The sequence below is a fragment of the Canis lupus genome, chromosome 4 (genome assembly GCF_003254725.2).
Source record: "Canis lupus dingo isolate Sandy chromosome 4, ASM325472v2, whole genome shotgun sequence".
NCBI lineage: Eukaryota > Metazoa > Chordata > Mammalia > Carnivora > Canidae > Canis > Canis lupus.
The window spans coordinates 71,021,831-71,134,164 of NC_064246.1; the positions used below are offsets into that span (position 1 = coordinate 71,021,831).

The 112,334-nt window shown below is 41.8% G+C and overlaps 1 long non-coding RNA gene across 1 annotated transcript; it reads right to left on the reverse strand.

Annotated features, from left to right (window-relative positions):
• Window positions 1–204: 204 nt before the first annotated feature.
• On the reverse strand, window positions 205–106,979 carry LOC112652815 (uncharacterized). Its single transcript, XR_003131741.3, has 4 exons — window positions 106,619–106,979; window positions 99,974–100,115; window positions 60,646–60,821; window positions 205–315 (listed from the first exon to the last, which is right to left on the reverse strand). It is a non-coding gene; the product is annotated as an uncharacterized LOC112652815 (long non-coding RNA).
• Window positions 106,980–112,334: the final 5,355 nt, after the last annotated feature.

Here is a 112,334-nt window from a genome sequence, read left to right on the forward strand (position 1 = left end):
CTAAAGATAAATGTAGTAAATGCATTCACAGGAAAATCATACTAACTTTAGGTGAATTGATACATTAGATTGGGATGATCTGTTCTTTAAAGCAATTTTTAAAATTATTTGAAAATATTGTTTTTATTCTAAAGCACTTTTTAAATCTCTCAGGGATTCAAGAAAATGTTTTTCCTTTTGATATTCTTCGTTATCAAATATTCTGTCAAAAGGGAGTATCACCTTCGGGTTGTTGGTTTACTGAAGAGATTCTTATCTGTGCTGAGACCATGACCATGCACCACGACTGGATGAAGATGCGGCTGTCAATTGCAACTGGAAAAGAAGCAAAATCTAGAATCAGAAAGAGTATCCTCACAGAACTTCTGAAGCCAGTGATTTTACAAAACACCAAAAACCTAACTGCCCAGTAAGTGAAATAACTTTCAAAGTCCTCTGGTAGTCTTCAGAGTGGTCTAGAGCAGTGGTTTTTAAACTGGTGTCTGTGAACCCCAGGTGGGGTCTCTGAGACCTTTTCATGGAGTCTTTTCATGGTTAACACTATTAAGGTGATAATTAGGTGTCATTTTTGCCTTTTTGATTTGCATGAGTCATGAGTATAGGGTGGAGATTTCCAGAGGCTGCATGTCATGTCATATCACAACAATGCAGGAGCAGGTGGGAGAACCCAGCTCTCTTCTACTAAACCTGATGCTAAAGAAATGTGCAGAAATAAGAAACAATGTCATTGTCACTAACTTTTTATTTTGAGAAACATAGTTATTTTTCACTAAAATATACTATTTACATGTACATGTAAGGGGTTTACTTAACTACTTTTTAAATATTTTGAAAATTTCTCAGTTTTAATTTTTATGACCGTAAATATCAGCAGTTATACCCATGTAAACAAAAGCTCTTTGCTGTCTTCAATAACAGTTAAGAGTGTAAGAGGTCCTGGCACAAAAAAAAAAAAAAAAAAAAAAGCTTTGGACCATTATTACTCTAGGACCTTGTTCTCAAAATGTGGTCCATGGACCAGCAGCATTGGCCTTGTTCTCAAAGTATGGTTCACAGACCGGAATCTTGATGCCACATCAGACCTATTGAATCAGAATGTGCATTTTCGCAAACTCTCCAGGTGATTTTGTGCACAATTAGGTTGAAAAGCACTAGAATATAGCTTTTACTTATTCAGTCAATCCTAATCCGGATACCATACAATGATGTAAAATGTAGACTCTTTGAATTCCATCTTAACTACTCCTTAGCTGAATAAAGTTAGGCAAAATCCACAGCCACATTGTGCCTCAGTTTCCTCATCTGTAAAGTGGGGGAAAATAACAATACCTAGCTCACAGAGTCATTATGGAGATAGATGAACTAACATATGTAAAGGTGTAGAATGATGCATGGGCTATAATAAGCATTCTGTAAATACTGAGTGCTTAGTGGAGTTTCCTAAAATTCTAGTTGCTATTTCTCCTTCAGGGAGTGTACAGATCAGTGAGAAGACAGATTCCCAGCAACTGCCATACAGTGAAGCCACCAGTGGACTCCTTATGTGTTCAAAAAGGCAGTGGGAGCCCCGGGCCTGCCCTAGGAAGCAAAGGATTTTACTTGAAACTCCAAGGATGATAGGCATTTTCAAATGAACAAGTATGGAGTAGAAAGTAGCAAGGGAAGAGGCAGAGAAGCCAGGGAGAATGTGATATGATTGAGGTACCATTTTCCTTCCCATAAGTCTTCGAGTTCCACATATGAGGAAACTGAGGTTCAAAGAGCTTCAGTAAGTGGCCCAACATCACTGGGCTAGTAAGAGAAACGGTCAGGTTCCAGACAGAGGCAGATGGGCTCCCAAACCCATGTAATTTTCTACTATGTGAAACAGCCTCTGTCCATGATGACAACACTCAGAGATTTCTGAAATTTGTTCTATGGCTAATAAGTGACCTATGTGTCCAAATGTTCTAGGTCCTCTATTTGGTGGGTGCTGGGCTCTATATGCCTCCCTAAATCAAATCTATTCATTGTGCTGTTCAAATCTGGATGGAGTCCAATCAGGAAGGGTTTATTTGCCAGACAGAGGAATCCAGAGATCACCCTGTAAACTATGAGGGAGCCCTGGAGATTTTGCAGGGAAGCAGTGATACTCTAATTTCAAGATTATAAAATTTGGTCCATTGGATGTTGTGGCAAATTACATTCATGCAAAATGATATCATGATGAAGATCTTCTAGGAAGGCAAGAAAAAAATACCTCAAAGAACAGGAAACATGAGCTAGACCCTGCTAAAAGTGCACCAGCATCCACAAGCCGAGGGCTTGGGCACTTTTCTCAAAGGAGAGCTGAACTGAGGAAGACTCTTGGTTAAAGTCTACTTGGGGATCTGGGGTTTAAATTGATCCTTATACTTCTGACCATGGTGCCTATGGTGGTACTCGGCGGGGGGGGGTGGGGGGTGGAGAGCATTAAGATGGGCTATATCTGCACACGTTCCTTTCCTCTTTCTCCATGGAACTGTGACTGAACCAGTTGGAAAGCCTCAGGAAAAGCCTTTGGCTGCCCCTCCACAGCCTGATCCCACACCTTTCACCCTTCAGAGCAAACTGAAAGGGACCTTCCCTCATGTAACTTCCATTAGTGGCCGCCCAAAGGGATAGGGCCTCCCCCACTGGCTCTGAAGGGGCAGTTGTCCAACCACATAAAAAGGAAGCAAATCAACACATTTGGGTAAGTAAAGTAAGGAGGAAATACCCATATTAAAGGCAAAACTATAGGGACATTAAAAAGATTAGCGGTGGTCAGGGGCCGTGGTGGGTGGAAGGGATACAAGGGGCACAATGTATTTATGGGGAAGATAGAACTATTTTCTATACTGACTGTGGTTACCCAATTGTGTGTGTCAACTTTTCTTAGAGCTGTTTACTATATGTAAATTATACCTCAATTTGCCTGACTTTTTAAAGCTTGCATTATTATTTCTTTTCTATTTGTAAATTTGCTCTCTGTATTTCCTTCACATTCTCTCATAGTTAATATTTCTTGCATGCTTAGTATTTGTCAGGTACAAAGCTAAATGTTTAATGTTATATTAAACCATTTCAAATTGCAATTTTCATTGGTCAAGAGATGGTCTCAAATCAGCTATTTCATGTGCTTTAAACTTAATATTTACCACAACCCTTAATAAATACCACAATAAAAAAAAAACACAATATTTACCAATGAAGATACTATTATTATCTTCATTTCGGGGTACAGAATGAGGCTCAGGGTTGTTAAGTAATTTCCCCCAAACACAGTGAAGAGTAAAGCCAGTTCCAAAAAATATATGTGCTTATGGAACAAAGTGGCAAAACAGTTTCCAAAGGAAAAAAAAAAAAAAAAAAAAGACTCATTCACAATACCATCACCCAAAGTGATAACATCTTGGTGTATTTTCATCAAGTATTTTCCTAAGCATTCAACAAAAATTATTCTGATGCTTTTTTTTTTAATAATTGAAGAAGAGAGATACAGACATTAGATAACTACAGTGGAGTTATAAATGAAGATTTTTGTCTTATTTCAGCTTGCCGGGCATTTTGATAATTGAAAATCAGTTTAATGCTATTTTCCGCACTAACAGTTTTAATTTTTACAATTCATCTTCTCCTCTCCTCACTTTCTACCCCTTAATGGTGGAGTCAACGTCACATATTTAAGATGGCTATTGATAATTATCGTGAGTTTCCAATGCAACGGTAGCACTTAGAAAGAGCCTGAAAATACAGGTGTCCATGTAACTAATTACCACATGAATTTATCTCAAGGGCCTCCTTATCATCTCCCTCCTGTGAGTCATTGATAACTTGCCCGCTCCAGATGAATTCACTGTGTCAGAAATAGAGAAAGAGCATTGTAGAGTTAATTCCAGCTGCCAGAGAAGCTCAATAAGCCCCCAAGAAGCTTTTGAGAAATCAAAAAACTCTTAAAAAGGTCTTTAAAAGTAGTTTTTCATGTTTGGCCCAACAGAGTGATAATGCTTCTTTAAAGATAGCGGGCGTATGAGCCAATCAATACACTATTAAGATACTGACAGCACTGAGATAGGATTACATGGTGAAGAAATTGTGAAACCTTTAACTTTTCATTTTCAGCCAGAAGAATTGAGGGAAGTGGCTTTTTTAAATTTATTTTTATCTGAATAGCCTTAGGTAATACAATTTTTTCATTTCAGATCAGGAAGTTCACCCTCGGTCCACATATAACCAAGGGACCAAGTTAACTCCAAATCTTTTTTGTAATGTGACTTTATCCCCAAGTCTGGTACAGCTTCCTGGTTTGGTGGGAAATTACAACTACTTAACTCATCAAGACTTTTTCCAATTATTGCCCTTATTCCATTATTGAAACAATAGAAGCTTAGCCAGATTAATTTACAAAGTAATCTGGTTGCACTCACACATTAATTTGAGGTCTGAAACACTTCCTGAGTAGAAGTCCGTGGTCTATGAGAGATTTTTAAGGCTGGAAGGATCTGTCGAAGTCATTGTATTCCACTCCTAATTTTATAGATAATAAAACAGAGACCTGGAGAAGTTGACTTAAGACCACACAGATGGATGGAGAATAGTGGAGTTCAAAATCATCCTAAAACCCCAACCCATAGAAGAGACTAATGACTTTCTGCACTAGGTATACCTTCGTCATTACTTTGGGGAGCTTTAAAAACCCCTGAAGCCTAAACTGCACCTCAAATTAATTAAATTAGACTCTCTGAAATAGGACCCAGGCATCAGAGTTTTTTTTAAACTTTTGAGGAAAGCCTGATGTTCGTTCTCCCAAGTGCAGGGAACCATTGGGTAGAGCCTCTTCCTATTTTGAGTTGTTCTTTTTTTTTTTTTTTAAGATTTTATTTATTTATTTATTCATGAGACACACACAGAAAGAGAGAGAGGCAGAGACACAGGCAGAGGGAGAAGCAGGCTCCATGCAGGGAGCCTGATGTGGGACTCGATTCCAGGACTCCAGGATCACGCCCCGGGCAGAAGGCAGGCGCCAAACTGCTGAGCCACCCAGGGATCCAGAGTTGTTCCTTTTTTATTTTTATTTATCTATTTTTTTTAATATTTATTTATGATAGTCACACACAGAGAGAGAGAGAGGCAGAGACATAGGCAGAGGGAGAAGCAGGCTCCATGCACCGGGAGCCCGACGTGGGATTCGATCCCGGGTCTCCAGGATCGCGCCCTGGGCCAAAGGCAGGCGCCAAAGTGCTGCGCAACCCAGGGATCCCTTGTTCCTTTTTTAAAGTCAGAGTATCCTCATTATTAGAAGCATTGGACATGCATGCTTTTGAACATACTCCAGGTCAAATTTTGTCCTTTCAATTTTAATGACATGTGGAAGTCATTAGTACTATTTTACAAATATTTTTAGCTCTCTATATTCCAAGTACTTGGTAGGATTACACTTCCTGGCCCCTTGTGATTGAGTGGGGCATGTGACCCATGTTGGTGAATGAGTTGAGAACAAACATTACTTTGGGCTGAAGCACTTAATTGCTGGTCCAAACCCTTCAACATTCTGATTCTGTCTGTCACAATAATTAACCATGTTCCACAGAGTGGCAATTCTGTAATCCTGAGTCCCTGAGTGAAGTCAACACTCACAATGGATATGTTGCAAGGGTGAAAAATAGATCTGGGTGTTTTTTTTTTTAAGCCACTGAGATTTTGAGGTTGTGTGTTGCCACAGGATAACCTAACCCATCTTGAAAGATTCACTAAATAATCTTAAAGTTAGTATTATAGGAAAAAGAATTTTTTTAAAACATTTTTTATTATTTATTTATTTATGATAGTCACACACAGAGAGAGAGAGAGAGGCAGAGACAGACACAGGCAGAGGTAGAAGCAGGCTCCATGCACCGGGAGCCCGACATGGGATTCGATCCCGGTTCTCCAGGATCGCGCCCCGGGTCAAAGGCAGGCGCCAAACCGCTGCGCCACCCAGGGATCCCAAGAAATTATTTTTTAAATTAATTTTTCTCCCCCAAAATCAGTATTTAAGATTTCATTGTTTTCCCCTTTTCTACTGAGAATGGATCTTAAATATTTAATCTCAAACTCAAATTTTTGAAAGTCTTGCCTTGTTCCCAACACCAATAGTGTTATTTCCATGTATCATCAAAAGTCAACTAAAAGAATCACACAGAAGATTTCCAGATGTTCAGAAATGAAAAGCTATCTTTAAGAGACTTTACATCTTTTCGACACACATATGAGGGTTTCTCCTAACAGTACTACTGTTGTAATATTTACCAGTGGACTCACACTTGAACTTATGTTTGTCGTTTTACACTATTAAGTTGTTGCTTTAAAGTTGTTTAGAATTTTAAAAGTCTCCAATGGGGCCACTTGTTTGCTATTAGAATCCAAACAATTATATGACTTATGACCCAAGAAACTGGCAGACAATCACTCTGGGGCCTGGAGAGAAGACCTTTAACTTACTTCTTGAGCTCAAATCTTGATATTCTTATTCCTGAATATAATATCTGCCTCCTTTTTTCTTCTCTAGATATTTTGGTAATAACAGAGATCCACTGGAGCCCATGTATAAGAAGGGACTGTCTTGGAAGAAAGGCTCCAACTCAACCTGTAGGTGGAAGAGGCAAAATGCACCAGCACCATCTATGGGCTTAATCCAGCCAAGATGGTATCTTAGGATGGGGAGAAATACATTATGGGTTACTGAAGGTCAGAGCCGTGGGGATAATGGCTAAGAAAAGGCTGCAGAGACACCACACCAGTTCTAATCACCCCTCGCCAATTAATAGTAAGCGAACTTCCCATGCAGCCAAACACAACTGAGAGAACAATCCAGCATTGTAAGGGTGAAGTGGGGGTGAATCTGTTGACCTAATAATGAGCTTCTTCCTCTTCTAACACGTATGCATCTATGACTAGCACTGGAGCCTTGTTACACTGTGCTATAGTGATGGGCCTCTAACTCAGGGTGGTCCTTCAAAGGCTTCTTTGACCCCGCAGGTCTCATTTTATGTAGTTGATGAAACAGATCTATTTCCAACATTTCCCTTCATTTCTTTGATTCCTCTGGGAAATTCTTTCCCACCCCTAGTAACCAATCCTGCAGGCTCCACCACTTCAAGAGTAAAAAAATGTGAAGAAAAGAGGTGTATTATGAAGCAGTCAAGAACTTTCTAAGAATGCTATTTTTCTCTGAAGAGGGAATACATTTCTATTGACTGAAAGTTAAAATCTGCAGTTTGCTCCAAAAATATGATCCATCAGTGGTGACTGGGAAGTTACTGGAGTATAGAGGAGAGACTATCACGTTTGGAAAATGAAGGGCTTCAGATTCAACCAATTCTGCAACTGTGAGAAAATGACATATACTTCCAGACTTCAGGTTTCTTATCCTGTAAAATGGGGTAAAAATAAACCTACTGTAACTTAGCTACTGCATTGGGGTCCATTTGGATAATATAGTTTTCAAAACTTAGGCTTAATATTGTTATTGATATAAGGGTATCTGAAGGTTTAATCATAATCACTAATGAAAATGGGTTTTGAGAAGCAATAAAAGGAAATATTATGATGATGGCTGTTTATTTTTAAAATTCCAAAATTGATAAAGTTCTGGAAAAGTATGTTAGTTTTAATAAATACTCTGATTCTATTACTGCCACCCTAATAGGATGTGCACATTTCAGGGGTGTCATCTAGTATTTAATAAGTAGTCCATACTTCAGAGGCTGTAAGCACTTCAGCTATCTTTTCCCTGATCCACACCAGAGATTTTGCTAAGTAGAAAAATATATATTAGTAATGGGTTTGCATTGCCAAAAATACTTAATATACGTGGATTGGTTAGTGCAGAGGTCAGAAAACCTGTTTTAAAGAGGTTTGATGTTATCTCTGTTTTTGCAGGTAAATGGCCTCTGTCACAATACACTCAACTCTGCCATTGTAACACAAAAATGAGCCACAGACAATATGTGAACGAACTGGCATGACTGTGTTCCAATAAAACTTTATTTAGAGGCACAGACCACATTTGGCCTATATGCCATAGTTTGTCAACTGCTAAGCTAGAATAGCATAGAAACACTGCCTGTCCTTGAATGGAAATCACTTAAGGATAAAAATTTCTTCACTCCTTAGACTGTTTCACAAGGTTGAGTTCTAAAATAGTCCCAAGCCCACCGCTGGCTTGGGGATTCAGTTACCTGATGGCAACTACAAGGTTAACAGCCCTGTTTCTACTATGTTATGGCATTTGCCCCAAATGTGCCATTTAAATGGGGAGTAATTGGAGTATTTAAAAGGGCAAAGACCTGAAGTCACTGCATGCTCTCACGCCTACTTGTCAATAACTGTGTGGCAGCCTAATCTGTCTGAGTCTTGCTTTTCTTACTTGCAGCATGATGACAGGCTTGGAGATCTGTAGTCCTCACCTACCTCTGATGATGGATATACATCTAACATGAATAAAAGAACCCCAAAACTCTATGCTGCCAAATTGGCTTAGAACAGTTCACAACAGAAGAAGAAAACAGACAGAAAGGAGACAGTATCACCAATTAAGGGAAGAAGAACTGATTCTAGAGAAAGGCAAAGGGCAAGCAAATAGCCCTGCTTCGTGAAGTCCTAACAGCACAGTCTTCCGTGTCATTCAGAACCCAGTCTTTCAGTCAAAGATGACATTATCTCTGCATGTCTTTGTGGCTGGAGAGACCACCCCCAGATTTAACAGCCCTTTCAACTCAGTGGAAGACAGTTCTTTGACTTGGGGCAGCAATTACTTTTACAAAGGTTATTATTGTTGGCAACTTTGCTGGTATGTGCTTAGAAAGATCTCCTCCTTTCCAGCTGTTGGTCACCGAGCAGAATTTCCAACAACCCTTTTATAGGGCTTGTAAGGATTAAGTGGAACAAAGTATGGAGGCCTGGCTTTTAGTAAACACTCTATAAATGTGAGGTGTTTATTATCACCTCCCAAATATCAAATATAATGAGGCTTATGTCCCACAGAGACCTTGGACTTTTTTTTTTTAAGTCCCTGGTCTTCCCCTTCTGACTCTGTTCACAGAACCCTATAATCTTAGGACAGAAAAGGGCATTCAAGACCATCTAACAAAATTCCTTCATTTAATTTTGAAAACCTGATCCCTGATTGGTGACAAAGTTTGAGGAATTTCCTTATCTATACATCCCCATATGGAGAAATAAGCCACATTAATACTTAAAGCAGGCTTTAAAGTTATGTAGCCAACAAAAGGGAACAAGAACACATTCATCTATTTCAACCAAAACATGGGTCAAAAAATAGGTAAAAACTACAGGAAAATAAAATATGGAGTAACTTTGTTAATAGTTCAACTTACTGTAATATAAATATTTCAAATAAAAATACTCTTTCCTTCTTCCTCTAGGACTGAGGAGCCATCCATTTCATGAAATAATTTCTGAAAGCATCATGCAAAGTTCATTCAGTCAACAAATTCTCATAAAATACCTACATTATTAGGTTTTCCTTATAATGTTAGGACTAATTATAAATGCACAACTCTCAAAACTGTATCTCCAGTCATAATCAGCCTCTCTCTTTGCATTTCCATTTCCCCAGTTGTAAAGCAATGACCTGGACTTCATTCATTCAATGAATATTCTTTGGGCTCCTATTCAGGGTTAGTCATAGTTCTGAGCCTAGCACATGCAGCAGTGAACAAGGCAGACATGCCACTGCTCTTATGGAGGTGATGTTCTGATGAACTTTCCATAGTGAGTAGTCCTTTGTCTAAACATGTCAAAACCTAAATTCGTTTTGATTCCATAAACAGTCATTAAGTTTGTACCATTTCCCAGCATTTTCACATGCATCCTCTCTTTCTCCCCAACAACAACCCTATAAAGTGATCATTGCTAACCTAATTTGTCCAAAGTCCCACAGTTCTAGTAAGTGCTGGAACCAGAACTCAAACATAGATCTTCTAATTTCACCCCATGTGGGGTCAATCTCAGTCTCTCTCTCTCTCTCCCCACATTTGTACAGTGATCTTTTCCAGGTAGTTGTCCTTCCCCAACCTGTGCATTTGCTAGGACCTTCAACCAGGCTGGCCTGAATTCTAAATGTCGCTGGCCTACCCTCTCATTCCTCTCATTCTTCCCCCCTCCTCTAAGGCCCACCATCTCTGCATCTTGTAAATTTGCAATCTCTAGGTCTAGGCTATTGTATCAGTTTGGCCCAGAGAGGCCAAACAGGCTGCTGGCTCGGTGCATCACGGGAACTCTCTGGAGGAAGTTTTCCCTAGTGGAGGAGTCCAACACTGGTCAATGGAAAGACATTATTATGTAACTGTAGTCCTTCCATTATTATGTAACTGTAGTCTTCCTATCAGGTTAAAAAATGCCTCTATCTTCTGCTTCTCAGTATTTGGTTAATAGGCACTCTCACATGCACAAAATGGCATTAAGAGGACAATCTATTCACGGGAACATCGAAATAGCAAAAGACTGAAAACCACTGAAAGGTCTATGAACAGGGACTGGTTAAACAGAACACAGTACATTGGTAAAATGAAATAATACACAGAAAATGGAGGAAGTTCCCTATGTATTGATATACAAAAATCTTCTAGACAATGTTAAGTTTAAAAAAAAAAAGATTCTAGGGCAACCAGAGTGGCTCAGTGGTGTAGTGCCGCCTTCGGCCAGGGTCTGATCCTGCAGACCCCATTTGAGTCCCATGTTGGGCTCCCTGCATGGAGCCTGCTTCTCCCTCTGCCTGTGTCTCTGCCTCTCCCTCTCTCTCTCTCATGAATAAATAAATAAAATCTTAAAAAAAAAAGATTCTAAAGAGTATTTATAGTATAATATTACATTTGTGTGGAAAATGAATATATACATGTTTATTTAAATACGCATAGAATACTTTTGAAATGACATACGGATGACTCTTGAGCAACACAGGTTTGAACATTTATACGTGGATTTGTTTTTTTTTTAATAAATCCGGTACAGTACATGTATTTTCTCTTCTTTATGATTTTCTTAATAACATTTTTTTCTAGCTTACTTTATTGTAAAAATACAGTATATAACAATACAGCATACAAAATATGGGTTAAGCTACTGCTATCAGTAAGCCTTCTGGTCACAGTAGGCTATTAGTAGTTAGGTTTTTGGAGTCAAAGTTACACTTGGATTTTCAACTCCATGGTGGGCGGAGGTCAGCCCTAACTGCCTTGTTGTTCAAGGGACAGCTTATATAGGAAATGGGTAACAGTGGTGGCTTTTAGAGAGGGAAACTAGGTTTCTAGAAAGCAAGGGAGAAAGAAAGACTTTTTTCACTAGATGATCTTTTATGTTGCTTGGACATTATAAGCATTATATTATCTATTCAACAATAAATTAAATTATTTTTAAAATTTAAAAATGAGATGCCCCAAAGAGATTTGGGCAGCTCAAGAACAAAGCCAATTTTAAGAGTGTTAGATGCTTCCTGAGGCTCAAGTGTTGAACCTAGGAATGCTTGTTAATGGTGTTTTGTTTGTCCATATGCCTCCACAAAAGGCGAGAAGTCAAACAGTATCGGTGCATTAGCTACTGATAAATAGACTGAGGTTTAAGAAGAATTGCATATGCTACAAATGTGATTTGAATTTCTATAACCATCAACCTCATTAGATTTATAAACCCATTGCTCTCCAGTAATGTACAAGTGAATACTTAGAACATCATTAGAAGCCCATTAAAATAGAACCACGGAAAAATATTTTCTGGTTAAACAAACCAGGAAAAGCAAAGGAAAAAAAAAAAAAAAAAAGCAATTTACAGCTGAACTTATAACCAGAAGCATATGCTTGGCCACTGGCAGTCAATCTCCTAAGTCATTTAATTACTGAATCTGATGACCACATCAAAATTTCTTTTTGTTTTAAAACCAACTTTAAAAAATAAATACATATTTTTTAGATGCCATGGCTTCTGCATTGAAAGAAGCATCAATCTGAAAAGAAAACGAGAGAATGCTGTTGAGTGTTCTACAGCCCCCTGCTCCAAGCCCCCTGGGGCAAGAGCCGGTTAGCTGTCTTTTCATGAGACTGCGGTGTATGTAGGCAGATGCGACCCCACACCAGCGTTAGGGACAAGCGCCAGTTCCATTGTGCCCCTTCCCAGCCTGGACTTGGCTATGGATGTAGGGGAACTCAGTCTAAGAATGCTGGGGAGCGAAGTGCTTTCTTTCTGGTGGGGTGCAGAGAGCCCTCACTGAGGACCTCAGAGGTGAAAGCCCAGGAGCTGGCTGCCTGCCAGTTAGATGCAGAAAACTTCCAGAATGTTAACATCAACTTGAACATCAACGTGAACTTCCTCCCTACTTATACTACGAGAGCGTACCAGGTGTAGGCTGATCGCTGAAACAAGCCGTTCACATCTGTTATCTTGCACCCCTATGGCAGTTTGATGTGAACTGTGGGAGAAGCCTGCTCTGAGAGTCATCTGGGACCACAGGGTCCTTCTATCTTGTGACCCCACCACCACCCAGGCCAGAGACTCAAATGTTTTCATGTGATGGAACCCACTTGGCAGCCTGATGAAGCTTAAGGACCATCCCCACCTCACTGCCAGGGAGGCTGGGACAGGCAGCCCCACTGGGTGTCCAGGAGGAAAGGGCAAGGGTCTGAGGAGGGATTACACAATCTCTACCACAGGAGACATGGTGATTCAAGAGGGTGCAAGAAAGTCCTGAAATTGCGCATGCTGTAAGTTTCAGAAAGGAAACTGTCTCCTACAAACAAGACTCTTTTCTAGATACTTCCATTTTAAGGGAAATGGTTTCTTTTTTTTTAAGATTTTATTTATTGATTGATGAGAGACACAGAGAAAGAGAGGCAGAGACACAGGCAGAGGGAGAAGCAGACTCCATGCAGGGAGCCCCATGTAGGACTTGATCCCGGGTCCCTAGGATCATGCCCTGAGCTGAAGGCAGACACTCAACTGCTGAGCCACCCAGGCGTCCCAAGGGAAATGGTTTCAAACAAACTTTTTTTTAGAAAAGAATTTATCCCAAATTTGGTAATTTAGATACCAAGAAACCATTTTAGAATCTGAGTCCTAGGACAACAGTTCAGCCTCTGAAGACTGGTTCAGTTAGGGTTGTCCAATGCTTCCTGCCCCCCTTGGGCTGCCAGGTCTCCTTTTGGTGCTCCTGACCTGCCTGGGACTTTGGCAACACCTAATGGTTTTTATTTCTTTCTTTATGTATTTGAGAGACAGAGAAAGAGAGAGGGAGGGAGAGAGGGCACACAAGTGGGAGGAGGGATAGAGAGAGGGAGACAAGCAGACTCTAAGCTGAGTACGGACCCCCGCTCAGGCTCTATCCCAGGATCCTGAAATCACCACATTCTGCCGAAATCAAGAGTGAGAGGCTCAACCAACTGAGCCACCTAAGCACCCTCTAATGGTTTAAGTGAAAGAAAATGTGAGGATCACAGAACAGAGTGGACCACAGTTGTTTCAAAGACTGAATCTGAAGCTTTTATTTTATTCTCACAATGGGGAAAAAGATGTGCTTTTAGTCAAACTCTTTTGCATTCTGAATGTTCAGTGATTCCCTCTATCGTGGACAGAGTGTGATTCTGACCTCAGGAATATTTATGCATACAGCTAGGGCCAACACCTAAGAATGGCCATCTGCTCTGGGCATTAGGATTTCAGTCCCCAATTAGCCCGCATTAAAACGTCGGGGCTTCATCCTGCAGCAAACACACTTGCTCAGTTGCCAGTAGACAGACCCTGTGTCCTGCCTCTTCTCGGCCCCCAGTGATTCTCCCCATTTTCCTGGGCACTGGAAGACAGACTTCAGCAAATCTATCCACAAGTTTGTTTTCACAATTTCCAAAGCTGGTGCATCTTCCACAACCCTGACAAATTATAAACCAAAAGAATTAACAGGGAAACTGTGATGAAGGCCTGCAAGGGATGTGGGCTGGCTTCACTGGGAATCAGCAGCCTTCAGCCTCAAATCAGTATTTGGAGCCATTCAAGAGCCTGCTGCCAGCGAGGGGCTCACTCAGCTGAGGCTGACTTCTCCCCTCCTGTGTGATGACACACATGGAAAGGGACAGAGTGGCCTCTGGGAAAACCACCTCATTCTGTTCCCAGACTGCAGAGAGACGCCAAAGATTTGGACACGTGCGTGATAGCTGTGGACCCTATCTATTCTCAGAAAGCGTTTAATTCTCCAACCATGCTCTTCTGAAATGATATCAGCATCAACCCTTACTAATGAGCCCCCTGACATGGGGTTTCTGCTGGAGAGTAGAAGGAATCACAGCCTCCATAGCACCAGCATTGATTGATAGCATTATTTATTCCATTGCAGCAGTGTCCAGAATAATACAAAGAATGAGAGAGTTTTATTCTTTGAATCCTTCTGGGAATTCAAATACCAGCTTATTCAGAATTCTTTGGCAAACCAAAGAAACCCCCGTAAAGGCTAAATGGATTTCACTTAATTATATACTTATTTATTTTATAACTCTATTATCTGTATACCTATAGGTTTTACTTAATAACTATATGGTTGCCTGTTACTAAGTTCAGAGCCTACAAATCATTCCAATAACATTTTTTCAGAAACTTTAGTGGAAATATTTTCTTAATTCTGCATCAAGTAGGCGATGTTTGCAGACAGGGAGCCTCATTTTCCCTGAAGTCATTAGAAAGCACGGCAGACTTATATTTTAAATATGTATGAAGCATATATGTTGAGCACACACAGAATATGCTGTACCAAACCCAACTCAGACTGTCCTGGATTTGGAACTTAGGTCAAGGTCAAATACCTGTGCCTCGTGTCTGGGGCCGGCCAAGGGTGGTAGGTGCACAGTGCCTGGCTGTGTGTCATCTGGACTGGCCGTCTCACTAACTAGCATGAAGCAATACTGTGTAAATAGCCAATTCCCAATTACTCAGGAGCTCTTGTTCAGCCATTGAATTATCCCAAACCTCTGCTCTGTTTTCCTTCTCCCCTCATCAGGATTAGCCCCAGAAGGTGATGATGTAATCTGCGATTTTACCTCTTTACAAAAGTTTCGGTGGGGCATATAGAAGAATCTATTGGGGGTGGGGGAGACAGAGCGAGCTGTTAGCTATTTATTGTGATTATTTTTGCTGAAATCGATGCGTTGCTATAGCCAGTAATCAAATGTTTCCCATATGTGCAAAACAATTCCCAGTCCTCAAAGTACTTTCTTTCTCTCTGCACCTCCTTTTCTCTCTCTCTCTTTGTTGGCCCACTTCCTTCCAAGACACAGAGGTGCTACAAATCAACAAATTCAACATCTCCTTTTCATTTCATTGAGCATTTAGGTATGCTCACATACACTTTCTAATTTGTCCTTATATAAAATAAAGATTTCTTTATTTTTCTAACGAGGCAGTGGAGGATCAGAGATGCTAAGGAACCTGTCCAAGGCCACATAGCTAATAAATAGCTGAGATTAGATTCAAATGCAGGTTTTGTGATTCAGACACTGTTGACTTCTGTCCACCAGGGCTGCTCCACCTCAAATAGCATATTCTTCAATGTGAGCTGCTGGCTAATGGTAAGGGGCCAGGCCTAGGTTACAGAGCACTCACCATCCATTGAGAGTCTGGAAATAATTCAGAGATGTAGAAATGAGACAAAAAAGCAAATGCAGAAGGGAGCAAGTATGTTGTTCCCTTCGGCTTGGGTGGAGTAGGGAAAGTCGAGGCAGAAATCTACATGGTGAACAGATATTCTCTGGACTTGACAAAAATCCTACGCTAAAGACCACTGTCCCTTGACATTTGCAAGTTTTGAGGAATACTCTATTCCTGACCTTCCAAAACCTGCAAACTTACAGGTGCTTATTTATGAGATTATGGGCTTAAAAAAATATCTACAAGATGAAATGAAAGTAATTAGATGGGATCATATCAATTACCCAGCCTTGTGTTGGGCACATAGCAGACGCTTGGAATGAGAGCGGCTGCTACTGCTGTTGCGGGTGTTAGAATGAGTCTGCTTTTCTCCTGATTATGAAACAGCTGAGCTATATTTCTTTACTTTGCCTCTGATACAATACATATAACACTTGGTCTGAAATTGTAGATCTCATTATTAAAGATAAGTGCAGTGATGGATGGTGATAACCGAGTCAGCCTTCATACCAAGTCCACTTTGATCTAGAATACGCTATAATCCCAATGCTTGGACACTCCCACAGGGTTGCTACTAAATATATAACTGGATTATTAGAGAAGTATGACTACACAGCCAGAGAGAGTCAATGAGCTATGCCAAAGAGTTTATTTTCTTTCCTCCCTCCTTCCTCCTTCCCCTGCTTGTCTGCCCCCAACCAGGAAGGCTTACAGTATGTCACACTTAAATACCTGGAAAGATAAAACAGAGAGCATCTGTGAGCAGTAATCAGATTTGTTTACAGTGGTTTAGTTGGTGTTTTGTTTCTCAATCCTGTCATTGTTTGATGATTGCTGTCCCCATTGGGATTTAAGGGTTGAAAGCCACTCCCCACAAATCTTCCCCATGCCTGAATTTCCTCGCTGGGGATTTCTTTTGGGAACTGTCTTCTCTTTTCCCAGAACTCTCTTTAAAAAGGCCAACAGTCCTGGGAAAAGTGACACTTGAGCCCATGCAGCTTGGGATAGAAAAGTTTATTGGATGTTTTCTTTTTTGACCTGAGTTATCCAAGTACTTCGAGAAGGTTGAGCAAAGGAATGAGGAGGTGAAGAGAGAGTGAAGAATGTTGGGGAGGGAGAACTTCTAAAGATAAGCATTATTTACCTCACCATTTGCTCAGGACCAATCTTAGCTCCGAGTTCATTAACTCTGCAATGCAAACACCTTCCGGTAACACCAGCCTGAACCTCTGATCCTCCTGCAGACCAGCTGACCTCTCCAAACAGGCTTTCCATGAGGATTATCACAAGTGGCTCCAGCCAAACTCTTCCATCTTCCCACACTAAGTCCACCAGCCTGCCACCTCTACGCCTGCTCAGGCTGTGGCCGCTCCCATCAGTCCCAAGTTGTCCTGTTCCTATGAAACACCCAGCCTCCATTTGTGCCCTGGATCTGTCCTCCTTCGCTGTCTCAAGAGCTTTGCTTCTGTGGTTCTTTTACCTCCTCCACCTTCTTTTTCCTCTATTCATTTATTCTCCATTTATGTAAATACACTGTCCTCTTTCAGCTCTCCTCTGTGGCTTCCTTTGCAGCTCCATCTTTTCTACCAGTTCTCCAGACAGACTGTCTACTGCCTCTACTCACTTCACTTTCCTAACTGCCCTTCTCCCAGACCTCATCCAGCCCCAAGACTTCAAGCACCATCCCAATGCTGCCAATGTTCATATCCACATTTCCAGCCTCCACGCATCTCTTCAACCCCACACTTAGCCTCCCTTGGACCTGATGTACCTGAGTGGGGGACTAATGGGTTCTGAAAAAAGAACTATTGATTTCGGCATCTCCCCAGCCCCAAGTTACTCCTCCCTCCATCTTAACCATCTCGGTAAGACGCTCTATTTTCCAACCAGGAAATCAAGGAAAAAAGCTAAGAGAACACTTTTTTTTTTCTCCCCATGGCAAATCCCATGGGAGATCCTGTCACCTCTCCCTCCATAACATATCCCAAATCTATCCGGTTATCTTTATCTCCCACACTGCCACCTTTGTCCACACCATTACCATGTTTTTCCTAAAATAACCTCCTACAGGCTTCCAGGTTCCACATCTGTCTATACAACCCATGCTTCATGATGTCAGAATTATCTTTATAAGGGATGCCTGGGTGGCTCAGTGGTTGAGCATCTCTCTACCTTTGGTTCAGGGAGTGATCCCAGATTCCCGGGATCGAGTCCCGCATCGGGTTCCTTGCATGGAACCTGCTTCTCCTCCTTCTGCCTGTGTCTCTGCCTTTCTTTCTGTGTCTCTCATGAACAAATAAATAAATAAAATCTTTAAGAAAAAAAAGAATTATCTTTATCAGATATAAGTAGCACCATCTCTTCTCTTAAAAGCCCCAAATAGTTTCCCATTGTACTTAGAATAAAATCAACTCTGTATTTTGACAACCAGGGCTGCCATAAAAATACCCTAAATGGATATAAAGGAAAAACACCTAACTCAGCAACCGAAGTATAGACAATAAGAGATTGTCCCAATGCTGACAGAGCAAAAATTGCCTGTCCCTTAACTCAGCCATTACAGCTGGGTGACACAGCTTACTTAATCACAGACTGCCTCATGTTCTATCTGGGCTTCCTCACATTGTGGAGGCTGGGTTCCTAGCGTAAGCATACTGGAAGGTGTGAATGCCAGGTGGTAGTGCTTTGTTTTTATGACCTAGCCTTGGCAGTCACAAAGTACCATTTCTACCATACTCTGTGGGTCTGAGCTATCACAAATTCCTGCCCAGATTCAAGGGGAGGAACCAAAGAACCCACATCTCAGATATAAAAGTGGCAGCCACATTATAAGAAGAATATGCGGGATATGATAGACAGATGAGTGTGGCCATTTCTGGGAAGGACAATCCGCTGTTCATGTGGTTATGGTGGTTATATTACCTTACATGGACAAGATTTCTTTTTTTGTTTTTTAAGATTTTATTTATTTATTCATGAGAGACACACACAGAAAGGCAGAGGGAGAAGCAGGCTCCCCACAGGGAGCCTGATGTGGGACTTGATCCTGGGACCATGGAATCACATCCTGAGCTAAAAGCAGATGCTCAACCACTGAGCCACCCAGCTGTCCCCAAGATTTCTTTAGTAAAGTTGTTCCTGGCTCATATCCTGGGAGTAAGAAAATGGTAAATTCTTTAGCATGACACACAGACTAGGTACTCTGCCTCCCAAACAAGTGTGAGAACTATTGGTGTTGCCCAATTGTTTGATGTTCTAATTGACGGACCAGAGGACTAAAGAGAGGACTGTGATCACCTATTGGGGGATTGCCTAAAGCACAGCTATTACCAGTCTCTTTCCCTCTCTGTCTGTCTTCAGGGGCCATTCCAGAGCAAATAAAATTAGAGTGTGATGCTAAAGGGAGATAGGGCAAGTACTGGGGTGACACTGACGTGTGGGATGGACTTAGAGGAAGTTTGGGGTTACTTAGGTTTCCCCTTGACATGAATCCAGAAGAGTTTTGTGTGGCTCTGGAAATGGAGCAAGTACAGGATGGGCAGAAAGGGACAGGGACTGGAAGGGGAAAGCAAGGCACTGTTTCTCAAAGTGTCACTGATAGACGAGCTGCATGAGAATCGGGATCACCTGGGGTGTTTGCCATGACTCAGGCTCCTGGGCCCCTCACCATCTGAATCAGAATCTCTGGGAGTGCGGGCCAAGAAGCTACCATATCACAGGCTTTCAGTGTGTTCTTATGCACACTAATATTTGAGAAGGACTGATATATATGATTAAACTAACTCTGGTTTATAAAATTGAGCCTGGCTCAGAACTATGAAACCAGCAAAGGGGGCATGAATATCTGTGTGTCACCAGGACGAAGCTCATCAAATACAATGGAAAGATACTCTAGCAATGAAAAAGAAATGAAGATTTAAGTTTTCCCCAAGATAAAAACATAATTTAGGGGAAGGGACTAATTAAATCTCAAAGATTTCAGTATGTAGCCTCAAAATGTGATTCAGCAGTATTTTACAGCCTAGTTGTCATTGTCTTTTTAAATAAATGCATCTTACCCAAAGGGTACAGTTTGACTTCAAAAACTCCCTCCATCTACTACTTCACAGAACTCAACAGGAGAAGGAACACATCTCTTTCTGTGACATTCAGCTGATCTGCACATGCAGGAGTCAGGAAGCACACATTTCCACAGAAGCCTGAACATGAAAGGCCAGAAGGCTATTTGTATTGGGGGCACTTATGATACAATCCCATTCTGCTTTGCCCCACCACCCAGCCATGGTTTCCATTAATATCTTCTCTGAAATCCTTCATCATCAATGGCTTATTGTTAAAAACTCTCTTCCTTAGCTTCAGGCCACTTTTACCAGAAGGCTCAGTGTCCCCCTGCCCCCAACCAAGCATTCCTTTTTTTCCTGACTACTAAAGAATTAACTTCCTGATGATACGCAACCATTTTAAGGATGTGGAGACTCTCTGTCCACACCAATGGGATTTGCTCCTTAGGTCTCACTGGGCTGGTAAGAGACCCTCGCTCATCTAATGAACACCCCAAAATGTTACAGAGACTCCCAGAGAGCTTTGCTCTAGGCAGCTAACAATCTCCATGGCAACAGCCATCCAACTGCTTAACTTTTCCAGATAAGTTTTCTCTCCCTGGGGAGTGCTGATGCTGGAGCCTATATTATTAGATCACACTTTGCTTTCTTATCCCACGTATATCATTTTAAAAGACATGTTTTTTAACTTTGTTTCTGAAAGCAAAATTGTTGTTCTTACTTGTGGATGTCTCTGCCTCCTCTTGACCCTGTCCCCTCTCCTCTGCACACCCCCCCCCCCAATATTGGTGGGCTGTGCATTGGCGGGCTATTAAACAGCTTTAACACAGTTGCACTTTGTCTGCTCCATATCTATGTTTTTGGCTTTCTGAGAGGAGGTATTGTGCTAGGCAGGACTATTTGATTGGAGAATTGTTTAGACTGTGGCAAGTAGAATAGCTAAATAGGATTTTTTATGGAGTTAAATTTCAAGGCAAAAAGAAGGCATCATTAATGCACAGAAAAGAAAAAATGAAAAAGTTGGCATAGATAGAACACTTAGGTCATAGTAAAACAAGAGTCAACACAGAGCTTCATCTCAGCTTCACTGAATTGGAATTTTAGCTTGGAAATGGAATCCAACTGCTCAACATTTCAGTCTGCAAAGAGGTAGAATCAGAAAAAATTTTTTAAAAAATATGCTCATGAGCATAAACCAAAACTTTCCTATCAGTACTTCTTAAAATCCAAAGTCTTCATTTCTTTATAATTCTTCCTCATGCTTGCCTTCATGTGGGTTCAGCCAGCAGAATGGCCTTTCTTTCTCCAAAGTTCTTTATCCAACTTACAGAGAGTAGAAGACATAAGCTTTATGTCAAAATGGCACCCAAATTCTAATGCTACGGTGAAGTAGATCTTAGTGGAAGAGAGATGTTGGATGAACTCAAACCGTCACTGGAGACAGAACAAGGCCATAAAATCTAATGAAATAAATGTGTGGCTGGGAACTGGAGACCAGGTTCTGAGCTTGACTCCTCCACTTTCTGGATGGTCTTCAGTGAACCTTTTAACTTATCTAGGTATGTGTTCTCATCTCTGAATAAGTTGAATGAATGCAAACTGCTTTAAAGCTCCAAATTTAGAAGTTACTACCACTCCAGAACTAATATTTCTTTTTACATTTCTGGTTCATCTTGCAGAGGAAACTAAGCATGGTTTTCTTAACCGCATGAGTGCTACAGGAAATCACTTGCCAGTATTATTAGAATGAATCAAAAAAATGGTTTGGTTCATCTCATTTTCATTTGCTGTCGAAAAGTCTGTGCTCCTCATGCTCAAAATGCTTCACATGGAAATAGCGGAGCTGCCCGCATAGCAACTTCATTTTATATGACGTCTTTCCTATACACTGAATATCCAAGCACTTTACAGAGCTTCTCTAAGTCACACAATTACGGAATAACAGAGACGGGGGGAAAGGAGATTGAGGAACATGTTAAGGAAGAAAAGACATGAAATGTGAATTTTTTCCTACATTTTTCATTTACATACTGATCTAAAGAAATTCTACCCTGACTAGAGAATAAGGTAAGCCTAAAAATCCCAACTGCCCAAGGGCTTTTTAGACATGACAGGACTTGTTCTCTTTGCTACTGCATGTATTCTGAATTCAAACAGCTAAGACAAAAATATTATTAATTTGAAAGCCCACATTTTCAAGTGGCTATGCTGCAGGTTCCAAAGTCTATAAGCTTAGAAACCTGGGTAGCATTTGGGTCTCTGAATCTCAAACCAGAACACATCAAAGTAACACTGGTGCATCAGGAAAAAAAAAAATTCGTAATAAAAACCTGGCCTCAAACCAGAGGTTTATTGAATATCAAAATGGTGCTTTTGTTAATAATTACTAACGGGTTGGATATACCAAGCACAGATGTTAACATGACAAACTTTTGGAAACAAGAAGCTCTCATGTCCTGATGGTCCAGATGCCAGAAATACGTCCTACCTTTAGACATGCATCTAGAAAGAGGTGACTACATCCCATGCCATGCCTGATGCTCATGCATTCTCCACATCATCAATAATTAGTGTAAATTAATTGCTTTAAATGATAACTACTGTATGATCATATGTATGTAAATTATTGTCATTATCAGCTCAGATAATTAATAATAAATTAATGGTGTGTACTGATGCTGCCACCTCCTTTCTTCAACACACTTGAGTTAATTTTGTCAAAAAGAAATAGCTATTTGACTTCTTTGATTATAAAAGCAATATATACTCAAAGAAAAAAAAGAAAGTAAGAAAAAGCAAGCAAGCAAAGCACATCGGAAGAAATAATATTTAGTCTACAAATCTTTCTCATCCTTCTAGATTTCTGAAATGTGTTAACCATATGTACTATTCATTTGGATTCCCTGAAACATAGAGTCCTGACTTGAGACTTTTCGGTGGAGGGGTCCCCTCCTCTCTGGCTCTGCCCAACAGGGAAGGGAGTTCCTATATTTTCAAAGCCCCTTATCCCTTTCTGGCCTAGAGCCTCTTTTGTCTCCTTTATACAACATGAGTTCAAGGTTGCATTCCATCTCTTCCTAGCCACTCAGCTTCTTGAGAGACCCCACTCCTTCCTGCCTTGACCCCAGAAGAGTTAGCCTTAAAAGGTTGACCTATGTGCCTTGTAAAAGTTGGTCAATCTCCTCAGCATATAGGTCAATCAAAGGTTAGAGAAAAAGAAAAGTCCACCACTTTGTCCAACTCCTAGGAGCACACTGCGTAAAGAGCATCCACACAGCCCTGGACAGAAGGGGATGGTACCTCGGGAGCTGGGTGAAGAGCTGGCTTGGTGGCCAGCATGCTTGGAGGAGGACCGTGAGCTGGCACAGGGTAGGCACTCGGCACATGCTCTCTGCTGCACTTAGTGCACGCTCATACCGTGGAGTCTCATCCACTGCTCAGACGCTGCCAGGCCTCCTAATGTGGCTGCCACTTGGCTTTGTCTATGCTGGTTACAAAGAAGTCCACCCACACTTTAGAATGACCTGTGGCTCATCTTAAAACAGACACCAGTTGTCTCTTCTAAGACAATGAAAAAAATCCTCCCACTTGTAAAATTATTCCACCCAAGGCCCACATGTGGTGAAAGTTGGCCAGTCTGAGCCAGCGAACTCTTCCACACATCAGATGTCCTACACCTTCAATCTAATGTGCAATCTGAAACTATTCTAAGAATGGGATGGGAAAAAAGCAAAAGGTTTATGCAGACAATACACCATGTTTACAATTCACATAATCCCTGTCACCCTCTCCATACATTTTTTTTCTGTGCCAATTTGAATCTTTTAAAAATTGCATTGATAAAACTGATGAAATGCTCAGCCTCTCCTTTGTACTTTCTCGTATTTAAAACTGGGCAGCCTGGTGGCTCAGGGGTTTAGTGCAGCCTTCAGCCCAGGCCCTGAACCTGGAGACCCGGGATCGAGTCCCAAGTCGGGCTCCCTGCATGGAGCCTGTCTCTCTCTGCCTCTCTCTCTCTCTCTGTCTCTCATGAATAAATAAATAAAATCTTAAAAAAAATAAAACTGGGTCTGACTTAGATTCAAAATTGAGTCCGAGTGATCAACATTTGTACCTGCTCCATCCTTCTCAATTCCCTTCCAGTTCTCCCACAAGCCCAGGAACCTTGAACCCTGGCTGCTTTGGTTTCTCCATTTCCCGGAAATGTTCATGTATAAACTGTTCCTACACTGCTTTCCAAAATGTATCTCTTTCAGGCCTCCTTCATTTACCTTCCAGGTAATAAAACTTGATGCATTGGTTTTTATTTATGACTGCTAATAACTTAATGTATTACCGTTCCTGTAACCATGCACCTGCATGCATTTGCATGTACACACATTTTAATAAGAACCTTTATTTAGTACTTTACCCATAGGAATGAGCAGTGATGACATTTTAAAGTGGCCACAGATGCAGATATTTGGGGTTAAGATCATCCAGAACTGTAAATAAAATAACAATAGGGCAAACTAGACTGTACCATCTTCAATCAGAAAGAACCCTCTCCCATTCTCTCTCCTGTCCCCTGTCCTAGATACAGCTAGCGGTCACCTATCACTTCTCCACATCACAGGGGACTATCTTCCCTGTGGCAAAAATAATGAAGATCCTACCCTGAAAAGGAAGAGGCCCTTCAATTCTTAAAACTCCAGAATTTGGCCTGGAGACAATCTTAGTGGCTGTCTTTTTGGTCTGCAGGTTAAGCTGCTGCTTCAGTAATAAACAGCCCTGAATCTCAGTGGCTTGGGAAACAAAAACAAGTATATTCAATGCTTATGCTCCATGAGGATCAACCAGGGTTTCTGCTCTGCATTATCCACATTCTGAGACTCGGTTGACAGAGCATCCACTTTCTGGAACACTTCTGGTTGCCATGGTAAAAGGAAAGACCTGGGGGCAGGGAGCCGGGAAGAATGAGAGGGGGTGTGCACAAGCTCTTACCATACAGTCGGAAGTTCCTATAACCATGCCTCCAACACTTCATTCACCAACACAAGTCCAATGGGCACACTTACTTCCAAGTGGGTGTGGAAGCACAATTCTACTGTCTGCCTGGAAGGACAGTCAGAATATTTATGAAAATCCCAACGGGTTAACTTGGAGTATCAAACACTATCATTTTATAGTAAAATGCCAAGAACAGAGCCTGGCATTTAGCAAGAGCTATTGTTACTGTTCTTGCTACTTATGGGAAAACAGATCCCACAACATGAAATGATGACCTAAGATCACTCAGCTAAGTGAGAACAGAACAAAGACGAGGATATCTATTTATTGAGTTCAATTTTTTTTTCTTAGTTCATCTGAATGCCTAGAAAAGACATGATCAAACACAATGATCGAACCATCAAATTCATTTAATTAGATGGCCACAATGGGCTTTGCTTTGTTTTCATAGGGGGTTACTTTCTAGAACAGGGGTCAGCAAACTTCTCCTGTAAAGGGACAGTTAGTAAACATTTTAGGCTTTGCAGGCCATATGGTCCCTGTCATGCTACTCAACACTGCCACCATAGCACGGAGCAGCCACAGACAATACATAAACCAGAGAGCATGTCTGTGTTCCACTAGAATTTTGTAACAACAGACAGCGGGCTGGATTTAGCCAGCAGGCTGTACTTTGCCCAACTCTCTTCCAGAGCATCCTTCACTGGAGAAAGACCAGTCCATGGAAAGTCAGAACAAACCCAAAGAAAGCTTGCGCAAGTTACCTCGCTCCTCTGCCTGGGGATCCTCTTCAGTACAAAACCTACCATACACAGTCGTTGTGGGCAAACAGGTCACTATGTATAAAGCACTTAGGAGAGCCCCTGGTACATGGCAAGTCCTCAAGACACTTCTGCGGAGCATCACTGCCCGTTACTCTGCGTTGGCCACTCTCCCCAGGGCTGGAGGTTGGGTGGCAAACAAAACAAAGTCCCTGTTCTCCTGAAACCCGTATTCTGGTCCAGCAAGTCAGACAAAGAAACAAGCAGATGTGTAAGACGTCAAGAGGTTATAGGGGCTGAAAAAGAGATAAAACAGGATGGAGGGGGAGGTGGGGACAAGGGCAAGATCTTGAGCAGAAAACTCCACCTAGGGAGGATGCAAGCCATGTGGATACCTGGAGATACAGGGGGCAAGCATGTGTCAACAGAGCTCAGAGCAAGTACAAAATGCCAGAGGCAGGAACCTGTATTTGTGTTCCCAGAGGAGAAAGGGTGCCTATCGGGGTTAAGGCTGAGTCAGGGGACTGTGAGGAGGACAAGGCACAGATCCTAGTGAAGACTTGGATGTCATAAGACGGTGCATGAGACGGGGAATATCATCATCATTATTGATTTTGTGCACCTTTTCATCACTCTGCCTTCCTCCCATCTCTGCTCTCCCTGCGGGTCTTTCCACCCACCTTTCCCCCATCTACTTATGCCTCTTTATCTCTGCTCCTCTAGGAGCCCTTTTGTGATCTTCTTTTGGGTAGTACTTAGCTCAGTTGGTGGCATGTGAAACCAAGTCGCTCACTGCCCTTGGGAATAAGCCAAAGGGAATGTTGACCCAGGCCAGGATTTAACCTAATTCCTCAGATGCTCGGCACCAGACAGAAAAGACTTACGAAGAACAAGATGAGAATTAAAGAAAAGACCATCAAGAATATTTTGTCATTTTATAAACAAGATCCCAAAGCATTTAAAGAAATATGCAAATTGTACTGGGTTGATGGGAGTGTGGTGGGGAAAAGATGGTTGCCTAATCAATCCCTTCCCTCCTCTTTGCCATGTGAGTTTGTGAATAGGCATGTGTTTATCCCAGGGTTTAGGATAGAACCAACTCTTGGTTACTAGAGCTAATGGGGATAACACAAATATTCCAAGTAGCCAAAAATTGTTAAGTGCTTTCCATAGAAGCACTGGTAAGATAAACTGTTGTGTTCTGGTTAAACAAATATTATATATCATATATCATATATAATGAATATATTTTATAGCACATACTATATATTACAATGATGTATTATATATTATATACACATATATTATGTATAAGATATACATTTATTATAATGACATACTGTATCTATCATGATCTATATATTATGGTGGATCTTTGGGTATAGATTCCATGTAGAGAGGCATGGGAGATGGCCAGGAGAGAGGGAAGGAGGGAACAAGGAAAGACAGGGAGGGAGGGAGGAAGGGAAGGAGAGACAACACAATATGACCATCAATAAATCAGTAATCAGGGTTGCTGTGCAGATTTAATCCAAGCATGGGAGCCCCTGGCCAAAAGTGCTAGTGGGTGCTGACATTCTGCTGTGCTCAGACATTTGTGGCTACATCTGCCTGCAGGGAAGCACTTTTAAAAATTAATTTACAGGAAGACCACTTGGCTTGTGGCTCTTGTGTGCTTCTCAAACTCAAAGGTGGTATGAATCACCTGGGGGATCTGACCCAGTAGGTGAGGAGCGGACCCCAAAAACTCCACACTTCTAATATGCTCCCAGGTTTTACCCATCATGTTCTCGCTGAACCATGCTTGAGTCATAGAGTGCAATTTTTAACATGACAATAGACTTAAAAGTTTAAGTTACATTAAATATCTATTTTAGGGATCCCTGAGTGGCTCAGCGGTTTAGCACCTGCCTTTGTCCCAGGGTGTGATCCTGGAGTCCCGGGATCGAGTCCCACGTCAGGCTCCTGGCATGGAGCCTGCTTCTCCCTCCTCCTGTGTCTCTGCCTCTCTTTCTCTGTCTATGATAAATAAATAAATAAACCTTAAAAAATGGTTTAAATATCTATTTTATTGCATTAAATGGTAACATTCATAATAATATATCTTGGTCAGAAGGGACAGGTGTGTCGTGTCTGGGCTGAGGACCTCTAAAGTTTCTAAAGGGAGGTTCTCAAGGTAAATTTACTTGGAAAAATGTTAACAAACCTACAGGAAAAAATTCCAAATGTAGTCTGAGTGTTGGCCTAGGGTATCCAGATGTCTGCAGCCCAAGAGGACGCTGATCAGCTGTTCTAGCTTGAACCCTCTGGTATGAGCATGGTGTGAGGCCTGTCCTGAAAGTGCCAGAATATTCGGCAAAGTTGTGCTGGGAAGTGATCAGACCAAAAGGGTCGACTTGTTAGAGCTGTTGGCCTTGGGCGCCATCTCGTGGTAAAAGCAAGAGAAAAATGGTCTTTAGACACAACCAAATACAGTGTGATTCTCATACTTTGCACATGCTGCTGTTAGATATTCTAATGAATAACACGAATCTTAAAATATTACAGTTCTAAAATGTATGAGTTGGAGTTTATATATTCCTTTTATGAGTTTCTTTCTACTTGTAAAGTTGAAATTTTTGCTAAATTCAACACATTGAGCTTCTGCAAATGTACTGGTGTCTGTCTACTCTTATTTACTGTGTGACCTTGGCAACATTCCTTAATATTGCAAGACCTCGAGCTCTAAGTGTGTAAAAAGGAATAATACACCTATTTCATGACATTACAGTGACGACTAAACCCATGGAAGGTGCTGGGCCCCAGTGCCCGGTAAGCAAGCACTCAACTGTGGGAGAACAAAAAGTGGGAGGAATTATGATTATTGACTATAGTAGAAAAAATAACAATGCTTAAAAAAAAAAAAAAAAAGCAAAACCCCACGACATTTTATTTCCAATTTACAAACTAGGAAAATGAGGTTTAGAGGTTGAGTGATCTATCCAAAATAACAAATTCAATGTCTGATCTAGATCTCAAATGTGGGTCTTTTAACTCTAGATTATGGACTCTTTCAATGACACAGTTGCTTTTGCCGTATGTATTAATTTGGTGAAGAGCAAAAGATATTAGCCAGCTTTCCCTAAGTTATGCTGAAGTAGCAAATATCTGCAAAGTCTTAGCAGCACACCTAACACAAGGGCCTGTTTTTTCTCCTGTTACACAACTTTCACAGGTTGCCTGAGCTGTGGCTAATCGTATCAGCTGCGGGTGGAGGAAGGGAGCAGACCTGAGGGTCCCCTGCTGAAAATGGAGGAAAGTGAGGTATTTTTGTTTTGATGACTTCTATATTTTCTATGAAGTCATGGGGTGAGGTCACCTAATGACCATGTGGCAAGGAAAAAATACTGGCAATGCAAGGAGAGATAAGCTTGGACTGTGTATTTACTAGGAAAATGTAGGATGTTGTTCAGTGGTGAGAGTCATTTGGGCTATTGATCATAAGTTTGAAGTGGGCTTAGCCAACGCTGCTGGAATCACACTCCCTTCAGAAACACTGAGCCTGCTTGGGTTCTGGTATGCACTAGGCAGAAAGGTGGGTTGAGGGGTGCCCGGGTGGCTGAGTCAGTTAAACGTCTGCCTTTGGCTCAGGTCACAATCCCAGGGTCCTGAGATCAAGCCCTGCATCAGGTTCCCTGCTCAGCAAGAGCCTGCTTCTTCCTCTGCCTGCCACCAACCCTCCCCCTCCCTCCAGGCCCCACCACCCTGTTTGTGGTCTCTCTCTGTCAAACAAGCAAAATCTTAAAAAAATAAAAAAAATAAAATTTAAAAAGAAAGTTGGGTTGAGGTCTTGCTGGGTGAATACAGTGTTGGGAGAGAGGGAGGGGCCAGGTAGGTAAGGATGTTTTAATATTTTTTCAAAAATGTAAACTTCTGGGGATCCCTGGGTGGCTCGGTGGTTTAGTGCCTGCCTTCGGCCCAGGGCGTGATCCTGGAGTCCAGGGATCGAGTCCCACATCAGGCTCCCTGAATGGAGTCTGCTTCTCCCTCTGCCTGTATCTCTGCCTCTCTCTCTCTCTCTCTCTCTCATGAATAAATAAATAAAATCTTAAAAAAAAAAAAAGTAAACTTCTAAGTCTGGAGGGAACTCAAGACCATGTAGCTCCTTCTGGCCCTTCTCTCCCCTTATGTTGTTTCTATGGGTGAAAAATGGAGGCTCTAAGTGGACAACTGACAGCATGAAGGTCATGGAAGGAGGCAGACAGTATCCTGGAAAGAAATCCTTTGTGAGAAGTTCAGAATGTTCACGTGGCATCCCATTGCCATGGCCACTCCTCTGCCTGCTTTCCCTCATGCCCCACTGCCTCTGCATCAAAAGGGCCCCTTATGCCACCAGAGTTACCAAAATGAAGTTTTCATCCAAATCCTGGCTATTCGTGGCTTTAGGGTGACAGCTCCTTCCCAGGAGATGGGAATGTGGTAGGTTGAATTCAGGGTCCCCAGTTTTTCATCCTTCTCCATATTTATACTGTTTATCATGTGACTTTGCAGTTCCTCCTACTAGAAGCAGAGTGTTACTTCCCCATCCTCTGGCTTTGAGTGTGGCCATGTGACACGCTTTGCCCAGTGGGACGTTAGAAGACATGATGCAAACAGAGGCTTGAATTGTGCTTGACCAGTTGGATTTCTGTCCTGCTTATGACAAGAACATGCTCAAGAATCCCACTGATCCAAGGATGAGGAGAGACTCAGAACAGAACTGCAACCAAGTGCAGCCTTGAGCCGAACCGAGCCCAGCCCAGTCCATCCCAGGCTGGATCAGTCCCATCTAGCTGACCTGCAGCCATGTGAGCAGAAATAAATAATCCTACTAATTTTGGGGGTTATTTGTTATACAGCATTTTTGTGGCAATAGGTCACTGTAGAGAAGTGTCCTTTTGAAAGCTGATGAATCCCTAAATTCCACCTCTGAAACTAATTTTAAAAAATTGATTATGCTTGCTTCCTTGTCATCCACCTTTCTCCTAAACATAGGGCACCATAGAACTTGTTGATAATAGAGGAACTCAGCTAATAGCTCCACACGCAAGCTTTGGAATGGTGCCATTTCAGATTAAAAACACACAAGCCTTGTGGGAAGAGAAAAATGTTTACATGCATATTCCAACACTCTGGAGAAAAGTTAGGAGAAGGGAGGAAGTCACTTTTACTCGGATTTGGGGTTTTTCATTTACCATCGCATAGCAGCTGTAAAAGAGAGATGACAAAGAGGAGTGGCAAAGTGAAGTATGGAGAGAGGGAAGGAGCGAGGAGAAGGAGGTGGGTAGGTAAGAGCAGGAGGGGAGACAGGGAGGCCAGGAAAAAAGTCCAGACAGATAGGGAAAGGGACAGATTTCTCACCAAGGAGCTAGGGATGGGGAAAATAACTGGGAAGGCAGCTCTCCCCACTACAGAGTGCTAACTGACATGTTTGTTTTATTATTTTTATTATTTTTTAAAGATTTTATTTTTATTTATTCATGAGAGACAGAGAGAGAGAGAGGCAGAGACATAAGCAGAGGGAGAAGCAGGCTCCTTGCAGGGACCCAGGACCTGGGACCCAGGGATCACGCCCTGAGCCAAAGAGAGACGCTCAACCACTGAGCCACCCAGGTGTCCCACATGTTTGTTTTAATAAACAAAAGGTGTGATATAGCATAACCACTAAATTTCTGAACTGTGTTTCATAACGTATGCAGCATATTTCATGTACTTCTGGTATCTCATGCTGTAGTACATTCCAGACAGTTACAGTGTCCACCCCAACCCACCTTGCCCACCTTTGGGACAATATGTTGGAACTAGGCAGGCTATGACATAGGCAACGTGGGCTCCCACTGCTCCCACTGCCAACAGTGTTGATACCGGGAAGTGATGACTGAGGAATAGAGAAAAAAGAGAGGGCATCCTCGGTGGTGCAGTGGTTTAGTGCCGCCTGTGGTCCGGGGTGTGATCCTGGAGACCTGGGGTCGGGTCCCACGTCGGGCTTCCTGTATGGGGCCTGCTTCTCCCTCTGCCTGTGTCTCTGCCTCTCCTCTCTCTCTCTGAATAAATAAATCTTAAGAAAGAAAGAAAGAAAGAAAGAAAGAAAGAAAGAAAGAAGAAAGAAAGAAAGAAAGAAAGAAAGAAAGAAGAGAAAGAAAGAAAGAAAGGAAGGAAGGAAGGAAGGAAGGAAGGAAGGAAGGAAGGAAGGAAGGAAGAGAAGAGAAAGAAGAGAAGAGAAGAAAGAAAGAAGAAAGAAAGAAAGAAAGAAAGAAAGAAGAAAGAAAGAAAGAAAGAAAGAAAGAAAGAAAGAAAGAAAGAAAGAAAGAAAGAAAGAAAGAAAAGAGAAAAAGAGAAAGAAGAGCCAGCCAGACTGGTCACTGCGGGATGGTCACTCATCCTGCTCCCGCAGCCACAGGAGTTGGCTAGTTGTCAGCCCAGCCCAGCCCCCACTCAGAGCCCATGGTTGGCTAGACTCCCTTCTGCAGCCTGAGGGTGGGAGTGGAGCATGTCTGCGGGGCTGGAAAGTGGGTAGATGACATGGCCACCATTTTCTCTACCACATCTAAATTGTGTTCATGGGATCTGGCTTTGCATAGTTATGCCTCTGTTCTTTTTCCTCATTCCCATACTTTGATCCAGAAGTTTTCCAACTCTCAAGGCAAGTGCACCCGCAGATATCCTGCAGGAAGCATGGATGTTTGGGTTCTCCTCAGACATAGCCCACTGGGGCCACCAGATAATGCTCTCCAAAGTTATTTGGCCAAAAGACATCACTTTCATTCACTTAATTTCCAGTGTGCTCCCCAGAGTGGAGGGGTAAAGAGGAGATACATAAGTCAAGGCTGGGAGCTGTCCACAGACCCAAGCACACCCATGGGGAGTCACCAAGCAATAACTCCAATGCAAAGAAAGGCTGAGAACCATATTTCAAATGCATCCTCTGCCTTCAAATGCATCCTCCAAGCTTTCCCAAGGTACATAATATTGTACACCTCATTCTGAAGGCTTTGGGGAGAACGAGGGCCCACACCATTCCTTAATGGCCCAGACCTGTGAATCTTTCCTTTTGTCTAGACAAATTTCCTCAATTTTTTTTTTCCTCTGCCTCTGAGCTCTTGCTTGTTGAGATACTTCTGTTGCCCTCTGTCTTCACTTCCTCCACTATCAGGGTGCAGAACGTTGAATTTTGGTTTTGCCACTTTCTAGAAATTTTAACTTTGGGAAAGATGCTTCTTCCATTCCCTTACCTATAAAATGTGGCAACTGATAGCACATCATTCGTAGGGTGGTTGCAATGATCAAATAGTAAATTAAGCACATAGAACAATACCTAAAATAGTACATGTTCAATGAACAGTAGCCATTAGTTGCTGATTTTACCAACAAAACAAATTTAATAATAGTAATAATAATAACAACAGTAATAATGACCATTGTTTGAGGACTTATTATTTATCAGGCAGTATTCTATGTATATCTGCCTATATAACGTCGGTGGTTAAGGTTCTGGAGTCAAAGCTGTATGATCAGATGAGGGGGTTGGATAAGATCAGAGAAGCAGAATCAATGTATTAAATTCCTCAGGAAGACAAATTTACAAACCAGCTAGAAAGGAAAGAATGACTTATTGTTGGTAGAATTTAGGTATTAACAACAAAGTAAGACAAGGGGTGTGGTGCAGAGAATGACATTTATGCCTGGACATTTCCAGTATCCTTCAAACAACACCTCATATAGCTGGCCAGAGAAGAATTCTTCTGCAGCCAAGTACAAGATGAACTTACTGGGGCTATATTTTCAGGTGTTTGGGGGCCAACACAGGGATAGTGATGGAAGGAACCTCCCCACTCTGTACCAAGGCACACATGCTGCTCTTCATCTCCTGGCCTAGAAAGGAGATCTGCTTCTATGACATCAGCCCCTGAGATGAGAAGTGGCACCAATGAAAAACCAAATAATAAACAGGTGGAGCAAAGTAATAACTTGAGCTTTGCCTGGATTGGATTCAATTTCTGCCTGCAGCATTTCAGTTTTAACTCACTAATCCTTGGTCAGAGTCTTGGGAGAACAAGACAGTACAGTTCTGAAAAGCAATCAGAAAGTGGTTGCCAAGTTATTGGGAGGTTCTACGGTGCGTTTCTAAACCAGTGCTAATCTAATAAATGCACGCGCAATGAACTGTGAAATGGAGCACATGATTGTCCACATTCTCTAAGCCAAAGAAATAAAACGGTCATTTTCCCCTTTATTTCATATGAAAGAGGAATCACAAATCATCTATTATTCTGTACCTTTGTATAAAACAGGGAAGTCTGTATGGCTAATGGCATTTGTTAGCAGCAAGAAAGCACTCAGAGAATTATGATCCTCGGCTTGCCAGACCACAGCTTCAAACAAAGGGCGAGGAGGAGTGCTGGACGTTTAAGTCAAAGGACCTGGACCAGGAGGCCAAATTCTGCTACTCAGCACTTCGTGAAGTGAGGGTATTAATTCCTAGTTTACATCATCATGTGAGGTTTACATGAGATAACGTTTGTGGAAAGTACTGTTTTAAGTGTATCAATGAATGAGTATAAGGCAGGAAATAGAGCAAATATTTTCATTTCAGTTTGGGGAATTACTGGATAGAATTTTTTTTCCTTGCAATTTAACTGCAGTTAAAAAAAAAAACCCACACATGTAATGATTACATTCTGAGTACAACTATTGCAGCACAGCACAAGTAGTAGAATCACTGAAGAAAGACGATGCTGTAAGATCTTAGGGTTACCATTTGGGACATCAGTTCAAGTCAACCAGTGGTGGCTCAGAACATCAGCTGAGTCAGTGGAACTGAGCTAGTTGCTGCAGAAAATACAACGATTACGATTCAGTGGCTGTTTTCGATGTGATTACAATCTAATGCAAATCGGATGGGATAAAATAAGTCAATTTTATACAAGAGGAAAAATTGCAAGTGCCAAAAAACGTTCAAAAAGCAATAACTAATCACAAGTAGTTCAGAGATTACCTGTGGGTGCAAGATCAAAGAGAAGACTTCACGGAGGAGAGTGCGTTAGGGATGTATTTTGAAGAATGGATAGCATATCACTCTGGGCCTAATGTGGAGAACAGATACCAAGCTAAACATTTCTAACATAGAGGGTTTAATTCAGGTTTAATTCAGGAATCAGTTACAAAAACACTGAATGAGCCAGGAAAGCAAAAACAGGAAGGCCAGATGAACCAGAGATTTGTAACTTAAGGAAGAAGTTTCCATCCCTATGGCTGCATAAACCAAGAGGGGGCCATCTTACCCATAGCCAGAAAGAAGCTCATTTTCCTGCACTGCTGGGGGTACAGGGGCCTTTACTTGGAACAGTCCTGGAACCACAAGGACCCCACAGCTGGTACTGGGACATTCCTGAGGGGAATCACCACCCCTGCGTCTTTCAAGTAGCAGTAATTTATGCAAATATCTTCCTCACCAACCCAGGAATGCTGTATTACTTTTTAAAAAAAATTTGGGGGCAGTGCCTGAGTGACTCAGTGTGTTAAGTGTCTGGCTTTGGCTCATGTCGTGATCCCGGGGTCCTGGGATGGAGCCCCACATCTGGTCCCCTACTCAGGCAGAGACCTGCTTCTCCCTCTCTCTGCCTCTCCATGCCTGTGCTCTCTCTTGCATGCAAGCTCTATCTCAAAGAAAGAAAATCTTAAAAAAAAAATTTTTGGCAGGGCTTTTGGAGCCTTTGGGGTCCTTCCAAACATGAAATATCTTACTCCAAGGTAAAGATTCTTTTGTTGAAATATTGATTTTAACTATATACCCAAGCACTGGTGAAGTAACTAGGATGTGCTTGGGATCCCACTAAGCTGTATTTGACGTGGATCAATGGCCTCCATAAGCTCCCTCTTCAGTCTCTGAGAATTTGTTGGCTTATAATCAGTCTCAAAATAGTGTCTTCCCCAGCACCCGGTAAGTTCAGTAAGTGGTCTTTAGGTATCTTTGGAAAGCCAGGAGGAAAAGCCATAGTGTGTCCTGGAGGTGTTTCTATAGAGTCTTTCATAAAGGCACCCAATTCCTTTATGTGCTGCCTATGGCTCAACTTGGTATCCCTTTCTGCCATGGGGGCCTAGCTTAAGTCAGACATGCAGTCACAAGATCTGGAAGTTACTTATTTTTATTTATTTATTTATTTATTTATTTATTTAATATTTTATTTATTTATTAATGAGAGACACACAGAGAGAAGCAGAGACCTAGGCAGAGGGAGAAGCAAGCTCCTCAAGAGGAGACTGATTCAGGACTCGATCCCTGGACTGGAATCACACCCTGAACCAAAGGCAGATGCTCAACCGCTGAGCCACCCAGGCATCCCTGGAAATTGCTTATTTAATATCATGTTGGTTGCACCTTATTGATAACTTTCAAATTAAGCATCAGAGCTTGAGAGAGTAGTTTTCCATTTAGTTTATCAAAATACTTCAGGTTTCAGCTGAGTCAGGGATGTCGCTTTACCATCAGGTTTCCAACACAATGGACTTTTCCATGTGGCCACGCTGCCAACAGGAGCTTCATCCATTATAAAGTGCTGTTAGATACCATCCTTCTTCATCAATAGTAAGGAGACCTTGAAGACTGACCTATGCTCTCCATGCACTATGATTCTTTGAGATCTGATGGATCCAATCTGAAAGAAGTGAGATCTTCCCAGATCCAAGTCTCTTTGTATGTGAGGGGTACTCCCTTATATTAAATAGGTCGACTGTGAATCAGCTGGGCATGCTATCACTTCACTGTTTACAGATCTAGATAGAGTCTCAGTTCTGTCATTAAATTAATCGTTTAATGCAAAAATGTGAAATCAAGAAGAAAAAAATACGGACTTTCCCCATGACTCAGTTAAATTGAGCTCTTTGAGGTCTCTGTTTGTCACAGCTGATACTTCCCAATAAGTTGGACACTTGGCTTTGCTGAAGCGCAGGCAGTGGTCAGGCATGGGCACAGTACATGCCTCTCTGGTGTCAAGTCTCTGTCCGCATAGAAGTGGCACTCCCATTCTCAGGCCTGATTCCCTGATGGGAGTCAGGGTTTGAGAGAGCTGTGAGTGTTTTGGTGATCAGAGGTCAATTTCCGGCCATGTGTTTATAATACCCACTTTGGGCAAATCCATAGTCTCTCAGTCTGAAAGTCACTTTTACTTATACAAATCAAGTAGCACTTTGATGAATTATCCATATATTCATGGAACTTCAGAATCAATTATCTTCTGCCAAAGATTCTTGTTAGTCTGATCATTGCAATTACCAAGTCAGCTCTATTGTCTATTATGTATGGTAAACACATCATCATACCTTGGTCTGTGTCCAATAAGTGCTTCTATGGAGAGCCCAAGTGGCTCTCCAACCCCACTGAAATCAGGGGACACATTCCAATTGTAATGCCTCCCACTAGCATACCCAGTCCACATTCAATAGCCATAAAAGCATCACTCAAAGATGGTAGATCTCCTTTTGTTTTGTTTTGTTTTTGTAGATCTCCTTCTCAATGTTATTTCCAAAGGCCTTGGTGAAGAGTATGCTAAATTGACCCTCTCCAGAAACACAGAATGGATACTGATCGAACATGCTAAATGTACTCCAGCATTCCCATTTTGACTTCTTCTTCTACGTAAAGAAATGTGTCTCACCTTGATGTCATTTACTAGCTTCAATCTATTGACCAAGCTAACAACAAGGATCACGTCCAGATGATTGAGCTAGTCACTGGTAAGTGCACTTTTACTGATAAACCCAGTCCGGCTAAAATGATCCCCTTCCCTCTTTGGTCAGGCAACCCAAGAATACATTCTTATGTTATTCTCCAGATTTTTTTGGTGACAAATGTAGGAAAGTGCAACATTTTGGGGTGGAGGTCTACACGCTTTTATCTAGATTTGCCTTTATAAGTGCACCCCCGAGGGTGTTGCTACTCTTAGGGTGGAGGAGACTTCACCATCTCTTGCTGGCTTTCTTAACCCCCATAACCCTGCCTATACCTCTGTAAATAGTCTCTTCATTAAGAAATCTGCAGCTAACCAGTTGAGTGTTTCATCTGATACCATTTGAGTGTTTTGAGGGATCTGTCATTCCCTCAAAATTCAGAATCCTGAAGAGAGTTTTCGGCTGCTGGTGCCTGAGTCACTGCCTACATCTCAGGATCCACACAATGAGGAGAAGTACAGTGTGCCCCTGCTTCTGTGTGAAGGGGGCCTCTCACTAAGACCCATGGTCATGGGATTTCTCCAAAACAGAAACAGTGATCAGTAATTTTTAAAAATACAAGTGTCTCCTAGAAAATAGTTCTGCTTTGATAGAAAGAAGGAAGTTGGGTGGTAGGGTATAGGAAATCAGGCTACAAAAGGAGGTAAAGATTTTTTTAATTTAGGAGGGCTTGAATGTAGACAAAAGAATAGATATCACATGAGATGGGAAATGGGAAGCCATTGACAGTCCTGAGTAGGGAAATGACATGATGTGATCTGTGCTTCAGCAAGATTCATTGAACAGAAAAGTGAAAATAAATCACCGGAAGGAAAGAATTTATGCTCTCTGTTGGACTGCAAGCTTCGTGAGGGCAGGGCCTTGTGAATTGTTCAATGTTTCTTTTCCTAGAGATTAGCCCAAGGCCTGGCAAACAGTGAGTACCCAAGCAAAATTTATGACTGAGGGCCAAGAAGCAAGGACTAATTAGGAAGCTGAGTCAGCCCTGGTGAGAAACACCAGCACTGAACAGAAGGAATCAATCACATATTGCTTCCATTTTACAGAGGTTTAAATGAATTCCGTAAGAAGTTTGCATTTGTACATGTAACAAACAGCAGAGTTGGGATTTAAACCCAAGTCTGACTCTGAAACTCATACTTGCCCCCTATATCGTGCCATGGGGTGGGAAAGGTACATAGCAGTAAGAAGAGGACAGATGTAAGAGATGTCAGCAAGTGACTAACTAGGTCCACTGGGTGGGACAGAAGCACGAGGCAAAGTTGAGGGGTTTCAGGTTCTGCCCTGGAATCACATGGAGAATGGTGATGCCATTAAAATAAATGGAGAAGTCAAGGAGAGGCACTCCCAAGGACAGGATGCTGGGGTCAGCTTTGGACATGTTACATGGGGGTCTAGAGGGACAACTGAATGGAGTTCTCTGTCGGGTAGTTGGATATAAGTCAGGACCCCAGAACAGAAGGAGGAGTAAGGAAATGCATTTGCTAGTTGCCCATACGGAGATGATGATTTGAAGGCATGGTCATGGAGAAGTAGTTACCCAAGGACAGGAGATGAATGTATGTGGTCCAGGCATGACCTGTGGGTGGTGTGAGTACATACAGACCCCAAGGTATGTCCTAAAAGTAGGTCTCCCTTACTAACTCTTCCTATGAGCAATTTTCTTGTGATTTCCACATTAATTGAAGTGGAGTGTGTTGGCAGGGGGTGAAAAACACGCAGAGGATCTCTGACCAACGAAGGACTGTTCTTGGTGTGACTTCCGTATGTGAATACCTTGCTCTATCTTCTCAAGATTTTTAAATAGCCAAGTGACGAGCTGCAAATGCTGATGATTCTCCATCTGGAGGGCTGAAAACCCGACCTCCAGAAGTCATGACTCCTCAGGTCAGCCACCTGTTAGCGGGGCTTCATCCGGGCGATCTCCAGGCATAGCCTCCAAGATCAGATTTCCGTGTGCACAGGTGGGGATCCCCTTTCCTCTTCATCCTTCCTTCTCCACTACCCTGAAGACTTACTGGGCAAGGCCACCTTGTCTGGTGGGTCTTGGCTAGGGCTTTCTAAGAAGCCAGATTCCTCCGCAAAAAAATAGTATTGAAATGCTACTTCTCAAGCCAAGCTGCCCAGTTTCAGCCTCGTCAGACATGGCCATCTCTGTCTTTCCACATCAAACCAAAAAACGACCTCAGTTTTCTATTTGAACACAGATAATCTAAAACGGCTGAACTTGAAAAATAAATCTTTCTGCACGCAACGTTCTATAGTGGAAGACTACCCTGATTAATTTAGGAAAGCATTCTACCCTAACTTAGTTACAAACGACTGAAAATGTGCTTTTGCATCTGTTTAGGATGACATTTCATGGGCATCTACCCTACATAGCATTTCCATGACAAGAAACACATAGACTTGCTATTTGATAGTTGCATAGTTGTGGTTTTCTTCTGCTTGTTCTCACAGAGGTAGAGAGCTGCTTGCGTGCCTTTGTCCCCCCCCCTCCCCCGGGAAAAAATGTAAAACACATCAAACCAGAGGGAAAGAAACAGTCAATCTGCCATCGCTGCATGCAGGCTGCACGTATATTTGCCAGTTCATTCTCTGAAGTGTCCTGTGAAGCGCTTTGTGGGCTGGTTGGGCTCGCTGCACTCTAAGTGGCAATGCACGCCAACGACCACCAGAGGCCAGTCGTGCCCTCATAATGCCTCAGGAACGTTCTCTCGCCTCCATCCACAAAATGAGCATCAGGAGTGAATGGCCTCTTGCAATCTAGAACTTCAACCACGGAATAAATAATTGCTGTGCTGGAAAAACGATTTGCGTGTGCTCTGCAGTCAGGCTGGCTGGGTTAAATTCCAGCTCCGCCACTTACTAGCTGTGTGACCTTGGATGAATTACTTAACCTCTCTGGACCGGTTTCCTTCTTGTTTATAAAATAAGGATATTAATAATCCCTAGCTCGTAGGCCTGTTGTGAACACTTAATGAGTTCACGTTTCTCCAGTTCTAAGAACAGAACCTGGCACATCAAAGGCTGTTATATTTGTTGCTGTTATTAATAATATTATTTTAAATCTTTTAATTTTCTTTTTCAGGGTCCCAACTGAACTGCCCAAGGAGAAGGGACATGATTCAGGAGAAAGTAGGAAAAACTCTGGTGAGTCTCAGACCACAGCAGGACTCTCTGGATGACGGAGAAGGGGGTGTCAGAGATGTCAGCCCTCCAGCAAGAGAGCAAGAAAATGATCCTAGGGAAGTTGGAAGGGGCAAAGCCTGATTTAAGTTTCTCCCCAAAGTCAGAACAACAGACCCAAGCTTGGGCCATGGGCAGGCCAGCAGGTGTCTGGAACAAGAAGGGCTTGAGGCAAGTGAAGAGCTGTTCTTCCCAGCAGCATTCAAGCATGGTGCAATTAGCTGAAGCCTGGGGAGGTGCCTGCTGCCCAGGCACCTCTCCGCACAGTCCAGGTGAAGGACAAAGGCAGGACACCAGCATGAAAAGTGAGGCCGTGGAGTTCTTTTACAACCAGCGGGGCAGAGGCCAAGGAGACAGGTGGATGTCTTAGCTGTCTGTAGCAAAGGCTCTAATAATGTGACAGTGAGGCGGAGGGGGATTCACAGCAGAAAGTGCAGTGCACTCTTCTGGAGATGTTTCAGAGGCCTCTGGGAATGATCTGGAGGTAATTTCTGCGGAAGCTTCTTGAGGGCAAGGACCACATCTTAGCCATCCTTATAGACTAGCAACTATGCCTGCCATAGGGCTGGAAATAATTACTCCGGCTCTTTCCCCTTCTGACACACGATAGGATTGCCCTCCCCTGCCCTCTTAAAGTCCATATAACCATGTGACTTTCTCTGGCTAATGAACTGTAAGCAGAAGCTGTAAGAGCCAATGCTGACTTGGCCTCACTGCCAATGCAGTTGAGGGCTGCTCCATCAGCCTGCATCCCACTGTGGCTTCAGTGAGCAGGGTATCCCTATGTTCACCTGCCCTAGATGTGCAGCATGAGTAGGAAATCAGCCTTTGTTGCCTTAGGCCATTAAACACTGGGTTATTGTGGTGTGACCGGCACACCTCTGCCATGCAGACATGCTTTTCCCACATCCCACCACCCCATTCGATCCTCTCCAAAGTGCCGTGACGTAGAACTATTACCCCAGTTTTCCAGAAAATGAAGCGGGGTCCCAGAAGGGCAAGTATTCAGGGCCTCAGAGCAAAGTGACAGAGCTGGGAATCACCCAACGCAAGCCCCAGGACACTACCACCTGCCCTCGTATGACTCTTGCTGGTGAATAAGTGGATGGGAGGAATGAGAATGGTATTACTGGACACCAGCACGGCCCAATCATCACCATCACGTGGCTTTCACGAGGACAAGTCTTCCTTGGTGCCATGAACATGTATGTACAGCACAGCCAGTTCCACGAAGAGCAAAGGTCAGTAAGAAATGACGGGTACAGAGTCTTAGACAGGACATCAGAAAGTACTGCCTCAGGAAGGCTGTCTGTTGGTCATCACACAACATACATTAGAGTGGCGTTCAAGTCAGTTTCTCTACCACACCCTCTTCCCCACCGGGTCCCTCACCATGATCACCCCAATGCTGGCTCTCTCACTCTTTGCACCAAACCCCCCTCCACTCACACGGACCTGTTCTGGTGCCTCAATCGCTCAGGGCCCTGTTTTCCCTCCTGGGAAACTAAGTTGGGAGAAGGCTGTGGGGTGAGCTGTGCCTCCCACCCATCGCTTGCTCTCCCCATGCGGGTGGAGTGGCAACGTTTCAGAGCCACGGCCACTGGTCTGGGAGGTGTCTGGGCACTGGCCGACTTTTCATTACACCTCAAATCACATCCTGTAATTGGCAGTCGATTCCACCCAGCCTACGGCCATCCGTCCACCCCTCACTCCTAACTCTGAAGGGATCAAAGGAGCCCTGTGTATTTTCCTAATCTCCCTAATCCTCCGCACTATCCCTGTGAGGGTGCAGGTATCATCACCACCGTGTTTCAGATGAAACGAAGGCCCAGAAAGTTTTAGTGAGGGGCCCAAGGTCACCCCGGAGAGCTGGTGGCGGAGATGGGAATAGAACTCAGGCCGGCAGATCTCCCGGGCCACGAGTCTCCGTTAGACCCTGCCGTCTCGCTGAATTCCCCCCGCGGTTTTAATTGAATATCATGTTCTTCACTTCCTGCCCTGCACAGAGCAACAGCTGCCACGCACCCTCCTGAGCCGGCTGGCGGTACTTCAGTGGTGGGTGAAGTTATCCTGGGATATAAAGTGGGTGAAGCATTTCAGGATAAAAGGGCCCATCCAAACGGAAGATATTCACGAAGGTATAAAAGGGATGTCTCGACTTTACTGCTTTCCCTGACTTTCAAATGACATCGTGTCGTGTCGGGCACCGGGCTAAGAGGGCAATCTGCGTGGGAGGGTGAGTACGGGAGTCAGAAGGCGGGGATCCCGTGGAGGGGAAAAAGATGTGGAATTGGATGAAAATGTCTTCACACAAGGAACAAAAAAGTAGAGCAATATCACTGGTGAGAAGCCAACGTATGGCACTATTGGACCGTCCGGGGTTCATCTTCTCTTGGGAAAGATGCTATAGGGTTTCAGGAGGATTAAGAGGAGGAGGGCTGTAGTTCGCTGCACCCTGTTCCATCCACTGAACGGTCTCTACACCAGGGGCTCTGGAACGTGGGGTGTATCAGAACAGCCTGGGCAGCTGGGAGAGGCGTCGGTTTCTGGCCCCATCCTGGGAGGTGTGGCTTGGGAGAATGTGTGGTTGACCTGAGGGAAGGCCCCTGGCTATGCCCCTGACCCCACCCCCATGCACTTCAGAAAGGTCTTGTCCCATGAGGACAAAGGTGCAAGCCTGCAGGGAGAGGCTTGACGTCCGCTGCACCAGCCAAAGCTCTGGGCAGCCGCAGGTCTCCTGCTCCACCGTGGACGCCTTGGCCGGGGCCTGTCTGCAGGCCCGGGGAGGCTCCTGATCACACTTCAGTGCCCGGAGGACCCACGAGGAGAGAGGACTCTCGCCCTTGGAAATCTGAGCAGTTTGGTCCAGGCCAGGAGGAAATTGAAAAACTTCCCAACCAAAACGTTTACTTCCCGAAGAGATAAAAAGCAGCTCAGGGTCATAAATCCGTGCCAACACCCAGGACCCAGAGGTCAGGCTGGAGGCCCAGAAGGGGATCAACGTGCCCTGAGAATGAGGAATGCAAGGGGCCAGATCCCTGGCCATCAGGGCACACAGCTTTTCCACAAATGCTCAGGTCACAGGAGCCCAATGGGTGCCAGCAGACACCTCCTGGGAGGTGGGGAGGGAAGGGCGGGCTTCCTGCCGTTCCCATAGGGCAAGGCAACAGGGTCCTGGGGACGTGGTCCACCCAGAACCCCCATTCCGCCACTGCTTCTGTTTTGCAAAGTGGCATTTTTCCTGGAACCCAGCTTAGGCAAGTTCACCAAAAAGGAAGCAAATCATCAGGGAAGGCGGTGTAAACAACTGGCAGCCTCTGTGTTCTAAACAGAGAATCTGAGCTGAACCAGGAGGCTGGCAGACCAGGCGCCCGGCCCCCAACCTCAGAGAGGGGCTGTGTGCCCGACTGTGCCCCATATTGGGCAAACGGGCCCCTGAGAAGGCAGCCCTAATTACCCTCAGGAACCTACGAAGTGTTCGGGAAATCATGAATTATGACTGCCACGGCAAGGACTGAATTATGACTCAGGATGCCTTTGACTGTTAACTTCATCTGCAGGGGCTTTTTATTTTAACATGCCAACATCCCCACTCTGGGTAGGATTACCCATGCTCCCTCTCCCCTGAAAGGCTCCCCAAGGTTATGAAAATCTGCAGAAAAGTGTCCTTAGAATCAAGGAAATGCCTTATGCTTTTCTCACTGAACCCTTAAGATTTGAGTATTGCAGAGGCTAGTAGGGAAGGAGGTCACTTCCAAGGGCAAAAGGTGAGCCTGCAGATCCTAAAGCCTCTTTATTTCTATATTTCAATCATCTTCTGCTGCTAGAGAATGAAGTAGATAATCATGCTCTGAAGTGAGGGTGAGAAGCCAATGTGAACTTAAAATACAGCTTGCTCCCCTCAATGATGGGCCTGTAATGCTAGAGAAGGCCTTTCACCTTCCTGGGCTTCAAGTTCTTCTCTCCATAATAGAGCTCTGGGCAGCCGCAGGTCTGCCCAGTAAGCAAATCATGGCCCTTAACTGCCTCCCCAGGGCCTCGAGCTCCACATCCAAAAGGCACAGAAAGAGGAGCAATATATTAACGTGTGATTGTTTGCAATAAAATCAGGAACTCAAAAAAAAAAAAAAACCAGGAACTCGGTTTGAGAGCCTATGGAAGCTAGATGGGCAAGCCTCACAAAAAAAAAAATAAGCAAACATTAAGACACATCACTGTTCAACAAAGAGTGGATTCTCTTCTAGAGCGATCACCAGAAAAGGCCATCTCACATCTCTGAAATGGTGTCACAAATAAAACAGAAGTCCAAATAAGGAGAGGCGTAGGCTGTAGGAAGAGGCCAACGATCTGGACACGGCCAGCCCCAATTCTGTCCCAGCACTAACTAGTTCATGATCTTGGGCAAGACATCCGTCACTCTGGCCCTTGCTTTCATTCTGTTTTGTTTCTTAATTGTAAAAACCACATAATACAAAGTTGCCCTCTTAACAATTTTCAAGTGTAGAGTACAGTATTGTTAAGCCATATGCCATGCACAGTGTTGTACTACGGATTCTAGAACTTCTCTATCTTATGTTAATGAAACTATATCCACTGAACAACAGCTATTTTCCCCTTCCCCTGACCACAGGCAACCATTATTTTACTTTCTCTTCCAATCAATATGATTGCTTTAGATACCTCATATAACTGGAGTCATGCAATCTTTTTGTGATTGCCTTAAGTTAACATAAGGTCCTCAAGTTTTATCCATGTCATTGCATGTGCCAGGATTTCCTTTTTTTTAAGATTTATTTATTTTATTTATTTATGATAGAGAGAGAGAGGGGCAGAGACACAGGAGGAGGGAGAAGCAGGCTCCATGCAGAGAGCCTGATGTTGGGACTTGATCCCGGGACTCCAGGATCGCACCCTGGGCCAAAGGCAGGTGCCAAACCACTGAGCCACACAGGGATCCCCAGATTTCCTTCTTTTAAACATTTTTTTTAACGGGTTTTATTTATTTATTCAGAGAGAGAGATAGAGAGAGAGGCAGAGACACAGGCAGAGGGAGAAGCAGGCTCCGTGCGGGGAGCCCGACACGGGACTCGATCCTGGGTCTCCAGGATTACACCCTGGGCTGCAGGCAGCACTAAACTGCTGCGCCACCGGGGCTGCCCCAGGATTTCCTTCTTTAAGGCCGAATAACATCCTACTGCATGTATATGCCATATTTTCTATGGGATTGTACTTTGATCCATCAATGGGTAGTAGGATGCTTCCCAATCTTGGCCATTGTGAATGATGTTGCAATTAACATGAGTGTACAAATATCTCTTTGAGATCCAGTTTTCAATTTCTTTTCGATATATACTAAGACGTGAGATTGCTAGATCATAGGTAGTTCTATTTTTAATTTTTTGAAAAACCCCTATGCCGCTTTTCATAACAATCTGCATCATTTTGTAATCCTACCAACAATTTGCAAAAATTCCAATTTTTCCACATCCTTGCCAATATTTGTTATTTTCTGTTTTGTTCTTTTATATATATATAGTGGCCATCGTAACAGGTGTGAAATTGTATCTTAGTGTGGTTTTTATCTGCATTTACCTGATGATTAGTGATATTGAGCATCTTTTCATATGCTTTTTGACCATTTGCATATTTTCTGATAAAATCTATTCAAGTCCTTCACTCATTTTTAAGTAGATTATTTGGTTTTTTGTTATTGGGTTGTAGGAGTTTTTGTTAATATATTCTGAATATTAATCCCTCATCCTCATTTGCAAACAATATAGAGTTTGCAAATATTTTCTCCCATTCTGTAGATTACCTTTTTTACTCCATTGATTATTTCCTTTACTGGGCAGAAATTTTTAAGTTTAATGTAGTACTGCTTACCTTTCTTTGCTTTTGTTACCTGTGCTTTTGGTGTCATGTCCAAGAAATCATTGCCTATTCCAATGTAATGAAGATATTCTCTATGTTGTTTTCTAGGAGTTTTATAGTTTCAGGTTTACATTTAGGTTGTTAATCCATCTGAATTAGCTTTTGTATATGGTATAATAAAAAGAATCCATCCTCATTCTTTTGCATGTGGATACCCAGCTGTCCCAACACCATGTGTTGAAGAAAATATTCCTTCCCTATTGTGTAGCCTTAGTATACTTGTCAAAGATCATTTATGTGAGGATTTACTTATATTTCTATTCAGTTCCATTGGTCTATGTTTCTTCATGCCAGTACCAGACTGGTTTGTTTACTATAGCTTTGTAATATTTCTGGTTTTGAAATCAGAAAGTATGAGGCCTCCTTTGTTCTTTTGTCTCCACTTTGTTTCAGTTATTTGGGAGTCCTTTAAGATGCAGTATAAATTTTGCATTTTTTTCTCTTTATGGAAAAAATGCCCTTGGGATATTGATAGGGATTGTACTGAATAGGTTTATGGCTTTGGGAAGTATGGATATGTTAATGATATTAAGTATTCCAGCCCATAAACATGGGATCTCTTTCCACTTACTTGTGTCTAATTTCTTTCATCGGTATTTTGCAGTATTTACTGTACAAGTCTTTCACCTCCTCGGTTAACTTTTTTTCCAAAATATTTTCTTTTTGATGCTACTGTAAATAGGTTTTTTTCTTAATTACCTCTTTGAATCATTCACTGTTGATACACAGACATGCAACTGACTTTTTAGTGCTGGTTTCATATCCTACAACTCTATCAAATTCATTTACTTGTTCAAACAGTTTCTTTCTTTGTGGCATCTTCAGGGTTTTCTACATATAAGATCATGTAATCTGCAAACAGAAATACTTTTACTTCTTCCTAATTTGAATGTCTTCTATTTCTTTTTCTTGCCTAATTGCTCTGGCTAGAACTTCTAGTACTATGTTAAATAAAAGTAGTGGACAGCCTTATCTTACTCCTGATCTTAGATGAAAAGCTTTCAGGCTTTTACTGTTAAGTATGATGCTAGTGGTGGCCTTTTTATAAATGACCTTATTATACTGAAGTAGTTTCCTTCTATTCCTAGTCTGTTCAATGTTTTTATCACGGAAGAATTTTAAATTATATCAAATGCTTTTTCTGCATCAATTGAGATGATCATGTCATTTCTGACCTCCCTTCTTTAGTATGGTTTATTACATTGATTTTTTTTTTCAAGTTGAACCATCTTTATAGCAAGGGGTACATCCAGTTGGCCATGCTATATAGTATTTTTAATGTACTACGGAATTCAGTTTGCTAATATTTTGTTAAGGATTTTTGCATCAATATTCATTAGGGATATTGGTCTATAGTATTCTTCTCTTGTAGTGTCTTTGTCTGGCTTTAGTATCAGGGTAATGATGGTCTTGTAAAAAGAGCGTGGAAGTGTTCCTTCCTCTTTAGTTTTTTGGAAGAGTTTTAGAAGGACTGATACTAATTTTTCTTTAAATGTTTGGTAGAATTCTCCTGTAGTCCTGGGCTTTTCTTTGTTGAGAGGTTTTTGATTACTGAGTTAATTTCCTTACTAGCTTTAGGTCAGTTCAGATTTTCTACTTCATAATTCAGTCTTGGTAGGTCATATGTTTCTAAGAATGTATCCTTTCTTCTAGGTTATCCAATTTGTTGACATATAATTGTCTATAGGAGTCTCTTATGATCCTTTGTATTTCTGTGGTATCAGGTGTAGTGTCTCCTCTTTCATCTCTGATGAAATTTCTAATTTCTAATTTCTAATTTCTATTTCTAAAGCCTATCTTTCAAATTCTTTGGCACCTCAAAGGAACATTTAAAAATGTATTATAAAATATTTGAGATACAAAATGATATAAAAAAAGAATACCACAAATACCTATCTGACTTAAAAAATAAAGGTTATAAGTGTCATAGACAAACTTCTGTGTATCCTTCCCCAAGTGTGTTCTCTATCCCAGAAAAATACACTATCCTAAATTGTATGCTTTTCATTCTCACACATTTCTTTACACTTTTATTGTACACATTTATATGGATCCATGAAAAATATGTGGCATTTTTGCCTGCTTTTAACTTTCTTTTTTTTTTTTTTTTTTTAAAGAGTTACTTATTGATTTATTTATTCATGAGAGAGAGAGAGAGAGAGAGAGAGAGGCAGAGACACAGGCAGAGGGAGAAGCAGGCTCCATGCACCGGGAGCCCGACATGGGACTCGATCCTGGGTCTCCAGGATCGCACCCTCGGCCAAAGGCAGGTGCTAAACCGCTGAGCCACCCAGGGATCCCCTGCTTTTAACTTTCTATTAGTAGTGTCATATCGTATTTATGAGTCTACAAGTGATTTTTGTTCTTTTAACATCTTATTTGTGACCTTCATCCACGTTGATGCATGTAACACTTGGTCATTTTCAGCCCTGTCTAGCAATGATTATATGAAGGTGCCACCATTTATGTACTGTTGACGGATATTAGGTTGTTTCCATTTTTTTAACAAAGCACTTGTGATACTTCTTATAATAGTGGACTACTTGGGGTATAGGGAATGCACATCTTCACCTTGACTAAATAATGCTATTTTTTTCCCCTAAAGTTATTGAACTAATATATATTCCTACCAGCAGGGCACAATGCTTCCCACCGTGCAAAATTCATACCATCACTTGGTAAGTCAGGCATCTTATGTCCAATTTGATGGACATAAAATGGTAGTCTGTTGTAGTTTCACATGTGTTTTACTGATAACCATCATATTAGTTCATTTTGTCATAGGTTTAACAGTCATTCATTCATGTTCCTCCTCTGTGAATTGCTTCTTCATATTTTTTGCCTACCTTTGAGTTTTAACATGGATGGACTGTATTTACTCTCCATTCCAGGCAAGTCAGGAATTGTATGACCAGATCTCACTATTGTGCAATGCATTCGTGGGGAATTAATAACATAGCTCCCACTTGTACTACATGAATTTGTAGACAAGCATCATCTTTCCTTAGGTTCAGTGTATCCATATTTTCTTGACACCAGCCAGTGCAGGTGGAGAATGAGTCTCTTGTTAGAGAACTGAAACTCAGGGTCCTCATGGCACTTGTTGCTGAGCTGATGCTGATTCTATCCAGATGGCCACCTGCATCACCTGATCTGGAGAGGCCTAAGCATGCCCTGGATAGAGGCTGTACACACTAATTCTCCACAGCAAGAGTCATGGAGCTATGGCTCATGCTCTAATACTCAGAATTCCCTGGGTTTTATGAAGAAATGTGTATTCCTGGTATTTTTCACAGTTGCAAAATGCTAACATTTATTTAACAACATGTCACAGTGAATGAAGCCAAAAGAAATGCCCAAGGTTGAATTTGGGATTTCTCTCACTGCAATTTTGGAGCACAGTGTTCACCAAAGAAGGGTCAGCAATGAAGAGGCAAAAAGCTTATTGTGTGAATTTTTGTTTAACTCTTCTTATGGAAAACCAATTTTGTCCACCAGGGATTTAAAAAAGTCAGGATACACGAGGCACTAGGCACACAGGAAAAACTGACCTCAGTTTGCAAATCTGTCTAGCCTCTTATTTGTATGAATCATTGCTGCTGTCACTTTAAACTGCTGTCCCAGCTATAGTTAGGTTGGTTGGTTTGCAAAGTGTAATGTTAATGTGGACTGGAATGTCCACAGTGGATACATTCCCATTGGAGAAGACTAAATGCCCATTGACAGAACCCAAAGTAAAAAAAAAAAAAAAAAAAAAAATAGAAGTTGTGGTTTTGACATTGAGACAAAATTCATAGGGCATTCAAGAGGAGAGGTTATTTTTCACAGCCCCCCTGCCTCCTCCAAAAATAAGTATACACACACACACACACACACACACACACACACACTTCAGAAAAGTAAGGCTGTCCCATGCAGCTCCCATTCTGCTGAGTTCAGTTTATTTCTACTTCTCAGTAGCAAGAAACGCCAAAAGTCAGGGGAAATGAAGAACAGTAACAACAAAAAGCAAGGAACATTCTATCAGACCTAAAATTCATAAAAGAATGAATAAACATGTTTACCAGAAAATCATAAAGCAAACCAAAATGCCATCAATCTGTCAGTCAATTACTACATAATTATTGAGTGCATGATACTCTGCATCTTCTGGATTGGAAGCCTCCTGTAGCTTCCCCAGGGCTGACGAGAATAGGTATTTAGGAACAGCTCAAACTTGGATGGCTGCTTCGGTTTTTGATCAGCATCTTACACACAGCCAACAAAAGAAATACAGGAACATAGAGCTAAATAGAGAAAAAATAGAAGACCATACAAGACCTAGGCAAAGAGAATCTCTGAAAAACATGAACCTTGACTAATTAATCCATCTGAAAATATTTATCTAGGACTTGGGATATACAGTCAATGTCTATGCCCTACCAATAGTATAATAGTATCTCCCCCCTCTGAGCTTCAGTTTTCTCAGCTGTAAATTGGAGATAATGATAGTACCTACCTTGAAGGATTGTGGCAAGTGTCAAATGGAATTACACATTTAAAGGATGTGGAACAGTTCCTGGTATGGTGCTCGGGTGTCAATATTAAGGAAGGAGACAAATCATAAGCACGTAGAAACTGAACAATAAAGACATCAATACAAGAGATGTCACACGCTGTGCATTATTAATTGCCAAACAAGTGCTTCTCACCCCTGAATGTCAAACTTGAGGGCACAGAGCTATGAGAGAGCCAAAAGGAGTTTGGTTTCTCTCACTAGCCAAGCACCTGCCTTTTGCACGTGTCTGAGAAGCTGTGAACTGGGTCCCTCTAGAGACACCATAAATTGGGATGGGCTTTTGGGAAAAAACCCAGAGCCACCCCTTCACATGGGGGTGGTGCAGCAGAGTGCTGGAGAGCACAGCTATGGTGCCACACCACCCAAGTTCAAAGCCCAGAACTGGCATTTATTACTCATAGGCTACTGGGAAAGTTACTTAACTCTTGAGTCTCGGTTTCCTTGTACATAAATGAAGAATGATAATATCATCTATTTCGTAGGCTGGCATGAAGATGAACTGACAGAGTTCACCTTCTGCTTGTAATAAAATGCTTGAGATAACATTTCTTATCCAAACTGAATGCTAAACCAGCTGCTTCTTCAAGATTCCCAAAGAAAGAAATTCCATAACCTCCTCCTGTGAGGGAATCCTCCCTTTCTAATGTTTATATAATTGGAGAGGGCTATTAGAGATTTTTATAAACCAGCTCATTCTACAGATGAGGAAATTGAAGCCTGAGAAGTTTAAGCAACTTGCCTAAAGTCATCCAGATAGTTAGTGGCAGCGCTGGGGCTGGCTCCCAGTTCTCCTGACACCTGGATCCATATTCTTCCTGCAAAGGCTGCATTTATTGCTTCTGTCTATAGGCCCTTTCCTCCCGTGATTCCAAACACAAGGCAGAGCATTCCAAGCCCTCCATAGTCTGGCTGTCATCTGCCTCATGGGGCACCCAACACATAGCATCCCTCTTCCCCACATGGGCTCTGGGAAAGCTGTGAAATAGCTACATGGGTACAAACATGGCCAGAACACCACCTTTACTACTGATAAAGGCTAAACTGGAGAATATAGCCTAGTATGAGAACCAGTGGGCCCACCAACTGACCCCCCACCTCCCATTAGACAGACTCTCACATGCAACCCCATCCATGTGGACTGGAGCACAAGGGAGCGGATTTCCATGTGGTAGACATTTTTTATCCCAAGAGGATGAAGGAGTACAGGGATAAGCAGAACATGCCCAAGTATTCTTCTGCAATGCACCAATCAGGGAAGTCATTGCACCTCCCTAAAGCTAGACAGCAGTCGGGAGTGTGGGTAGTCCCCTTTTGTAGAAACCAAGAGTGAGGAAAAGACTTCCTTTTCTAGTTCCACCTCTTTCCAACTGCCCTTACTTTCCTCCCTACTCTGGTTCTAAAAATGACTTGTAAGCTCTTGACCCCTCTTCCGACTTTACAGAAGGTAATATGTGAGCTGAGTCTTGAAAGATGGAAGGGCACTGGACGCTAGGGAACCTAGAGAATAGGCAATCTGTCTAAAAGGAGAAATGTGTTTGACAGATTGCCTAAAAAAAAAAAAAAAAACTGAGAGTGGGGACATCCTGAGCTTATGAGATCTGACACTGCATAGGCATTTAGGGACCTGACTGATGGTCAATGTCAGAATGGGGTAGAATGGGACCTAAGACTTGTTTTTATTGTTGCCCACCACCCCATAGCCAGGTTGTATAGGAAGAAGACATGAAGATCCACCTGCCCCTAAATGTTGGAGGCAATATTTAGCATTACATTCCATACATGGCTCATGGCCAAAGTGGCTTCAGGCCCTTTTGTAACCATCCTTAATAATTCTTCCCATTCTTAAAAATCCCCTTCATTTTTTTTCACCTTCTTGCTTCCCTCCTCATTGCCTTTTCTGTCAAATGACACCCAATAAAAAGGAATGAGTGCCAAGAATGTTAACTGAACTTAACTCTATGCTCTTTATATGCATCATTTCATTTAATCTACATTTATAATAATGTAGGCACCATAAACCTATGTAGTAATAGTTGAGTCTCAGAAGGGTTAAGAAACGACCCCAAAATCACACAGCTAGTAAGTGACAAAGCTGTGACTTCACAAGCTTGGAATCAAGAACTCATGCTCTTTTCAGCAGGTAACTTCATACACTATTTTGAAAAGAGCTAATAACTGTTGGCACTTTATGCTTTTACACCAGATGGCTTCACCTCAGGTATTTTGAAAAACTGAAAAACAATCATAAAGACCCATGATCACTTTTTCCTTGCAAAGCCATCCTTCTGCTGAGAACAGGGAAAACTCTTCTTCCCTGTGGCAGAGAAGTTAGCTTCTCTCCATCAAACTTTACCTATGGTTAGACCATGATGAAGTGACAAGAGAGAAGACAGACATGGGCCTATACAGTGTCAAGAAGCTGTGAGGTACATATGGATATGCTTCATTTGATTATTTTGGACCATTATCACCTCCAAAGCCAATGCATAGATGGCCTTCCTGTTTCCACAGGCTCCCTCTTACTGGCCTTTGATGACTTCTTTGCTGCAGTGTCCTTTCTTCTTCCCTAGAATTTGGCCTAATTTCCCCTGGATCAAGAGGCATTGTTTATCATAAGCCTGAAGACCCTGTGACTATCCCTAATACTTACACAGGTTAGGCCTCAAAGACATTTCTCTGGTGCCTGCCTTTTATCCTGCTATAGACACGTCTGTAAAAGAACATGTGTTATTAGAAACTGCTTGCTCAGTGTTCTCTGTCTCGGACTTTCAAAGCACTCACTGTAATACTCTGCATTCCACTCTGGGTATCACAGAGTGAGTTCAGAGGACAGTGATCCTGATAAGGGAAATTCAGGAGGTCAAGCCTATGAGGCTAGCTCAAGGACTAAAGGGAGAAAGTCAAGACAGAGAGTTAAGTTCCCAATTTGAGGCCCTTATTTTCTGAAGACATATGTATGAAAATTAAAATGTAAAAGGAGAACATCAAAAGGAAAGGCTATATTCTAAATTAAGAGACATTTCTGTGCAAGAGACATTTAAAACAGAATGGTAAAGTAACCCACAGCTAGAAGGAAAATTCTGGAGTTTAGCTTCTGTGGAATAATAGGAAATTAAAATAGATAAATTATATTAAATGGTTTTGAGTACACCACATTGGTCACAATGAAAGAGAGAATTTGTAAATTGGAAGGCAGTTCTGAAGAATTCACTCAGAACATAGCTCGGAAAGACAAAGAGATAAACATGAAAGAGCTACAAGAGACTGGGAGGTAGACTGATAGGTTCCAACATAGTGTCTATCATTTCAGTGCAAGAGAAAGGGTGGTTGGGGGAGAAGCAATAGTGGAACTTTATGGCTAAGAATTTTTAAGAACTGAAGAAGGTCATGAATCCTCTGAAAGCACATACTGTATACAGGACAGCATTTAAAAAAAATAAACAAAACTAAAGCAGATACTTCATGATGAAGGTGAAGAATGCCAAAGATAAGAAGAAAATCTTAAGCTGAAGGGGATAGGGACCTGTCTTCAGATATCTGAAAAGCTGTGTCTCTGAAGAAGAGTTAGTTGCAATATCTCTGAGCCCCTCAGAGGGTGACCCAGAACCTCTGGGGCGGATTTTAAATGACTTTAAGGAGGAACTTCCTAATAACAAGGACTTCCCAGAATGCCTGGTTTGGCTTAAATAAGGAAGTGAGTTCTGTCACTAGAAATTTTCCTTCCTACATAAAGTCTCCCATTCTCAAGGGCACTGGAAGAAAGGTAGGCAGACATGGGAGGTACTGGATGGCTGGGGCCCAGGTGGTAGGATCAGGGCTATTTAAGTGGCTTAAACACTGGAAAATGGAGCCTGAAGATGCAGGCAATTGGAGAGAAAAGAGCAGTGTCCAAAGGAGAAATGTGATTTCACCTCTGTAATGGTTCATTTGGGTCTATCCTCTTGCTTGTCATTTTCTTTTTTTTTTTTTAATTTTTATTTATTTATGATAGTCACACAGAGAGAGAGAGAGGCAGAGACATAGGCAGAGGGAGAAGCAGGCTCCATGCACCGAGAGCCCGATGTAGGATTCGATCCCGGGTCTCCAGGTTCGCACCCTGGGCCAAAGGCAGGCGCTAAACCACTGCGCCACCCAGGGATCCCTTGCTTGTCATTTTCTATATGAATTACATACCTTTCCTTAATTTCTACTCCACAACCTCCCCTAGAGTCAGGCAATTTGCTTTCATTAACCTGTTTCTTCTCCCACTTGGATCTTAGAGCAGAGCTACTTGCCATCTTGAGATTCTCTATCCTTATCACTTTTTCCAGAGGAGATTAGACAGCCAACAGAAAACTTATCAGCAATTTCCATTTATGAAGGTGTCACTGAAAGATGCTATTTCTGAGTCCTTTCCCTGAATTCCCTGAGGCAGAAGACAGAGTGACTGCTCTAAAATCACAACTCAGACAGTAGACTGGTTTTACAAGGTTCTGTTATATATACTAACCTCAATTGATTAAAAAAAAAAAAAAAAAAAAAGGTAAAGCAGTCATTATCATTACCAGGAAATCAAGAATCAAAACGGATATATAAGGCATCAAAAACCAACACTCACCAACAAATCAAGTGCCCGGGTCTCCAGATCAAGAGATGGTTAATCACCCTGAATGGCTAAAGCCATCTGGTATAAGAGCAAATCAAGAAGAGATGGTTCTAATGTTCCAAGTTGCTTCTAGGAGGGAGATTTTGTCTACTGGGCAATGTATCTCACTTGTCTGGCCCCACATTACTCTGAGTGGGCTCTGTATGTCCCTAACCTTCCCCAGCTGACACTTAAAAGAGATATTCCCATAGAACCATGGTTATGGTAGTTGAGAGAATTAGTAATAGGACCCAGCACTAATCCCTGGTAGAAAGAAGGCAGTCAGTAGATGTGTATCGCACTGAATTAGAATTATAGCTCAGACTTGTTATGGGCTGAATCAACCACCTGCGGGTTGGCCAGGAAAACCAACCCACATTTTTCTATCCCCAATGCTCACTCTGCTCTAGCTACTCTGGCCTTCTTGCTCCTTGAACATACCAAGTTCACTCGTGAGTCTGAACTTTCCTCCTCCACCTCTCTCACTCCTTCAGATCTCTCAAATAAAGCCTTCCTGAATTATAATCCCAGGCCCATCCTGGCACTCCTCCTTCCCCCTCCTTATATTATTCCTTTCCATGGCATTTAGGACCACCCAACATATCACATACTTTACTTGTTTAACTGCAGCAGATCTGTCTCCCTTGCCCAGAGTACACATTCCTTGAAGCCGAGAGGTTTTATATGCTTTGTTCCCTGCAGCATCCCCAGCAGGTTGAATAGTATTGCTGTATAGGATGCTCAAGATGTACTTGCTGAATGAATGAATGAATGAATGAACCAGTTCATTTACAATACTGTTTCTATGGACTTCCAGATTCAAACAACAGATTTTCAAGCTGACTTTTGAAATGTAAGTCAGTCCATAAATATGAACCTTCTGGAAATGTTTTGCATACTAATAACTGAAATACAGAAATAATTTTTAATAAGCCTACTACTCTCCCCTCAGGTCAGGCTGTGTACCATCTTGGGACAGATACAAGGAAAAAGACTTATTGAGGCCCCCTGAGTCAGCTTGACACTGTGTGGGGACAGAGTGGGATAGAGCTTTGCTGAGTGAGCTGTGGCAGGAGGCCTAGAGCTATAAAAGAGAGAAAGATATCTAGAAGAAGAACACCAACCCATGAGCCTGGAAACGGAGACCCTATTTGGAGTCTTGGGCTGTGCTGGGCAGTGTGGGCCAGAGAGTCTCTCAAGGAAGATCCTAAGAAATCAACAAAATGGGGAGGGGGACAAATGGAGAGGGGCCCAAGGGGCACACAGGAGAATAGGGAGTGTATATTATGACAAGAGTACCAAGGAGGAAGACAGTGGGGTCTCTGGGGTTTTCAGAAAAGGCTCATTGGAGGAGGTGGTCCAGCTACTGACCTTGAAAGGAGGGTGGGTCCACAGCCTCAAGAGAGAAGGGGACAAGGAGGGCTGGCTCCCACCTGGGCCAGAAGAACTGGTGCTGCAGACACAGGGCCAGGGTGCTACAAACACCAAGTTCTGTGCTAGCAAATCTAAAAATACCTACCCTCTATTTTTTTCTTTCCCTCCTGGTCCCTTTTCTTCTTCCCACCCTCCTTTCTATTTTCTTCCTTCTCTGATTATCCTTTCTGGCAAGGCTTCAACTCATTTGCTCATCCCACCAGGGAATCTCTTACCCAAGGGGTAGGTCAAAATCTTGCTGGACTCCCTGCTGTTCAGGTACAGGTTGGCAGCAGCTCCAAAGGCTCCCCATCCCCCTCGACTCAGTTCTTTCAAATGCCAATTAACAGGTGTCAGCAATGCTGGCCTGGACTAAGAGACCCATGTCTGCATAACAACCCAACTATTTTGGCTCTCCAGCCTGCGAGCATAAATATGGTGGTGTTTGAGCCCTTGGGGCCTGTGGAGTTTACAAGTATGCTGTCAAGATCTCTTCACTGGGCTAGCGCTTGAAGTGCTGCCAAAAAGCCAGGGGACTCCTGTGCTTTTATGTGTTCCCAAGCGCAGGCCGCCCTGGCTCCAGGAGGAGCCCTCTGGGGACCGCGTGTCGGTGTGAATCTCAAACAGCAAGCTGACATTCCGGTTGGGAGTGTGACAGTGCATGCTTGGGTGATGATGCCAGGGCGGCAGGTGACACGGGTCCACTGCAGAGGGGGAGAGGAGCCGGAGTGGCTTCCAGTTACATGTCCTCAGAGCTCTGAAGGATGGCACCAGGGTCGGGGGAACAGTTACAAAACGAGGTTACAAAATCCGGATGTCCTGATCAAATTGAGACCACTGAGATGGGGGCATTGGGAGCACAGGCTACACTGGTGTTCCCCAAGAGCATCTGACTTGGGCTAATCTAGGATTAAAACATTGCCAGCCAGAGAAACAGACCACTGTCAACCAGTGAAAATGCATATGTACCATCTCTCAGAGAGACAAAGAGGAGGCATCCATATGATGTGCCCTAGATGCCTCCCTGAGGAATCCTCTTTCAGGACCATCTTCTCCACACACACACCCCACATACCCGCCCTCCACCAGGCCTCATGCCTGCCACTGAGGTTCTAACTCATGGTAAACATCTGAAAACAGAGTGGCTGCCAGGGAGGAGAAAAGAGAGGCGAGGGTGGAATGGGATGGGGTGGGGCATGGCGACAGGAAGAGCTCAAAAGATTCTCAGGTTGGGCGCCTACCAAGGTTGGCTTGTCCCCAGGGCAGTTTGGCCCTGGCCCTGCGGGCAGGAGGAAGCAGGTGTAAACACACTTCTGCCACTGGGGGCAGCACGCCCCCCTGCCTTTATCACCACACCTCAGGCTTTGCTCTGGGTTCAGATCTGAGTTTGTGGGACCTTTTATAAACTTGGTTCCCTCCAACAGAACTGTGTCACAGGGCTTGAACAAACCCTGCCATATCTGCTTTGTGGAGGGGAAAAGCTACAGAAAGAGGCCTGATGGGGGAGCTACTGAGATCTCCCCCTCAGGATCAGCCTGATTATGCTTTTGTGATCACTGTTCTAGAAACTCCAGGGAGGAAGGCTTTCTTGATTTCCCTGGCTCTTTCGCCACTCATCGCAGAAGCCTCATACATTATAGATTTTACATTCATGGGGACCAATGCCCAGAGAGAGAGGCAGATCAAGATCACCCAAGACCACCTACTTCCTCTTGGTGCCTAATTATCCTCCTGCTACAGGATTTTTTGTTTCACCTTGTACATATCCCGTTAACATATTGAGATGATAAAGCACAGTATGCATCCTTGGGAATATTTCCTCTTCCCCGAGGTAGACTATGAACTCTTTGTAAGTGGGGATGGCCTTTATTCCTTCACTCTCTGGTCCTAAATTAACTTACAGCTTCTGTGCAATGCTTACTCCAGGTGCTCCTGGCTCCTGACAGCTTGAGGAGAAAACAGAGTCTGCACAGCCTGAAAATGTGTGGATGAGCCTAACAAGAATCCTAAAGACTATGTAGAGTCCTGCCCCTCAACTGTTAGGATTTGGAGTAGTCATCTGCCTCTAAGCAAAAGCCAGATGCCCGCAGAGGTGAAAGAGGAAGCTTTCAAAAGGATGAGGTGAGTTCTCCTGAAAAGAAATCTTACTAGATGAAGACAGAAAACAAATAATTTCTCCCAACGTGAGAAAATTATTTATTTCTCTACTATATGGTGGCCAGAAGTCACTGAGCCATAAAATCTAAAGGCCATGTATGTTTGAGAAGGTTGTCAATGGGTTCATTTTTATTTTACAGTGAGTGTATGGCCCCAAGATGCCCAAAGAGGAGTGTCAGAGCCTCAAATCTTTGCCCTTTTTGGGGAAGGCCACTCTGGGCAGACATTTCGCTGATCATAATCACTTTTATATGTAACTGGACCTTAATTCATTTGGTAGTTTGAGCTACGGAAGGGCGGCACAGATTAGAGAGCTATGTCTGTAACTGACGAAATCTGCGCCTGGCATGCATTTGTGGGGAAATTAAAAATAAAATGAGGCTCATCTGAAAAATGCCTGGACTGGAATTAGCCGTCTCCTGACCGGTCACGCATGGAACTTGTCGGAGATGACCAGGACAGAAAAGTGAGACCAGGGCACAGATCGGGCCGTGCTGCCCGCCAGGCTCCTGGGAGCCTGTCATAATTTATAATGGATTATCTTAGGAAATAGATGAGGATGGCTTGTGTTCAGGAGCCAGGAAGGACTACTTTGGTTTAAAAGAAAAAAAAAAAGCGCGAAACATGTCTCAGAAATGCATGACCCATTGTTATTTATTCCACAAGATATTTGATGCCTTGACTTGGTTTGAATTAACTCATCAAATCCTGTGCTATGAACATGACATCTTTGAAGGGAGTTAATAGAGCCAGGCCAGGTAAATGGCACTTATTTCTAGCACTGGTGTTGGAGCTCCTGTTTGTACTCTTTGCCATAAGGTAGCTTTCCTAAATGCACTGGAGTTTCAGTTTATATTTTGAGTTTCAAAAACTGGGGCTTACACACACACACACACACAAGGTATATTCCCTCTGTGACTTCTCTTTCCCTCTGCAGGGCCCCTGAGGCCCATTTCATGTGATTTCATCAAATGTAATTCCTCTGGACCAACTACATTTGGTTGCATAGAGAAGAGAAGAGGCAGGAGCATTTGCTGACTTTTCTCTGGGCAATATGACAGGGAATTACATAAGTTCTGTTTACCCATCACAAAGACCCTCGAACGTATCAGTCTGCTGATTTTATTGATATGGCCACTGAGACATGGAGAGGTTACTAGATGGCCAAAGTCTACCACCCAGTAAGTGGCCCAGCTGAACTCTGAACCCAGAGCTCAGGGTACCAGCGTGGGTCTGTACACCCAGTCAAGGTGAGGTCAGAATCCTGCTGTAACTGGGCAGGATCTGCAACATCAGCAGAATTTCGATGGCAGCAGTCAGCTCCACCTCAATCCTTAGCTCACCTAACCTGGCCCTCAAATCCAGGCTTCTTTTTCTGGAACAATTATGAAAAAATGCACTTCAAACATGGAAAGGTAATAGCAATTAAACAACTCACTTTCCACTGTCAGCTCGGTTTCTCTGTCTCAGTAGAAAGCCTAATGGGATGTTTTATGAGGATGACAGAGACAGACACAGAAAGTGAGGCTTGCTCACCGGGGCTCCCTGGAAAGCTTGGGTCATTCGCGGCGGCTGGAATTGTTCTTCAATAACAGCCAGCTCTTCAGTGCACTGGAATAAAGCTGCAAACCCGGGAGCGCATCTGCATTTCAGCCACTCTATCTGGGAACATAGCAGCTAGTTTTCCATTCAGAGGAGTGGCATTTCAGCCTCTGTAGAAAGAAAGACCAAGAGATTGTTTTGTCCAATATGTATCCAAATGTGTAGTACCTCAGAGATGAGGTATGAATCTTTACACTTACATGTTGGGGGAGGCTTCAGGGTGGAAAGGCAGGATTGATAAGAAGCCAGGACACAGGGGCACCTGGGTGGCTCAGTGGTTGAACATCTACCTTTGCCTCGGGTCATGACCCCGGGGTCCTGGGACGGAGTCCCACATCGGGCTCCCTGCATGGAGCCTGCTTCTCCCTCTGCCTGTGTCTCTGTCTCTCTCTGTGCCTCTCAAGAATGAATAAATAAAATCTTAAAAAAAAAAAAAAAAAAAAAAAAGGAAGCCTGGATGTAAAGTATAGTCACAACTCTCCTTTGTGACCCAGTATGTCACACAGCAATGGAGGGGGGGAAGGGATGGATAAAGAGAGAGAGACAAAAAAGAGAGAGAGAGAGACAGAGAGCAAAAGAGAGAGAACTCACTGGGGATAAGTTTCAAGCATTCCTCCATGACACCTTGTGTTTTCTACGGAGTAAAGGTAACAGGAGGTCATTCGCTGCTGAGAGATTTCAGAAATGTGTCCCTGCCTAACTTTATTCCTATCTAACAGATGCATGAATTCTGCAACTGGGTGGAAGGAAAAAGGAATGACGCTGAACAGGCACCTACTCTGTGCCACACACTGTGCAAGTCTCATCCTCCAATCTTCTTAATCCTCAATGATGTCTCCTCTGAGATGTCAGTCTCTTTTTAGAGATGAAGAAATTGAAACTAAGACAGGTTAGGTTCCTTGCCAACCATTACATAACCAGTAAGCAGCCTAAGATTCAAGTCCATGTGTGTCGGGCTCCCAAATTGAAATTTGTCCCCTGTTAAAATGTGACTGTCTCTGGAAAAGGTGGCATGTGGGACGTTATCAGTCATTTACACCATAGACTAATGAACTGACTCTACCCTTGCTTGAGAAAAAGTTTTACTTAAAAAGCCTAAACGTCCTAGATTCCACAAAGGGAAAGAAAGTACAGAAGAGAGGATGGTGATGACAAAGACGTAGATCAGTCACTTCCCAATTGTGCCCAGCCCTAAATTCCCTGGCAGCTTAACAAGCAGGTGGAAGGCAGGAGGGAAGATGTGACACATAAGGTCTTTCTTAGACTCTCATTTCCAGAAAGACAGATAGTGCAGAATGGAAATGCTGCTAAGGTTCCAAGAGCAAGCAGTGATGTTGAGAAGGGAGAGAGGGACTTACTGGTAATTGTGTGTAGCACAAGTCAAGGCCCAAAGGCAGCTGGCCCTACCCAGGCCACAGCCTGGCATGGTCTGCAGGGCCTCCAGGCTGACTGGGTCTGGGAATGATACCTCCTGGTCCCCTTAGAAACAGGGGACCAGCCTGCTCAGCACCACACTCGTGGCCCTGGGAGGTGGCACCATGGCTTAGAGTGGAGCATTGGAACTGGCTTTTTTACCTTCAACCTGTGTGGCCTCTAGCATGTTACCTGCCCTCCTGTCTCCTCATTTGTAAAATGAGAATCATAAGGCCTACCTCACGGGGTCATTGTGAGAATGATGGGCAGGTGGCACTTAGTAAATGGCAACTAATGCTACACATAATCTGCAGTCAGGTTACATGGGGGAATTGTGATCCAAAGGCTGTGGGGCCAAGTTGACTTAACCATCGATGTCACTTCAAGTCACCACCCAGTGTGAACCGAAGCGCAATGGGAAGAGCTGTCAGCTTCAAACACCAAACTACCTTCTTTATCTAAAGCCACAATGTCTGAAACTCCACATTCAGGATATATTCCTTTGGCACCTGCCCCAAACATCCTTTGACTGTTCCTTTGATGGGCAACACATTAAGTCTACCGATTAATTAGAGCGTCCAATGGCAGCTACCCACTGGAATTGTCTGGGTATAAAATAAGTGCTCATGCCAGGCCTCCCTCTCTGACCCCCTCCCCCCACCACCCAATTACACCTCTGGGAGTGGCCCAGGCATTTAAAAAAAGAATACTTGTCAAGTGTTTCTAAGTTGCCAAATGTGTAGCCAAGGTTGAGGACCCCTGCTTTAAACTATTTCACTATGAAGAATATAAGCTCTAGCAGTCCAAGGAATACAGCAGTGTCCTCAGAGCTTACCACTGCACTTGGCACAAAAACAGTTAGCCTACAAGGTCATTGCTGTTGTTATTGAATGAAAATAAAGATGTTGATAGCTCTAAATGGACTGCAATGAGAGCCAGAGGCAAGGCAAGGGACAAAGCGCTGAAAGGCACACAAAGAAGAAATAGTCTCTGGGTTATTATAGAAGAGCAAGTCACACTTCTAAGGGAATTGTTCTGCTTGTTACTTGTAGCAGCAAAAGACAGACATCCTATAAGGAGGGGAAGATACTTACAGTAGGACTGGGAGAAAAAAAGAAATGCTTCTCCAAGTTTCTAAAGTAACATAATGCAAAAAGATATATTTTTCAATTAAGTATTTCTACAAGTCCTGTTGGCAGTTGGAAATTATAGAAAACCACATGTTCTGGAATCAGAGGGCTCTGGCTTCAAATCTCATGCCTCCCACTTATTAACTGCATGACCTCCTAGATGGAGGTCGGGGGTTTTTTTCCTGTATTTTTTAAAAGCCTCTCTGATCCTCAGTTTCTAGATCTATAAAAGCATGAGTAATATTATAGCTCTCCCAGGGAGGATAAAGGATGCTGGGTGAACCGTGCTGGCACGCAGTAGGTGACTGATCCATGTAAATTCCCTCTCTCTGCTCTCTCCTTTCCTCCATTCCATCCTAGCAAACCAGGTGATGTATGACTCTGGAGAGAACACCTTTTCAAAAGGAGAAATCAGATTAATGCTTGCTACTTTCTTCTTTTTTTTTTTAAGTAGGCTCCATGCCCAATGTGGGGCTTGAACTCACAACCCCAAGATCAAGAGGCTCCAAGACATGGCTCTAGGGTATAAGTCTATCTGGAGGACACAAGGAAGTCTACACCTCCCAGCAAATGAGGAGTGAATGTACAAATGAATTATTTATATATATGTGTTTTGCCTCCAAGGTTTGAAGCTCTTTAAAAGTAAGGTTTGTGCTTTCTTCTATTTTTTGTATTGCCCCATCATACTTAGCATAAGCCTAGCACACAGTAAGTTTTTGATAACTATTTCTTGATGCCAGCCCACTTAACTTTTTTCTATTTTTCATATTTATTTCCATCTTCCAATTCAACATCACCATGACTCTCAGAGACAAAACAATCCTGTCTTTCAGTTGCAAACTTCAGAAAGAAAATGCTTGAGATGGTGGCCAGGGTGGATTCTAAGATCAAACACTAAAATCTGAATACTGACATTTGTAAACCCGTTGTGGCAGGCTGAATAATGGTCCCCTCAAAGACATTCACATCCTAATTCCTAGAATCTGTGAATAAATACATCACCGTACATTTGCAGATGTAATTCAGTTAAGGATGTTGAGATGGGGAGATTATTAGATTTTGGGGGGTAGATCCAATGTAATCATAAAGGTCCCTTAATTATGGAAGAGGGAGAGAGAATAGCTAGTGTCAGAGTGATGTGGTGTGAGAGTAACTCAACCAGTCATTGCTGACTTTAAAGATGGAAGGAGCCATGAACCAAGAAATACAGACATCCTCTAGAAGCTAGGAAAGGCAAAGAAAAAGATTCTTCCCTGGCATCTCTAGAAGGAATACAGCCTGCTAACGTCCTTATTTAAACCCACTGAAACCCATTTCAGACTTCTGACCTCCAGAAACATAAGGTAATCAATTTGTGTTGTTTTAAACCACTTAAGTTTTTGGTAACCTGTTACAGAAGCAATAGGAAACCATTATACCAACCGTATGTTAATTTTCTTTCTGGAAACTTTTCTGATTGTACTGAACTATCAAGTCCAGTTGAGAAGAATGTTTAATAAGCCAAGGATCTTTTGAACACACCACTTACTTTTCTGAACCACATTAATTTCCTCTTTGTCTATGTATTAATACCTAATGATCTATAGATAAAAAATCACCAGTAGGTGACATATCTAACACAGAGTATACCAACATAAAAGTGTTCAAGTTAGAAGTTGCAACTTATTTTTTTCTATTAGTTTTATTCTTTAAATTTGCAATTCAGTGTTTTGTGCAATGCGATAGTCAAACAATTAACTCATTGTACAATATGGGTCACTACCAATAACAGAATGGATGCTGGCCAGTATTCTCTACCAGGGCACACCAGATAAAAGTCAGCCCTGATATTGAATGGCCTAAAAATTACAGATATCTCCTTTTGCATATGTATATGGATAAGGTCTAAAGAATTCATTTTGCTATTTTATAACACCTCCCACTTCCCAATCCTCAATTAGAATCCATCATATATAGCATGGTCGTGCATAAATCCTGGTGACAACTTCTACTCATAGTTAAAATAGCTGGGGGAAGTGAATTCCAGAACTCTGGACCTGCCACCAAGAACCTTTGAAGTACAAAATAAAGATCTAAGTATTTTTGGCAGAATTGCACACGTAATCTGGATAAGATAATTTAACCCAAAGGAATAAGGTAAGACTTTTCCGAAGACTCATTAGTGAGAAGCAAAGATAAACAGGTTCATCCATCAATCATAGCTTAATAGTCCCATATCTTCACTTATAAACCACCCTCACAAAAGTCTCATCACACTCCTCGAACACCTCTCTCCCCATTGTAGTGGCAAGAGAAGCTGAATACCTGAAACAGGCATTGCTGGTTTCTTGGCCTCTTGGCCACCATCCCTCCTTTCCTTCCCTCTTTTTTTTTTTTTAATTTTATTTATTTATTCATGAGAGACAAAGAGAGAGAGAGGCAGAGACACAGGCAGAGGGAGAAGCAGGCTCCACGCAGGGAGCCCGAAGCGGGACTCCATCTCAGGACTCCAGGATCATACCCTGGGCTGAAGGCAGACACCCAACTGCCAAGCCACTCAGGCATCTCCCTTCCTTTCTTTTAGTTCAGGTCTTCCCCCTTTCCTTGACTCAGAGAGCAAATCTTGATTAATCTTAACTAATTACAGTAATTTCATCTCCTTTGCCAGTGATTGGTTTAGAAAGAAGCATGGATCCAATCTTGACCAATGTTACATAAGAACTTGCTTAGAGGATTCTGAGATTTCCTTTCAGATAAAAACAAATAACATGGGAAAGGCAGCCTATCTTCTGCTGATGTCCTATAGATGTCGTATAGAACTTATAAAAGTCTAGATTATTTATTCTGTAGATGTTGACTACTGTAAAGTTGTCAATCTCATAAATTTAGGCTTTACTGATTTCTTATTTTCAATAAGACAATGACTTAATTGAATTTTACCTTTGCTTTAAAAGAATCTTACAAAACCGGCAGCCTGGGTGGCTCAGCAGTTTAGTGCCGCCTTCAGCCCAGGGCATGATCCTGGAGACCCAGGATCGAGTCCCACATCAGGCTCCCTGCATGGAGCCTGCTTCTCCCTCTGCCTGTGTCTCTGCCTCTCTCATGAATAAATAAATAAAATTTTTTTTAAAAAAAGAATCTTACAAAACCAATTCGCAGTGTAAATAACATTTTAGAAAGCATAAAGAGGTCCTAAATAAAATGATGAGTAAATGGATGGATCTATGACATTATAATTTGTTCATTCATTTATCTAATCAAGAATTAATAAGGACCCTTCAGCAGTGATTATAAAACCCCATCTTTGAGGAATAAGAGATTCAATAAGACCAAGTTGTATCAAAATAATCTTTTTTTTAAACAAAATATACTTTCTCCTACAATGGTAGATGATGACACTAATAATAGCACATACTAATTTTACCAAAGCATTAAAAAAATCTTCTAGGTGACACTTCTTTAAATATAAATTTTTGTACAAAATATTCTAGAATTCAGTCATTAATTAAAAGTAATGACTATTAAGGCTGACATCTTAATAAGTCAAAATTCGTGAGATACAAACTTACTTTCCAATGACTACACAACGTCCTATTCTGTGTGACAAACTTTGAAAGTTCCTCTTTTAAGTATACAGTGCTATTGATTATTCCTTGCTTTGAAATAATTGGACAATGGAACACTGAGTGATTCATATTTCTTAAGGGATTAGAAGGGGACAAAGGAGATAAACATTCAGCTGATCAGTTTCAGACAAATCATTAGATTTGCCCATATGTCACAGTGGTTCCCCTTCTTTTCCCAGAAATGCTCATGGTATTAATTTTGAATAGCTGAACTTTGGGAAGCCTGTACATCATAAGTGTAAGTGGATGCACAATAGAGTAATCATCACATGAGGACAGCCTATTACAGATTGGCACTCCTTCTAAAAAAATCAAACAGAAGGAAAGAGAGTCATGGTGGTGGATTCATCTCTTGGAAATCCTTTCCGATTGGCAACTAGTTGGTGTTAAAAGTCTGGGCTCCACCAACTGTCACTGGTTGGTCAGCAGCAATTTCTCTCACTGCTTTTCCCATGACGCAAGCAAACAGACACTACTTTTGTTCTAGTTCACCCCCACGCCTGAAAGGCACAAATGCCTTCTTGATGGATTGGCTCCTGGAATTGTGCAGCCCCCACAGCTGATTTCCTTTCTGGCAAGCTGCCTCCTGGTAAACATCGATGGGATGAGCAAGAGGATGTGTGGGTACAGAGCAGTGATACAGGGCTTTGACTATGATTATGCTTTTGGTCATCATCATTTCCAAATTGCATATTATGAACATAGATTGTATTGGGGATGTTGAGGATGGAGGGAAAGGCTTGTGCATTTCTATTCAGGGAATAGTTATCAGAGTTTACCATCTCCAAACTTCTATTGCTTTAGACTTGGAGGAAGAAAGGATGCACAGCAGAGTCTTCCTATGCTAGAAAATAGTAAGAGATTCACTTCTGGTTCAGCTTCATCATTACCCTCTCCCGCTTGGCTATCTTTTACAGACCTTATACCCACATTGGAAGATAGGCATGTTTCTTTATTTTAGGGTGATTCTCCCAGACGCAGATTCTGAAGATTTGTTTTATAAGGGGGTAGAGGAGTTGGATGGTGGACAGGGTGAGGGAAAAGCCAAGTACCACAGTGATTTTAGGGAAAGTTTCACAAAGGGTATTTTGAGTCTGATCTTCCAGGAGAACTCTGGAGTGTGGATTAAACCCCCAAGACTCCCCAGTTGAGGCCATAGGTCTGGACTTTCACTCTCTTCTGCCAGTCAGTCATTGGCTAAGGGTCCCACAGGGAGATATAATCCCTCAGGTGCTCTGGCTTCCAGGATGCAGACAAATGAAGGGGCAGTCTTCTGAGAGAGTCACAAGTGTGAACCTATACACAAAACACTCAGAAGCCTGAGAAGAGAACACCAAAATGGTAAAATGGATCAGAGGGATCTGAGTAGAGCAGTGCAGGTCCCCTACTCTCCTGGTCAGAGATGCTATATTCTTTAGCTAAAGTTTGTTCCAAAGATGTCAATGCCTGTCTCAGGAAACTATCAGAATCTGGTTTTTGTGACAGTCATAACAGAACCCAAATTCAATATAATCAGTACACATACAAATCATAAGTTACAGTCTGTACTTTAAACTGATCTGGTCAAAGGAATCCTGAAAAACCATTAGACTTACTGGTATTTGGTTTTGCTCCTTTCTCTGCGGCCCTGGTCCACCAACACCAATTCCCTCCATTTGCTTTAGCTTCACTAATCTTTTACATTCATAAACACACTCTCCTTCAAAAAGGCTTCCCTGGTAGCACCACTGCTTGAACTCCTACCATTTAATGAACATTCAGAATCTGCCCCAGGTTATTAATTTTGTATATGCACCCACCCACCCCACCCCCACATATATACACACACACAAAAAAAAATTTATTAATTTCACAAACAAACTGCAAGATCCCTGGCAAAGCTCAGTAACCACTTCTGCTCAAGGAGAGCCTTAACCTTTGTCCCACTTGCCTCAGGCAATTTTTATGAAGACAAAGATACTTGGGGTAAATAAAAAAAAAAGTGTAAAAGAACTAAATAGTATAAGGTGACATGTTTATCAACTAGTCCATAGAAATATCATTCACCCATTTGAACTTGCTTCTTCTCTCTCCAAAGGAAAAATATGGATTGGTGAACATTTTTGGAATTTGTTTTATAATTTGTTTTTTTTTTTTTCCCAATACAAAGATTTGTTTATATGCATTTTGGGAAAAAAAAATCCAGTTGTTCATTAAACTGCTGTACAGTTTTATATATTTTCTCATTCCTTCGTTCCAACTCAAAATATGGAAATGTATTTCTGTGGAACGAGGAGGGGCATGTGCTCAGTTTATTTAATAAGGAGTGGTGAAAATTTATGCCAAATATTTCCCTTCTAGGTCAAAAAAGTATGTTCTCTTGTAAATAACTGAATGTAAAAGATCCATCAGATGGCCAGCAAGTAGCTGAAAGTGCTTCCTAAGTCAGCCCTTACTCTGGGAATCAGAAAAAGGAAGAAGACTTGAAGCTCAGATAGATCTGAGAGCTCTGACAACTTGGAAAATCACAAGTAAAGCTGCTGTCGAAGAAGGTAAACAAGGTCCTTTGCAATTTATTCACACCTAATTCTTCAGCTCTTCATTCACTCACTCTCTCAACATCCATCAGGCAACTAGTGTATGCAAAATTTGGGGCTGGGTGCTGAGCAGAACATTATTAGGCTTTTTACTGAAAGTCTGAATCATTTGTGGACCTGGGCTATTACTGAAATCACAGAGCAGTAAAGCGCATTATATCAAGAGAACACAAAACTGAACAAAGCCACCTTTTAAAGTCCCCCTTTTAATATCAGGTTGACCCGCTCTTCCTATTTTGCCCATCTGCTAACCTTTAGAAATATTTTTCTTATTGCTGATAAGGCCAGCTGGTGATCACCCTGTCTCCCCTCTGTAGTACATAAAGAGTATCTTTGTTTTCCTCAGCATGAACTGAGAGGCAAGTCCAGGGAACAGTGAAACACCCAGGATGGAAATGAGGTGTCTTTGTGACAGTAAACTCTTTCTTTGGCCCCCATTATTGAGATCAACATGACTTAGTCACCGGTGGATGAAACCAATGATTGTTTTACTCTGCCTACCCAGAGTCACTCACTGAGTCAGTGGGTAAACTGGGATCAGAACCCAGCCTTGTCTTACCGAGGCTGAGCGGTTCTACTATATTTATCTAGGGTCTCATGATTCTTAGTGCTTTTGCGCTGCCCTCTAATTTGCACTGTGCCTGCTATAATATCTAAACGGGAAGTTGCCAGCTAAAATGGTCATTATCCGAGAAATCTATTTAAACATGTTTATAAGGTCAAATGAAGTGGGTGGTGGATAAGCTAGACAGAAAACAACACAAGCTTTGGCTCAGCATAGCCCGTGAAGCTAAAGCAAAAAGAGAGTAATGTTTAATGTCAAGCCAGCACATGGTAGGAAAAGGCAATCTAAGCAAAATTATATCTAAATGTAGGAATGAGCAATCAAAATATTCCACCAACCAACTGATTTCTATTTAAGAAGCAGAACAATGGTTTGACTTATCTTTATTTAATGGATCAAGACCTTGAGGCAGCATGTCAATAGGGTCTCAAATCTAAACTTTGGAAAGGATCTTTATAGATATAGTGCATTCCAACAAGAGTGAAGAGTTGAGATAATTAAGAAAAATGTCCAGAATCAACCAAAATTAATCTTTGATGGACTTAACAATAGGTACTAGTGAGTACTATAGGACCACAGCGAAATTAGGAAATTGGGGGAAAATCTAATCTCTCTGGGAGCCCAACCTAGACTTCCTACACATTCAAGACTTTGAAAAACACCTTTCAGTTCCAAAAAACCTACATGTCAGTTTAGAGCCAACCACCACATTACATGAGCCTCCAGGCTCTGCTTAACTGTCTTTGAACATCAAAGAGAAAGAAGGAAAAGGGTATGTCCTCTCCCTGTTTTCTAAGAAATAGGGATACGAGTTGGAAGGCTTTGAGTAGCAAAAGAGAAAGGTAGCATCTAAAATGTTCCCTACATGTTCTGCATGAACGTGAATGCTAGTCAGAGACTCAGCAATTAAATAGATTCTATGCAACTGAAAGATCCCATATGGTTGCTACTGGAAAACGTGACAAGACATGGGCATCAAGTAATTAGGTCATAGAGGAGAGTTAATATTTCTTTTTCACTATGAATGAAATTAATTTAATAAACTCCTATCCATACAAAATTCACTTATAAATATTATTTCTTCCTGGAGTTTGATGTGGCATGGTTTGGGCTAGAACTGCATAACATTTGTTCTAGATTCCTTCTACTCTATCATAAAATTTAAGCTCTTTTTTGTCCCTTTCTTTCTGGTCCTAACTCTCTTCTCATTTCTAATGATTCTAGAAATGACTTAATCAGGTCATTGCTATAAGAAAGAAAAGGAGAGAGAGAGAAAGGTAGGGGAATATTGGAAAAGAAGCTGGGGAAAGGAGGGTCAAGCAGAAAGAAAGGAGAGATTGGAGAATGATCAGGGAGTGGGACATGGGCAGATGAAAGTAGCTTTGATATAGTGAAGCAATGGATCTCCTTAGAAGCAGCTGATCAATTTTGCAGCCATTAGCATGTGTTGCTACTGAGCACCTGAAATGCACCTGGTCTGAATTCCAATGTGCTGTAAGTACAAAACACACACCAGATTTTGAAGAATTTTGTACAAAGAAAAAAGAAAGATTGCAAAGTATTAATATTTTCATATTGATTGCCTTTTAAAATTATAATATTTCAGATGTACTGTTGACCCTTCAACAACACAGATTTGAAATATAATGCACATTTGTTTTGGTAAATACAGTATACGAATGTAAACATATTTTCCCTTCCTCGTGATCTTTTTTCTCTTCCTTATGATATTCTTTTTTTTTTCCTTATGGTATTTTTTTTTAATTTTTATTTATTTATGATAGTCACACAGAGAGAGAGAGAGAGGCAGAGGTGCACACAGGCAGAGGGAGAAGCAGGCTCCATGCACCGGGAGCCCGACGTGGGATTCGATCCCGGGTCTCCAGGATCGCGCCCTGGGCCAAAGGCAGGCGCCAAACTGCTGCGCCACCCAGGGATCCCGCCTTATGATATTCTTAATACCATTTTATTTTCTCCAGCTTCCCTAATTGTAAGAACACAGTATATAATACATAGAACATACAAAACGTGTGTGAATCAACTGTTTATGTTACTGGTAAGGCTTCCAGTCTGAAGTAGGCTATTAGCAGTTAAGTTTTGTGGGAAGTCAAAATTATTTATTTACTTATGTATTTATTTATGTATTTATTTATGTATTTATTTATTTATTTATTTATTTTTTGGAAGTCAAAATTTATATGTGGATTTCTGACTGTATGGGGGAGTAGGTAAGTGCTCCTAACACCCATGTTGTTCAAAGGTTAACTGTATAGCATTAAATATGTTATTAAAATTAATTTCATCTGTCTTTTAATTTTTTAATGTGACCACTAGAAAAAGTAAAATTACATATGTGGCTCAAGTTATGTTTCTTCTTATTTTTTTAAAGATTTTATTTATTAATTCATGAGAGGCAGAGACATAGAGGGAGAAGCAAGCTCCCTCCCTGCAAGGAGCCTGATGTGGGACTCAATCCTGTGACTCCAGGATCACACCCTGAGCTGAAAGGCAGACGCTCAACTGCTGAGCCACCCAAGCGGCCAACAAGTTATGTTTCTATTACACTTCAGGAGAAGTGGTTGAATGGCTTCTATTCCCTCCACCATCTCTACCACAACAATCCCCAAACTCTCAGTCTGAAATTCAAGTCCTGACACAATTATAAACCCTTTAACAGCAATGTCAATGCCTGGAGTTTCTTTGGGGAGGCAGGTGATGTATCTGTCTAGCAGCTTCTCGTCCTTGGGAGGCAGGTCCATGGCCAACACACAGGAGCCATCAGATAGGGCTGTCCTCAGACCTGCCCTGTGCAATTGCTGAGTGCAGCTCCAGGCTCTCAGGGGCCTGTGGGACTCCAGACTCCCCACTTCAGCCCCAGGGGCCCCTGGCTTTGTCTTCCTCACAGTCTCCTTGTCACAGTATTTTCTCCCCCAGCCACCTTTCCAAGGATTTATCATTTTCTCAAACATAGGTACTTTCAGCATAATTTTGGGTAAACCAAAAAAAGGATAAAAATCTTTTATGACTCATAGACCACAATACATCAAAGGACTAGAGCATGTTTAGGGTGCTACAGAAACTTTTTTGGCGATTTGGGAGCAAAGATTAGAATGACAAAAGGCTCCAGGTGGAAAGAAAAAGGAGAGTGCAAGGGGAAGGAAGTAGAACTGGAAGAAGGCAGGCAATTGTCAATGGCTTAGATTCATCTGGTGTGTCTTTGTAAAGTCACTACAGGCCACAGACAGTGGGGGACTGTCTATGGTGGAGCTTCTAGCACACATGCACAGTCTACCTATTTTCAGGATTGCTTGGAGCTATAGCAGAGCCCAGGTCCATTTCAAATGTGAATATGAATACAAATGCTGGAGTGGAAACTCTATACCACTACAGGAGATGTGGCACAAATCAGATGCTCCACACAGGATGGGCCAGTGGCACCATGTTGTTCTGGATGAACTATTCATCAGCCAGGAAGCTTATCCTTTGCACGGAGCACTTTCCACTCATGGCACTTCCCGTACTGAAGCAGTAGAGGCTTTATGTGAAAAAAAAACCCACGTCCTTGTCCCAAAGCACGGCCAACTCAACCAAGAGCTCAAAGGATCCAACAGTTTATGCTGTAGCTTAATATAAGCATTTACACGGCATAACAAGTAATTCTGTATCTGATCTACCCCTCGGCAAATCTGATGGGGAAAAAAAAATCACATGTTTTCATGGTCATCCCTGAAAGTTTGGGGGATTAATAGTAATCTCCTTTCTTCTGTCTTTTCTTTTGTCACCCTTTACGTATCAGTTGGGATTGGGTTAAATCTGGTGATTGCCAGGCAGACATTAGCATAGAGGCCAGAGAGATCTCTGAGCGAGCTTTTCACTACTCACCCCAATTTGGAAGGTTCCTGTGACTTTAGATTAATAGATGCCTGCTGGGTTGTCAGCAAGCCTTGTTTAGGCCAGGGACCTGAGAACTCATCCTTTTTGGAAGTTCCCAAAGGACAGCATTAGGTTTCCTTCCTTCCTTAAAATTTGGGTCCTGATGTACAGAAACAATTCAGGATTTTGGTGTAGTGTGGCCGAGACTGTCCACCTATTATCCCTTCCTATCTTACCAAACTAACCCTAATTTTATTTCAGGAAACAATGTGACCAGCTGAAAGACTATTTCTCAGCCTCCCTTGTAATTAGGAGTGGCCTCTGAGACATAAGGGCATTTGTCAGGTGAGACTTAAAGGGAAACTCCTTAAAAGAGTAGTAGACGGCTGGTATATGCCCTTTTGTCCCCTGCTCCCATCTCCCTTTTTCTTTCTTCTTGTCTAAACCCTAGAAGTGGTGGCTGGAGCCTTAGCAGCCATCTGAGACGATGAAGTGACCCCAAGGATGGAAGGTAAGATCTAAGGATGATTAAAAAGAAGAATAAAAGGAACCTGGAACACTGATGGTCTTATAAGCATTCATAACAGTCTGCATTACAGACCTACTTCTTTTATAAAAAAAGAAAAATAAATCTGTTTCTTAAGCCACTGTCACTTGTGTTTTCTGTTGTAAGCTATCCAACTTGATTCTAACTGATACATGTAGAAAGAATTCTAGGTCAATTATCCAGAAATTAATTTCTGTAAAAGCCATTCATTAATTAATTTGCTAAATTATGTTTGCTTAAAACTTGTTTCTAATAATTACTTAAGAGATGTATGCCAATTTGTATTTTTATGAAGCCTTTTAAAGTTCACTGAATGGGGGGGTAATTTCTCCTTGTTTCTGCTAACTTTGAACATATAATGAATTTCAAGGATTTTATAAAAAATAAAGGTCTTTTCCCAAAAATTGTTCAATTTTATATCTACAATCTTTCACAGAGAAGTAATAGTTTAGAAGTAAAAGTTAACCAGTTGTGTGGGAATTGGGAAATTGTGACTAGGAATACCTTTACATATGTGTCCTCCATGCACAAATACCCAGCAGCCCTGTGTGCACTCATACACACATAGGCACCCGGGCCCACATGCAAACTTCACGTTCACATTCATACAGACTTGGTTTGTCCCTCCGACAAAAGAAAGTTTCCACTTCATCTATGAGAATCAAATTACATTTAAGGGAACGTCATCCCATTCATATATGAAATATTCAGCTTTGGAGAAGTCCTCAGAATTATCTGAAATATGAAATACTCATGAAATTGACATTCAGTAGAATGCACTGACAAATGCGTACATGAATGAGAAAAGACAGTGAGCTGTGTTCAAAGGATGACTTCATCAGATTTGGTATGCCATTTATGTTTACTCATAATAAGCATTTGGACATTTTCTTTTTGCTAATTTGATGGTTCAACCTTATGATCTGGTTTCTTTCTGAAAATGGCTAAGTCAATTGTTCTGTCATCTTTTCTTTTCAGATTTGTAGAATGGGAGTGCTAACAATTTCACAGAACTGTAGCAAGGATGAAGTGAGATAATGCACACATGTGTCCCTGGTATACTACAGACAGATGCTCAACAACTACTGGCCTTAATGAATGGCCATAAGAATGACTGGGTATTGGGTGAATGCATGCTCCTGAGCTCATCCATCTTCTGATTCTGTTCCCTATGTCCTCTAGAAGCCCTGAGCAACCCATCTCTGTTCTGGAACGCTCTCTGATGCTCCATGTATGTCCTTATCTAGGCAAACAACTTCCTTTATCAACTTCCAGCCTCAACTCTGCCCATGGCCCCACCCCAGCTTCCTCTCACACCCCTTCCTCTGGCTTTGCAAGAGCTTCCAGCACATGGGCCACTCCCTCGCACCACATATGTCACACAATTTCTGTAATTGCCTATTAACTTGTCTGTCTCTCCCATTTATTCATATTTATATCTGCAGTGTCTACTGTAACCATCTCCTGTCAGTCTTGAGAGAGATATTCTGAGACCATCATGGATCTCTAGATTTGTCAGTAACTAACTTTCTTTCTTTCTTTCTTTCTTTCTTTTTTCTTTCTTCTAAGGTTAATATTTTTAAGTTCAATGCCCATCATTAATTTTATTCAGACAGCCTGAGTTCAAACCTCAGCTCCACCACCTACAAGTGGAGACCTTGGGCAAGTCATTTCATCTGTGATGAAACTGTGTTTCGGTTTCCCCACTGGTTCCAACAGTGCCTATTCTCAAAGGGTTGTTCTATGAATTAAATGAGTAGATACAGAAGAAAGTCCTTAGAACAGTGCCCAGAACATAGGAAGCATTAAGACTCACCTCCAACAAATAATTGAGTGCCGACCTTCAACAGGCACTGTGCCACACAGCAGTGCTGCAGTAGGGGAGGGAACACAGATCACCCCTGCCCTCCTGAAGCCTACAGCACCCTAGCACCTTTCCTCGGCTCTCCCTCAGAGATTTGGTTTCAAATGTGTCCTAGGAGTCTAGGAACTTGCATTTTTAATGCTGGTTGGTCATTGAACCAAACTTCGAGAAACACTGAAAACAAATCTAGTCCAGTGTTCTGTACAGGGTTTAAGTTTCTGCTGCAGTTCAATCACAAATTGTTGTATATCCTGAACCTCTGAGAGGAGCCAGACCTTGGAACACCAGTGGCCTCAGCGACAGAGTATGGCTTATGGTGGGGGGATGGAATTTCATTTCTATGAAAGGTTTAAACACACATATGTGTGTGGAGGGTGGGTGAGGAGCAGGGGAGACAGGGAGGTCTCTCCAAGTATTCATGATCCCATGTTGTACTTTTGGAAGTGAGCAAGAACCACAAAATGGTTAAGTTTCATAATTGTCTGACCACTGTGTTCCTATCTTCCCCCAAAAAAATACTACCTTGGAAACAACCACTTTTGAGTTTGATCATAGCATTAAGTAGATTGGCTGAGGACAGAATAAATTCAAACAAATTTTAGTTACATTTGGGGCCATATATCTGCAGTGAAGTGTTCATTTCTAGTGATGTGGAGGCCATTCCCCTCATCTTTATTTGAAGAGACAGTGGGGCAGACTTGCTAGTCACCACTCCTGTTTCTCACAAATCATTTTGTTGGGATGTGTGAGACACCCAGCAAGAAATCCACAACTCCCAGATAGAGTTATAGGCCATGAGGTGTGAGCAGGAGAGCTTGTGTGTGGAGCTTAAAGGAGGCCAGGCCTCGAAGGTCTGTACCATGTACCTCTGTGTTCCTCCCAGATCTTCCCAGATACCTCAGCCTTGGTATCCTTAAGCTACTGAGCCAATATCACTAAACCACTTACTTCTGGACTTTTTGAAAGATGAGAAAAATAAATCCCCTTTGCTTTCCCTTAAACATCTTCGCTGCCATGACTGGTGGTAAATACGGACCCATTTATTTCCCTGAACTAAATGAGAATTTGACTCTGCATGTTAGGAAAAAATAAAATAAAAAACTGTCTTTGTGGTTTTCCCTCACATCTTTAAGTTTATTACTCTCTCATTATTTTGATCATTTAAATTTTATTTAACAAAAATAGTACTGCTAATAAAAATCACAGTTGCTTAGATAAATTTAGGCATAAGAAAGCCTTCAAATGGCAAACAGCTTTAGAAAACTTATAGCACCTATCCCTTTAAAAATCACCAAAGAGGGATCCCTGGGTGGCGCAGCGGTTTAGCGCCTGCCTTTGGCCCAGGGCGCAATCCTGGAGACCCAGGATCTAATCCCACGTCGGGCTCCCTATGCATGGAGCCTGCTCCTCCCTCTGCCTGTGTCTCTGCCTCTCTCTCTCTCACTGTGTGCCTATCATAAATTAAAAAAATAAAATAAAATAAAAATCACCAAAGAGTAATTATTTGGAGCTTAAAATAGGCAGCTACAGTTGAGTATTTCAGGAAATATCTTGCCCTGTTAACTTTCAGAAATTGTCTAGACCAAAAAGCTATGTAGCTAATGCGGTAATGATCAGAAGCCACCATTTATTCCATCAAATGACTGGTTTCTATCAGTCTGAAGGCCAGCTGAGGTTAATGAACCACACCTATGTCCTTAAGAATGCTTATAAATCAACCTCAGGTGGGGTCACTCATTAATGTAAAGGTATCCAGTAGAGATGAACTTTTTCTCCTCCTGGGCAGTTGAGATGATGATCACAAACAATTTTAAGGTAATTCTGGAAACAATATCATGCAATTTAGACAAGCACTGAATTTATCTCCCCAGACACTGAACAGGATGTGATTTCAGGTCTAATTCTAAAATGAAGGAAAATAATTTTAACTTGCATTCAGGTATCTACGAAGCATCTCAGTATTGGGAGTGAATAAATTCTAGGCAAAATCTTTCCCACATAGAAAATTCAACTGCTGGTTCTTTCCATAAACTACATCTACAAAGGCCCAACATCATTTTTCCTCTCCTAATTGCTATTATGAGACAATAAATTTCTTATATGGGAATAATGCAAATATAACTGCATGGCACATGTAGGCCATGTGTTCTAGCAAATCCATAAAAAGGTTTCATTTGTATTTTTGATGAAAGGTACAACAATCTTCCAAGAGCATTAATCATTAATTTTGGAAACAGAGGATTAATACGTGACTTATCTCAATACTGGAATAGGGCTCAGTAAATATCTGTCAAAGAAAGATTCATTCATTCAACAACAAATATTTAGTGAGCCTTACTATGCTGGAATTTAAGAATCGTGCCTTCCCTGGCTAAAGTGGCATTTGTATGTAATAATGTGAATGATGTTCATATGACATTTTAAAAATGTGTTATAGTTTAAGGTTTTCTGAAACGAAATACCCAAGATACATTATTTTCAGGATCCAGAAGGGTATTTTATAATAACGGAAAAAAAGTGTAGCCTTACAAGGAATTAGACCGGAAACAGTAGAGCTATCAGACCCAAAGTCAGTTCCTCCACCTGGGGTCACATGGCCTCTTGTTTCTGCCTTTGTCTGCATAGGAGCAGCATTCTATTTTTCCCTTCAGCACACTAACCTTTAACACTTCTGCCTGACATCTTATTTCACAACAAAAGTTCAGCTTAAAAGTTCAGCTGAATCTGGCCAGCATCTTAGAATCCTAATTCTGCATCCTGGGGGAAAAAGATTTGCTTGGTTCAACCTAGCCTGAGTGTCCCTCACTCATCCAATCAGCTTGACAATGAGGGAGAGTTTACACAATAAAGATATACCATAGGGTCTAGCAGGAGAGGTTCTCAGAGACCCAGAGCATGGGTTCGGCTGCCACCTCCAAATTTTTTCTCCACTTGAACTGTACAGAAAAAAATCTTCAGTTGTGGGCTTTAGTATAAAGATAATCACCTAATTTTGAACCTCACTCAACTTTGCAGAAAACCTACCAGAACAAATTTCTCTCTTTTAGCTGGAAGAAAAGTTGCAATTCATTGCTTGCTTCTCTAAGAAGAGCTAACTTCTTTGAACATAACAAACCATCTCACTTTTTTTTTTTTTTTTAAGAATGAATTAAGAGATGTGCATATTCCTGAGCTTCATTCAAGTTTTTTCCATGTATTTTCCACTGGAGTCTTATTAGTATTTTTATAGTTCCTCAGCCTGATTTCTCTCCTAAAATGTATCACCCCACTTAGTTATGGGTATGTTTGACCCAATTTACGTGATTGCACTGGCTTGGAAATCTCACTGCTTTCATAACATAATGTAGTCCTCAGAAACACTCCCTCAATTCAAATTAAAACCACGAACATATAAATTGCCCATCTTCCCAATACTCAGCTCAACAGTTTACATCTATTTCAAATTTTCCAATATCATCTTCTGGAACCAACTCTTTGGCCTGTCTCAAACCCTCTCCTGTGGTTTCTTCAAGACAACTCTTACCCATGGTGACACGGTGAGAAAAGTTTCACTTCAAGCCTTCTTTCTATATGGGAAATCACATCAAAGCTTTTCCCATTGCTCCAATTTCTACAAACTAATCTCAGTGAAAAATTATAAAGCTGATGAATATTAAAACATGTGGAAACACAGTTTATTAAATACAGCTTCCTTCTTGGACATGAGACACTGATTCAACTCAGCTATTCTCATTAGAAGATGTTTATCAGATGAAAGCAACAGGTTCCCAATCTAACCTGCATTATGACCTCCCCGAGGGTCTCACTTTCTCAGTAGAGATAAAAACCTTCTCAGAATAAAACTGAGTGGGATGCCTGGGTGGCTCAGTGGTTGAGCATCTGCCTCCGGCCCAGGGTTTGATCCTGGAGTCCCGGAATCGAGTCCCACATCAGGCTCCCTGCATGGAGCCTGCTTCTCCCTCTACCTGTGTCTCTGCCTCTCTCTCTCTCTGTGTCTCTCATTAATACATAAAGAAAATCTTAAAAAAAAAAACTGAGTTTCCATGTGTTTATTAAAAATACTATTTACTTAGCTCTTCTAAAAAGTTTTCTTCAAGACACATCCACACGAATTACCTTACTCTATCCTTACAAGTCTATGAATGAAGCAACATTAATAATGAAGGGACAATATTATCCATCCTATTTTAAAGGTGAATCAACAGAGGCCTGAAATAACTAGCTTTTAGACATGGACACAGCCTTCCAAAGGAGCTTTGCCCTGACCTGTAGAATGAAAGGGTGAACTGAGGCTTCCCTAAAGTCATGTCCAGTACTATTTAACTTTTAATTCATATTTTCTCAACAGAACACACAGTTTAGTGATAGAGCTGAGGAAGAATTCAGAATCACGTCCAAGTTCTTTGCTGAGGAGTAGCAAAATTTCATAAGAACATACAAGCAAACAAAAAAAGAGGATGTTACAATCCCAGAGTCCAAAGTTGCCAAGTTTGAGTTTCTATTTCTAAGGTTAGGACAATACTCAGAGTGATTTACAGAAGACCTTGTAAGTAATTCTAAGGGTAAAGCTCAGTTTTCATTGGCATAATCTTAGCAACAAGTATAATATTTGAAGAACAAAAAAAAAAAAAAAAGAAAGAAAGAAAAAGTTTATCTTTCAAGCAATAAAATGGTCATGTTGAAAAATTCCATCCATTTTCCAGCCAAATGGCCCAAATAAAGTTACAAATGCAAGTGCACCTGGAGCAATTTTTCAAAATGGAAAGGTTTTTATACAAGTAACATAGTTTTCACAAAGATCGTCTTTGGATCATGGCTTGTTGCCTGGGCCAGATTTAGCTAACAGGTCAGAGGCAAAGCACTCTGAGCTCAGCACGGGACTGCTGAAATTCTGCTCTCAAGTGTGTGCTTGAGCTGCAGTGGATGCTTACCCTCTGGGATGCAAAGGTCCCACCACTTGGGGACATTGAGCCCCTTGGTTCAGGAAGCCTGTCACCAGAAAACTTACTCTCCTAGACCAGCTGTGAACACAGCACTGCTTGGCCGAATCTTTAACCAAATAAAAACCCTGGACCAAGTTACACAGCTCTGCCTAGATCAATAGTTCCAGTTTGGAAGGTCTGCCCTTGTGATCTTTTGTATGGGCTTATGATTGAAATGATTATATTTTCTGTCTGGAGTGTCTTCTTTTTAAAAAACAGCCTTTTGAGATATAACTGGCACACATCATAAAATTCACCAATTTAAAGTGTAATGGTTTTTAGTATGTTGAGAGTTGTGCAACCATCACCATAATCTAATGCCAGAGATTTTCATCATTTCCAAAAGCAACCTCATACCCATTAATTATCACTCTCAGACCCCAAGTAGTTACTAGTCTATTCTATGGATCTCTGTCTCAGCAGAGCTGAGATATATGGTCTCATGTAACTGGCTTCTTTAAGTAGCACAGCATCTTTATGGCTTCTCTTGTGGTATGTGGTACCACATTGTGGTATGTGTCAGTACTTCCTTCCCTTTTGTTGCTGAATAATACACCATGGTGTGTCACATTTTGTCTCTCCCTTCATCACCTAAGATACATTTGGGTTGTTTCCACTTTGGGGCTATTATAAACAATACTGCTATGAACGTTCACACACAAGGATTTGTGCAAGCACAACTTTTCATTTACCTCGGGTAGATAACTAGGAGTGGATTTCTGCATTATATGGTAACTCTATGATTAACATCTTGAAGACCTGCCAAACTGTTTTCCCATAGCACTTTCACAATTTTATATTTCCACCAGCGATGAAGGAGGATTCTGACTTCTCCACAGCTTTGCCAACGCTCATGATCATGTTGTCCATGGTGTCTTAATATCAATAGCATGTCTCTGCCAGTTGGTTCTTCACTATAGTTTTGGTGACTCTGGAAGATAACTGTCCATCTCTCTCTCTCTCTCTCTCTTTTTTTAAGATTTTATTTATTTATTTATTTATTTATTTATTTATTTATTCATGAGAGACAGAGAGAGGCAGAGACATAGGCAGAGGGAGAAGCAGGCTCCCTATGGGGAGCCTGATATGGGACTTGATCTCAGATCCCCGGGATCACGACCTGAGCCAAAGGCAGATGCTCAAACACTGAGCCATCCAGGTCCCTCACTGTCCATCGCTTTGTTAGCATCTCTTCTGGGGACTCCTGAAGTGCCCAATCAGACCACCCCAAACATCAGAAAAAAGATTCTCTATCATTTTTTCATGATATAAGAACAATTATTATATTCACCCATACAGTTAGGTTTTAACCATTTATAACCTTCTTGGTCTCTTTCTCTCTAGGGTCCCATGACTCAGAGATCCAATCATAGAAAAGAGAGTAAGTCACCCAGCCAAAAGAAAAATCTCAGACTTCTCAAAAATCTCAGTTAACTCAGAAACTCATAATCACCACTTATTATTTTGATATTTAAGACTACTACCTGGTATTTACTTCTTAAAAATAAGGATGTAATCTAAAGACCATGAGGCATCATTTCTCAAAAGGATGTCTGGAAGCTATCTGCCTCACAACCACCTGGGAAGAGAAATGGCTTGCTAATTATCAGATGCCCTGCCCCACTCATACTGTAATCTCTTGAAGTGAAATAAAGGAATGTGCACTGTAATAAGAGGTGAGTCTGGTGTGCCCGAACACTTGATAATCTCCACTATCACCCCTGGAGTATGTATCTGAGCCTGGCCAGCTTTTGGAGAAGAGTGGGAGAGCTCAGGTCCACTGCCTCCGAGGTTGTTTGCATATAAACCCCAGCTAGGGTTGCAAGGGGGCTGAATGGGGATAGCAAGGGAGAAGCAATAGTTCTGTACAGCATAGGTAGCAGCTCTTTTATTAAGGAGAATCTTAGGGCCAAGGCCCCTTATCTTATTTGAGGTGGGCTGGGTTATACACACTATACCAATATACTCTTGATGTGTGAGACCTGGGAGAGGCCAAGAGAAGGGCTGTGATGCTGGAGTGCAGGGAACTATTAGGGTGGGCCTGCCAACTTAGCTCTTCAGGTAGAGCAGTGCAGACAAGCTCTGGCATGGTGGCCCCTGAGAAGCGGTATCAGGGAGTTTCCCAGGGATTTATCTCCCAGTTCCCAATAGAGAGGGGCTTCCAAGAGTGGCAACAGCAGAAGTCTACAGAAGAATCACACCCAGAGGCCACTACTCCAAAGTATACTTCCCCACTGATGGCAGGTGACAACGAGGTAGCTACTCCTGATAGAGAACACTCTGGGAAGGACTGCAGTGGGGAGCAGAGAGCAGCTGTTACCGGGAGAACGAGGTCCCCAAAGCCTGTGGCTGTCTGTGGCAGTAGCAGCAATATGATGAGAAGGACTATTCCTTTCCCTGAACCCCACACAAGTGACCAAAACCCCATCCCAATGGCTGCAGTCAAGGGTGGGGTTCAGAGTCCGAAGGGCTGGTCCAAGGCAGGAGGAGCCAGTGAGGTGACTCTGAGCTAAAATCACACAATGGGGACCCCTGAGTGGCTCAGCCAGTTAAGCATCTGACCCTTGATCTCACCTCAGGTCATGATCTCAGTGTTGTGAGATCAAGCCCTGTGTCGGGCTCTGCGCTGAGTATAGAGCCTGCTTAAGATTCTTCTCCCTCTGTCCCTACTGCACCTCTCCATACTCACACGCTTTGATTAGATAGATAGATAGATAGATAGATAGATAGATAGATAGATCCTATAAGAGACCCTGATGAAGCCTGGAGGTCTAGTCCTCAAAGGGCTGGTGTGGAAGCCCTAAGTGGACAGACTCAGAAGGCAGATGACATCTGGAATGCAACAGAAAATGATCCCAGCTGGTAACTGCACATCTTATTGAGAAGTGGGTCCCTTTATCTCCTGGCAGGTGAGGGCCCAGGGCCAGGGGAAACAGACAGACAGGGTGGGAGCTTATGCGCCCTGCACTTCCCAGGGCTGGTCCCCGGGAAGGGCTTACTCTGAGGGGAGATGTCCCGACTGAGTTTTTCCTGGGCCTGCCACATTTCACCCAAGGCTCCAAGGAAGGAGCCTTTCTGGTTCTCTCTAGAAGGAGTTGGAAAAGGATACCTGAGAGTCAGGAAAGGAGTTCTCAAACCACTGATACCTGGGGCTGTCAGTCAGTAGCAGCCAGGGTTGTGCCACTACAGACTGTTCACATTTTGAATTCCCCACCAGGGTCCTAAGTGTAAACCCAGTGAGTTTCTTATTTGGAAGACTCCCAAATAGTCTGCACTCACAGCACATACACACTCAGACACCTACGTACACACACATACGCATCATCATCTACTACAGAGACCACAGAGACTATGAATGCTGCTCCAGAGAATCCAGGAGCCAGTCGATGCCAATCTGCCCGAATCTGCCCTGGGGGAAGATTCTTTTTCAGCCAGGAGATCGAGGGAGCAGGGCAGCTTTGTCCTCAGCAAGGCTGCTGAGGGTTGGGATTCGAAAACTATTTGGGCTAGAAACATCAAGAGATCAGGTTCCCTTCCCAAAGTTGAAGTATTTCCTGGTCCGAGCCGATCCTAAAATGCCAGAAGCGCCCTGGAACCCCTGGCATTTTGGTATTTCCAGCAATTAGTGGTGTTGAAAATCCTTGAGGGGTAAAAAGAACCCAGGCAGTGATTTCACAAAGGGAAAACAAACAAATAAATCCCCCAAGAGAGGGTGAGAAGGTGAACCGGACTTCTACTTTAATTTTAGGAAAAAACATAATCCTGCCTCTGCTCTGGCTGGTGCTCCAGCACGTGCAGGCACGTCGCGTCAGTGGCTGTCCCCGGGGTCAGGCTGCGGGTCCAATTTTGATCCTCTGTTTAGTTAGGCCTTTTAAAGGTTTCGGGCAGACTGAACCATCATCATTTTGGAATCTGAACGTGAGCAGAGGCTTGCAAAGTGGCCTCCTCCTGGGGCTGCCGTGAAGGCTGAGCGGGGACCCACTTGAGTGGTGACCGAGTGCTGATAAGTGGGGAGGGTGAATTTATGAGGTGGGGCAGTTCGTCGACTACACGAGTCACTCAGAATTCATGGAAGCAGGTGCGAAATGACCAGGTTTCAACAGCTGAGGTGGGATGATACTTTGTAATAAGAGAAGCCCATTCCTGGGCCAGGGTCGAGGGAGACCAAGACTAATCAGGGAATGCTGTGCCGGGAGCCAGCGCTCCGGAGCTGGTGAACCCACGCGGAGATGACAAGCCCAAGCCGGGGGCTCAGGCGAGAATGCAGGGCGGCCAGGCGGGAGGTCACCACCACAGACCCCACCGGCCCAGCAGCCACGGGCGAGCCTCAGCCCGGGAGCAGCATGCAGCCAGCGCAACATGGTGCACGCTGCAGGCTGGTGTTTTATTCAGTATAAATATTTTAAATGCAGTTTTAAATATTTTGCAAACCAAAAATAGCAGCAAGCATGGAGGTGGCTTCACTATTGGTTTTCTGCCTCTTTCTCGAAAAGCACTGAGTTAATACAGACCCTGTTGTTTGTTATCTATTTTAAACGTTCAGTGGCCCTAACTGAACTAGTTCAATATGAAATGCAAACTTATTTTTTTCTCTTAAAGAGTGCATCAACCCAACAAAGCAGGTGAATTTTTACTGACAGCATTTTTTTTTTTTAAATAAAATCATTCTTTAACCAAAGAGAGCAGGAGAGAGAGAGTGGGAGCACTGTCTTAGGGCAAAAATCTGAAGGGCACAGGGCCTAGAGAGTGGAGAGCAGCCTTGCCCAGCGGCTGATGACATAGGGTAGCTCCAAAATCTTTGAGAAGGGCCACCCACTTGCCACCACAGCCCCGATCAGGGTGGCGCTTGGCCAGAAAACTCGTCCTGCACAGCCACACTCCAGAGCAACCACATAACTGAAAGAGGATAACAAAATCAATCCACAAGCCGAGTGAAAGGCACCATCAGCCTCCAACATTGTTGAGGTGGTTTGCTTTGTGTTTTTAATAATCAGAAATAGTGCGAAATGCTGCAGAGGAAATGTGGTGTTCCCAGTAAACACAACCTGGGTGGTGTTCTTGCAGAACAGACAGATGAGGCGGAATGCTAAGCTGTTCTCTTTTTGTTTTTCTTTTATTATCTTTGATTGTGCTTTTGAGAGGTCAGAGTTTCAGGCAAGACCAAGCTACAGAATTTGCGGGGCCCAGTGAAAAATGAAATGTCAGGGCTCTGTTCAAAAATTGGTAAGACTTTCAGCAAGGGGATAATAGAACATCCGCCAAGTGCAAGCTCAACTCTGTGGCTTCGGGGGCCACTCATCCTTTGCGTCTTTAGGTACAAAGCCCAATGGCAGTTGGACCTCCATCTCTTCCCTGGACAAGGCTCCGCTGCTGGAGGCAACTCTACAAGAGCCACCATCTTGCGGCAGGTGTCACCCTTGGCCCTGGCTATGCCAGTGGAAGGGCTGGCAGGGTCTCGGCAGCTTACTGACCCTCAGCCAGAGAATATACCAGAGCTTCTATTTCATTTCCTGAGAATATTTGTTGTGGGATTTCTCTTTCTGGTTTTTAAAAATAACACATGTTTATTGAAGAAAATGCAAAAGAAAAAAAATACAGAACACCTGAAGAAAACAAAATCACCCACCCTCCAAACACCCAGATAATTTTTGCTGTGTATGTTTTCCGTGTGTAATTTTCCAAAGCTAGAATAATACTCTAATACTGTTTTTTAAAAAATATTTTATTTATTTGAGAGAGAGAGAGATAGGGAGAAAGCACAAGCAGGGGGACAGAGGGGGGGGAGCAGACTCCTCCCTCAATAGGGAACCCAATGACCTGAGCTGAAGGCAGTTGCTTAATTGACTGAGCCACCCAGGCATCCCTCTAATATTGTTTATAACCTTTTTCAACTTATTTTACGATCTTCCCTTGTCATTCATTGAATATTCTTTAATTACCTCATTTTTAGGGGTTATACATTAGTCCTATATATGGAAAAAGAATAGTATATATATAGCACAATGTATTTAACATATTATATATGTATAATTTATATTTATAGTCTAACATGAATACGTACATGTATGCACACACCAGAATACATTTAATCTGGATTATATGAACTTGGTCATTATTCATAAAAACAATACAATCTACGTCTGGCTACACTGGTCAGACTGAAAACAAATCTCCCTCTTCCATTTGCTCACTTTGCAGTGTTTAAAAATGAGGAGTTGAACTCACTTTTGCAATCATAAATTAAAAAAAAATCAGGGCATCCCCCAGCCTATGAAAAAATTTTCTTTCTGCCTAATTGGCATGAAAATCAAATAATTAATTCACTGAGTACAGTTCCGCTGAATCTAATAGGTAAATGGCAGTTCTTGGTATTCCCAAGCGATGATTCATTTGGAATTGACAAATGTTCGCCAAGGAGATAACCAGCAATACTCCTGCTCACCAACCTGGAGCATTTCCTCATTCAGTCACGCAAGCGGGGGCGGCAAAGAGCCTCCAGCTTAGAAAGAATAATGCTAATAATACACCAAAATGTTTCTGAGCATGAAGGGATGTTTCAGAAGTGGCTTTCCATTTCAACATTCTTTCAACAGTTCAGTCAACTTCTCATAAAATTAATAGTAAATACTTTTTTAAGGCTGTGTGTGTGTGTGTGTGTGTGTGTGTGTGCTGGTATTTTTGGGTGATTTGTTTTGGGTTATTGAAATATGCTACCCTGGAAAATGCTCAGCTATAAATGCCATTCTTCATAAACATGAGCTGGGCTGCTGATACACGGCTTTGCAGTTCTCTTTGAACTGCACTTTTGTTGCTTTCTACGGCCTTCTTCCCTCAGAGCACGTGTCTGGGAATAAGCACTGGAGATGCAAAGGTCACGAAGTTGTCGTGGAAACAGAACCTCTCCTCGTAGGCAGAGCTGGCTAATACTGATCAGCAGCTGCCTGGTGCCAGGCACTGTGCCGGGTTTGCCAGCATCTTCTCTCATTAACTCTCCAGTAGCCCTCTTGGGTAGCACCAGCCCAATTCTTAGAGTAGAAACCTGAGTCAGACCAGTCAAGCATCGTGCCTAAAGTCATATGGCTTCTAGGCTGGCAAAACTGAGATGGGAATCAAATGTTACTCCTCTGAGCAGCACTGCTTTTCCAGTTAATCTACCCCCAGCTCCTAGGCAGGATGAGAACAGGGACCCACGTGGCCCCATTTCTCTGTAGCATTCCAATGGCAGGTCTAGCAGATGGTCCTGTAATAACTTTCAGAATGATTCTTCCAGTTTCCTCACTTGTCAGACTTCACAGTGACCAGTTCCTTGTCATGTGCATTGCTTTAAAGATTGTAACCTGGGCTGAACAAATCCAGAGAACAAGCCAACATTTCCCTGGTGATCTTAATAATCTAAACTTTCAAAGTTTCCCTAAAGAGTTGAAAAAAGAAAGTGTATGCATGTGTGTGTATGTGTGCACATGTGTATACAACAGACATGACATGAAGCAACCAGAACTTGAGACACATGGGTGGCTAGGTGGTTGAGCATCTACCTTCAGCTCAGGGTGTGATCCCAGGGTCTGGGATCGAATCCCACATCAGGCTCCCCACAGAGAGCCTGCTTCTGCCTCTGCCTAGGTCTCTGCCTCTCTCTCATGAATAAATAAAATCTTTAAAAAAAACAAAAACAAAGAAAAAGCAACAGGGATGGGGAGGAGCTAGATGACAGAAGGAGCAAAGGCCTCAAGGACTCCACTCAGAAATAGGATTAAAACCTGAAGTTTGTGCATGCGCACACACACACACACACACACACACACACACACATCCCACTGCTAGTACCACAGACTTCATAACCTATTTCTACAGATTCCCCTGCCACACTTTTATCCACATCCATTCTACACCATCTGTTTCATATGTACGCACCCCTAAGAAATCCCATGATTTTCTGCGGGGCTATAGTGGCTATTCTAAGGAGTCTAAATCTTTTCTGTGTCAGATTATTTCTGTGGATCAAACCCTAGCTTCAGTTGGGCCAACAGAGGCTGTCAAGTCAGGTGGAACCAGAGATTAGGTCCTCAGGGGGCAGGCACTGCATCAGCCACTGCCCTCCCCATCCTAATACTCACCTCTCCAAGTACACACACACACCAGACTTTCCTTCTTGCACCCAGGCACATCCTATACTCAGCAAGAAAACCATTAGGAGTTTATTAAAGACAAACTGAAACAAAGAACTCTTCATCTTACCTGGTGCCACTGCAGTACTGAGAAGACATGGACAATGCACCAAACCCCTGTTGACCATTATAGGTAGTGCAGGTAGTGCCGGGGAACTGACACTCTCTCAATTATTATAGTTTTTTACCCCAGGCTCCTCTAGCACTATGTAACCCACAGGTGCTCTTAAATATCTGGTCAACAAGAATTTCCATGACCTGTGGGACATCACCTGGAACTTGTGAGAAATGCAGAATCCCAAGCCCCACCCCAGACTATAGAATCAGCACTTGAACAAACCCCAGGTGATTCACATAAAATCTAGGCTTGAGCTCTGTTCTAGACTCCAGAGGAGTCATATGGTTGCACATTAGAATCACCTGGAGACATCTTTAACTAGAGCAAAAGATAGGTCCCACCATTAGATTTTTTTAAAAAGATTTTATCTATTTACTTGAGAAAGAAAGAGCAAGTACGGAGAAGCAGACCCCTGCTAAGTAGGGAACCGAAGTGGGGCTTGATTCCAGGACCCTGGGATTATGACCTAAACCAAAGGCAGATGCCCAACCAACCAAGCCACCCAGGTGCCACTGCACTGTTACATTTTTATTTTCTTTGAGGTATGTGGCCTAGGCAAGGGTATGTCTCAAAAGTTCCTTAAATTTAGCAAATAAAAATAGAGAACACTCAGTTATATTTGAATTTTGGATAAACAGTAAGAGGTTTTTGGTTCGTTCTTTTTTTTTTAAGATTTTATTTATTTCTTCATTTGTGAAAGACACACAGAGAGAGGCAGAGACACAGGCAGAGGGAGAAGCAGGTTCCATGCAGGGGGCCTGATGTGGGACTCAATCCTGGGTCTCCAGGATTACGCCCTGGGCCAAAGTCAGGCGCTAAACCACTGAGCCACCAAGGGATCCTCCGTTCATTTTTTTTTTTTTTTTTTTTGTTGTTGTTTTACTGCAAATATATTCTATGTAGTATTTGGGACATACTTACATTAAGAAATTGTTTGTATTTACCTGAAACTTAAATCTTATTGACATCTGTATTTTAACTGGTAACCCAATCTCCAGGTGATGCTAATGTACATACATCCAGAGTTGAGAACGTCTACCATAAAGAAAGCTTAGTTCTATGCAAATGCTTGCCCTGGAATTTTCTGAATGGTCCTGATGTCAAATATTCTCTCCCACTGTGGTCACAGATAACACTTTTGGAAAAAAAGCCTTTCTCATCATGATCCTAAGCCACCATTAAGCCTGTTAATGTCCAGTAACACTAGTGAATGGAGAAATGAAATTGAGTTGCCAGACGGCAACTACAGGGTATACAGGGTATGGCCTGTATTTAATTATTTTTGTCCTGTGTCATATATTGGCTTCATCAAGATCCCTTCAATGTCCTGTATTCAGCCATTTCTTTTACTAGATTGCAAAAATTTGGCAGTCAAAGCAATTTTTAAAATTTAACTGGGTATTCTATATTTTTATTTGTGAGGTCTAGCAACTCGATGGAGGAACTACTCTGCTAAAATCCTGGGGACTAATCCCAAGAAATTTGTCATCCCAGATTCAGTACTTATCTCAGCCTCTGTTGAAGATTTTTACCTCAGACCTCTGAACTTCAGGTCAAGTCTGCTGAAAAAAAATGTGGCTACTCTACCAGCCAAGAATTTCAGTTCATTCTTAGCTGTCCCTGTTATTTAAGTTGAATTTAATAGTTTGGCACTTACCTCACTCATACATCACACATGGGATAAATTAATATTGACAGACATTTGTTGCTAATAAAGTGATCCCAAACTTCTTGGTATTTTTTTCTCTTGCAGTATTTTGAAAAGGCTAAAATTAAGACAAGCAGTGGCTATTAAAACAGGGAACTGGGACCCACAGATAAGCTGGGATGGACATGAAGTGACTCTTCATGGGCTGCTGGTTTCCATATGGATCCCAGGGTTGTAGATGCTCCAGGAGAGATGGGGAAGTTGATGGAGTTCAAGTGTGCTCAGCCAAATAACACAAACATTGTGGGAAACCCTCAGGGAAAGTCTTGACTGGGACCCAGCTGGCTGGGATTGTTGTGGGGGGGGAGGTGGGTAAGCAATGATGACCTTATGCTAGAGAGAACATGGGGCACAGCTGAAGCACCAGCCAGCCTCTGGGAAAGAGCTGTTCTTTGTGTCATTTTCTCTCCCTCACATTCCCTGGCATGATTTCTACCCGTCTTCACTGCAGGACAGGAAAAAACAGATACAAGGTCTGAATTTGCAAGCTGATGTTTAGGTTGGAAAATTATCCCCGTAGATATCAAGAAAGACTGAAGAGATGGCACGATTCAAGGTACGATTAAAAGCTAGATAAACATGGTAAACATGGAAGGTAAACATGAAGCATCACATCTTTCTAACAGGAATTCCATTGACAGGAAACAGAGGGAAGGAAATGGTGGATCAAATAGACAACAAATAAGCATATATACAGAAGATTTTAGTAACATGAATAAAAAGTGCTAATACATATTAATAAGTTCAACCCTATATATATTCTATAAGCACCAACATATATACATGTATACCTTCATTCCCTATAAACAAAATTCATATCCTTTCAAATTCATATGAAATTTCACAAAAATTGGCTATGTTCTGGGCTAGAAAAAAAAGATCAAGACATTTCAAGGCATCATCAGCTAACTTCTCTGACCCAGTGCAGTAAATGTCAAAATCCATAAAAACGATAGTTTTTTAAAAATTCCATGTGACTGGAAATTTAAAAAGATACTACTAACTTTTAGGGAAGACGGCAGAGTAACAGGATCCTAAGCTCACCCGTACCTGCAGATACAACTACATAACACCACATCCATATAAATAACCTTCCAAACAACCTGAAGACTGGCAACTCTCTGCAGCTAAATGTAGAGAAAAGGCCACACTGAAGAGGGTAAGAAGAGTGAAGATGCAGTTGGAGCTAAAGGGACCTGCAGGACCACTGATGGCAGGGAGGAATACCACCAGCGGGGAGAGGAGAGAGAAACAAACCCTCACACCAGGAAACCCCTGCGGGGAAGACAAAGCCCCATAACATTTGGCTTTGACAACCAGAGGGGCATAACTTTGTGAGTTCTTACCATCAGCAGGGCTTAACACATGGAACTTAAAAAAATCAGCAGGCTGAGCTCTGGGAGAGCTGGAGGGCAGTGGGAAACTGAGTCCCCACCCTTAAAGAGACAGCACAACAAGCAGCCTGTGAAGATACAGTATAGAAGAAGCAGTTTGAAAAACCTCTGGAATAGGGACGCCTGGGTGGCTCAGTGGTTGAGCGTCTCTGCCTTTGGCTCAGGCTCAGGGCATGATCCTGGAGTCCCGGGATCAAGTCCCGCATCGGGCTCCCACAGGGAGCCTGCTTCTCCCTCTGCCTATATCTCTGCTTCTCTGTGTGTCTCTCATGAATTAATAATAATAATAATAATAATAATAATAATAATAATAATAATAAATTTAAAAAAAGAAAAGAAAAACCCCTGGAATAAACAAATAGGAGATTGTTTACTAATCTCAGGGTGCATAGGAGGGGCTGATCCTTGGGAGACTGGTCCAGCAACAAAGGAGCTGGGGGATACCACCAACCCAGGTACACAAATGCCTGCAGAAATTAGTGTGGTGCAAACACTCACTACCTAACTTGCTAACAGCATCCCTCTAACCAGACCTTGGTCTCCTCCCACAGCAGACAATTGCAAACCTTGCTACCAGGTGTCTTTCCCAACCACCCCCACTGAAGCTTCTAGAGATCCACTCCCCCCACTCCACCCCCAATCCAGCCAGCTTAGGTCCCACCAGCTGCAGGCCCCTCTTGCAGCAGACCTGCATGAACCTTGCTGGTACTGGGAGCTCTACCCCTACACTCTCCTATGAGCCTGCCCCTTCCAATACACTCTTAGCTGGAGCCCATCCAAAGTAGTGTCACAAGCCTGGAAGTGTATAAGCAGGCCTGAGAGGGGCCAGGCCCACTCCAAAATGACTCCTGACCTGGGAAGAGGGAAAGAGAACCACACACACTAATCAGACTGTAGAACAGTAGTGGGCTGGGGGCAGACATCTGATCTGACTATAGGCCTTGCCTACCAACAAAAAATTTTCAGGGGAAAACACAGGGAAAGCATGCTATAGTTCAGTGCTACTATGTCTTTGGAAAATCTCTGGCCTGTCAGAACTCAAGCCCAAGGTGGCCCTAAACTGGCCCAATAACAACAAAGGGACCAAACCCTGTTCACAACAAGGAGAGAGAGCCACTGCAGGTGACTAAAGGGAAAAGAGGCTCAACTACAATAGTAGGGCCTAACAACACACATAGGAGACACCCCTGAAGTACCAGGTTCTGGTGAAGAGGGGATGTCACACTATAAGACACTATAGGACCTCTTCCTTGTAAGGCCCCTACTTTCAAGAGCAGGAGATATAATTGACTTTCCTAACACATAGGAACAGACACAGAGAATTAGATAAAATGAGACATTGGAATATGTCCCAAATGAAAGAACAGTACAAAATCATAGCAAGAGACCTAAATGAAATAAAGATAAGTAATATGCCTGATAGAGAATTTAAGGTAATGGTCACAAAGATACTCACTGGATTTGAGAAAAGACTGGAGGATGTCAGTGAGACCCTCAACAATGAGACAGAAAACATAAAAAAAGAGCCAATCAGAGATGAATAACTCAATACATGAAATTGTAAATACACTAGATGGAATAATAGACTAAAAGAAACAGAAGAAAAGATCAGCAACCCGGAAGACAGTCATAGAAAGCAATCAAGCCGAATAGAAGAAAGAAAAATCATGATAAAAAATGAAAATAGACTTAAGGAACTCAGTGTAAAGTGTTATAACATTCACATTATAGAGATCCCAGAGGAGAAGAGAGAGGAATAGGCAAAAAAAGTTTATTTGAAGAAATAATAGCTGAAAACCTCCTAAATTTGGAGAAGGAAACAGAAATCCAGATCTTAGGAGCCACAGAAAGCCCAAAACAAAATCAACCTAAGGAGGTCCATACCAAGATACATAGTAATTAAAATGGCAAAAAGTAATGATAATGAGAGAATTTTAAAAGCAGCAAGAGATAAGAAAACAGTTACATATAAGGGAAATCCAGAAGACTATGGGCTTATTTTTTGGGCAGAAATTTTGCAGGCCAGAAGAGAGTGGCATGATATATTCAAAGTGCTGAAAGGAAAAAAAACCTGCAGCCAAAAATAGAAGGAGAAATAAAGAGTTACCCACACAAAAGTTAAAGGAGTTCATCACCACTAATCCAGTCCTACAAGAAATGTTTAAGGGAAATCTTTGAGTGGAGAGGAAAGACTTTAATTAAAGTAGGAGTAAGAAAAGTAGGAATCAAAAAAGCACTAAAATTAGGTATATCTATAAAAATCCACCAAAGGATTCACAAAATAAAAGAATGTGAAGTATGACACTGTATACCTAAAACATAGAGGAAACAGGAATAAAGAATGTGTTCAAACTTAAGAGACCACCAATTTAATATAGATTGCTATATACAGAAGATGTTATATACAAACCTAATGGTAACCACAAATCAAAAACCAGTAATAGATATGCAAAAAAAGCAAGGAATACAGATATATCACTAAAGAAAGCCAGCAAATTATGAGAGAACAAAAGAAGAAATAGAGAACCATAAAAAAAGTAACAAAAGAGCAATAAGTACATACCTACCAATAATTACTTTGAATGTAAATGGACAAAATGCTCCAATCAAAACACATGGAATAGATAAAAAAGATAGGCCCGGGACACCTGGGTGGCTCAGTGGTTGAGCATCTGCCTTCTGCTCAGGATGTGATCCTGGAGTCCCAGGATGGAGTCCCATGCCAGGCTCCCTGCAGGGACCCTGCTTTTCCCTCTGCCTGTGTCTCTGCCTCTCTCTTTCTGTGTGTGTCTCTCATGAATAAATAAAATCTTAAAAAAAAAAAAAGCGAAGCCCATCTATATGCTGTCTGTAAGAGACTCATGTTAGACCTAAAAACACATACAGATTGAGAGTGCAGTGATGCAAAAGCATTTATCTATCATGCAAAAGAAAGTGAAAACTTAAGGGTAGCGATACTTATATTAGACACTTTAAAATAAAGACTGAAACAAGAGTCAAAGAAGGACACTATATAATTATAGAGGGAACCATCTAAAAAGAAGATATGATCATGGTAAATATTTATGCACCTAACATGGGAGCATCCAAATACACAAAGCAGCTAATTACAAACATAAGGAAAGTAATTGATAGTAATACAATAATAGTAAGGGACTTTAACATCCCACTTATATCAATGGATAGATTATTCAAACAGAAAATCAGTAAGTAAACAGCAGCTTTGAATGACACATTGGACTAGGCAGATCTAACAGATTCAAATCATTCCATCCTAAAACACAATACACATTCTTTTCAAGTGCACATGGAACATTCTCTTTATTTTGTAAATATTTATTTATTAGAGAGAGAGAAAAAGAGGGAGAGAGGGAGGGAGGGGGGAGGAACAGAGGGAGAAGGAGAGAATATCAAGCAGATTCTACTTTGAGCATGGAGCCCAATGTGGAGCTCAATCCCAGGACCCTGAAACCATGACCTGAATCAAAACCAAGAGTTGGAAGCTTAACCAACTGAGCCACCCAAGCACTCCGGGAACATTCTTCAGAACAGATCACATATTAGTCCACAAAACAAGTTGTAACAAATTCAGAAAGACAGAAGTCATGCCATGTATCTTTTCTGACCACAATGCAATGAAAATAGAAATCAGCCACAAGAAAAAATCTGAAAGCCACCAAATACATGCAGATTAAATAACATGGTATTAAACAATGAATGGGTCAACAAAGAAATAAAAAGGAAAACTAAAAAAAAAAAAAAAAAATACATGGAGACAAATGAAAATGAAAACACAATGGTCCAAAATCTCTCAAATGCAGGTAAGGTTATTCTAAGAGGAAAGTTCATAGCAGCAGAGGCTGACCTCTAAAAGCAAGAAAAATCTCAAACTAATCTTATACTCAAAGTAGCTAGAAAAAGAAGAACAAACAAAACCCAAAACCAGTAGAAGGAAGAAAATAATAAAGATTAAGACAGAAATAAACAAAATAGAAACTAAAAAAATAACAAAACAAATAGATTGAAACAGGACCTGGTTCTTTGAAATATCAACAAAACTGAAAAACCTTTAGCCATACTCATAAAAAAAAAAGAGAGAAGATGCAAATAAATAAAAACACGAAAGAAGAGAAATAACTAACACCATAGAAATACAAAGGGTTATAAGAGAATTTTATGAAAAATTATATGCCAATAAATTGTCAACCTAGAAATATAATTTCCTAGAAACATATAACTTCCCAAAACTAAAACAGAAAATTTGAACATACTAATAACCAGTAATGAAATTGAATCAGTAATCAAAAAAACTCCCAAAACAAAAGTCTAGGACCAGACAATTTCACAGCTGAATTCTACCAAATATTTAAAGAAGAGTTATTAATACCTGGGATGCCTGGGTGGCTCAGTTGGTTAAACATCCCACTCTTGGTTTTGGTTTAGGTCACAATCTCAGGGACCTGGGATGAAGCCCTTGTGTCAGGCTCCCCACTCAGTGGGGAGTCTGCTTGAGATTTTCTCTCCCTCTCTCTCTGCCCCTCCCCACTCACATGTGCTCTCTTTCTAAAATAAATAAATCTTTAAAAACAGAGTTAATACCTATTCTTCTCAAACTATTCCAAAAATAAAAAGGAAGGAAATCTTCTAAATCCATCCTATGAGGGTATTATCCTGATACCAAACTCAGAAAAAGTACAAAAAAAAAAGAGAGAGAGAGAGAGAGAACTATAAGCCACTATCTCTGATGAACATAGACATAAAAATCCTCAACAAGATATTAGAAGAATGAATCTGACCACATATTAAAAAAACCATTCACCACAATCAAGTGGGCCTTCTTTCCAGGATGCAAGGGTGGTTTAGTATTTGCAAATCAATCAACATGTTACATCACATCAACAAGAGAAAGAATAAAAACTATATGATCATTTCAATAGATGTAGAAAATGCATTTGGCAAAATACAACATTCATTCATGATAAAAATCCTCAACAAAATAGGTTCAGAGGGAACATACCTCAACATAATAAAGACCATATATGAAAAACCCACAGCTAACATCATACTCAATGGTGAAAAACTGAGAGATTTTTCCCTAAATCAGGAACAAGACAAGGATATTCACTCTTACCACTTTTATTCAACATAGTACTGAAAGTCCTAGCTACAGCAATCAGATAAGAAAAATTAATAAAAGCATCCAAATTGGTAAGGAACAAGTCAAAGTTTCACAATTTGCAAAGGACATGAGGACATAATACTATGTATAGGAAACCCTACAGACTCCACCAAAATCTACTAGGAAAAAAAAAAAAAAAACTACTAGGACTAATAAATGAATTCAGTGAGGTTATAGGATACAAAACCAATACACAGATATCCATTGCATTTCTGTATAGTCTAATGAAACATACTAATAATGATGTAGCAGAAAGAAAAATTAAGCAAACAATCCCATTTATTATTGTACCCAAAACAATAAATTACTTTGGAATACATTTGACCAAGGAGATTAAAGACCTGTGTTCTAGAAACTATAAAACACTGATGATGAAAGAAATAAAAAATGAGGCAAATAAATGGAAAAATCCATGCTCATGGATTGGAAGAGCAAGTACTATTAAAATATCCATACTACCTAAAGCAATCTACAGATTTAATGCAATCCCTATCAAAATACCAGAAGCATTTTTCATAGAACTAGAATAATCCTAAAATTTGTATAGAACCACTAAAGAGTCTGAATAGCTAATTATCAAGAAAATGGACAAAACCAGAGGTATCACAATTTTAGATTTTAAGATACAGTACATATACACACACTCAGGAAAATAAGGAGTAATAGAGCATATACATAAAGAAGATGGAAAAAGTAAGAAAAAGAAGGGGTGTAAATAATAATGAGGCAAAGAGAGAGAGAGAATAATGAATATGAAAAAATGAAAGGTGGTTTTTTGAAAAGTTCATATAACTGATTAAATGGGGGAAGAAATTGCAAATAATATAAAGAGAGAATGAATAAAATGATAAAAATATTTTTAAAATTTATTTATTTATTTATTTATTTATTTATTTGAGAGAGAGAGAGAGAGTACACAAGTGAGTGAGGGGCAGAGGCAGAGGGAGAGGGAGAAGCAAACTCCTTTTGAGCAGGAAGCCAGACTGGGGGCTCAATCCCAGGACCCTGAGATCATGACCTGAGCCAAAGGCAGCTACTTAACCAACTGAGCCACCTCAGGGTCCCAGAAATATCTTTTTTAAAAATTACTAACAAAAAACAAAGGCAATTAACTTGGAATATATATATTAGTAGATAAGTAGCTAATAGAAAGATAGACAAATGGATAGTTATATGGTAGTGGTTCTCAAAATGTGGTCCTGGGATCAGTATCAGTTTCACCACCTGGGAACTTCTGAAAACAAAACAAAAAAAGCATGCCCCCTTTCCAGATCTACTGAATCAGAAATTGGGACTGGGGCAAGCAATCTGAATTTTAACACGTTTCTTCTTCTCATCCTAAGTGATTGATACCTGCCAGGGTCTGAGCACATATGGTAAGTGCTATGGGAAAAAAAGAAAGGGAATGGAATGTAGTGGAGAAGGATGTTTGTCATTTTTATCTATTTATTTTTTATTTTATTTATTTATTCATGAGAGACAGAGAGAGAGAGCACGGCAGAGACACAGGAGGAGGGAGAAGCAGACTCCATACAGGGAGCCCCACGTGGAACTCGATCCCGGGTTCCCAGAACCACACCCTGAGCTGAAGGTGGCGTTAAACCGCTGAGCCACCCGGGCTGCCCTGTTTGTCATTTTTAAAAGAAGAACTAAGGATCTCACTGACATGGGTGACTTTTGAGTAGAGCACCTAAAAGAGATAAGGGAGAGAATAAAGCAGATATATGAGTAAAAAGTATTCTGGGCAAGTGAAAGGGCAAGTGCAAAGGCCCAGCCTGAGGCAGGACCATGCTTAATGTGCCCAAGGAACAGCAAAGAGGTCAGCGTGGCTTGAGCAAGTGAACCAGCAAGAGTGCCAGAAAACAAAGTCAGAGAAGCGAAAAGGTAAAGAGGGATGGGTGTGGGGGGCAGATCCTGTTGCACCTATACCTGATTAACTCATTAGATGAAGAAAACATTTCCCTTCACTCCAGAGACACTTTGGTGGACCAGCAGATCTCATTCCGTAAGGACTCGTGAAGACAGTCACTTGCCACAGGAAGAGTCATGGGGAACTGATTGACGACAAAAGGATAAAAGAATGGAAACGCACACATATGGGTCAAACTCATATGGGCACCTCAGAACTCCCCCAGATACTCACCCTAGTAGCCTGACACCTGGCTAGGCTGTCCATGGGCCTCCTCGGGACAGTTCTTGGTTGCCATGGTATCTAGATGAACGCTCACTCCTCACATCCAAGGAATGGCAGGAATTTTCATCATGGTTGCTCATTCTTCCTTCATCTTGGAAAGAAGACAAAATTACTTATAGAAGTAGCAGCAAGCTGACCCAGAAGGCAGAATGTTCTTTAAATTCCCCTTTTCCCCTTTGCACCACCTCTTCCTATGTTGTCCATAATTTGGTTGAGGGTAACTCACATATCCATGACTTTCAGGGGGTCACAGTCACCCAAGTAGGAAAGAGCAGCAGCGCAGCAGGGCACATCCCAATGCTTGCGGAACTGTTAGCCTTGTTTTTCTTTGCTGTGAAGCAGCAAACCTCATGGTTAAGAGTAACAGAGTTGGGGGAGAGAGATGTGCCCAGATACCAATTCTGGCTTTGCAGGTTACAAGCTTGGACAAGCCAGTTAACTGAGCTTCTTTCTCCCTGTCTTAAAAATTAGTCAATCATACTGACCTCATTGAAGTTTTCAGAATTGAAAGCAGATAACTTGCAAAGACCTAGCAGTTTGCCTCATACACATCTCATACTCAATAATCCTAACACTGCTGTCATTACTGAATTTATTATCTTTAATGGCACATTCCAAGTCCCTGCACTCTGATGAGGGGAAGGTCCTGCTTTCCTTGTGCACAATTCCTGAGCCTATTTATAGCCTCAGATCCATTCTGTAGCATTTTTCCCTCTTCTTCACTGATGGGGGTTGGGGTTGGGAAAGGCAAGGGGAACCAGGAGAACCCCTTCAGACTGCCTTTCCCCAGGCCCTCAGAGGTGACTTCTGGCTGGGTTCGGCTAGTGGTGGGGTTGCACCTGGGAAAAGTCACAGTATTTCTCCCCTTCCTGCTGGCCTTATGTGGCATTTCTTGCTGACTCTGCATCTCCTCTGTGGTTCCACCTCCTGTCTGACAATCCCCAGCCTCCATGGAGTGATACCAAACCCCAGGCTTTGGTGACATTGCTTCTTTCCTTTGCTCATACCATTTAGGGAGCAGCCATGAGTTTCCTGCTCTTTCTCATCTCTGAGTTACCTCTATGTTTAGTTTCCCCAATTTTCCATCCCTTCATAACTGTTCCCTGAATTCAATTCGGTGATAGTATCTGAAGCGGTCTCCATATTTCTGGCTAGAACCTGACAGATACTCATGCCCTCTCATTAATATTTTCTCCCTTATTTGGGCTTGCTCTGAATCTTCAATTCTTTTTTGGCTGTACTTAGAGAAATAAACAAACAACAATAATGAAACCAACCTAATTCCTGGGGAAAGACCTCGGTGCTTTTATTTTGGGCTGCCTAAAAATGATGGACTTTCCCCTGCCCCAACTGTGACCTAAACTAGGGCCAATCTTGTAACAGGTAGAGGGACCAACAAGTAAATAGGCTGGTAGGAATATTTGTACTCACTACTGGCACAATTTTTAGGTAAAGAAAGTATGACTTTCCAAAATGGAAAAGGCCTTCTTTGTATTCAAAACTCCGGGTTCCTTATTTCAATTTACTACAGAGCTACAATAATCAAAACAGTGGTATTGTCATAAGGATAGACATGTAGATTAACAGAATAGGAACAATGGCCAACAGCCCAGAAATAAACGTTCACATTTTTGGTCAGTTGATTTTCAACAAGGGTGCCAACAACATTTGATGGGGAAAAGACTGTCTTTTCAAACAAAAAGGACTAGGAAAATGGAATATCCACATGTAAAAGAATGGAGTTGGACAATCCCCTCATACCATCTACAAACATTAACTCAAAATGAGTCCAAGATCTGAATTTAAAGCTGAAACTGTAAAACTCTTAAAGGAAACATAGGAAAATCTTCATGACTTTGGGTTGGACAATGTTTTCTTAAATGTGACATCAGAGCATAGGCAACAACAACAAAATAAATAAATTGGACTTCATTAAAATTAAAAACTTTTATACATCAAATGACACTGTTATAAGAGTGAAAATATACCTCACAGAATGGAAGAAAATATTTGCAAATAATATATTGGATAAGGGATTAATACCCAGAATATATAAAGAACTCCTCTAATTCAACAAAAAGACAACTCAATTTAAAAAATAGACGAATAGATATTTTTCCAAAGAAGATATATAAATGGCAAATAACCACATGAAAAAATGTTCAATATCATTAGTCATTAAGAAAATGTATATCAAAACCATGATGATCTACCACTTTAAAACTGCTAAGATGGCTATAACACCACCACCAGCAGCAGCAACAGAAAAACAGAAAATAAGTGTTGGTGAAGATGTGAAGAAATCAGAACCCTTGTACATTACTAGTGGGGACATAAAATGGTGTAGTCACTATAGAAAACAGTCTCGTATTTTTCAAAAAGTTAAACAAAATTACCACACACTCCAGCAATTCCTCTCTTAGGTATTATACCCAAAGGAACTGAAAAGAGAGACTCAAAAGAGATACTTGCATGCCAGTATTCACAGCAACATTATTTAAAACGGCCAAAAGGTGGAAACAACCCATCTCCATCAATAGATAAATGCATAACCAAAATATGGTATGAACATGGAATATAGTGATAAAAAATGTTTTGATACATGCCACGATATGGGATGAACCTTGAAAACATTATGCTGAGTGAAAAAAGCCAGGCATAGAAGGACAAATAATGTATTACTCTACTTATATGAAATATCTAGAATAAGAAAATTCAGAGAAACAGAATGTAAATTAGAGGTTACCAAAGGCTGGAGGGAGGAGAGAATGTCAAGTTATTGCTTAAGAGGTACAGAGTTTCTGTTTAGGGTGATCAAAAAGTTTTAGAAATAGATATGGTGATGTGTTGCACAACACTGTGAATGTAATTAAGGTCACTGAATTGTTTACTTAAAAACAGTCAAATTTGGGTGCCTGGGTGGCTCAGTTAAGCATCCGACTCTTGGGCTTAGGTCATGATCTCAGAGTAATGAGATCAAGCCCCATGTTGGGAAGTCTGCTTGAGATACTCTCTTTCTCTCTCCTCCTACCTCTCTCCTCACCTCAAAATAAATCTTTTTTTATTTTTATTTTTATTTTTTTTATTTATTTATGATAGTCACACAGAGAGAGAGAGGCAGAGACATAGGCAGAGGGAGAAGCAGGCTCCATGCACTGGGAGCCCGACATGGGATTCGATCCCGGGTCTCCAGAATCGCACCCTGGGCCAAAGGCAGGCGCTAAACCGCTGCGCCACCCAGGGATCCCTAAATAAATCTTTTTTTAATGTCCATATGGCACATTTTATGTTATGTATATTTTATCACAATAAAAAAAATGAGGTCTATTAGGTTGGTAGACTGGATATGAACTGAGATAAAAGTGATCTATATGAATTTCATGGTCGCCCATCCCTGGAACCCCTGTAGAAGGGGTCAGCTCTCCACTCTCCTTTCCCAGGTAGATTTCTGGAGTCCAGTTTAAAATTGCAGATCTTTGTACACAAGGGTGGGGGGGCAGGCTTTCCGGAAAGTTTTCATGTGTATGAAGAAGGAATGGGGGGGGCAGTCAACAGGATGGAAGCATGTTGTTTTGCGGACAGAGAAGAAGAGGGTTTCAGCTGCTACTGTGAGGAGAACTTTGGGGGGTAAGGGGAAGCTATCTTAAGAGATCAGTAGGCACTCTTTAAGAAAACCTGCAACAGGGGCATCTGAGTGGCTCAGTGGTTGAATGTCTGCCTTTGACTCAGGTTGTGATCCTGGGGTTCTAGAATGGAGTCCAACAATAGGCTCCCCACAGGGAGCCTACTTATCCCTCTGCCTGTGTCTCTGCTTCTCTCTGTGTCTCTCATGAACAAATAAATACAATCTTTAAAAAAGAAAAAAGAAAACCCATAATAACGATGGATGTTATTCTTCAAGGGGGGCCCAGAGCAGGATTTCTATACCTTTGAATGCAATGGTATGTAAGTTCAGAGCTACAAGGAATGTCTGATTTTGTGCAATCTACGTGCACAACAAATGGACCTTTGTCCCCAGAAGGAGGCAGTCCGGCCCCACCCTCATCTGTGACATTTTTAACCAATGAACTCAGGGCTTCATGTTTGTAAGCATTAGAGGCAAGACTGTGCTGCCAACAACAACAAAAATGTTCCTCCAGGAACATTCGTGAAGCAAAACTCACTTGTCAGACACCATTTTGCTCTCAGAGGTGCACTTTTGAGCATTAGCATTCCAAGAATTCTAGCAGTTGCTTTCCAAATTTGCTCCGAACTCAGGTTTCTTCCCTGATGGGTCCTCCTACCCTCAAATACACATTCATTCTTAATTTGGTCTTTGACATGTCCTTTCCCCAGATCGGCGACGTTCTCCCACCTGGAATGTCCTCACTGCTCACCTAAATCCCGCCCAGCCCTGAAATCCATCACTCTTGAAGCCATCTCTAGACTCCAAACTGCAGTGATGTCTCCTCACCTTGATCTCCTCTATCCATTTCTCTACATCACATTTTAGCCCTTAGCAATGTTATGATTCCTACTGTTCTTTCACTGGTACCAAGACAGCTTGTAATTCCTGTGGTGTCTAAATGAGGTTGTCTCTTGATCGGCTGCTGGCCTCCGAATGTGGGGCAACAATCAGGTGGAAGTTGGCGGTGTGGGAGGTGAAAGAATTCACCTGAGGCAGAACATAGGGGATAGGGATGCCTGGGTGGATGGCTCAGCGGTTTAGTGCCGGCTTTAGCCCAGGGTGTGATCCTGAAGTCTCAGGATCGAGTCCCTAATTGGGCTCCTTGCATGGAGCCTGCTTCTCCCTCTGCCATGTCTCTGCCTCTCTCTGTGTGTGTCTCTCATGAATAAATAAATAAAATCTTAAAAAGGACAAAGGAGGGGGATCCCTGGGTGGCTCAGCGGTTTGGCGCCTGCCTTTGGCCTGGGGTGCGATCCTGGAGACCCGGGATCGAATCCCACGTTGGGTTCCCGGTGCATGGAGCCTGCTTCTCCCTCTGCCTGTGTCTCTGCCTCTCTCTCTCTCTCGCTCTCTCTCTCTCTCTGTGTGTGACTTAAATAAATAAATAAATAAATAAATAAATAAATAAATAAATAAATAAATAAATATTTTAAAAAAGGACAAAGGAGATAGTTTACTGACTGCACTGCAAGAAAGTGGCAGGCAGGACAGCAGAGGAGAGGCTGTCTACAATGAGGCAGTGGGAGTGGGGGCTGTTTTTAAAGAGGGAAGGTGGGGAGATGTAGCAACATAGAGAATTCTCCCTTTTTTTGGGTAACTGTGCCTGGTTCTAAGTAGCTTATTGGTGAGTTAGGGCCTATGGATATTTTGAGGTGGGTGGCCTGATGGGCCTGTCAATTCAGCCAAGTGGTCGCCGTGGGCCCTTTCTGTATTCCAGGGCTCAAGCCTGTTTGCCTAAAAGCAGCCTCTACAGTCCCTTGCACATAAGACAAACACACATTTAGAGCACTTTTGAAACAGACCAGAGCCTAGCACTACACCAGGCATATGAGGTACTCAGTGAACTGGTCTCTTTGCTTTGAGATGGTCCACACAGTCTTCCTTTTTCTTAATCTCTAGCCTCTTCCCACCACTACTAGCACATCCACATGTTTTCTCCTTCCTGGTTCTTCAATTATAATTGTATAATGTGAAGTCATCTCACATACTGAAGGATACCTTGTAAAGTGATTTGCCAGGGGAAGGTGTTATTAGCCATGACAGCCAGGGCAGTCGCCGGAGGTTGCGTCCTGGCAGCCAGTCCTTCACCTTCCTTGTTAGCAGAGCCCCCAGTTTTGGTCTAGGTGGCAATGTGCTCACCCCAGGAGAGGAGTGCCACTGGTCTAAACCAAGTATAAGAGGCCAAGTCAGCTTTACCTGCGAAACCAGTAGCAGTCAGGTGACCAAGTTCTAAATCAGGTGACTCAGTAAGATATAAGAAGTCAGCTGGAGGTTTCTGGGAAAGACTTTTTTCTTGAAAAAGAAGCCAGTCACAGAATGAAAACTTTTTGCCTTCTTCTATCCCTTTCTGTTTCTAAAGATGCCCTGTGAAGATTTTAGAGGCCTTGCAGCCATTTTGTAGCCATGAGGGAAATGTAGTTCACAAACAGAGGATAGCAGAGAGCCTTCTGGAGCTTGGCAACTTACCTTGGAGCCTTTTCTTTTCTAACTTTTTGATGTGAGAAAAATACATATCCAAATTAATTGCAAATGCCTGTAGTATTACCCTCACTCCATTCAAGACCTTTAAGGGCAGCCCAAGTGGGTCAATCTAATGACATACAAGTGCTGTGTGCAGCACTCCTCTCTCCTGCTCCTCTTCCCTCATCCACCCTGTAAAGCTGACAGACAGAACCTTGGGACAGGACTGGACATGAATTCAAACAGAGCCTATCTCTATGAGGTTCCTGACAGGCCAGCTATTTACAAGCTCAACATGATTCTAGGAACTAATGAGATCACCAGGAATGCTTTGAGATCTCAGACTCAACAAACTGGAGTCTTTTTTTTTTTTTCTTTTTCTTTTTTTTGGACTTATCAAACCTATTGCAAAAAAGTACATTTGTGATAAGCACTATGAATTGAACCACCTGGCCATGTAAACTTACAGAATTCCACAAAAGGTGGAATGAGGGTCAAAAAGGAGGTCTGGGTCTTGTTTCCATTTGATCTTTCATGTCTTCTTTTGCTTAATTATTAATGGTGAGGTTCTTTTTCTTTTCTTATAGATTTCTTCTCCTTATTAAGGTAATGATCTTAAGTTCTGAGGAGAGAAGAAATAACTGTTCAGCCCCAAAGGATTTTTCTTTAGAAACATAAAAATAAGGACCTCCTGACTTGGCACATCAAGAGTTATTTAACGATAATTAAAAACCCCATAATTTTGATATCTTCCTTGACTTACCCATAAACAGTCCAGGCTGATAGCTAATCTTTGATAGGTTTATTCCTCTGCCTACACGAGGAAAGTATTTTTCTTCTCCAAGTACTAATCAACCGGCAGCTAGTGAAAGACAGTGTCCCCACCTCCCACACAAGCCAAAGGGATTTTTTTAGTACTTTACAAATCAAAAGCTTTTAAATCATGTTTAATAAAGGGAAAATTTAAGACTTTTATACGGAGCTTTTGTGTTTTTTTAAACATTCCTTTGGAATAAGATTCAAATCTTTGGCACACTAAAGAGGTACATGAAGTATAAACTGAAACCACTTGCATTATTCAAGGAAACAAATACTTTTGCTTAATGATATGGCCATTTCAGAACCTAGTAAGGAGTTTTGGTGCGAGGGTAGAGAGGGGTGCTTTTGACTAATTCACATAACCAAGATCTCAATCAATAAATGAATGACAGAAAGAACGATTCAGCTCAAGGAAGGCAAATACAAATATTTGAACACTAATATGTTCAGAACTCTTGCATGTTAAAAAAAAAAGTAAAATAAAATGACAAAATGAGATGTAATTCTTTGCATATCAATTTTTGGAAGAATTAAAATATGCATAAGTATTTAAATATATGTATTATATATATATTAATCAATGCCAGATACAGGATTTGATAAAAAGGTATATATTGGTCCATTTCTGGCAAACTATTTGGCCATTTCTATTAAGAACTTTTAACATATTCATACTTTTTTGACCCAGAAAGTCATTTCTAGGTATCTTCATGAAGTAGATACAGGTTTAGGTGGATGCTATGCTCATAATGCCATTTCTGGTGGCACATGTGCATGTGTGAGTGTGTATATGTGTGTGTCTCTTATCTGCCAACTAATTTGGGTCTGACTTCAGCTAGTCAGAACTCCTCCTAAGCTCCTTCCAATAATCCCATTTTTGCATAACTAGCCACAGTTGTGAACACATTAAAAATATTTATATTCCTTGATCCAGTGTTTCTACTTTTAGGAACCTGGTCTATGAAATTAATCTGAAATTTGGACACGACGAATACCAGGACCATTTATAATATAAAAAAGCAAAAAAATCTATGTGCTCAAAGGTTGGCAAATAATTAGTAAATTACAGTTCAGCCACACAAACTAAAAGTTATGAAGCCATTTAAAACTATGTTTCCAAAGATATTTTAATGACATGAAGAAATGCTTATGATACAATGTCCGGTGAAAAATAAAATGATAATTATAGTATGATGTTAGTCATATGTTATATATGCATGCACTTTAAAATGAACAGAGAGAATGCACAATGGGAAAAAGACAGTCTCTTTAACAAATGATGTTGGGAAAACTGGACAGTTACATGAAAAAGAATGAAACTGGACTACATTATTACACCATACACAAAAATAAACTCAAAATGGATTAAGAACCTAAATGTAAAACCCGAAAGCATAAAAATCCTAGGAGATAACAGAGGCAGTAACCACTTTGACACTGGATGTGGCCAATTGTTTTCTAGATATGTCTCCTGAAGCAAGAGAAACTAAAGCAAAAGTAAAAAGCTTCTGCACAGTGAAGAAAACAACAAAATTAAAAGACAACCTAGTGAATGGGAAAAGATATTTTGCAAATGACATATCTGATAAGGGTTAGTATCCAAAATATATAAAGAATTTATACAACTCAACACCCCAAAAATAAATAATCCAATTAAAAATGAGCAGAACACACAAATAGACATTTCTCCAAAGAAGACATTCTCCAGGTGGCCAACAGACACATGAAAAGATGCTCAACATCATCAGGGAAAAGCAAGTTGAAATCACAATGAGGTATCACCTTACACCTGTCAGAATGGCTAAACTCAATAACACAAGACATAATAGGTGTTGATGAGGATGTGAAGAAAAAGAAACACTCCTGGACTATTGCTGGGAATAGGAACTGGTGCAGCCACTCTGGAAAACACTATGGAAATTCCTTAAAAAGTTAAAAATAGATCTATCCTGGGCAGCCCTGGTGGCACAGCGGTTTAGCGCTGCCTGCAGCCCGGGGTGTGATCCTGGAGACCCAGGATCGAGTCCTACATTGGGCTTCCTGCATGGAGCCTGCTTCTCCCTCTGCCTGTGTCTCATGGAGTCTGTCTCTCTCTTCGCTCTCTCTGAATGAATAAATAAATAAATCTTTAAAAAAAAATAGATCTATGCTATGATCCAGCAATCACACTACCGGGTATTTATCCAAAGAGTACAAAAATATTAATTTAAAGGGATACATGCACCCCTCCTTATGTTTATTGCAGCACTATTTACAACAGCTACATTGTGGGAACAGCCCAAGTGTCCATCAACTGATGAATGGACAGACAGACACACACACACACACACACACACACAAGGAATATTATTCAGCCACAAAGAAAGAATTCTTGCCATTTGCAACAATATGGATGGAGCTAGAGTAGAACACTAAGTGAAATAAGTCAGTCAGAGAAAGACAAACACAATATGATTTCACCCCCATGTGGAATTTAAGAAACAAATAAGCAAAGGGAAAAAGAGAGAGAGAAATCAAGACACAGACTCTAATTATAGAGAACTAATAGTTACCACAGGGGAAGTGGGTGGGGGATGGGTGAAACAGGTGATGGGGATTAAGGAGTGCACTTGTGAGGGCATTGGGTAATGTATGGAATTGTTGAAATACTATACTGTACACCTGAAACTAACTGGACTAGAATTAAAATGAAAACTTAAAAAAAGAGGCTCCCCCAGGAAGGAAAAATACAACAAAATAGTTATCCACAGTAGTTAAGATTTTGAGTTATTCTGGTGTTTTATCCTTTTCCAATTTCCAAATTTTCAACAATGTACATCTATTACCTCTAAAGTCAGAAAAAAACATACCTTAAACATTTAGAATGAGGTAAACTCTGTTTTACTTGCATTCATCCATAGTAAATGGAATGCAGTTCAATCAGGCTATGGCAGTAGCATCTACCTGGCTTCATATTAAAGTCACTTGGAGCACTTTTAGCTATTTATCTATTTACTGTTTTACTTTGATGAGGACTTTATTTTCCAAAGTTAAAAATAAGCTAAGTTCGCCATGTGCTCACTAAAAACTATTAATATTCTATCAGGTTCCTGACATCTTTAGCCCATCCCCCTTCACAGCTGGGCCTCACGCCTGGCTGAATGCTCAGTCCCACCGCTGTCATGGGGGCCAATCCTGGCTTTAGAAGCAAGGGCTGAACTAGGCTCCATATAACTTTTAGGGTCTAAGCATTAAGCCTTGCTACTGTCTACTACAGACATTATCCAGGTCTAGTAATGTGCTTTGCCTGACTAACCAAACATCTGACTCTCTTTTGCTCCAGGCAAGGCAACAGGCAAAACACCAAAGTCTTTCTAGAACTGGGGCTTGGGATGTCTCTTCCATTTCCTTTTCTTTTTCTCTACCACAAAGTTTAGGATCCACTGATGACTTTCCCAGGTGTTGCTTACCTGTCAGATTGCCTGTTAGAACATGGGGAGCATCAAAATTATGATTCTAATTTAATTCATCAGTGGGGAGGAGGAAGCCTGGAGTCAGCATTTTGTAAGCTCCCCAGGTGACTTTGATGTACAGGCAGAGTCTAGAACCCCTGGTTTCTTTGGATTAAACTTGTAGAGTTAAAGCCTGCTAAGTATGATGGATCAAATGAACGATAAAAACTGATGAAAATAAGGTATCCATCCATTCCTGGCATGTTTTCCCAGCCCTCATGTGTCACCCTATACCTCCTCCATGAATTTAACTAGTTTATCTACCCCTACAACTAGAACCATTTCTAGCTCCCAAGCTACAAACTATATTTCCATATAGCTACTGGCCATCCACAAGTCTATTCCATAGATCTCTCAACTCCCCATATCCCAGACTTGCCAGCTGGTCCTCTCTCCCTGGCCTCTTGTCATGTCACATCAATGATTACAACACCACCCATGCTACTCCCAAGTTCAACATCTCTAATTCATCTCTGACTCATTCATTTATCCCTAATATCAAATTCTATGGACCCATGGGTTATAAATGTATCAGCTTTCAAAAGTCAGCCCAAAGAAAGAAATATAGCAAGAGTCTGGGTGTGATACAGGAAAACAGAAAGCACATTCAACATCAAAATGCATTCAAAGCTCAATCTGTAAAACACACAGGTCAATGCCCCAGTTTACAATCCTTGTATGGAGTCTCCCTCCTCTGTATCTCTCTCCTGACTCTGTCTTCTCTCCTTTTGCCACTGACATAGTCAGACTCTCATTTCTTACCTGAGCTACTAGGGACAATAATCTGACTGTCATGTATCTTCTGCAGTAGTGCCTGAGTCCTCACTAGACACAGAACTACTCACCTGACCTTGAAGCCTGCCTACCCGGGTTTGACTCCCACCTCCACCAGTACAGTGTGATCTTGGACAAGTGACCTAAACTCTCTGGGTTTCAGTTTCCTCATCTATAAAATGGGAATAATAATTATGATACTTGCTTCATGAAGGTGTTGTAAAAATTACATTAATCAATATTTATAAACTTCTTAGACCAATTCCTGACACAAAACAAATACTTGCTATTATTATGTGTATACATGCTATTCTACTAGTAAATGAAGTTCAGCTCCTTTAAGAAGCATTTCTGGCTCCCCACACTCTGGACCTTCTACCTTCTAGCCTGATCCCTCACTACGTCACTCCCACACACCAGCATTTGCCACACTAGATTATTCATTCGTAATTTCCTGCCTCCTGGCCTTTGCTTACCCTTTTGTTGCCTGGGATGCCCTTATCCTCACTGCTGGCTATGGAAATTCTGTGAATTCTTCAAGTCCAGCTCATAGGCAAACTTATCCTTGACCCTTTACTGATGGCCCATCTTGGAATTAGTCTCTCCCTCCTAGGCTATGTATTTGCCCTTCATTTTTTGTATTTAACAATTGTGCCTTATGTGATAGGAGGCATTTGTGGCCTCCTTCTTTCTCCTACCTCCCCTACAAGCTCCTATTGTCCATGAAACTCTAAGTTCCTGAAGGCCGGATTCTTGTCTTGTTCATGTTTTAAACACATTCAATATTTTACATTTCTGTTTTATGACCTTGTACCTAGCAAAGTGCCTCGTGTAAAGGAAGTTTTGCTAAAGTTTTGTTAAAGAGAATTGTTAAATGTGTATAGACATTCCCATGTCTATTCCAAGCTGAAACAGACACTCAGTAATTATCTGGTGACTATAAATAGGGTGTGAAATTGGACACTCAGGACAAAATAAACTCTCTGAGATCCAGTGGTCTGACCTGGGTGTCTACACTGATGAGACTAATGCTACAAATTCAAGGTATCCATTGCTCTTTGTCTGTTCAGACCTTTTTGGTTATAAGTAATATGAAACT